Source organism: Dreissena polymorpha, chromosome 4, assembly GCF_020536995.1.
Source record: "Dreissena polymorpha isolate Duluth1 chromosome 4, UMN_Dpol_1.0, whole genome shotgun sequence".
In the NCBI taxonomy this organism is placed as follows: domain Eukaryota; kingdom Metazoa; phylum Mollusca; class Bivalvia; order Myida; family Dreissenidae; genus Dreissena; species Dreissena polymorpha.
In genome coordinates, this window is record NC_068358.1 from 114185239 (window position 1) to 114329417 (window position 144179).

The window sequence follows — 144179 nt, forward strand, 5'->3', positions numbered from 1 at the left end:
AATATAATCAATATACAAAGCCAACAAAATGGACGTTATTTATCTGTACTCATCCGGAAGAAGATTGAGGTGTAGGGTATCGGTTTAGCCTAAGTAACATTACACTATGTTCCGACCTAGTCTAATTTGGGTATATAGGTGGTAGTTCCCATCTCCTGAAATTTCCAGATAGATCAACTCTCTGGGAGGTAGTAGCTATTAGAGAGCAGGTAACGTATTTATGACATTGAAAAGGTGATGATTTGATGGCCTAATCACAATATTATAACAACATGAATTAAATTTGGTACATAATTGTGCTTGTGTATTAACCCCGAAAATTATACAGACCATTCACATTCTCCAATAAAAAAGAAAAGAAAACAAAGCTGTAAAAAATTGAATAAATCATGCGCCATATCAGTTGAACAAGTCGGCATCCTGAAAAAGAGCTGCGTCTGCAAAACACAATGCCCCAACTGCACTTGTCAGGCGTTTATAAAAACAAAAGTCTGGAAAACTGTTATTTTAGAAAAAAAATCTAATCCCGTTTGATATAAATTGATCTGAACAAAACTTGTTCTGAAAGGCACCCAGGTAGACTCACACATCAAATTATCTGAAAGCATTTCCAAATATTTTCTTTCAGAAAAGTGTTCAAAATTCACTGGACAATTTTGTCTAACATGAAACAATGCACATATTTCCCAATTTTGGCCCAGTACCCTCTTTCTACATTTAAAGTTTCATCATGCATGCTTTCATACCTTTTGAGTTATTACACAATGCAGATTTAGAGAAACTGGAATGGTGACGTGAGTAGAAACCCAGATTCATACAGTTGTTAAAGAGGAGTTTGAAAACTCACAATGTTGGGGTCATACAGTTTGCAGTTAACAATCTGTCCAAGGGCCATAATTCGGCCTGAAATCAGCAGAGCTAAGAATTCATTTCTTAACAATCATCAACAAATACAGGTAATACAGCTATGAAGCTTTGAGTGAGAAAAAAAAACAGTAGTAGAAGGCTAAAATACACCAGCTTTGGGACATACAGACGGACGGACATACAGACAAGATGAGATGGCACAGACAGACAGACAGAAGGACAGACAGGCAGACATAATGGCAGGCAGACAGACAGACAGACAGCTAGATGGACAGGCAGAAAGAGACAAACAGACAGAAAAACATGCAATTCTTAATGCATCCCTGTCTGTGTTTGGACAATGAAAATTAAATCCCAGACTAGGTCTGCATCATTGTTGAATAAAATGCAGTTATTTTTCTATTTTTTTGAAACAGTGGACTTAACTACAACTGACTGGCCCGAAAGGAATACCAAAATTAATAAAAGTGAATTTATTGAAAATATTCCAATTTTATCTGAGTAACAGTGACCTTGACTATTATCTGATACACCAAAAATGCAATCCAAACCTAAATTTCAAGTCAAGCTTGCAATATCCTTTATTACATCTATTTTATCAAGGGCAATAACAAGATTTAAAAGGTTTTAAACATTATTTACTATGTAATTCTATAGTATTCATGTTATTACTTTGGCATTAAACAGCTCTTACACAGACTTAATAGAGGACCACTAGTGTCTACACGATATTTCACACCATATATTAAACCCCTTACCTTTGCAGTTTCATAAAAGACAAGTTTTGATGTGTTCACTTAAAAATGCAATTTATTCTCTAGCGACCTACATATTCAGCTGAACAGACAAATTTGATCAACTTGAAAGGTGGTCAACAAATAATCAATCCTGTAAAAGTTTTCGAAAATCTGCCAGCGGTTCAGGAGATGTGGTTTAAATGAAAAGTTCACAAATGAAGGACAGCAGGCAATCCAAAAAAAATCTCATTGTGAACAAAGGCAAATAAGCAGTAAATCTGGTGTTTCAGAATAAATACTTGATTGTCATGCATACACTATGAAAGTGAGGTGAAGATTGAATGACAAGTGAAGTATGTATGATGTGTATCAGCCCATCTTTTAACAAAGGTGCAGAGTTGTGCCACATTTGATATTTAGACATATGCAGTGCGATCAGAGTATACCTTGTTTACTATTATTCTGCATGGTTTTGAGGTTGTTATTATAACTTTCAAGTATACAGACACACAGAATATCTGGAGCTACATGTATCTGATATGTCCTTAGGCCCATTTTAGCATGCAGCAGCTCGCATTATTAAACAGTCCTAGCGAATGATTCTTGTGATTTATTGGTACATACAAACTGACCTTTGGTGTAGTCGCAATGTGCCATTTGAAAAACTGATCTACCTTTGGATTGGTCAAAACGATAACTGCCACCAGTTGGACATCTACCAGATTGGCACGCATTTTCCCATAAATTGAGTTCCAGCGGACAGTAGAAAGAAGGTCGACAGAGGGTGCAATAATGTCCGCGAGAGTTGTCTTGATAGTATCCCCTTTCCACAAGGTTGCCGATATCCTGCAACAAATCAATCAGTGGAACCTGAGGAGCTTTTAATGCCCACCTTTAAACAGATAATTAAGTTTCATAATACCCCAACCCCCAGGTATGGGGCTACTTTTGATTACTGGCATATTTTGAACATTCCTTGCTATGTTAGTCTAAATAAAACATTTCATCCCACCAAAGAATGTGTCTTATGTTCACCATAGAGGCATAATTTTGCACAGAACTTTTGCAGATCTTACAGACCCCCCCCCCCCCCAGATTTCCCGATTGTTAAAGGCATTTGCAGTTCAGTTAAATAAAAAAATACCACACAATGCAAGGTTTCTGACTAGGTGATTACATAAAAATACCTTATATTCTCGTTAAGATTCAACTTTGACATAATTTAAATATGAACATTCCTAAGTGCATTAACTTCTTAATTATGAAAGAAAGATTAATGGTTAGTACATACTGCACTTACCCACATTCAGGTATACCTAAATTTAGGACATCAGTTATGATTTTCAATCTAAGATCCAAGCAAAAGGTAAGTATAACAAGACCTGTCTAGCATAGTGCGCTCGATTTTTCTTGTTCTTGTCAATGTCTCTTTCTATTTCTTTCTAAACCCAATTTATAAAGTATTTAAGATATTATAGTAATCCAGTATCTTATTAATCTGCAGAATACCCAACACGAAACCTGAACCTGTTTTTAGTGTGGAGACCATTTTTGTAACTGACTTAAACTGACTTCCTTTTTAAACTCAACTCTTGTGCACATAATTTACAGCTAAATATACTGAAACGCCAGCACCCGATTGTATAAACAGTTTAACCGGCGGTTAACCACATACCGGCTTTTAAAAGTCGGAACTTGTTCGTTTCAGGTCGGTAAGCGTTTATATTAAATTGGGTAAAGTTATACCGATCTGTTAAAACCCAGTTAAAACATACCCTGCTTCTCTAGGTGGGTAAGTACAAGTAAGCGAGAGGTAACTTACACAAAATGGCCGAGTCGCGAGACATTATAAAAGCTAACCATCGACAACCTTGAACATTTCGACAAGTAATTTGTCGGACGACAAATTTAAGGACGCCCAGAACGTGTTTTGTATATTCTGTTATGGGTATACCGTGTGTGATCCAATGCATCAATGGCGCCCATGTTCAACTCATTTTTACGAGAATAGTGAACGACAAAAGTACAAAAAAACAAACAAAATACTGGTTCGAACTAGTATCTTTCCTTTAATCATCCTTTAAAATCCATAATTAATCAATTGAACTCAATAATTTATGATTGTGCATCTTTAATAGTTATTTTAGCATAGTTAAATAAAGACCCTTATGCCATCCTATTACTATTTTCAAATGAGTTTATGAACTCAATAAACTTTCTTTTTCGTCACACGCTACGTAATGTTCTCTACATTACTGCTATTCAAATGAACCGGAGCAGTTTAAAAAATAATAGCCTTTGGTGAACTCGGTTACATTTGCAGATTTCAGCACACAAACATATGTTTTAACTTGCATAATGTTTTATTTGTCTATGGTAAATGCCATTATTGTACACGAAAATAATTTAATATATAAACAAATAAATATGAAAAACATTCCATTACGCAACAAATAAATGAGTCGATAATACCCGTGTAAAAATGGCACATTCCGAATTCCATGCCTAACTTGAATTAAATCGGAAAGCAAATATTGCAGATTATTTATGAATTGTGCGATATTTGTATGGCTTGTTTAACCTTCTAAAATGTCAAAAGTATATACACGATTATAAACAATGCACATTGCACGAAATAAGGAAAATGAAATAAATTGACAATTGAAATGTGTCGATATACAGTGCATGTACGTGTGAAATAGGTCGCGTTTAGGCCTATAATAAATCGTCAAAAAGACTCACACTTTTCTCAATTTCAATAGATAATATTGGACCACAGACAGATTGATTTTCGGATGTAATTTTAAGTTAATGATATACTCAACGTTGTGCTTTGAAAGATATTATTTTATAAAGCAGTCGTGAAAACGGGATATAAGCCAAATTAGAAGAATATTAGATTCTCACACTTATTACAACAGTTACCATGACCTTTTACCTAGTGATCCAAATTTCAACTGTTTGAGGCCTGTATTTGCATGAGAAGTCTCAAATCATTCAGTCAATTTGTTGACATGTTATTGTTCAAAAGCAATTTTACTCTTTAAGTGTTACAATGACCTTTGATCGGGTGACCCAATTTCAATAGGGATCATCTACTGTTCAAGGCCAATGCACATGGGAAGTATTAAGCCAATCAGTCAATTTGCTGGTGAGTTATTATCGAAAACAATGTTCATACTTATTGTGACAGTGACCTTGACCTTTGACCAAGTGACCCCAATTTCAATAGGGGTCATCTGCTGTTCAAGACAAAAGAACATGTGAAGTTTTAAGCCAATCAGTCAATTCGTTGGTGAGTTATTGATCGGAAACGATTGCCACACTTATTGTGACAGTGACCTTGATCTTTGACCTAGTGACCCTAATTTCAAGAGTGGTCATCTACTGTTCAATGCCAAAGCACATGTTTTTTTCCAGCCAATGGGTCAATTTGACTTTGTTGACGAGTCATTGATCGAAAACCAACTGGTATACCGACAGACCGACAGACGGACCAACCGACATCCAGCATAGCAATATACCCCCTCTTCTATAAAGGGGGAGGGGCATAATAACGCTGCACAAAAACATCCACACAAAAATATATTGCTTGATTAAACTCGCATGGTTACACACAGTTCTTTGATCAAAGTAAAATACTTTTGCATAGAAACATCTGAAATATATATGCTGAATGTAAATACCTGGTTGGGACTATATCGTCTTCAATAAGAAAATAGTTAAAATAAGCAAAGTCGTTGAATTGATATCCCCCGCCAAATAAAGTGTGTGTATGGATGGGTATAGACAAAAAAGCAAAGGTATAAGTGAAGGGTTGTGCCTTTTGTTAATTATTGTTTCAACTCATTTGAACATGTGCTGTGTGATAATTGATAACAATTATCTAGACATCTTGAGAATCCATTTTAGTATGGTAGAATTCTTATCAAATAATGCATATGTAATGAAAATGTGTTATTTTGACTTTTGTGTGTGACTTTGACCATGACCCTAGCCACCTGGATCTTATATATGACACTCCGCTAGATAAAAGAGAACAACGGTGGACAGTTATTACATAATCCCTTGATGCATAGTAAAGGAATGACTCAATAATGAATAATTCATCACATTTGTGACCTTTGACCTCAATGTTTGACCTTGACATTAGCCCCTAGGAATATGGGTGTTGAATGTGAAGCACCACCAGATGATTGAGAACAACTATGGCAAGTTTCGTTGCTCTGGCTGATGTGTTGATGGGGATAAAGCTCTAAGCTTAGATTAAAAAGCATTTTTTCAAGATACAAAGGGCCATAACTCTGTTATTAACAGATTGTGTACCATGCCATTTGGCATGCATTATCCTCCTCTCAATATATATTCATACCAAGTTTCAATGAAATCAGTCAAAGCCAAAGCACTTCTAAGGTATGGCTCCAGATACAAAAGTGCCATTTTTTCAAGATACAAAGGGCCAAAACTCCAGACGTATCTTTCAGTTTACACAGCGAAAGAGTAATAGCACCAACATAAACACAAATTATATAGAAACAGTATTTGCATAAAAAATGTTATGGATTACAACTGTATCAACTGATGCAATCTTTGTTGATTTTCTTGGTTGAAGACTCTACCAGGGTTTGGGAGTATGACAACATCACATAACATACCGTGGCATAGAGAATATGGGGTCTGCCTTGGGACAGGGATACCATAGGTTTGATACCCGCTGTGGGAAGATTCTTAAGATCTCCCCTAAACAATCCAACTACTGGTTCTAAAAAGGAAATGGACTCAATAATTTTTCAATAAGCCGCTGGCGCTTGATGCAATAGAGCTTTAATAGATAGGTTTAAAAAAAATTAACTTACCGTCTGGACAAATATTCCCAAAACCACAAGGAACATTAGGGTCAGAGGCCCCATGTCTACAACTGTATGTTGCCCCACACTTTCCAGAAACTGCAGTAAGTCCACTTGTTGCACAGAAGTAACCCATTGGGCATGGATGACACCTTGGCCAATTAGGTTCTGGCTGGTATGTCCCTGGTGGGCATAATTCAATGGTACCTGAATGAATATTGTCATTAGCATAGGTTATGCAGACAGTAAGCTAACTGACATAATGACTTATCTAATTGTCAGTTTTTAGAATTTTACCTGTGAGGCGAAACCAGAATGGCCCTCAATGACCTTGCATAGCTCATTATTTTCACAAGTCCTCTAGCCTACAGTATACAAGCATATTACTCCAGTGACAATTTCTATTTGGCTGTTTTTAAACGTCAAAATAGTGGCCTTAAACCATGTGACCACCATCTATAAAGACAACAAAATAGTTATTTCAGCGACCGTCGTCTATGTACAGTAGTCTAAGAACGTAGGCTGAGTACGTACTTCGGGTGAGTAAAGACCACATGTATTGAAATTTATGTTATTTCAACCGTTTTAAAAAAAAAAGGTTTTTGCGTTGTCGTTTTGAATTATCTTTTTAGAGTGTTTTGTATACCAGCGTTATTTGTTTGTTTACAGGATTTATACGGCGAGGTGTTAAATATCTTGATACTTATTGTGCATACTTTGGTGTTGTGCACGTGTTAGCAGGCATACTGTTTACTGTGTTTCTGCTTGACGATGTCAAGTAGGTCTAAAAAACACAAGGACGATGTCCTGTCAATGTTCGAATCCTCTGAGGGCGAATTCTCTGGCTTCGAGTGCGATGAACCTTTCCCCTCTGGTGCTTCAAAGAAACTTAAATATGTGTTAAAAAGAGTTTATGACAACAACAAAAGTGTCCCAATTGAAAAGTCATTTCCAATTAACCCATTGGGTGCCACTCATCTAACATTAACAATAAAAAAGGTCCGAATGCGACCCGTCCGAATAGTGAGTCTTCTTCCGGTAAACAAAAAAACAACGAGGCTGCTGTCTCGAATGGTAATTTAGTTGACCTTGATAATTTGAATGAGGATTTGATAAAGATAAAGAAAATAAAGATCAAATTAAGGTTTAACTGTATTTTTCGGACAAGCTAATAATGTGTCTGTTGACCAAACTTGTCCAGAGGAATATGCCTCGTTGCATGAGAACTCGGATATATCCGATTTGGACAATATTTTGACACATAACATTCATGATTCATTATTCAATGAGAACAAGAATGAGGGTGAAGATGACCCTTTTTCTTGGGATTTGCCAAAATTAAAGGCCCCTGACAAAGGAAGCCCAATTTCTGAGTGACTGGCATCACTAATCAATACATCTTGTATTCAGCAATGTCAGATTATTAAAATTATTGACAAATTTAATTTTCCCTCAAATTGTGACTTTATGTCAGCTCCTCGTGTTAATGAGGAAATTTGGAGCGATTTGATGAAGTCTAGAAGAGTTTAGACAACAGATAAGTCTTTGAAAGACATACAAGGGCAGGTAACATCTGGAATGATCCCAATTTTGTCAATGGCAAATATTATTAAGCCACATATTGCACAACTTACTGGGAATTAAGACTACATTTCGGATGCACTGACATTGCTGGGACAAGCTCAGTTTCATCTGAGTATTAGGAGGCAGAATTTGTTAAGACTCTCACTAAAATCAAAACAAACAGTTGTAGTCTAAGTACTCCCATTACATCATATTTGTTTTGAGATGATGTTTCAAAAGACTTCACAAAATGCGAGACTACTGTCAAAATCGGAAAATTTGTTCCAAATATCAGATACCCTAAATATTCACAGGTTGTCGGCCCAACCAGAAATCGGGGCTATAGGGGAGCTTGAAGCTCGAGGCCATACAATTATGCCTTATATGGCTATGGCTTTAACCCAAGGGGTATGGGCAGACAACCCAGGCCAGTCCATATGGACAATTCGGCTATCAGCATAACCTGCAAAGAGGGGGCAGAAAACCTGCAGCAGTAGCAACAAAAACATCAGCTGCCCCAAACTGAAAGCGAAAGGTTTTAATGCTACTGTAAGTAATTCAAAAAGATTAATAATTTAATGTCGTGTTTTGATTAATGGAAAAAGATAACGTCAGGCTCATGGGTTTTAGACACTGTTCAAGGATACAAAATTAATTTTGAACAGGCTCCAATAGAAGTAAATATTCCAAATCAAAATCAAATTTTCAGAGATTGAAACAACCTTGATTGACAAAGAAGTATAAAAAATGTTTTAAGAGAGTGCAATAGCATATTCTTCTCACGAGAATGGAGAATTTATATCTAATTTATTTTTAGTTCCTAAACCAAATGGTAAATATAGACCAGTTATAAACTTAAAGCAGCTGCATGAATATGTTCAATGTGATACATTCAAACAAGAAATTTGTGCATTAGTTTTGGAACTAATACAACCAAATGACCGGTTTATTTCCCCGGATTTGCGTTCAGCCTATTTGTCTATCCCCATTCATCAAGACTGCATAAAGTTTTCAAAATTTATATGGTAAGATCAGTTATATTCATCTGTGTCTCTGCTGTTTGGCCTAAGCACTGCACCCTTTGTATTTACAAAAACATTGAAGCCAGTTTATGCTTCTTTTAGGACACTGGGAATAATATGTTCTTATTACATAGATGATTCAATAGGAATGAATAATGACAGACAATTGTGCAAGTCAAATGCTGAACTAATTATTAAAACATTGGAGTCTTTGGGTTTTATTATTAATGACGAGAAATCCGTCGTAGAACCCATTAAAAGGATTACCTATTTTGGGTTTGTGATTGACTCAGAACTGTTTATGATTTTATTGGCAGAGGATAAAATACAAAATAAATTAAGACCATAGGGGTGAATTTATCTATTAAAAAATTCATTTTAATAAGAGAGCTGGCATCTTTCATTGGGTTGATCATAAATTCATTTGATGCTGTCCTTAAAGGACCGTTTCATTACAGAACATTAGAAAGGTTCAAAGTTCAGGCTTTGCAAAAGAATCCAAATTCAACAGTTCAATTAAATCCTACATGTTTGATGGAGATATATTGGTGGATTAAATGTTCAAAACAAACATGGCACAAATATACGTCAAAGTTCGATTACACTATGGATTCAAACTCATGCCTTCAATGCTGGTTTTGGGTTTTGGGTCCTATTGTGTTGATGAAAAATCAACAAATGGAAGATGGTCTATTAATGAATCAAACAACCATATTAATTTCTTACTTGCAATATTGTGTCATTGAAATATTGGGTATCAGATAAACATGACATACATGTAGGGATTCAGTCAGATTCTTTGGTAGCCATTGCATAAATTAATGATTTTGGTGGAATGGCAAATACTACTTTATATTATCTGGCGAAAAATATTTGGGAATGGTGTTTGGCAAGAAATGTTTTCTTAACAGCATAGCATATGCCAAGAAGAATGTAGAAGCAGATTAATCGTCAATTAGAGGTGTATGTTTTATGGATGCCAGATCCAAATGCTTTTGCAAAAAATGCATTTTTATTGAATTTGACCAAATTTACTCCATAAATGGAGTCTCATGGGAGCTTTTTAAATAGAATCAGAGAAGATAATGTCGGACAGGCATTGATTGTATGTCCTTTCTGGACAAGTCAAATTTGGTTTCCGTCCTTACTACAGTGTATGATTTCTTTGCCTGTCAGATTACCCTGTCGCAAGGATATTTTGAAGCTCCCATACAACGACACACAACATCCGGGTGGTGCGGTGGTCTAGTGGTAACACACTGGTCTACCATTCCAGAGGTCCCTGGTTCAATTCCTGTCCGGGGCACTGGAAATTTCAGAAATGCTTCAAGTGTTTCCCACCCAACAAGAGATGTACTGGTATGAAACCCGGGTAATTCTCGCGTGTATCGGTGCTATACACTGAGCACGATAAAGAACCAAGGGATCTATTCGCAAAGAGCTAGGGTATCGCACCCGGATTCCTTGTATCTCAATACTGTCTCTTCTGCTTGCTGTCTCTTCAGCAAAAACAAAAGGACCCCATTGGAAATAAGTGCTTGCACTTTCATGGGTTATCCTTGACCGCAAGGTCAAAGAAATACAACAACAATCCAATGGTGAAGAAGTTGCAGTTGATTGTAACAGTTGTGTCTGGAAATCCCTTGCTGATAGAGCAGGGGTTCTGAAATATTTTAAGAGTCTAATTGTCCACAGACAAGTTGGACCCACAAATTCTCTTGTCCGTACCAAAGAAGTACTTGTCCGTACTTTTAAGATAGATAAAGGAAAAGGTCATTACTAATTAAGCAAATAATACAAGCATACACTTTTGTTAACTTCTATTTTAAATTATAAACATAGTTAACTAGAAAATTGAACAAAAAATACAAGCAAGATGTGCATATAATAAGATCACGTTTAAGTCACACATGATACTAGTCTTATTTATAAGACGCGCAAAGAATTTAGAGATACTTTTTATGTGGGCTAAATTCTTTGGAACTCAAATATTACCAATATAAAAAGTAGCTTAATATTTTACAGCGTCAACAAGTTCGACTTACATGATACCATCTCGGATATGTAATAATCTCAACATGACTAGACAATTCACTTGAAATAAAATAATCTCCGTTAATTATAAGTATATAATTATCCGCTATTAAAGGAAACTCCTTACGAAGTTTACATTTACAAACATCGGCAACGTTTTAAGCCAAGGAAAATCAATTAGCCAAGACTAAAAAAATTCTCGTTTCCGCTTGGCGTCGTATGTTTATATTATTCATACTTGGCTTTTCTCTTCTTTTCCGACGCCGAACTGATTTTATCATTGGTCTGATTAGCGTCATGGCTAGACATTGAAGTGGTTTTATTATATAAAAATCGAATGCAGGTCGTTAGAACATGTATGCGGCCATTTGCAATGTACGAAAAGTGTTATTTTAAAATTCTTATGCGTGATTGGCTGTTGCTATACACATATGTGCTGGTTTCTCTATTAAAACAGGGACATAGGTCCCTGATTAAAATTGTTTTCTTATGCATGATTGGCTGTTGCTATATATACTCGTGGACTGGTTTACCACATTAAATAATTATTATCGGAAAATGACATACCTCCAGTTAAAAAAGTGTGCTAGTCCGCAGATTAATCAAAAGCTATTTATATAAACTTCGTTTTTTATTTTCGAAAAATATTGAAGTTTCGTTCTCGAAACAAATTTGACCATGGAAATTTTACTTGTCCCCGGACAAGCCAGCTTTCAAAAACTGCTTGCCCGGAAGGGTAAATTGACGACTCGGACAACTCGGACAGCATATTTCAGAACCCTGTAGAGGCAGATTGCAGAAGGCATCCTTGACAGCTGGCGATCAGGAACAACGAAAGCAGTATTCATCAGCTTGAAAGAAATGGACTTTGTGGTGTAACATCCACTATAAAAATCCTGTTTGTCCAACTCAAGAACTAATTTTAAAATAGTTAATTTAATTCAAGAACAAGAATAAATCCTATTATGGAAACATTGAATCCTGAGTTCAATGGTTCTAGTATTATTATTACTAGGTTTGTGAAGAGACTTTACAATACTATTCCACCAAAACCAAGATATAAGTTTACTTGGGATGTCAGTAAAGTTCTTCATTTGATTTCTACATTGATGCCTCTTGATAAGTTGTCTGTAAAACTTTTTACATGTAAATTAACAGTTTAAGTAACTTTGTCAACTGCCGCAAGGGAATAGACATTAAAATCTCTTTGTGTAGATAGTTGTGTTTTGGAGGCCGATAGGGTCATGTTTAATTGTGGTGATAAGCTAAAGCATACCAACCATGTAATGATCATTGTGAGGGCTTTTGAAGATCCTCGACTCTGTCCTGTAAGGACTTTAAATGTTCTCTGTCTAAGACAAAGGATTTAAGAAAATCTAGACAATTGTTTGTTTCTTATTTAAATTTTAAGGCTGTATCCACCTGAGTACCATTGCCAGATGGCTAAAATATGTGTTAGATCTTGCAGGTGTTGATACAAACAATTATACTGCTCATTAATTTAGAGGAGCCTTTGTTTCTGCCGCGTTCATGAAAGGTTGTAGAGTGTAAGACATATTAAAAACTGCTGATTGGTTTTGGTTATCAGTTTAACATTTCGAAAAAATCTATCTTAAAATATTGAGCATTCTGAAAGTAATCAGGCTCAGTCATTAAGTACTGTTGTTTTGTCTAGAGAAAGATAGTAGTATTAATTGAAGAGACATGTTGTTTCCAAAATGTACTGAAAATAATAACAAGTAAAAGTTTGATTTTATTTCCCGTTGTAGAACTCATATCTGCTGGAATATGAAGGTTGTTATTTGTCATTTCTGATGTGCATCTATATTATTGTTTTAATAAGTGTTTTCAAATATCAGTTACGATTATATTTGTTTGATAAGGTTTTAATAGACATATAGGAATGCTCTATTTTTGACTATGAATTTCCACTATGAAGATTTTTCCCCCTAATTACGTAACGAAAAATGGTTTTTAGTCAATTATTGATCATTTATCATTTGTACTTTTTATCATGGACATATCATGGTTCAAACAGAAATCTCAAACCTAAATTCAAGCACTTTTCAAGGACTTTTCAAGGCCAAATTTTCATTTTCAAGGCCGAGAACCGTACGTTAGTTTCCTTTAAAAACTGCATTTTCAAACCAGATTAACATAGTAAATATCGTTTTTTATTTGCTCAAACACATTACACTTATTCCACAATAACTCATACATGTTATCCATCCTTAACTCAATGAGTCTCACATATGTACAGTACAGCCAACGGGGCACAAACATAATCCGCGGCTACGCCACGGCCAGATTATTAGTATGCGGCCGCCGAATCGTGTGTTCACGCGGCGTATCGCCGTGGCAATCAGCATCGATCCGCGCAACGACGCAGAGTCTGTATTAACCTCGCGTAATTTAGCGGAGTAAATCCGCCGCATACGTACGCGTCAGAGCGAGTGAAAAGATATCCACCTACATGTACATACATGTATGTGAATCGTAGAATTAATTACGCGCAACTGTTAATGTTTCGTTCGATTATCATTATTAAATTTGTAATCCGAAACACACTTCAGAATTTTAATGCTAACGCGACCTTTGGCAAATTCTAGCGTCAAATAAACAGTGCTAAAATATCCTTTGTTTCATAAAAAGCGCGCGAAAATTATGCAGACATGTAGAACGTTGTTTGGAAAGTTTGGGTGTATTTTGTGTTGTATAAATACATGAACATCACGTCAAGCGTAAATCGCGTGTTCAGTTGAAAAAAAAGCCCCGATTAGACGTTATTTCATCATCTCTATGAATAGTAACACATGCCAAAATGTATTTGATACTTAAGGAAATATCGAGAATGTTTGTGTATCGTAAATATTTACCAGCATTTGCTTTTAAACTGGAATATACAGAATTATCGGGTAATTAGTAGCGATATTAACTGTATAATATGAACAAAATCAAACGTGTTTACATACACATATTCAAACAATAGTTATAATAAGCTGATAATTAACAAAACAACAAATACGTCGTCACCGTCTTGATTATTGATGTGGCTTCAAACTGCTAATTTTCTCAGCTTAAATATAATAGCAAAATCAACATGCAATTAATTTATAAATCCACCATATGCTGGAGCCTTGACCACTTGTATGTGCAAAAACATAATTATGTGACATTGTTTATGTGTGAAATACATACACTACGGGCGGGAAACAAACTTAATTGGCCAGACACATTAACTATGCTTACATGTATATGCTAATACAATCCGCGCACAATACATTTATTATAATTTTAATTATTATTCTTATTGTTCTTTCAAAATTTGTTAACTACATGTAACTAAAAAATTTAAAAAGATTTTTTATTTCATGATGCGCATCGACTCGGCATCATGTCGCGGATCGCGGCATGCCTCGGCGGACAGATGCGAAGTTTCGCGGCGAAATGCGACTTGCCGCCGCCTACTGACGCGGCATCGACTTGTTTCCCTTGCCGCCGCGGATCGCGAAATACGTTTGTTCCGCATTGGCTGTACTGTATTTACTTTTAAAAGTTATTACAAACAAACACATTGTCTCTTTCTATGCTCACATCAAACAGACTAGTTCATTACATTTGAACAGCAGTCAGTTACTATAACATTTTGTCTTTAACAGAATTGATTTCCTTTTCCAGTTCTTCCAGCTCTCTCCTCTTATTCAGTTAACCACCCTGGTTTGAAACGACACTTCCCCATCCCTGCGTTTTCACTAGCAAAAATTGATCACAATGGAGAACCTCTGACGTAGTACACATAATCTGTGACATGTACACAACGTTTCGTACTAAATAGTGTACGAAACTTATATTTCGTATTCAACTTTTTTTGCGCAAAGGAATTTATGATAAATTTTCATAATATTTCCCTTAAGAACGATTTAAGTAAAATAATTAAAGCCATGATAAAAGTAATTTGAGCATAAATAAACATTTTCAAGGCTTTTTTACATGAAATAAGCACTTTTCAAGCACTTTTTCAAGGCCAACCTTTGTTCAAGGGCTTTTCAAGCCTTGGACTCGTTTTCAAGCACTTTTCAAGCCCTGTGCGAACCCTGCATATGAAGCTTAAAAAGGAAGAAATTAGAATCTTATTAGAAATAGTGTCAATATTATTTGTATTATGATATAAAAATTGCGTTTATTGCATATGATTAGACCATACAACTTTCATATGTTAAGGAGTGTATGATATGCTGAATACAAATATAAAAAAAAAATTTGAATAGTTTGTTTGATTCTGTTTTGGGTGTTTATGTTGTCGTCTTTAAAGATGCTTGTACACTGTACGCCGGGGGCCTTGTGAAAATAATGGATCCCCCATCCAAGCACTTGTGTGATGGATGGGGGACATTATTGGAACAATTATCGCCAACATAAATGACTTTAAAATCTATGAGCGCCTCGTGCATTTTGTTGTCTTTATAGATGGTGGTCACGTGGTTTAAGGTCAAAATATTTACCTTTAAAAACAGCGAAATAGGCTGGTCACTGGAGTAATATTCTTGTATACTTTCAGCCTCTGGCCTTATTCCAAAAATGTCCACCATCCATCACACAAGTGCTTGGATGGGGGGCCCATTTTAGTTCGTCAAACTATCATTTTCATCATAGTTTAAAAAGAAGCTAATTTTATGTAAATTGAATATAAATCTATAACATTATTATAAACCAACTTGTTACAGCAAAACAATAAACTAATTATTTATTAATAAATTGTGTAAATGTTTTTAAATAATTTTGGATTTAAGGCCCTTCAAATAAAGAAAAGTTCATTTGTGGATAATCAAAATTGGTGCTTTTCATTAAATTATTTATCGGTGTGCGCTGCTCTTGAACTCAATATTGTTTTAACAGAAAATACATTATATAATAGGGAAACACCATAAGGTGTTCATCTTGGAAAAAAAATTGTCAGGCGAAGAAACCCCATAATGTGTACATTTACAATTTAAGATGGACCTGTCAGTGTGCTTTCCCCGTTGTTCAGCCAGTCAGCCTTGTACTTAAAGGGACCGCCATATTAAAAATTATTCAAGGGCACACGGCTGTTTCAAAATGCTAATACAAGAACATACCCAATTAGATTTGTTTTTGTTTAAAAAAAAGCTGCATGAAGATACATGTTTGTCTAACGCATTGATAATAATTGACCTTACCTTCAACAAGGTAAGATCCTGGTGGACTATATTGTACCCCTAGAGGATCAACAACACCTGTGGCATATGGACAGGTACCTGAAACACAGTCATTCATTGCATTAAACAGAGGGTAACTCCAGTTAATTGTGAAAGAATTACATATTTTCGAAAAACAGTGTTAAGGCATTAAGCTTTAATTTCCTTGTTGAATACTTAATCCTTTTAATGTATTCAGCAAACTGAAATTGTCTATAAATGGCAAATGCTATGTGCCTCTTATCTTCACAGTAATAAGACAAATTTAGTTTTTTTTGTGTTTTTAAATTAATTGATTATGTACTATTGTCCCTTTTAAACATAGGTTCAACAATTTACGTCAAATATAGTTCAAAACAAGAAATGTGTTTGTCAGCAACACTATGTTCCCTTCTGCGCCGCTTTGATTTTTTTTACCTTTGACCTTGAAGGATGACTGTGACCTTTCACCACTCAAAATGTGCAGCTCCATTAGATACAAATGCATGCCAAATATTAGGTTGCTATCTTCAATATTGCAGAAGTTATGGCAAAATGCTAAAGTTGGGGCAAGCAAACAGACCAACAGACAGGGCAAAAACAATATGTCCCCCACTATCGTGGTGGGGAACATAAAAACAATATTTCTTGTTTATTATGTGGACAAATCTATTGATAATTCTGTCGAGACTGCATGATTTGGTTATACACTCGGTATATTTAAGTTTGTTATATTTTGAGAAAAATAAAAACAGTCAGAATCCAGATTATTATCTACAGTGTGTATTCTAGACCCCAGAATTGTGTGATTTGGGCCATTTTCAAAATTATCACACACAGTTTCAGCATATGTGCAAGAAAATTCGCACATTTGATATCTTTTAATTAATCTTAAGAGCTGCTGTATTCCTTTTTGCATATCTTTTAAGAGACACCAGAAGTCTAAGGGAATAAACTTTTCGATAGGTGGGTGAAAAAATTTTTGATAAAAAGGACTAATGGGCAAATAAAAAATAAATTTAGAAACTCACTGGATGTTACTTGTAAATGTTAACAGCAGAAAATAACAAACAATTTTGTAAGTAGTGTTGAAGAAGAGAATTAATGATTTGCTGTAGTTTTTTTTTAAACTAACCATAGTATTTTTCACTTAATGTATGTGTAATACCTGATGTCACATTTTTGGACTATTTAGGTCAATGGTTAAGTTTATGTGATATACCCGAGGTCACAATGTTGAAATATTTAGGTTAATGTTTCAGTGTATGAGATATACCTGAAATCACATGGTAAGACTCTTCGGGTCAATGGTTAATTTGATGTGATACACCTGAGGTCAAATGATTGAACACTACAGGCCAATGTTTGAGTTAATGTGATATATTTGAGGTCACATGGTTGGATTCTTAAGGTCAATGGTGGAGTTTATGTGATATACCTGAGGTCACATGGTTAGACTCTAGCACAATTATAAGTTCTGGATCCACCCACATCACATCTAGGAAATGTATTCCGTCATGTTGTCCCATGAACACTACTGGAATATGTATTTGATTGGTATCGACACCACTCAATGCAGCCATTAACCGGGGTATTGTCATGTTGACCAGAGGGGCGTAGTAATAATCTGTAACAGAGCATATAAACGGAAGGGTAGTTGCCTACACATTAAACTGCACTTCCATAGTTGCCTTAGCATTCTAATGCACTAATAATTAACTCCATGACTTAACTTAAATTGTATTAATAGAAACATGTTTTGGTATTAAGAATGGCATAAAATGCTGTATTTAAGTATGCTTACCAATTATAATGACCCCTTTTCCTCCTGCAGATTGAACATTCAGCGCCTGCAACAATAAGCTAAATAAGACAAGATTTAAATTGATGATGAGCTTGTCATTCATCTTACATATGCATTACAGTACAATGTCAAAAATTGTCGGACAACAATATCACTATAGTGTGTTAAGAAAATAGTATTTGGTGAAAATAAAATCAGGAAATAGAGGTGGGATCTTATTTTGTAACCAAAGTTTAATTTGATATTTTTACATGAGCCTTGCTCTTGGAAAAATGATTTTCATGCTTTCATGAAAAATGTAGACCCAGAAAAGTATGCGCAGTATTCAAACATGGATTTTGGCTAAAAAATAATTCCTTTAAAAAACAAATGCCATAAAGCGTAAACTGTTGTTCCTTATTAGACTGTTCGGACTTGTGTATTAAGCCCAGTTTTCCCAAAACTAGTCTCATGTTACTATGTAGGTAAAATAACTAGAATTTTTTTTACAAACATGTTTAACTTTTCTGCACATTCTGTCACTTACTGGAACTCAGGAATGTATGGATCATTCCGCATAAGAATTAGAATGTGCAGTCCTTTCCTATGCTTCGTGATGAAATATTTGAAATATCAATTTATTATTGAGTCAATTCGTTTCAGACCCACTTAAACTTAATTCAATTAAACAAAACAATCATAGATATTGCAAACTGATGACTACATGCTCTGTGAAGCCCAAGTCTCACTATTGCCGGTACAGCCCTGGTTCATCCCGGTTTGCTAACGACCGGCGAGAACCAGGATGATTTGTAGAAATTTTTTAACGTGGTCACACTTTTTCCTGGTGGCGCACCGGTTGAAGATGGTTAACAATCCGGCAGAGTCCCGGTCAACCCCGAACTATCTACGGTTTATCCTGGTGAAACCCCGGCAGAGCCCTGGTAGTCGCCGGTAATGCCCAGGTGGAGCCCCGGTGAAAGTCGGCAGCGTCCCTGCAGAGCCCCGGTGTACCGTAACTTCACCGGCACTCACCGAGGCTATACCTGCATCAGACCCCGGCAGAGCTACGGCCACTTCCCGGTAACTCCCCGGTCGTCGCCGGTAATCCTCAGGCGGAGCCACGGTGAATTCTGGTGGCGTGCCGGCAAAGGTTTACCGATGTACTGTAGCTATACCGGGACTCTACCAGCATTTATTGAGGCTCCACATGGGCAACACCGTTGCAGTAGCTCTGCCGGGGTCTGTATGGGCCCTGGTGGAGCTATTATAGCCGTCCCGGTTGTTGCCGGTGCCGCTCCAGTCGTTGCCGGTCCTTCTCAGTTGCCCCCAGTTCATCCCTGAGGTATTTAACATTTCAATACTTTCCCGATGGAGCCCTGGTTGTCTCCGGTCGTCCCTGGTTCATCCCGATTGTCCCCCGTGGAGCACCGGTTCATCCCGATAGATCCCGGATCATGCACCAGGGCTCCACCGGCATCAGAGAGACTGAGCATTAAGGAAGCTTAAAATGGTGATGGACGCATGTAGGGATTGAATAGAAAAATATTATAATAGCCCCAAATAAGCAAGTTCAGCTAAGATGTCTAAAACAAGAGCGTCAAAAGGTCCTTTGAAACTTAACTGTTTGAAGCAGATAGTATTCAAAATGTTGCACATTAGACTGATTTTCAACAAACCACAGTTACTTTTAGTATAGGAACAATTATCATAACCATGATTCATGACAAGTAAAAACCAAACATGCAAATTCTAGACAGTTCGCATTGTTTTATAGTCAATTGCCTAGTTTCAAAGTGACCATTTGTTTCAAATGATGGGACACGATATCTCAACTGACTGTGAAATCGTTAAAACAAATAATGATCTTAGAAAGGTTTGTGAAGAAGGAGCAAATAAATCTGACTTCTAGAGAAGTCACAAACTCGTTCTTTAATTTGAAACAGCGAGCAAGTTTTTTACCCTAAATGTCAGACTTTCAAACTTTCAATCTCAAACAAGATATCATTAACACACTGGGACCCTTTGGTATAGCATGCTGATCAATTCTACCATATTATTTGAAATCCCATTAATGCTTGACAAACTTGTGCTCTGGACAAAGGTTTTCAGAACTGAATTCCTAACTTTGACATTGCTTTTATACCTTGGAACCAGGTATTGGAGCAAGAAACTACCTCTAAAAACCATTATCATTCTATGTACCCTAAATCGTATAATGCTTATCAAACTTCTGGTATAGGTTGTTGAGTGTATAACAAGTGTTATACTATGCATAAATAACTTGAAAAGTCTGTAAGGTATGGAGTGGGAAACCCTTGACCCTTACATACCTATTGACAAGAAAAATTAAATATATTGAACTGAAAACAAACATAAACACTTCTGGTATGGACATATTTTTCAAGACTTATTTCATAAATGCAACCTTTGACTTAAAATTTTCAACTTGATTTAATAGAACTTAAAGCCCGGTTTGTAAATACAACACGGGCTCTCATCATGCAGGCCACTTCTGCAACATTATTTGCTAGTCTGTCCATGGTAAACAAAGTTATGCTTAGGAAAAGGTGTTAAGGACTGACTCTAAAAATCAGACCTTTGGCCTTTGACCTTGAATTGCGACATTGACTTTGAGCCTGTTTCTTGCAAATAACAGGGGTTTTTCTGCCTATTTTGGGAAAAGGAGTCTGACCAAATTGGGAATTTTTATCGACAAAATTGTCCATTTTGGGAATTTTCGAGTCGATGAAACGGTCAATTTGGGAATTTTATCATGCTTAAATAAGTAGGTGGTTTTACAAAAAAACATGTTTTTATTTGTTATTTTGTCTTCAAAAACAAACACTGGTAACAGGTAAGTAACTCACACAAGTCACAGCATGATTATTCTTTCCTTTCTTAAAATAACATTAGACAGAAATTGACTACACATACAAATAAAATGTTATTATTTCCAATTGGATTCTTCAACTCATAGCCACAATAGGCAAGCCAGTTACATTTAACAAAACATTAATTTTACTGCTACATTATTAATTTATTTAACGACTATATCATTTTACCTGATACTTCACCGCTCATTACATTAGCACCATCAAAGCCAACAAATCTACACCGCCGTATGTCGATCCCTTTTCCAATGCAACACTGCTGTAGTACTTATCGTTATGGGAAGCCATGCTTGAAAATAAGCGTCTACAGATTTGGACTAGAATGTGTATTGTGCGGCTCTATATACTTCTTATAATGCGGAACAGTTCGAACCTTATCGCTGTCAATGTTGGCAGATGCATCCGACAAATACACCTGCTAAAATCTGAGTCGCTAAAGGCTTAATTACGTCGCGGATGAAGGGAAGTCACTCTTTCGATATAAATTATGTTTACTTTTTACGATTTTGAAAGAATTTTTTTTTTGGAATTGGGAAATATGTAATCAAAATTCGATTGGGAACGGGTCCGTTTGCTTTGGGAATGCCTCCGTTGTCCGGAGGCGCAGACAGTGCAGAAAAACCCCTGAATAATGTATCAAATATATCCCCCTATCAACAGCCTAAACTTTCCACTCAAAAACATGCTTGAGTGTTCCCATAATATGGCCAATGCTGTTTTTTGAACTTGCTATACAAGCATATTACCTGCTTTGAAAAAGTACATGCTTTGCTTCGATAAACCACAGCAATTCTTTCATCTAATGGGACTTCAGGTGGTGTGCACATGTCGAACGGAGTTGCCTGTATCAACTTGCCAGAAACTGATGGCCGTGTAAACAGATCATAACCAAACAAGGCTGGTACTACTTGGTAGATGTCTCCAGAGTGCAGTGATGATGACACCCTCATTGAAACTAATTTCGAGTCAGGGTCTGATACTGCATGAAATACAAATACATTACAGAGGGCAAAGGTTTTCTAAATCAATTCAACATGCAGCATGTCCAAACAAGACAATCACATTTGGAAAGTACTCATTACATTCATGGCAAAATCTTAGTCAGAACTTACACACTTCCATAATAATACTTTCGACTTAGGCTTAATTGTTTGTGGTCCTATCATGAAGAAAGGATTGTAAAATTTAACAGGTGTATTTAATGGTTTGTTCCATCTTATTTGTTCAGTTTGACCTTGACCTGTTTACCAAAAAATCCTAAACTGTGATTGATTCTCTATTTGTCATAAAAACACTTGGTGGGGTGCAAAGTTTTAAGAGCATTAACACAGAGGTTTCGAAGTATACACAAAAAGCCTATTTCACAATTGTTCCAATGACAACCTTTAAGAGAGCACCATATTTGGTGCATGCAACATGTCATCTTGATATGATAATATATGTTGCTGATAAATAAACTTATTCCAAAACCTTTAATACATGATATAGAAATAGTCCTTACCGTCACACAAACATCAACTATGAACAAGACTTTCAATGTCCAATGTGACCTTGACTGTTAAGTGAGCAACATGGTTTCTGCATGCAATACATTATCTTGACCTGGATATTATTTCAGCCAGTTCATTTTTTAAATCCCAACATGCACAATAAAGTTATTGTCCAAACAGAAACATCTACTTAGGCTAAACCTATATAATTAATATGTCAAAAGCTCAAGAGTCAACAGCGACCTTAACCTTCAAACAATTAACATAATTATTGCATGTGACATTAACCCTTGATAGCATCATCAATTTGAAATCCAATCATGAACAATTAAATTATGACACACACAACCAGAGAGAGGAGTATCACTATAATAGTTGGCCCTTGTGCAATTATGAAGATGGAGACATAAAAAATATTTCATTTTTAAGTTTCACATGTGTATTTATGTCAAATAACAAATACATAATAAATGCATGAACACATTCTATACTCTGCTATTAAAAATTGACCCACTTTATTGGCTAACAGGATCATAGTTAGCTGAAATGAAAAGTGATGTAGCATGTCAATCTTATTGTTGGAACTGAGTCCATACTGACCGTTACAGGTTCGTTTATTAGGGCTTTAGTTTAAACCTATTTTTTATCAGCTAGATTGCACAGAAAGCTTACGGCTTATTTGAAATGCTCTTGAGTCTGTTTCCTGGGACTAAAACCAGTACTCTGTGACTATGGGGGAAATGTACAATACGCTACCACAGTGGGTAGATAGATTTATTTCGGTATCATGGTGCAAACACAATCAACAAACATGCCGTATTTATAAAATAATACATTTAAATACAAACATGAGAATTAACCATTTCATGCAAAACAGTACCAAGGATAAACACAAAAAAGGGACTGATCTCTTATTTCCATTGAGGTCCTTGTTACTGGTGGTCTAACAGAGAGGGACGTGAATTGTTGCTAAATAATATATCACAGATTTAAACTAAGCATTAATAATACTTGAATTAGTGGTCATTATTGTAGAAATATCAGTTAAAAATGAGCACACACAACATAAAGTAAATAAATTAATTACGTAGTTAAAATAGTTATAGCAAATAAAAATGTACCACAGATAATTACAACATTTACATCACAAACTGAATAGTAAAATGTCATTAGGAAGCGGAATGCATTTAAAAAAATTACACATGATACCGATTACTTCGTAAAATAGTATTATAAAATCTGACTTAAAAATTAGTTTTTATAAAACTGACTTAAAAAGTGGTTTTTGACGGCAACCTTTATAGTAATAAAAGGAGGTTACCAATTCCATATGTTACAACCCACAAATGCAAAGGACTTGATACCAAAACCTTTAACTTTCAGAATTGTGAAAGAACCTTTTTCATGGAACCTTGTATTATGACCATGTGTTTCCTTTACCGGAATGAAATGCTCACCCATATAATCAGGGGCTGTACCATCAACAATTATAAATACTATTATCAGAATATTTTGATAAACTCGTTTTGATACTGTGAGCCATTTTAATAGTTTAGATTGCTCAGGAACAATGAGTGACCGTGGGTCTAAATTCAAAACAAACCTTACTAACTTATTTTGAGTTACCTGTAACTTGTTCACCCGTGATTTATTCAAACCACAATACCAACAGGAACAGTCATAGTCAAAATGACATTGAATGCGTGACATAACCAAACGTTTCTTAGTATGTTGAGTGAGATATCCACCTTTATTATACACAATTTCTAACCTAGAGTTTGCCTTTTTAAAAACTGAAGAAACCATTGAATCACGAGATAAATTTTGAACCAATGTTGCATCACGATAATTAACTGAAGAGGGTGGCTCAATAACCTGGCCGTTACATGATTCATTAAGATAATGATTTAACCCAGTTTGGGCTAAGAGCCGAAAATAATGGACTCAGTTTTACCTAAGTGTATAGACAATTTATTGTCAATGAGCTATTTACTAACAACCTCAATTTCCTTAGTCAGGGCATTTTTAAAATCAAATTTATTTTTACCGGTAACCATAATGCCAGAATCATCAGCATACAAAACAAGCTTGTTTTTTACAACTGCTGACATGTCACTTACATAGATTAAAAACAGAAGGGGTCCTAGGATTGAGCCCTGAGGAACACCACAAGAAATATGCGAAAAAGAGGAGAAAGTTCCTGGGTATTGAGACTGTAACCTCATAATCGCTAGGCAGACACCATATCCACTACACCACTGTGACCTGACAAGTTCCTTAGGGAACTTTGAATACATACCTGTGAAATCAGATGTACATATACACATGTATATATATTTTTTACTATAATGACATGTCAGAGATATACAAGTATGTTGGAAACTAGTTTTGTTATTGCAAATGCCTAATGCACCTAATGCATAAACGTAAGGATGTAGGAACATAAGGACGTACATATGTGAAGTACAGAAAACATCAATGCTTATTGCATTTCACTGTAATAAACTAAAAACAGAAAACTGTCTTCAAGATAGTAAATCTTACCAACAGTTTGTGTTGTAGCTAGATTGAACCTCAAATCGATATTAGGCCAATAAGTAGTTGGAAAACTCTCCCATGTTTGGCTTGCTGTAAATTGATGAAAGTTATAGTTTTATATATGCCTTCATAAAAACACATCTTCCAATTTTTTTCCAAGATCACTTGCCAGAGTCAAGACATGTTACTGCTATGGCACAATTCTGCTTTGTTACAAACAAATATATATTCAGACAGGTTGTATGAAACGTAATGGCATGTAAAGAGCCAATACAATACCTATCATTTAAATATCCTGAAAAAGACAACAATTATAAACAAGTCATTTTCACTTTTTGTGTAGTTAAATACAAAATCAGCCTTACTTTGGTCCAATAAAGAAAATTGAAAACTTTAAGGGCTATTTTCACAAAGGGCTAAGCAAGTATGTCCTGTTACAGAAGTTATTTAAAGTTAATTGATTACAAAAGACAATCTGTGATCAGAGAAAAATATGTTGAGCATTATATACTAAAGAAGCCTTACTAAATCTTGTGACCCTGGCATGCTTCCAGTTTGACCCCTGGGGGATAATTTGGACAATCCTTGTAGACAATCATAAGTTGATGTTACACACCAAGCATTAAAACTCTGAGCATTGTGGTTTCAGAGGTTTTTAAAGTTCTTTACTATACGAGTCTAAATAACTTATGTGACCCCCGGGAGGGGCTGTTTGTTTTGAATCCATGATTTACATTTTTAAAAACTATTTACCAGATAAGCATGTATAAATAATGTGACCCCTCAAGTATGGCCAGATTTTACCATAGGGGCATAACTTGAGCAATCTGTGTAGAGCTGATATTTCAAACAAAGTATGAAGCGTCTGATTCTGGTCGTTTCAGAGAAGAAAGGCTTCAAACAGGTAATTACTATATATATCATGTTACCCCATGGGCGTGGCCAGTTTTGAACCCAGGAGTATGATTTAAACAATCTCTACAGAGGATCACTATATGATTCCCCACACCAAATATTAAAGCTCTGCGCTTTGTGGCTTCATGATTTTTTTTTTAGTTTCCACTTACAAAATTTATTTTTAGCGTTAGTGAATATGCAGCTAACCAGAAATGTTGAATAACTTCAAAAATGAGTCAGTCAAGTATCATTCCTGAAAAGTTTTGTGAAAATCCACCAAGTGGATAAGATATATGTTGAAGCAAATTACTGACGACACATGACAAAAGAGGCAACCTACCAAAATTGCTAACCATGACCACTTCCTATTCAGGTGAGCTAAATTAATAGCTTTATTTTATGCTTTCTGATGGTTTATGGAGAAATATCAGTGAATTAAAACTGATTTTAACTGTTTTTAACAGATCTATGTTTAGATTTCTTAGATTACCCAATTGTGACCCCAAATTAAAGACAATTTTACCAAGGGAGACTACTCTGCATTGATGTTTACAAAAATTTACGGATGAGCAATCGTTTTAAATACCTGATGGGCACGCAACTGGGAATTATATTGTCCGGAATTGCAAAAATACAAAATAAATCATGTGTAAGCATAAAAAACAAGGGCTGTTTGTAAATTGGCATGCCTCCATATGTGGCAAATTAATAGCGGTCACCTGCGAGTCATGATCAATGTACCTATGAAGTTTCATGATCCTAGGCGTAAGCTTTCATGAGTTATCATCCGGAAACTATTTTACTGTGTCAAGTCACCGTGCTCTTGACCTTTGACCTGGTGACCTGAACATCAATTGGCATGCCTCCATATGTGGCAAATTAATAGCGGTCATCTGCCAGTCATGATCAATGTACCTATGAAGTTTGATGATCCTAGGCTTAAGCGTTCTTGAGTTATCATCCGGAAACCATTTTACTGTTTCGAATCACCTCGAACTTGACCTTTGATCTAGTAACCTGAAAAATCAATAAGGGTCATTATTTGCCAGTCATGATCAATGTACCTATGAAGTTTCATGATCCTATTTCCTGTTTCGAGTCACCGTGGCCTTGCCCTTTGACTTAGTGACCTGAAAATCAATAGGGGTCATCTGCGAGTCATGATCAATGTACCTATGAAGTTTCATGATCCTAGGCGTAAGCGTTCTCCAGTTATAATCACAAAACCATTTTACAATTTCGAGTCATTGTGACCTTGACCTTTGACCAAAAGGCCTCAAAATCATTAGGAATCATCTGTCAATCATCGTTAATCAACCTATGAAGTTTCAGGATCCTAGGCCTAAGCGTTCTTGAGTTATCATCCGGAAACCATCTGGTGGACGGACGGACGGATCGACCTACCGACATGTGCAAAACAATATACCCCCTCTTCCGCCAGTCATGATCAATGTACGTATGAAGTTTGATGATTCTAGGCGTAAGCCTTCTTGATTTATCATCCAGAAACCATTTTACTGTTTCTAGTCACCGTGACATTGACCTTTGACCTAGTGACATGAAAATAAATAGGGTTATCTGGGAGTCATGATCAATGTACCTATGAAGTTTCATGATCCTAGGCGTAAGCCTTCTTGAGTTATCATTCGGAAACCATTTTAATATTTCAATTCACTGTGACTGTGACCTTTGACCTAGTGACCTCAAAATCAATAGGGGTCATTTGCCAGTCATGATCAATGTACCTATGACGTTTCATGATCCTAGGAGTAAGCGTTCTTGAGTTATCATCCGGAAACCATTTTTCTGTTTCGAGTCACCGTGACCTTGACTTTTGACCTAGTGACCTGAAAATCAAAAGGGGTCATCTGCCAGTTATGATCAATGTACCTATAAAAATTCATGATCCTAGGCCTAAGCGTTCTTGAGTCATCATCCGAAACCATCAAATGGACGGTCGGACGGACCAACCAACCGACCTTCCGAAATGTGCAAAACAATATAGCCCCTGTTCTTCAAAGAGGGGCATTAAAAGAAAATGTGTAGGATTTGGTGGAATATCGATTTCCATTCACATGTGATCAAAGAAAAAAAAAAAATGATCACAAGTAAATTAAAATCGATATTCCACAAAATCGAATAAATATCATCTAGGCCAAAAAAAATGTTGTGGTTCGGGTCACCCGACCCTACCTAAGAAAATGCGATGACCCTACAGTTTTCATTGGCCATGCCGACCCTAAACTCCTTTTTTCCTTTTTCCCGGTAGGATAAATATCAAAGAGATATCGACTTAGCCGAAAAAATGTGAGAGCCGATTTATGATACTCTGTCAATTACGTCATGTATCTCTTTACCCACCTAAAGCCCCCATTAAGGCGGATCGTCGATGTATTGGAAAACAGATATTGGCTAATGAGAGTGCACGCTTTGAATCAGCTACAACACACGTAAGCAGTCATACCTATACCTACAGTAAAATAATGCAGACGACGAGTGGAGTAATTTTCAAAATTGTGTGATTTTATGGTAGTTTGTTGGCTTTGTTATTTAACAAACTCATCGGTCCCTTAGGTGTAAACCTCTACGATGCAATCTCGGCCACTTATTTAGAAGAGAGATGATGGCAACCGGGTGAAATCCTCGAGGATATTGTACATTTCATGAATTATATGGTCAAAAATTTATTCGACACGTATTGGGCTTAAACAAATTATCGTTGAGTTAATAACGCACAACTCTAAATGTTTCGTTTGATTCTCAAATGAGCATTATTCAATTTGTAATCCGAAACGCGCTTCCGAATTTTAATGCTAACGCGACATTAACAAATTCTAGCGTAAAAAAAATGAGTTCTTTATCCTTTGTTTCAATAAAAAGCGGGCGAAAATTATGCAGACATGTAGAACGTTGCATGGAAAGTGTGGGTGTATTTTGTGTTGTATAAAAACATGAACATCCTATCAGGCGATTAACGCGTGTTCTGTGCAAAAAAAAACGCCCCGATTAAATGTTATTTCATAAAATATTTAAATAGTAACAATTGCAACTTTATTTGATACTTAAGAAAAATGGCGAATGTTTGTGTTTCTTGAAATTGTTGAGAACTTTTATCGTATTTTCCAGAATTTTGTTTAAAACTGGAATATACGGGATTATCAGGTAATGAGTAGCGATGGGAAAAGAATGAAGCATGTGCAGTAATAGATAGAAAAGAAATACACTACACGATAATGTGAACAATTTTCTAACAGGTTTTATATGAAAACCATTAACATAGAATGAATTTTAAAAACAGGCACCTTGTTTGGAAAAACAATTATAATAATAAACCGACCTACCCTTTGTTCAATGTTACCCGAGCCACAATTTTTTAAGGCCCTTTATACACTTTTTAAAAGGAATAATAAAATGTTAACTTCACTGTTGGAAACATAGGCAAAGGCCCAACTGTATCCAAAAATTATTCCAGGTGCAAATGTACTGCCCAGATATGATCGAAAATGCTGTTGTGTTGTCCAATCGAAAATCGGTCCGACGAAAATGTCATTCTGCAAAGAAAAATCAATGCATGCATCACAATGTTCTTCAGAGATCCATATGTATATTGACAACATGTCACCATTAGTGAATGCTTTTGTTCTAGGATACCTTAAGAGTTATCTGACTTACAGCACGCTTGACAAAAATAGCTAAAGCCACATTTACCTTGTGCTAACCCTTCCTTCATGCAAAACCAGGTATCTAAGTATTGGGTTTCATTAATACAGTATATTTGTTTCATTAGGCTATTATATATCACACTATTTTCGGAAACAAATTAGATATGCAAACTTTGTATTGTAATGAGTCAGTGCGCTGTTGTATCTCATACAGTGTAGACCTATTTTTTGTCTATCCCTACTAACAACTAAACTGATAAAAGAAATGGGTCGTCATTTTAGATAATTAATTTAATGTATTCTTTGGAATATTTATCTCTTAATAAAGGCTCAGCTGTAATTAATTGGTTTAGCACAAAATTTATTATTCAATTATATATATTTTTTTTAAAGATACCCTGTTTGCAGATTGCATTATTAAAACCTCTTTACTTAGGATATTTATTGTTAACAATTATTTCTTGCACATGTGTGATGGTTGCGTAGAGTCGCAAATAGAACAAGACTATTGCCAAGGAATATATGTCCCCTACCGGCTCCACCATTGTCAGAAACTCCACCATTGTCGGAATATTTTTTTTATATGTGTTGCCATAGCAAATTGCCATCTTTACACGTTTTAAGTTCATGAAAAAATATGAAGAACTTTTAAAGTTATCGCAGGATCCAGAAAACCACCATTTTCAGCAGTATTTCTAGTCTATGTGTTGCCATAGAAACCAGAATTTTTGACGTAGGAACAAAATCAAATTATGTGCATAATGTCTATATTGCATACATGCCATATTTTTTTAGGTCCAAAGCGGGACATTCCATAAAAATTGTCGGGACATTTGACCAAAAAGCGGGACACCTAAAACGATCTATCATTCCACCTTTACTGTAGTCAGTATAGTATAGTACTAACAAATACTCTTGATACTTTTATTCAAGACACAAAACATCTGATATGAAGAATGTAATCTAAAACATAACAATAACAGTTTTATAAAGTAATACAATAGCAAACAACGAGGATAATATTCATCTTTTATAGTACAAAATCTGGAACATTACGACAACAATACTCATTATATTAATTTCAATGGCAAACATTAACGCGAGGGAGGCTATCCAGTACACTGAAATTACTGGTTACAGTAAACTATCTACCGAACAGTTACATCAGTTACACACGGAATGCGCGGCCGTACACATTTCCGAGGTAGGTTTTTGGTGCAAACCGTCTTTGTGTTCATTTTAACTCTCAACAACGCCTCAACCGTTTTTACACCAACAAAAACAAAAGGACAAAAGAAGTCTATGGATGCTTTACTCGAATTATTTTTCTCTAATGTTAATAATCATATTTTGTTTTCTTCTTATATATACAGATTAAACTGAATTGTGAATTGTCAGGCGCTGTATTGGGGTAGTGTCAAACTGTCATGAATAACAACACGTTGTTTTTATTACAATAACACAAGACAAGATGGGTACCACTTTTACTGTTTGTTGCGATGTTTTTTAAGCATGTATCCATGCGAAGTTTGTTACTTGTCAATTGTAGCGGCTTAATTGGAGTAGGGTCAAACTGTCATGCATAGCACCTCGTTGTTTTTAGCTTAATTGGAGTAGGGTCAAACTGTCATGCATAGCACCTCGTTGTTTTTATTACAATTACACCCAATTACACTAGACAGGATGGGTATCACTTATTGGACTGTTTGTTGCGATTTTGGTATATTGCACATTCGGATTATCCCGCCATTTATGAACTAAACATTGAATGTTAAAGACTCATTAATGACGCAGCGTTAATTTTACAAAACAATTGTTTTGTAAACCGTTTCCAACAAATACAAAAATAAACACAATTTCAACATTTATTTCATTATAATACAACTATCGATAGCAATAAGCGACCACTATCTTGAAGACCACCATGGTGTGAATGCCTGATGAAATCAATAATTAGCCGATAAATCGCAGATAAGGTGTCATAAACAACACTGGTACACACGATAAGTAGAATCGGATTGTTAATTGGGGGCAATAAAGGGATTAGCGGGGGTAAGTGTTAGCGAAACAGAGCTTGAATAGCGAATTTTATTGGGAACCTATAGACCTTACATCGTTTTTTACGAATGTCGGGACAAATCGTCTCATATCGGGACGGCGGGACAAAGGGCCCAAAAGCGGGACTGTCCCGCCGAGATCGGGACGTATGGCATGTATGCTATATTGCCATCTATTTATGTTTCAAGTTTCATGAAAAAATATTAAGAACTTATAAAGTTATCGCAGGATCAAGAAAAGTGTGACAGACCGATGACCGATGACACCGGTAGGGGACAAACAGATGTGGTTTCGACCACTGCAAGTGGCAAAAGGTCCTTAGTTACCACCATCATAATCGTTGCGTAGTCAGGTAGTTCGTCCACAGCGTCTGCTATAAACACAAACTTGCGTGAAGTGTTAGAAATAGTCCATGTTTTGAATGTCAATGTTAACGCCCAAACCTAACGCATTAATTGGCAGGAACAACATTTAATGACTATATGGTTGGTTGGCAAAATGAGCCCATGGAAAAAGACAGTTTCCTGACAAGTTTCAGCATATTAAACAGGTTAATGACGAGATTCAGCCTTACTTGGCAAGTTTGGTCAATAGCTAATAATTTATCCAAGATGGCCACAGATCCTAAGCTGCTCACCTGAGACCAGAAGGATCATTATGAAAACTTGGAGTTGAGAATAAAGCAAGGGATAATATTGTCACAAAACCAGGTTTTCATTTTTCTGTAAGTGTGATAAAGGAAAAAAAAATCAAAATGTGCATTGTTACTGATGAACCGTGAAGGAACATTTCACAATTTTGACATGGACAATTCACAAATATAACAAGGCCGCGATTTATCTTAATATAAATGCCGTTTTAAACTGTTTAAAAATAACTTTTTGTGCTCAAAACTGTCAAAAACAGCCATTTCCCAATTAAAAAATATGTTTCATTTCACCATTTTTCATTCAGAATTTGAAAATTTTGTTTACTTTGGTTTTACTGTCGTCGCTTGTTTTAATCAATTACAAAACTGAATCGATTTAAATTTTAAACCGGTGTAACGGATGTATAAGTCAAGTGCCGCCTATGAAACTCACCATTAAACAAACAAAATGGCGTCACAAAACTTGCGTTGATATGTTAAAAAGATTTTTTAAATCAAATAATCCCGATTTATTGCAATTTGCGTTTACAATTAAGACACACACGATTTGTACAGTGTTTTTACAATGCACTATTTAAACAGACATGGATTACATTATGAGGAAAGTAATGTGAAATTTTGCTGATAGCACATGATTCATGTATTGAAAACTGTGAGCGAGACTAGATATTATGTATCCTATCTGTTTACACTTGTGAATATTGGTTAAAGTAAAGTATGACTGTGATCAATTTATTATTTTATCAACATTAATTTGAATGCATTTTCATGATGCGCAGTAATGTTCAAACACTGTATGTAAAAATATAATAACTGGTTTTAATTTTTTATATAAATTTATAAAGCATGACAATATACGGAAAGCGACTTCCCAAATAAGTGTGTAAAACTCGAGTAAAATACGGGTTTTATCTGTGTTAAACCAAGCGGTATTTGCAGTTGGTTTAAGTGGGTCTTCATTGCTTACAACTTGATTAAAACTGTGTAAAACACACAAAAAACTCACTTACCCATATGTTGGTTTTGGTTAGTTGATTATTTTGTTGGTTTTGGTAAGTTGGTTTTTATTGAGTTTTGGTAAGTTGTTTTTTCGTGAGCTTATTAAGTTGTTTTTTTCTGTGTTTACAGTGGGTCTTTTTACCAACTTGGTTAAAACTGAGTAAAACACAGAAAAAATTCACTTGGTACATATATGTGGGTTTCGGTAAGTTATTTCTTGTGGGTTCTGGTAAGTTGTTTTTTTGTGGGTTTTGGTTTGTTGGTTTTTCGTTGGTTTTGGTAAGTTTGTTGTTTGTGTGTTACTTTAACACAATAAACCCACAAAAAAACTTACCAAAACCAACAAAACCCAACTAACCAAAGCTCACAAAAAACAACATACCAAACCCCACAAAAAACAACATACAAAAATCCACAAAAAACAACTTTCCAAAACCCACAAAAAAACAACTTACCGAAACCCACATATTATTACAGAGTGGGTTTTTTGCGTGCAAAAAGACTCACAAAAACCAACTTAAAACACACTTCTGTCTACAAAAGTGTGTTTAAGTGGGGTTTTGTGAGTCTTATGTTCCCTTAAGGGATCATAAAATTTTGCTCATCTGACCTTTAACCATTGTAAAAAAATATTATTTTACATCTTTCTGGTAACAAGAGCTTGTCACAGTAGTGCAAAATCCCCGCCAAAATGTGTTTGCTTGTATGTCAACATTTGTTTTAAAAAGTAGAATAATATTTGTAACACATGGCACATGAAAAGCTAAAATATTTACTATGAAACCAAATTAAAAAAATAAAATAAATATATAAAATAAAAACAAGGGCTGCTTGTTAAACATGCATGCCCCCCTATATGGGCTATAAGTTGTAGTAGCAGCCATTGTGTGAATACGTTTTTTGTCACTGTGAATGGTGGTGGTGGTGGTGGTGGTAGTAGTAGTAGTAGAGTAGTAGTAGAAGTAGTAGTAGTAGTAGTAGTAGTAGTAGTAGTAGTAGTAGTAGTAGTAGAAGTAGTAGTAGTAATAGAGTAGTAGTAGTAGTAGGTGGTGGTGGTGGTAGCAGAAGAAATAGTAGTAGTAGTAGTAGTAGTAGTAGTAGTAGTAGTAGTAGTAGTAGAAGTAGTAGTAGTAGCAGTAGAAGTAGTAGTAGTAGTAGTAGTAGTAGTAGTAGTAGTAGTAGTAGTAGTAGTAGTAGTAGAGCAGTAGTAGAAGTAGTAGTAGTAGTAGTAGTAGTAGTAGTAGTAGTAGTAGTAGTAGTAGCAGTAGAAGTAGTAGTAGTAGAAGTAGTAGTAGTAGTAGTAGTAGTAGTAGTAGTAGTAGTAGAAGTAGTAGTAGTAGTAGCAGCAGCAGCAGCAGCAGTAGTAGCAGTAGTAGTAGTAGTAGTAGTAGTAGTAGTAGTAGTAGTAGTAGTAGTTGTATGCATTACAAAAATGCAGTTAGCCTTACATTTGGTAAAATTTAGATATATTGCAAGGGAGGCAAATCTGTAACAATAAATTTTAACTTATTGCATTTGTTTCCACTGTAGTGTATTACCTTCCCTGTCCTGCTTATATTTATATGAATCAACAAAATTAAACATTAACACAATATTTAATATACAAAATATACAAAAAATCTCATATTCTAATAATATTTTTACTGATCAACTGTATTTTACTAAAAGGATTATGTTTCATTGGACTGATAATTATAGATTTAGGATTACAGACCAGTTGCTTCAGTAATATTGTTCAGAGTGTGCCCTGTTGGCCGCGTATGCATTCTTGAATTATCATTCAAAAAACCATTTAACTATTTCGAGTCACCGTGACCTTGACCTTTGACCTAGTGACCTCAAAATCAATAGGGGTCATCTGCGAGTCATGATCAATGTACCTATGAAGTTTCATGATCCTAGGCCCAAGCGTTCTTGAGTTATCGTATGACAACCACCTGGTGGACGGACGGACCGACCGACATGAGCAAAGCAATATACCCCCTCTTCTTCGAAGGGGGGCATAAAAAGAATAATAAAACAAGAAACCGTCGGAGACGGGTGATGCTCTCCAAAATTCTTTTGTCCCAATATTGCACAATATATTCAGATAAAAGGTAACGTGTTGAGGGAACAGTGGATGGGGTACAAGAATTTTTATAGAACATTTCAAAGGGCCATAACTCTGTGAAAAATCATCCGACCAGAACCCGCTGATAATATACACATCTCCTCTTGGTAGTTAAGCTTCCCATAAAGTTTTATTGAATTCCGGTCATTAGTTGCTGAGAAATAGCCCGGACAAGAATTGCACTACATGTACAGTTAATGGAAAATGTCAAAATTTCACAGGACCATAACTCTGTGAAAAATCATCCGACCAAAACCGGCGCATAATATGCACATCTCTTGGTAGTGAAGCTTCCCATAAAGTTTCATTGAATTCAGGTCATAAGTTGCTGAGAAATAACCCGGAAAAAAATTGTGCACGGACGAACAGACAGACAGACGAAAACATGGACAGACAAAGCGGTGACTATATGCTCCCCCCAAAATAAATTTAGGGGGAGCATAAAAATAAAGGAAGATAATTAAAAAAACTACAGCCGAAAGAGTTATGGTCAATGCTCACTGCACTTCTAGCTGCAATCTCTTTATGTTTCTAGTTTGAGGTAAATCCCTTTAGAAGATTTAGAGTTATGCTCTGGACAAAAATTTGCTTTGAAGTTAAATAAAGGGAGATAATTCAAAAACTAAAGTTGATAGATTTCTTGTTCTAAGTCACTGCACTTCTCCTACATGCCATCTTTTTATATTTAAAGTTCCAAGTAAATCCCTTCAGTAGATTTAGAGTTATGCTCCAGACAAAAATTTCATTTGAAATTAAATAAAGGGGGATAATTCAAAAAATAAGGTAGATGGAGTTATGGTTCTTAGTCACTGCACTTCTCCTACTTGCCATCTGTTTATATTTCAAGTTTCAAGCAAATCCCTTCAGTACATGTAGAGTTATGCTCCAGACAAAAATTCACTTTCATATTACATAAAGGCAGATAATTCAAAAACTAGGGTAGATAAGAGTTATGGTTCTTAGTCACTGCACTTCTCCTATTTGCCATCTGTAAATATTTTAAGTTTCAAGTAAATCCCTTCAGTAAATTTAGAGTTATGCTCAGAACAAAAATTTGCTTTGAAGTTAAATAAAAGGAGATAGTTCAAAAAATAAGGTAGATAGAGTTATGGTTCTTAGTCACTGCACTTCTCCTACTTGCCATCTGTTTAAGTTTCAAGTAAATCCCTTCAGTAGATTAAGACAAATGCTCCGGAAAAACCAGAGGGTCATCATGGCCCTATATCGCTCCACTGTTTTTTTATGCGAAAAAAACGTGCAATGCGCATAGGTTGAAATGTACTCAAGCATGTGACTTTCTCTTTCTATCCCTCGTCCCATCGGGCGCTTAAAGTTTAAAGGGTGAGCATTTTTATATATGGAAAAAGTTACTACCGTGTTAACTAAACAGACTTAAAAGCCCGGGAATTGTTGCACAGGTCATTTGCTTATAACGTAGGTACATTTATCTCTCCAAAAGATATTGTTGTTCTTTCTATTTCACATATTTTTAGATGCTGAAGATCAAATCTATGCATTTGATTTGAAACAGATTCATAAGACCCATAGGAATCAAAAAGCCTTAACCCTTTACCAAACGACACATTTTGGACTTTCCCAATTTGAAAGAGGTTGCAGACGACAATTAAATTGAAATGGAATCTGAAGGAAATGATCAAGTAGGGTAAAAATAATTGTGATAAAATGAGAAATTGCTCATCTTGAACAATTTCTTCTTTTATCACAATTATCTATAAAGTCTTAAGTTACAAACCTGTAAAATCCTGTTAGTGTTTGGCAAAGGGTTAATAATCTCTGGTTCCTTCTGAAGAGCATTTCACACATTTATAACAATCCAATAGTAGCATCTTTCTTTGTAAAGCATCATCTCAAAATATAACAAGGGCTGTTTGTAAAAAAAGCATGCCATATGGGCTGTCAGTTGTAGTGGCAGCCATTGTGTGCATACTTTTTTGTCAATGTGACCTTGACTTTGACCTAGTGACCTGAGAATCAATAGGGGACATCTGCGAGTCATGATCAATGTACCTATGAAGTTTCATGATCCTAGGCGTATTAGCTTTCTTGAGTTATCATCTGGAAACCATTTTACTGTATAAAGTCACCGTGACCTTTGACCTAGTGACCTGAACGTCAATATGGTTCATCTGCGAGTCATGATTAATGTACCTATTAAGTTTCATGATCCTAGGCGTAAGCCTTCTTGAGTTATCATCCGGAAACCATTTTTCTAAGTTGAGTCACCGTGACCTTTGACCTATCAATAGGGGTCATCTGCGAGTCATGATTAATGTAAATATGAAATTTCATGATCCTAGGCATAAGCGTTCTTGAGTTATCATCCAGAAACCATTTTACGATTTCGGGTCACCGTAATCTTGACCTTTGACCTAGTGACCTAAAAATCAATAGGGGTCATCTGCGAGTCATTACAATGTACCTATGAAGTTTCATGTTCCTAGGCATAAGCGTTCTTGAGTTATCATCCGGAAACTATTTTACTAGTTCGGGTCACCGTGACCTTGACCTTTGACCTAGTGACCTGAAAATCAATAGGGGGTCATCTGCGAGTCATGAACAAATTTGGTAGAGGACTTTTAGATATCACTACAAATTTAGTAACCCTAGGCTCTATAATTATGAACAAGAAGATTTTTAAAGTTTGCACAAAATAGGCCTTATTTAAACATATGTTCATTTTTTTTACCCCCGGGGCAGGGTCAAATTTGTCCCCAGGGGCATAATTTGAACAAACTAATAAGAGACCTATTAGATGTCACTAAATACCGAATTTGGTAGAAATAGGCCCAATAGTTATGACCAAGAAGATTTTTAAAGTTTGCACAAAATGGGCCCAATATAAGCATATGTTCAACTTTGTGACCCCTGGGGAATAGTCATTTGATCCCAGGGGCTTAATTTGAACAAACTTGGTAGAGGACTATTAGATGTCATTACATACCAAATTTGGTAGCCCTATGCCATACGGTTATGGACAAGCAGATTTTTAAAGTGTGCCCAAAACAGGCCTTAAATAAGCAAATTTTCAATTTTTTTACCCCCCGGGGCAGGGTCAAATTTAATCCCAGGGGCATAATATGAAGAAACTTGGTCGAGGACTTTAAGATGTCACTACATACTACATTTGGTAGCCCTATGCCAAATGGTTATGGATGAGAAGATTTTTAAAGTTTTCACAACATAGGCCTTATATAAGCAAATTTTCAATTTTTTGACCCCCAGGGCAGGATCAAATTTGACCCCAGGGGCATAATTTGAAGAAACTTGGTAGAAGACTATAAGATGTCACTACATACCATATTTGGTAGCCCTATGGCCAATGGTTATGGACAAGAAGATTTTTAAAGTTTTTACAAAACAGGCCTTATATAAGCAAATTTTCAATGTTTTGACCCCCGGGGCAGGGTCAAATTTGACCCAAGGGGCATAATTTGAAGAAACTTGGTAGAGGACTATAAGATGTCACTACATACCAAATTTTGTAGCCCTAGGCCTAATTGTTATGGACGAGAAGATTCTTAAAGTTTTCACAAAATAGGCCTTATATAGGCAAATTTTCAATTTTTGACCCCACGGGGCAGGGGCAAATTTGACCCCAGGAGCATAATTTGAACAAATTTAGAAGAGGTTCACCCCATGAACATTCCTGAGAAATTTAATCAGAATTGGACCAGTATTTTAGGAGATGTTTAAAGAAAAAGTTAACGCACAGACGGACGCACGCACGACGGACACAGGACCATGACATAAGGCCTGCTTGCCTCTGGCCAGTAAAGCTAAAAACAACTTATGTGAACATTTTAATAATGCATTTTTAACAAAAACAGGAAAAATCTACCCAAGATACATCATCACAATATGACAGCACTTTTAACATAATAAATTAAAATAAACAAGGCTATTGTCAAGCAATATGCAGGGTTTGACACTAAGGCACGTCCGACAGACATTGTCTAGTAAGATCGGTGGTCGGGCTAGTCAAACTGCGGGCTAGCTTGTCCGACTGGTCGTACAAAAAAAAATCTATACTGATTCATATAACTATAACTGAATGCTGTGAAAACCTTTATTTTTTAATGTGTAAAATTACTCTAGTATCCGTTATTTACATTAAAACAAAACTAGTGTATTTAAATAAACGCGGAGCATTCGCACGATTCATTGCTATTTTTAGACGCAAAGAAGAGCTTCCTGCAGATATTGCTTGTTTAGATAGGTCAAGTTGTCATGAATATTAATGATTTTCTGCAGTGTCGTAAAACTGTAGAGCATGATTTTACGACTTCTATCTAAAATCGGTATCGTCAATGTAAACATTTTTGCGTAGCAGACAAGAGAATGTAATTTAAAGAATGGCTTTGTTCAAGTTCAGATTTTCGTCCGACAAATCAGTTAATAAAAAAGAATCCGACGCTTAAACTGACACGAAACGTAAATATGAAGAAATACGAAAATGTCAATTTTATCCTAGATGGAAAATCGAGTCAGTTCCCATGGATTGAATTTGACGGAGTAAAGCAAAAAAAATGGTTTATTTTATTGTTTTACTCTATGCATCAAAAAAAAATCTGGTGTTCACTTATTATTTACTGATAAATCCTGATTAAACAGTTACATGACACAATTGTGTTCATTAACTATGTCATTTGTGGTCTAGTAGACATCAGGTTCGGGCTAGTACATTTTAAGAGGAGCTGGTCCGACGGTCTTGCGGTAAAAAAAGTTAATGTCAAACCCTGATATGGTCCCCTACCGGCTCCATCATTGTCAGAAATTCCACCATTTTCAGAATTATTTTTTTGGTTGCCATAGCAACCACAATTTTTGACGTAGGAACAAAATGAAATGAGGTGCATAATATCCATATTACCATCTATCAATGTTGCAAGGTTCATGAAAAAATATTAAGAACTTTTATAGTTATCACAGGATCCAGAAAACCACCATTTTCAGCAGTATTTCTAGTCTATTTGTTGCCACAGCAACCAGAAATTCTGACGTAGGAACAAATGAAATGACGTGCATAATGCCCATATTACCATCTATCCATGTTTCAAGTTTCATGAAAAATATGAAGAACTTTTAAAGTAATTGCAGGATCAAGAAAAGTGTGACAGACAGACTGACAGACAGACCGACTGACAAGACAGACAGATTGACGGAGCGCAAACCATAAGTCCCCTCCGGTGAAACCTGTCGGAGACAATAATATTTTCATCTGAGTGCTACCACTGGTAAAAACTGGAGAAGGGGTATGAACCATGATGTATACAGTTTCAGTTAGTGAATGGCGATAAGCAGGATAAAAGTAATAATAATTGTGTTAAACTGTGTTGGTGGTACTGGATTTATAAAATGACGCAATTAAGGAACCCTTATCTTATTTTTTCATGGAATGGCACTTTACACATATTTACTCCTATATACAAACGCAACAAAGTTGCTCAGCACTACACAATTCATCTCATAAATTCTGTTCATCACACAAAGCCTCCTTAAGGCCCATCTCATTTTTTCTTCCACTGTTGAGATGGGCAGGGCAAACTTTTTGGAGATGACATCTGAAATTTATATGAACAATCAATTCAAGATCTTTCTGTACATTTCAGTATTCAAAATACATGTAGAAGTTTATTCCACCAAAATCCAGTCTGATCTGAATGACATAATTTTGGTGGAATAAACTTTTACATCAACATAATCAGTTCAGGAATCCCATTTTAACATCATCTACATGAGAAGGTTTTCAAAAGAAGTTTTTCAAACAAGGAGGCAAATTACTGTGGCTTGATATTTTGTATTGTTCAAAATGAAAGTTTAATGTATACTGCGGTTATTTTTGTCTGCCTATGTGTTAAATTCTCCAAAACTTTTTTAAACACACACATAATTTTTGTGTAGCTCTTAAATTAGAGCAGTAGCATTAAATTAACGCAAGACAGATTATGTGCTGGGGTCAAATTTGAATTAATTGCATTATGTTTGTTTCGAAATGGATTATGGAGGCAATAGGATACTTATATATTTAAAGCCCCCTTTTCCCTTAAAAAAAAGAATCATACCAACTATGGCACAGCGTTCGGCAATCGGGAGACCCTCTCGAATCTCCCCCTTAGGGGTGGTTGAACCACCATTCATAGAGCAGTTCACCAGCTGATCAGGTCTGAAAACTATTGTCATGGCCTTTGCGAGGACCGCTTCGTGCATGATCTCATTTGAGATCAGGTCCTGAAAGATATTTTATAATATAAGTGTTCAATATTGCTGTAATGGTAATCTCGTTGCTATAAAAAATATAATTTAAATCAAGTTTGTTTGCTTGTTGTTTTTGTTTGTTAATTTAAGCAATTATAATCCTGTGATCACATGCGACTTAACGCTTTTCATAAATAATTAAAAGAAATTACAATTGGTAGAAAATACTGTTTGAAAATGTACCACGATACGTGGTCTCATTTGGCTGTGTGGACTGGTTGGAAGTGTGACGCCTTTATAATGCAATAACCTGTATAGTTTCACCTCTCAACAAATTCAGCTTTTCTTGGTCAAGGTCAGGGTGCAGTTTTCCCACTCCTGTTCCCCTTAAGTTTGCCTGCTCATGCAGGGTAAAACTTGGTACATCAGATAATCCCATTTTGTTCCCTTTTTTGCAGGCGATGATGAAGAACATTCTTTTCAAAGGATCTCATTAAATATGGGGGAAAGAAATCTGTTCATTAATAGCCAGAAATAGGTATAACTAACATTTAAGATGACAATAACGATAAAATACAGCGATAATAATTCAAATTGTGTAGTTTTTCCTTTACATTACATTTACTTATCCATTTACATTTCCCAGTGACAATACATAAATATGATAATGACCATTATTAATTCAATAAAATAAATAAAAAATAGATGCAGAAATTAAAATACAAACCTGTTACAACTGTTCTCCAGTATTCCAAACAGGCAGTTGCTGAACTGAGACCATACCACTTTAACCACCCACTTTGAATCTACTTTGCAACAAACTTATTCATAATTTACAAATTGTAGTAAATATACAATGTTTTCATCACACAACACTTCATGCTGAAATTATTTCAAGACATTTTACACTAGAATTACAAGATTATAAGTATTGATGCAAAGCATCAAAGGGCGTCGGGAATTTCAGTGTAAAAGGCACTCAATTAAGTTACATGGAACGATTTTTTTTCTATATTGCTCATATAGGGTTTGGGTTGTGTCCTCATTGATAAAAAAACTGAGCAAGTTTGGGAAGAATAGGATGAAAATTTTGGACTTTGAACAAGGATTTCACAATTACTCAAATTCTAAGGAAGATAACTATGGACGTAATGGTTGGATAATGCAAAAGGGTCCATACCACCTTGATAGTAATACGTGTCGGCTTCGCGCTCTATATGTGGTTCTTAAAAAAAACACTCTGAGGAGTGCTTGACTTTAGGGAAACGGATTGCTGGGACACAGCTCCTCCTTGATAAGCGGCTGCTTCTTTTATCGCAACTCATTGTTACAATCAATAATATGTGTCAAGCTTTGCGCTCTATGAGGTAGGAATAGTACTTAGGGTCTATGATAGACAACCATAAAATACATGGATAATAAATGTGTTGTTTGCATTTATTTGTAAATATAAAAACACGTGTATTTTTTATAAGATATTTAAGTGATGTAAGAAATTTTAATTTACGTTGTCACCACGCAGCATCCATTAATTTTAATAAAAATGTCCAATTGTAGTAAAATGGATTTTAAAATGTCTACATCAAAACAAAAAAATAACATAGAACACAAATAAAATTATTTGATAATACTGGGGCTCGAACCTTGGGCCTCTCACATGTGAAGCGAGCGTGTAACCATTACACTACGGAACTGCTTGAAAAATCACCTTCTAACTAAGATATTAATAAGTGACTGTAGTGTAACAGTTATCAATAAACCGTGCAATCACTGTCATCTTGTAAAATTGAAGAAAATACAAGTTAACCAAAACTCAAACAGCAAAAGTCTGCGCTATTGTTAGAAAAACCACAAAATATATATATGTTGATTGTTTTGTTTTTATACATAACCAAAAAGTTTCACCGGTTCACATGTTTGCCCAGTTCCTGTGATATTTTATTATTGCCCAGTCCCTGTGATCAGTTATGACTTAAAATAATTAGCTTTGCATTATTGGCAAATGTTGTAGTAAATGTAATAGGCACAAATGCAGTACTTATTTACACTTATTTACACAAAAAAATCACCACTATGCAAGATATTCTGAAAAAAAAAAATATATATTGATCCGTAAAATAACTTCTCCTCCCATAAGCGAAAATAAGAATATTACATACGAGTCGCCGCACTTAAGTCTTAATGTTGCTCAATTAAACCTAAAATTTAGTTGCTGAACCCCGCTTGATTTCAAAAAATAATGTCCTGTGCTTCAACCAGTAGCAGGCTCTTCCGGCCCAAAGCTTTTTCGGCCCTGTCCTAAATTTCAAGCTGATTCGGTCCCAAGCTTATTAGGCCCCAAATCAGGCTTATTCAGCCATACAATTTATTACACATTTTCTTTAAAACTTAATTGATTACAGCGAGTGTTAGATTAGCTAGCAGACCGTTTGGTGACAATATATTTTGATTATAATGAAAAAAGGTGCTTAAAATGATATATTGTGTTGTCGGTTTGTTTCTGGAAGTGTTTATGTTGCAAGTTTTTAAATATGTCCTCTTTTATTCTTTCATCGGTTAATAACCGCAAATTTTCAGTTAATATTAAATCCCATGTCTCATGAAATTCTATGCATGTGGTTTATGTTATTACTTGAAATGTACTCTGTTGTGGTGCGCAATACGTTGGGCAGACGGGTAGATCACTTAAAACACGTTTTTTTTAAATTAAAAATAACAATTAATTTTATAACTTCATTTACCAGCACTTAAATAAAAGGGTTCATAGCGTAACAAATATTTCAATTCAACCTGTGGAGCAACTTATTTTTAATAATAGTACTTCAAATCAGTGCCAATTAAAAGCAAGGTGCATGTCAGAATTGAATGGATTAAACGTTTGCAATCAGCTTTCCCACTTGGATTTAATGATAATATTCTAAATGTTGGAACAATTTCTAAAAATAAATCGATTAATTCATTTTCTCTGTTTATTAAACGTCTAAGAAATAAACGTTCACATGGCATTAGGAAAAATGGTAACTTAAGGCATAAATTTAAACGTCTGCTTTCTTTAAATGATTGCTACACATTATTACAAAATGGGGGTAAACATAAATTATTAAGTGCACTTTGCTCTCTTTCTGCATACATGCCATACGTCCCGATCTCGGCGGGACAGTCCCGCTTTTGGGCCCTTTGTCCCGCCGTCCCGATATGAGACGATTTGTCCCGACATTCGTAAAAAACGATGTATGGTCTATAGGTTCCCAATAAAATTCGCTATTCAAGCTCTGTTTCGCTAACACTTACCCCCGCTAATCCCTTTATTGCCCCCAATTAACAATCCGATTCTACTTATTGTGTGTACCAGTGTTGTTTTTGACACCTTATCAGCGATTTATCGGCTAATTATTGATTTCATCAGGCATTCACACCATGGTGGTCTTCAAGATAGTGGTCGCTTATTGCTATCGATAGTTGTATTATAATGAAATAAGTGTTGAAAATGTGTTTATTTTTGTATTTGTTTGAAACAGTTTACAAAACAATTGTTTTGTAAAATTAACTCTACGTCATTAATGAGTCTTTCACATTCAATGTTTAGTTCATAAATAGCGGGATAATCCGAATGTGCAATATACCAAAATCGCAAAAAACAGTTCAATAAGTGATACCCATCCTGTCTAGTGTAATTGGGTGTAATTGTTATAAAAACAAAGAGGTGCTATGCATGACAGTTTGACCCTACTCCAATTAGGCTAAAAACAACGAGGTGCTATGCATGACAGTTTGACCCTATTCCAATTAAGCCGCAACAATTGACAAGTAACAAACTGCGCATGGATACATGCTTAAAAAAACATCGCAACAAACAGTAAAAGTGGTACCCATCTTGTCTTGTGTTATTGTAATAAAAACAACGTGTTGGTATTCATGACAGTTTGACACTACCCCAATACAGCGCCTGACAATTCACAATTCAGTTTAATCTGTGTATATTAGAAGAAAACAAAATATGATTATAAACATTAGAGAAAAATAATTCGAGTAAAGCCATTGTCCTTTTGTTTTTGTTGGTGTAAAAACGGTTGAGGCGTTGTTGAGAGTTAAAATGAACACAAAGACGGTTTGCTTCCACCAAAAACCTACCTCGGAAATGTGTACGGCCGCGCATTCCGTGTGTAACTGATGTAACTGTTCGGTAGATAGTTTACTGTAACCCGTACTTTCAGTGTACTGGATAGCCTCCCCTGCGTTATTGTTTGCCATTGAAATTAATATAATGAGTATTGTTGTCGTAATGTTCTCGATTTTGTACTCTAAAAAGATGAATATTATCCTCGTTGTTTGCTATTGTATTATTTTATAAAACTGCTATTGTTATGTTTTAGATTCCATGCTTCATATCAGATGTTTTATGTCTTGAATAAAAGTATCAAGTGTATTTGTTAGTACTATACTGACTTCAGTAAAGGTGAAATGATAGATCGTTTTAGGTGTCCCGCTTTTTGGTCATATGTCCCGACAATTTTTTATGTAATGTCCCGCTTTGGACCTAAAAAATTATGGCATGTATGCTTTCTGTTTTTTTGTTGGCGCATATTGATAAGAAATGGAAACTTATTTTACTTCAATCTGACCCTCTATATGAATGTGCTTGTATTATTGAATCTTTCACTGACTACTATCTTAAACCTTTTATTGAAAATGTACTTAACAAAACTAGAAATCGTATCAAAATTGAGTTTTATAACAAAGGTCTTGATTTAGTTGACCTTCCTAAAATATTCAATGATAAAAATGTACGTCGGTTGATTCCCCCTTATTTCCGCAATACTAATTCACCACTTATTTGCTACAAATATAGTAAACCTGTAAGAAGTATCGTTTTTAATTATAATTCTATTTCCACAGATATAAATGTAATAAGAAATTGTCCTACATTATGTGACTGTACTAGTTCTAAATATATATATGGTCCAGTTGGACATGTTATTACTGGGGACCTTAATTTCATTCAAAGTAAAAACCTTAGAAATTCGCTTCGCAGAGGCCCTAAGTACAGACTGCCTATTCCTGTTGATTTTGATGACTGCATTAGGCCACGACTTTTATATTTCTTGGTTTACAAAACCGCCGACCCTAATTTTTGGAAAATGGGAAAAAAAATAAAATCGGAAAATCGTCTTTTTTTAAAATATTTTATTCCCGACCGCACTGCAAAATGAGCGAAATGAGAAAAAAAAACGATCCGGTTTGAGTACGGTTGCGAATAAAATCAAGTAAGTACAATCAACGATTGGTTCACATATATTGCAGAGATCGGGATATTTTTCAATGTGACACATTATGTACCAGTCCTTTTATGGGCACTTCTCAAAATTTATTTCGGGTAAAAATTACAGACAATAAGAAAATCAGCGTCAGTCAAATGTCGACCCCATCAAAATTTATTTCCGTGTCTGTGACGCAACTATATTGTTTAACATGTTAATTATATTATATATTATATTAAATTATATCAAACTTATTTGATAATAAGTATAAATAATCCAATAAAACACTGCCATTATTTACGATATATGTCTTTAGGAATTTTGTAAACACGTCCGCCATAGTTTATAGGAACTTTACAGAAAGTTTGGAAATCGGAACAAATCGGTATATCTCGGAAAATCATTGATAAATGTATTTGTCGTTTCAATGCTTAGGGCCGAGTAATTTCGGCAAATCGGAACTCAACTTGTGTAAAACACTAGCTCAATTAACCGTTAAACTCCGCCTCCGTTCTCTGCAAAAGATTCGAAGGCGGAGCTATGCACGTGCTTTTATTAAATTGGAGGATTGCAATTGAGAAACAAACACACGATTGGTCCGGCATGTTGATTGCTAGACAAAGGAAGCCAATTTTTTCGGCGCGAAATTTGTCGCTTTATTGCTTCCGACAGAAAGCGGCTTTCCTTTGATGACGTCAAACTGTCAATTCACACAGACTGCACATTTTCGGAAGACTTTAACTGACTCCTTGTTTACAATTCCAGTAAAAAAAACACTTGCTAACATTAAACTTTGGATTAAATTATCAAAATAAAGCAAAAGCGAAGTTGACAAATATGATTAAATTAATTCGCGTCAGTTCAAATAAGACGTTTTGCGTTGTAAATCAACGAGTTTTCATGACAACAACAACTTTGACAAACATTACCGCGACGACGCATGGATCGATCTACCTCGATTTTTTTTTCATGTACGATCTCATAAGTCGAGTAAGAGCAAACACATACCGGGTAATTTGTGTATGAGTAGTTTATCTTATATAAGATTTATGCAACGGGCATCGCATTGCGTAATGGTGCGCATCCAATTATGGAAATGAAGCGCAGTTTTTCGTTTTAATGGGAGAAGAACGCATGTCATGTAATGGAGTGTTTAAAATTGCCTGATGTTACATAAGGTGCTGTTAGGACTCATTTCATTTGAAGATATAGATGTGTTTCATTGCATAATTTGATTTTTTGTCTCTGTGTTAAGGTTATAAAAGATATGTTGTCTTTGTTCTGATGTTATTAGTATTAACTTTTTTTTCCAATGATGATTTTTTTTTTTTTTTTTTTCGACCGCCCGATGGACCATTTTCAAAATAATTTTTGTAAACCAATAAAAAAAAAAGTCGTGGCCTTATGAATATCGTAACATCCTTACATGATTATTGTACTAAATCAGGGGTTTTTCTGCACTGTCTGCGCCTCCGGACAACGGAGGCATTCCCAAAGCATACGGACCCGTTCCCAATTGAATTTTGATTACATTTTTCCCCAATTCCAAAAAAAAAAAATTCGCTCAAAATCGTAAAAAGTAAACATAATTTATATCGAAAGAGTGACTTCCCTTCATCCACGACGTAATTAAGCCTTTAGCGACTCAGATTTTAGCAGGTGTATTTGATGCATCTGCCAACATTGACAGCGATAAGTTTCGAACTGTTCAGCATTATAACAAGTATATAGAGCCACACAATACACATTCTAGTCCAAATCTGTAGACGCTTATTTTCAATCATGGCTTCGCACGACACTAGTAAAAATTTCATTAAAAAAACACGAAAAATAAAAGCTAAAGGATGTGTAACGATATCATCGATGTTTTCGAAACGCTCAGAATCTTCCGAAATTACTGCCGCGAGTAACCCTGAACAGACCGGCTAGGACGATACGCAGCAAAACGTAACAGCAACAGAAGTAAGTCCAGGGCCGTAAATCACAAAATTGGCAACTGAATGCTCAGAGCCTTGTAAGAAAGTTGTAGTTTGATCGTCATTTAATACATTAAAGTATGAAATGAAATACCCATGGCTCTATTTCAGCTCGGCCAAAAAATGTCGTTTGTGTTTGGGCAGTGTTTGTTTTGCATGTGTTTATATAAAGAAAATTGTTAAACCACAGACTTATTTAAGCATGATTAATTCATTTTTTTCCCAAAATGAGCCGTTTCACGAAACAAAAATTCCCAAAATGGGCTAATTGGTCAATAAAAATTCCCAATTTGGACAGACTCCTTTTCCCAAAGTAGGCAGAAAAACCCCTGTAAATGGTGCAGGAAGGAAAATGCTGAAATTACTGCACTCAATGATTGGAAAACAAAAATCTTTAGTATGGCCATGCATAAAATATGTTTTTATGATACACATTCTTTGGCCCTACCACATTCACCTAAATTTAATAAACAAAATCTCTGTAAATTGCTTGAAGACTTAAAATATAAATTCGTCTTAGTTCCTGCTGATAAGGCTGCTAATAATGTTATAATAATATGAGAGTGTTTTATGTTCAAACTATTTCACAAGACCTTTCACAAACTACATCATATTGTGAGTACAATAAGCAACCTAATGAAATTATTACCGACCATATTGCCCAATGCATAAAGTTAAATGTAATAGTCAATATAACTGGCAAGAAATTGCCATCACTTTACTGGATACCTGAATTACATAAGACGCCATATAAAAGTCGTTTTAACGCTAATTCAGTGTCTTGCACCACCAAACTATTATCAGTGTATCTTATTCTGCATTGAGTGCTATTAGATATCATATAGCTAAATTTTGTAATAAAGTTTATGAAAATAGTTATATTAACCTATTTTGGTCAATAAAAAACACCTTAGAAGTTATTGATAAAATTGAAAATAAAAAATATAAGGTGTCACAGGTAAGTACTTATGATTTTTCCACACTATATGCAACGCTTCCTCACGCTTTAATAAAATCCAAACTTGTTTCTTTGATTGAAAAAACTTTTACTAGAGAGAAATGTTTGTATCTAGCTTTAAACACTAAAACAGCTTTTTTTACTAATCAGATATAAGATAATTACATCATTTGGACTAATCTTGACTTTTGTGCAGCACTTACTTTTCTTTTGGATAACTTGTTTGTTGAATTTAATGGCAAAATATTTAAACAAATTATTGGCGTTCCTATGGGTACTAATTGTGCGCCACTTATAGCTGACCTTTTTTATATTGTTATGAAAGCGAATTTATGTAAGAATTATCTAAAACTAAGCAAGTAGATTTGATTAATTGTTTTAACCTTACTAGTAGGTACATTGATGACATAATTTAGATAATCCATTATTTGAACAATATATTCACAAAATCTACCCAAAAGAACTAGTCTTAAATAGATCGCGTATATCCAATACAGACGCTGCGTATTTAGACTTACATTTAACTATTAATAATAATTTGATCAAAACTAGTTTATACAACAAACGGGACGATTTTAACTTTGAAATTGTGAATTTTCTGTTTCTAGATGGCAACATCCCTAAAGGACCTTCCTATGGTATTTACATTTCGCAGTTGGTACGTTATGCCAGAGCATGTCTGGTATTAAAGATTTTAATGATCGTAATCTAGTATTAACTAAAAAATTGCTAAAACAAGGCTTTTTATATCATAACCTAAGAAATAAATTTGCTAGATTTTACTCTAAGTATGGTGATTTAATTTCAAAATATAATGTTTCTTTAAAATGGCATTTAAATAATGGAATCTCCCATCCATCATTTTATGGAGATGTTTTGAAGCGTGTCCGCAAATTAAAATATGTTAAACCAAATGTTCATATTAAACTTTTCAATCTAATTAACTTGTTTTTATCAAAAGGATACGATTCTTATGTACTTAAAAACAGGTGTTTGATGGTTTTCCATTCACTATATCTTTCTTCCCTTAAAATTTGGAATCATTAAGTGATATTATAGGCATTTTTCACTGTTGGATAAAATTGTGTCATTGTGTTGTATGAACAAATCTGCATGAAAACTACATTATAGAACACTGTATTATGTGAATTGGGAATAAGACATCAATTTGGGAATAAATTGTGTTTTATCAAAAGTGCATAATATGCAGTTTTATCTGTTGTATTTATCTAGTTTTACAAATTATAATTAAAACATATACTTGCATACTTGCATATATAATAGCATCATTTAAATTGATTTTTAATTTAAACCGCGCATGGACACGGTTTAAAAATACACTTTAAATGATAAAAATTAAATATAATTAAATCACTGTTAATGAAAAAGTCCTGGAAAATTTCTTAACAAGCTGAAATTATAGATAATATATTACACAAATATATGTAGATCATGAAATGAATAGTTTTGTTTGAGAAAATCACCAAAATGATGTCCATTCCCAGTTTGATGTCTCATTCCCAAATCACATAATACAGTGTTTATAGGCATTTTTCACTGTTTAATAAAATTGTGTCATTGTGTCGTATGAACAAATCTGCATGAAAATTACATTTGGACTCAAATCGTACATCAAATCATTTCTGTCTTCAGTTGTCAAAACACCTATATACTGTTTGATTCCAATAATGTCGCTTTAATGGATTTACCATTTTTATTAATTTGCTTCTTAATATTAAATCACCTAAACTTGTTTTATTAGTAGCACAGCCCCATTAAAAAAATTTTTAGTACTGCCCCTGGAATTTATTCACGTCATTATGTCATTATGGATTTTTGTGACGTCATACGACCGAATTTCCCAGTTGTAATCTACATGCATAGGTCATTGGGTTTATAACGTTCCATTTTATTTATATCTCTCTGATAGGCGTTTCTTGTTTGATTTAATTATTTTTATTTTTTTGAGCAGTCACATAAACAAGCTATGTAATATGGAATTTTTACACCCATTTTTGCTGCTTCTTCCTGTATTTGCGCGATGGTTATCTGAGATATTAACTCCATGACACTATGTTCTCAAATATTTTTCTATAAAGAAGGAATGTAGTTGACGATTGTTAATAGTTTTATTTGATCGTTCGTCAAAAAGTTGTAACTCTGTTACTCTTGTATCTTCAATGCAATTGAGTAATTAAATTGAATGCGTTTGAATTCCCTTTTATTATTGTTTAATTTGAGTTACAATGCTATGACGTTAAATTTTATTTACACTTAAATGTATTATGAATATTCCTGGACCAAGTGTGAGGTTGAGCACTCTATAACCAGGTTTAAACCCCCAATGCTTTGCATTGACCGTTCCAAGGCGGTGACCCCAGCTTTATTCATGTTTTGTGTTTATGTTGGTGTGTATTGTGCTGTTTTGTGCTGTTTTGTACTGTTTGGACAATCGGTCACTTGCCTAAAATAAAGGACCAACTAATTGTTTTTAATGAAAATTCATTACTGCTCCAGCAGCTGGAGTTTCACTTCTTTATTTTGTATTGCTTTTGATTATGGATGATTAAATGAAATTTATTGAAAACGATTATCGTCTTACCAAATGTTACCGATGTATGTGATTGTTTTAATTGTTAAATTGTGCTGGCTTTTAATTGAGTCGGTTTGTTTGTTAAATATTGCGTTTGTTTAAAGGTATTAATGAGGGGTATTTGTTTGGTATGTTCAATTGTTGTTTTTTTTGTCGATTATTTAGCAGTTCTTTACAGAATTATTGCACAAACGTATAAATGTGCAATTATTGTGTTCATTGGTACCATAATTCATTGTATTATCTATCTGGTTCTTATAGGCCAAAGGCCCAATATCGAAACCCTCCCCCCCTAGCGGGATTTTGGCACACCTATATTTTCTTGAAGCTTAGGGTATATGTTAACACATTCCGGTTGTTGGATGATAAAGTAGCGCTGGATAAGGAAATGGCGGGGGTGTTTCCATGGTAACCACCGATATTTTTAATGTTTAGCATAGTTGTGTTTAAGATTCAAAACCATTGATTATTTTGGTTATAGCACCTCAAAAACAGGTCTGAAATATTATCAATGTATTTATTATTTATAAGGTAAAAAATAAATTTGATTATCTCATTTGCATATTCATGAATATTAATTAGATTATACAAAAATAGGGTTAAAATGCAGAAATATGCCATTATATAGCATATAAAAACCCTTTTTGTTGTCCTTTTTTATGTTGAAATCGTTGAACTAACAATTTGATGTTTGTAAACTATTTATTTATCAAGATACCACTTAAAAGATGCAAAATATTGCTTAACTACAACAAAAAATGTGGGTGTGGTTGAACCCAACACATAATCAAAGCGCTGAAGGCACTGAAGATGTTCGCTATTGCATAATTTAACACGCAATTCATTTTTCAAAATCAATCGCAAGTTTGAAATGAACACACGCCATTCAACTTTAAAAAGTGTGTGTCATTGCGCACGGGTCGAGTTTTGTGTGCACTTTTTATCATCCTTATTATTTCATAGAAATAACTAAGACAAAATAAAAACAGCATGCTTTTTTGGAAGTTCTGAAAGCAAAGAAAGTATGATGAAAATGGTAATGAGAACTTAATATAAAGAAAATTTGCAGTCACCATCATATTAATTAAAGGAATATTTTTTCTAATATCAAATGACTATCTCACCAAGAATATAAATTCATAATGAAAGTTCCGTGTACAAAACTTTTGATTTTTGACACCATATACAAATTCAAAATATACAATAATCTTCGTATCTTGTATATGGAGGATTAAAAGTATATAAACATTGCTGTTTATGCTTTACTTGTTACCCGAGCAGTTCACACGGTGTCAACAACGCTAACATAAACATAGGTATAGAGCACTAATGCGCTTTTAGGCGAAGCTGTTTCAGTTTTCATCTTAGTGACTTTAACATAACGCCAACAGACACGCATGAATATTTTCGAATATTTAATAAGCTGATTCGAGATACAATCTCTGAATTTTTGCTACATCACTGCGTATGTGCTCAATTCAAAGGATGTAGCACTGTTCAGTGTAAGGAATTCCGGACTACTCTCTGTATGCTCAAACGACACAAATTGTGGCCCTGTTACAATTACGCGTTACAATCCATCTCGCAGAATTTCAATTTCGCCTCCAAGATGAGAAAACAATCATTAGCGAAATAGTATAGTGTCACGATAAGAGAAAATCGTTTAATTATCATACCACAATGTTTGCCGTACTTGGTCAGCACGTCTGGAAATCATTCCTTAATGTGTCGATAGGCTGCCATTATTAACAAGTTTGCTATTTTGAATTCAATTTTGTATCAAAAAGCATTGTTTTTAAATGTGGGATTTTCAATTCGCAATGAGATTTGTAATGACCCTCGTCATGCGAAAATGGGTCTTATTCCATATGCGCCCATCATATAAATAGCCCACTCAGCTATCCCTCCTTCTGGTAAGGAGAAACATAACATATTGAGTGATTTTAAAGCGAACAGCGTCGCCTATGGCCTGACTGCGCAAGAGCACATGTTGGGTTTAACAAACGCTTGCCGAAACGCATAAGACCCATTTTCGCATGACGGCGCTATTGACGTGTGATTTAAATGTGACGAAAGAAAACTGCGTTTAAATCAAATATAAACATACGATATATTTCGATAATGAAGAAAGATACTCATAACAAGGCATATGAGGACACATATGAAGTGCTCTCCCGTAGTATATTTTTTATTTACTCACACTAATGTGTGGTTTGACAATGCTAACACACATTTCATGCGGTGAATATGCAGCTTACAAGTGAAAAACACAACACAATAGTTTAACTTTTGTTTAATTGTATTCAATTATTTAGAAAAGTAAATTGCTAACTTTATTTCAAAGTCGGCGTATACGCCGACTACATTTTTAAAATTGTTATAAATATATTTAATATAATATATTTAGTTGTTTTCGGTTTTAGCGATTATAAAGCATTTTCGAGGTTGCCTATAGTATGCCTGAGTAATTGATGAACTCATATCCAACTGTCAATGTATTGAGAACTGTGAATATAAACAAGCTAAACCTTCTACTAAGCTTTTACTATTGCGTTGCTAGCACCCGTAAATACAAAAGATCGCCGCTATGTGTTGAGAACCAAGAACGCTTTCCAGAAATACCCGATGTAGTAGCTTCAACGAGGTTATGAAACAGGTCATTCGTATTATTATTATAAATTATTTGTTATATTCGGGTTAAGCGATTATGATTTTTTTTAGTCTATCGTATCGCTGAAGTTATTGTTGAACTTATGTTCAACGTTTTATAAATTGAGAATATAAATAAGCGTCAACTTTTTCCCAAATCTCTCAATTTACGACCTGTACTACGTCATTGAGTTGTATGTGAGAGCGTAACCTATTGCGTTGTTATCGCCCGTAAACTTTCCTTTGTTTATTGACAGGCGCATCTATTAATAGCCTCATATCATGAATGCCAAAACACCCGCGAAAAAGAACCACGTGACCAAATAGGACGCTAAACGCAAATACCATGCGACTACGACTTTAATTATGTAAGAACGCTCCGCAATTCCTCTGAAGCCGGGGCCTTGTGATTGCTTTTACGTAAAGAATTGACCTCTAACTGAAGTAAGCAAAGGAAACGCAGCACCTAATTGACCCATTCTTTCTATGTGCGAAGGCAGATTGAATTTTACTAATGTATGGTTTGCCTATTATAACACACATTATAATGCGGTAAATATGCGACTAAAAGTAAAAAACACTATAATTAAACTTTTGTTTTTAATTAAGTTATTTAGAAACCAAAATTCCAAACCTTATTTCAAAACAGCAAGACTACATTTTTTAGAGAATATTCTTGTTATATTTAAATGTTTTTTAACAGTTTCAGCGATAATGAATCATTGTTATGTTGTCTATCGTATCCCTGTAATAATTGTTGAACTCGTGGTCAACGTCTTATTAATTGAGACCTGTGAATATAAACAAGCGTAACCTTATACTAGTGCGTAATTCTCACCCGGACTCCCCTTTGTTTATCGCCAGCCTCAGATTTATGAATGAGATGAGCGAAAATACTACGTCACGCAGACGCAGCAGAAAGTGGACTATTTTAATCATTCATAAACAATCTCCTCCGCGACACGTGCAATACGATCATTGTTTTTTTTAATTCTTTTCTATAAAACACCATTCGAAACTATTGCATTTAACACGATATTAATATAATGTTTCCATTTGTGAATAAACATAATTGGAGAACTCAAACCTCTTGCATAAATTATACAACTCTTTCTTCGCGCGTAGTGTAAGCGGGAATTGGGCTAATCATACCCAGGCCGTATCGACCTGAATTTTACATCAAACACATTAGACGGTCGCTAAAGCGACCATCTAAAAACGATATGTTATGAATTATCAATAATCTAATATCATGTAATATGGCGTTGCATTGCAATTAAGGTCTCTAAGACAGACATACAATTGTCAATACATGCACATAACACACACGTTTCAATATGAATAGCTCGAACTACACACTTTAAGTAAATGTTAATGTTTGTTATCCTTGGTTTTGCAAATAAGAGCATAAGCATAGTAGGTATGGCATTGAATTGGTCAGTATTCAATCATAAATTGCAGGGGTTGTGTATCGAACGTTTATCAATCACTGTCATCATCAAAGATCATATCTATGTAGTTGTCAAACTCAACATCGTCATCAATGTCTGAGCCTTTGTCTTCATCATCCGAATTCTGACTGTCTTCATCATCTGGGATCGCAGACAGAATGTCTAACAATTCTGGTGGCAGAATGTTACCCTCCGTCCAATGAAACGTCAGGTTTTCGTTTTCGTCTTTTGTCCAGCCATTGCCGATGGGACCTGGTGTAGTAGCATATGGTACAAGGGCCGCTTTCCATATCAACGACTGATAATTGGCACGAACAATGTGCATTTTCAATGACGAGCGGCATGGTGGTAAAAGACTTAGATCGATTCCATCTGTGTTGGTCAACACATTTGACGACTTCGGCTGGAACTTTTGTCGAAAACAATCAACGCGAAGCTTGTTGATGTCGTCATAATCAGGTTTGTTTGGATGGTACAATTTACATACAAATTGTTCTAGAAGATTGACATCAGTCTCTTTCATGTCTACCTCAGCTCCAATTCTACAAAACACTGGTAGGAAGTTTTCACTCTGTTCTAAGAGCTTCATGGGCTTAATCTTACCTTGGCGAACGAAAGCGCTGGTTGTGTCGCAACCTGTAAACGCATGCAGGCCTAGAAGTGCCTTAGACTGTTCTGCCCCACAGTTTTGTATGATGTCATTGACTCGAATTAGGCGTCTTTTGTTCCCTACTCCAGTATCAAACATGACTTGAATGGCATCTAATTGCTGGACATATGTGAGCAACAGAACTAAAACATCTGTGTCTGGGGATCGCACTATGATTGTTTTATTACTGTATTCCTCAGCGGCATGTTTCAGGTGAAGCATAATCCTGGTATCAGCCTCCTCCTGTGACGAGTACAGCTCATGGACTTGGACAGCATTTGTCTTCACACCGTCTTCACTGGATAAGCATATACACTTTTCACCACTTACAAAGAAAATTCTTCGTCTTTGGAGTGTTGGTGCGTACTTGTCTTTACTTCCTTCTGTAAGGAGCAGTTCAATCAACTGAGTTTTGTTTTCACTGTTGCACATGAATCCTTTCCAATCTCGGGGTAATTTTGTTTTACTTCCTTTTATCAGGAATGTGTCTGAAGCCCCTCTTCGTGTTCTCTCTGTTGACTTGATTGAATCTTCTTTATATGTGTCAGTTACAAAATCAACCCGTTCACATTTTGGAAGGCTCTCGAAGACTTTCTTTGCTAATTCCTCAAATGTTCCTGGCAACCCTGTCATTGCTTGAAGCATGGCATTCCCGTCGAAGATGTAGATCACTTGATTGGAAGCTGGTCGTTCCGGATGGTCAACCCCAGCTTCTAAGCGATGCATCAATTTCGCTTTATCTGTTTTCACAGGACAACCATCTGCCGTGGCTAGTGCCCAGGGAACCGGTCCAAGGGGATAACTGAGGGTTTTGTCTAAGCTAATGTCATGTTGTTCCGAGAGCATTACTAGCTGTCCGAAGAGATTCCGCTCTGCTTTGATCTCAACTACTTTCTTCTGAGACGTCGTCAGTTTCTTCCGCTTCTTTTTGTCATCAAAGGTTTTCAATTTCTGTTTACGCAGTGGTGTATAGAAACTGATTGTTTTTTCTACCAAGCGCTCATTCACAAACTTCGTATGTGCTTGCTGACCAATCTTGTTAGCCTCCAGTATATCCTGTTCAGATTCTTTTTCCAGCGGTGAACCTGATGATATACAATACAGTGCATCTTTATTGTCAACACAGAAGGGATTAACAAAGTTTTCAATCGATGTCAAAACCTTTTGTACGTCTCTCTCAGATGCAGTTTTGTTTGCTTGCCTATTATCCTTGTGTCTGTCGACATCTGTGGTTGACATCTCGGCAAGTTCATATGTCGCCTCTACATAGCTAGCACGAAGATGTCTCGTCATGCACCATCTGTGGTATGCTGCAAAGTTTCTGCTAAATCCTATGATGGTCAACCCCAGCTTCTAAGCGATGCATCAATTTCGCTTTATCTGTTTTCACAGGACAACCATCTGCCGTGGCTAGTGCCCAGGGAACCGGTCCAAGGGGATAACTGAGGGTTTTGTCTAAGCTAATGTCATGTTGTTCCGAGAGCATTACTAGCTGTCCGAAGAGATTCCGCTCTGCTTTGATCTCAACTACTTTCTTCTGAGACGTCGTCAGTTTCTTCCGTTTCTTTTTGTCATCAAAGGTTTTCAATTTCTGTTTACGCAGTGGTGTATAGAAACTGATTGTTTTTTCTACCAAGCGCTCATTCACAAACTTCGTATGTGCTTGCTGACCAATCTTGTTAGCCTCCAGTATATCCTGTTCAGATTCTTTTTCCAGCGGTGAACCTGATGATATACAATACAGTGCATCTTTATTGTCAACACAGAAGGGATTAACAAAGTTTTCAATCGATGTCAAAACCTTTTGTACGTCTCTCTCAGATGCAGTTTTGTTTGCTTGCCTATTATCCTTGTGTCTGTCGACATCTGTGGTTGACATCTCGGCAAGTTCATATGTCGCCTCTACATAGCTAGCACGAAGATGTCTCGTCATGCACCATCTGTGGTATGCTGCAAAGTTTCTGCTAAATCCTATGATTCCTCCTCTTGATTTGGCATGTCGGTTTATAGTCTGTTCGATTGTGATGTCCACGGCGTTCCTTGTACACGGGATGTCTGACCTGCTGACACTGAATCCATTCTGTTTGAGAAGGTCTCTTGCCCCTGGATGCGTTGACTCTAAATATATCAATGTCAAATGGTACACTGACAGGTACTTCGCATAATTCTGGTGATCATACGCAAAGAACAGTGGGCACATCTTTTGGATACATGTAACGTAAAGGTCGAGATCATTCTCCTTTGTTGCACGCAGGAAGGTGAGGATGAGCCATACTTTGTCAATGTAGTCGATCCAGAACTGGGCTGTTTTGCCTAGATGACCTTGTCTCACATTATCTTTGAATTCCAGATATTTCTGGTAGAATTGTACAAAATCGACATATGTGAGCATTTCAGCGAGTTTGTCATGATCTGGACATTCGGCTAATTGTTGCATACTCGCTATCGCTGTCTCGTAAAGCTGATAATCACCATCAACGAAAGAACGTGCAACAAATTCCACAAACAGGAGCCTTTCCAAAGCCTCTAAGGTCAACTTATGGACTCTCATTGCTCTGTTGTAGTGTTTCCCATTCAAAACTTGTTCCAAAGAACCACTAGCACAGATACCCGATTCAATAACTATTTCTGAGAATCCACTGCCTCGTAAACGTTTCCCAAGAGCCCCAAGATATGAAGCAAGTGTGTGAAAAGCACCCAGGTGAATGATTGTCTCTTTATACATTGCAGGGTTCTGCCATGTGATAGAGTATGCTTTCTTGGCCACAGCTAAATCAAATGTCACAAATGTATACTTCTGACCAACGACCTCGGATACTTTTTGTGATTCCTGGAGCACTTTCTGCACTGTAGCATTTTCTGTCATAGGAGCATTCACGGGAGGCAGGTATTCAACAACGGACTGTCTCAAATGTTCCGTTCCTGTGGTTAATGACACCCATCCAGACCAGCTAGGCACTAACTGTTTGTCATGAAGTAAAATTTTCCTACACATGAACCAAGCAAAGTCTGACGCTGATGCTAGTTCGACTGTCTCGCATTCACCAACTGCAATACTTGATGTGTTGATAACTGGTTCAGCCTTGTTGGACAGAAAACATTCTGGGATATTTTCTGGTTGATAATCCACTGATCTAGTTCGTGTTATCTTGGCAGGTTGCGTCAAGGATTCACTTGGATCATCTGCAACTTCGTCGTCTGCTTTCTCTTGAATGACAATCCCATGTGCAGTGTGAGTAGTTCCAGATCCGGATGGAGTCTCCTCATTCAGGTCGAAGTTATCCCAGCATAAATGGGTAATAATATTGTTAGTTGGTGATATCGGTGCTGGGATACTATTCTCCCTTCCAACAGTGCTGTTGCACATGGCCGTTTCTAATTCTAGTATTTGGGAGTAGGATTGACAATGTCCAAAATGATTCATGAGAGTTAGAATCTCAGCACTACCCGTCATATGCCGCAAAGTCATTCCAAGCAAAAGATGTTTTGGCAATTTGAGTCTTCCATTGGTGACTGCGTGACAAAGGTCTTGTCCAAACGAATTAACAAGTCTCTGGGTCTTATTCGACACAGTCGAGTCATTTTTACCACACAAAAGCACCGTAAGAAAATGTTCCAATAAACAAGGCATGTTTTTTGACATTGACAATAAGTTTGATGCCCTTGGTGGCCATTCACTGAATGATTGTCCCTCCTTAAAGTCCAATATATTGCGTCTAAGCATCATGGCGCAATCTTCAACAACACGTTCATCGGATGCTGCCAATTCGAATGCTGTCTCTACAGCCTGACCTTTTAAGATGTTGCTAGAGTAGACAAGCTCACTCCTATAATTTGGTTGCCAAAACTGAATTTGACCTTGAAATTGTCGTAGCAGTTTATTCTTTAGTTTATCAGTTTTGTATGATGGGTTATAGAACTCCGGGCTGTTATCCATCATGAACTGCAAGTACTTTTCGCGTAACATCGTCATACGCATTACATTTCCGCCTTTAACAATAGATTGCTTTACGTAATCACATATGTACGTAAAAGCATTAGCATGAGCTTTGGTGAGACCGTCGTCAATAGCACTTTCCTCTAAGCTTTCCCGTGCTCTGGTGTACGCTTTCCTGCAAGTCGAATGGTAGCATACCTCTTTTGCGATGAGATCTACATTTCTGATTTTACATAATAAATTCTCATCACGCTTTCGATCAGCAGCATCCTTTATACTATTTTCAGCTGTAGCAGTGAGACATTTAGTAAGCTGTTCTTCCTTTCCTTTGATCGACTTGCGTACTTTTCCACAAAATATACACTCGTATGGAAAGAGTGTTGATTTTTCAGATACTCTAGACCGTTTTGATGCACTAGGATACTGAATTTTGGATTCATCGCAGGATTTCCTCTTGAGATAGCTAGATGAATTTGTAAAGCTTTGGTAACACCATCTATGTACGCCATGAATATCTTGATTAACCTTTTCAGGAACTAAAGAACAAATGTCATCTAGGCGAATGAGTTCATCATCTGAAGCCTGTCTTTCAGTCACAACACTCTTAATCTTTTCAAATGTTTTGTCAGTCAAAGGTTTAATAGTGGTGTCAGATTTGTTTTGTCTAAAGTGTATAATGCATATCTTTTCGCCAACATTTTTAGCTGATCCTGATTTTCTCTTGCTTGATCTTTTAATTCTAACTGGACGTTCCTTGCCCATGGTATCTGGTTCTTGTAGCCTGAAAACATACAATAACGTGTACACTCATAATCTGGTAAAGAAAGAACACAGGTTAATCAATTATAATCTTTTAACATCACATAATCTACAACAATTGAAATCATATACATTTTGTTGGGTTTTGGCAGTATACCATAATATGTCTTCTGAAATATGACCCAAATGTGTTTCCATAGTTTTTTTTATAATGAATACTTAGCTTCATATTAACAGATTGTGATAATTTTTTATACACTTACATGAATTATATCCTATGTAAATTTAACTGAGTCATTCAAACTACTCTAACATTTATATCCAACAATATCCTCATTCCTACGCAAAACAATATTTTTTATCCGTCAAGAAAGTTTGTTGTCAATTTTAGATCAAATATAGCGATCTGGACCGCTCGAAGTAGCGGAATTTAGATGACCATGTAACTAAAAAGACTACTAAACGAATAAAAGCTACTTACATCGACTGTAATGTTTATTTCTAAGAATAACATGATTATCTCCAGCAGACGACACGTTGTTGACACTGGAAACGGAAACTGTGAACGGTTGCAAAAAATATCTGTCGTGAAAATCACTCTAAATGTGAGGTATGGAGTTCCATTACTGACAACTATTTGCTAACATTTTCCAAAGACAGAAAGTTTACCCAAAATAAATCAATTATTTGTGTTTATTTCAATCGCCATCTCCAATCATCAGCAATAGTGCAGTAAATTCAAATAGTGAATGAAAGCAGTCACATATAACACTCATATTGAAAGTAACTAGAAATCAAAGAAAGATACCTTTAAGTGTTTTTGGATTCTGGTACTATCTACATAGTTATTTCCAGTACTTTCTGTGAAAAAAAATCAAAATTCAAATGCATGAAAACAGTGAAAATTTTATTTATTTTTAAAGGCCAATTTTGAAGTATTTCTACAATTAAAGGGACTTAATTCTTGTAATGTTTAGCTCAGAGTTAATTTTTTCCTTTTCAAATATACACATCAACTCACAATATAATTAGATTAAGCAATATATGTTGAGAAATTTTTCATTTGGACTCGATAATCTCTTGTGTACAAATGAAAATAAAGCGTGATATTTTCACATCAGGGGGGAGATAATCAATCGCATGATGTAGGCTTATCCAGCGTCCGTTTGTCATCCAACAAGTGGCATTCAATGGGGGATACATTAAGCTTTACAATGATATAGGTGTCATAAAATCTCACTAGGGGGGGACCTAGGGTACAGGTGGCCCGTCCTCTATTAGGCTACTAGTTCTATAATTGTGCTGTGAAATTTGGTATTGAATTGTGTTAAATTATAACAATGTAAGTGTTGGTGTTTGTGATTGTGGGAGGAGGACGCGAGTTTGTTTTGTATGAAGGCCGTTCGCTCGCAGCAGAATGGCATCACATGTGACGTTTGAAAAAGATGGCAGCATCGCACCTGCAATACAGGTAATATTTATGCACACTCTATTAAATATAATGTTTAAGATTTTCGAAAGTCAATTAATTTTCCAATATAATCGATTTTGTATTAATGTCCAATTAACACAGATTTTCCACTCGCCCCTCACAATTTTTTTTTATTTCGGATTAATTTCTCATCTATAATCTACATATGTTTTCGTTTATACAATCTTTAATTTACATTATGCTTCCTTTATACAAATAACAATATAAGAAAATTGTTTATGGATAACGACAAATTATATTATAGCCGACATAATAAGCATACTTTTGGTAACAAATACTTACAATAACATTCTAACTTCTCTCGAGAAAATTATTTCTTTAAATGAGAACTGAGACATAGAATGCAAACTTGCAAACATGGATTTATCTTATGGCCTTATTACAATTTGTTAATCTGGTGACACATGTATTTTACAACCTGATAAAGGTCATAAAACCGGGTATATGTGCGCCTGCTGGTCAATGGTTTCACTCGATAATGAAAGAAAGACAGGGTCGAAGTAATTAAGTGTATGCTGTCAATAAAACACATTTTTTTACTCTGATTGCTTATGCAATAAAATTGATTATTGTTTTGAAAAATTATGTGGTTCGTGATGTCATTTCATAAAATGAATTATGATAGGAGTTTATTATTATTATAGTCTCATCCAATATTTACAATTTTCACAATTTCGCATATATAAAACATTAAGGTGATGATGCAATACATGTAAGTGACTATGCAAACTGACTAGCTAAGATTTTCAACATAAACATTATTTTCCTATGTAAGCTTGAACATATATTAACAATGTAAAATCGTTGACATAGTTATAATCTGCCATTTTTTCAATTTATTTTATTGTCAGTTCAAATTTTACAGACACAATTCTTCTGTAAGATTAATTGTTTAATTTATAATCTTAAATATACCATTTATAATCTTAAACCCACCTATTTGTTATCTGTTGATCCGAATACACATAACACATGTATTTAACAACCTGATAAAGATCATAAAACCTGGCATAGGTGCAGGTATGCTAGACAATGGCTTCATTCGATAATGAATGACGGGGTCGGAGTACTTAACGAAAACAACATCTGTTTTATGAATTAACGATGTGTATCACAACAGGAACAAGTGTAGGATGTTAGTTAGAATAAAAATTGTTACGAAATTTTCAAACATGTTGTAGGCATTTCCACGACAAAATAATTATGACAATGGTGATTATTATGATTAATATACTGACTATTATTATGATGATGATTATGATGATAAATGAGGATGATTATAATGATAAATGATGATGATAATGATGTAATTAAACTTATTAATAAAATGAACAGTAAATGTGCAGTAAATATGTATTGAATTGTTGTCATCACTTTAATGTTATCCCAATATATGTAATCGAAATAAATTTATAGTTTGTTTTATTTTCAATGCCGTCTTAGACACTTGTATCTAGTCTATAATACCGCCTCATCTCGACGACGAAATACCTGAAGCAAAAGATAAGAGAATCTTTTTTCAATGGAATAATCTTCAATAAAGATTATATGATACTGTAATAAACAATATTCCATAGTTTTAAAGAGTATCGACCAACATATTTTCAACGAAATATTCAAATTAAAAATGGGGCGGAAAAAGCCTGGTACTTGGGCCAAATGAGCCTGGAATTCGGGTCGAATGAGCCTGAAAAAAAGGGGCCGAAAGAGCTTGCTTGGGGCCGAAAGAGCCGACACCCTTCAACCAATCAAAAGTGGCTTGTTTTCAAATAGATGGTGCCTAAACAAATCAAAAATTTATAAACACTCCTTTGTTAGGCCTAGATGGAGCACTGACAGGGATTACTGTTTATGATGCACATTTGATTTAATTGGGGGGAGGGCTAATCTTTTATCTGTTACCATACTGTGTCAACCATACACAATCTGAGAAATACCCACTGATAATGCACATTTCAACACCAAACAATTTATTGAATAATACACAGCACCCTTTAGCATATTATATTCAATTGTGAATATTTCAATATAACATTCTGCATGGTGTAAGCAAATAATAATAAATATATTATTAATATTATTTTAATTGCCTTTTAAAATGTATGTTTATAGTCAATGTGGTAGACATTTATTGTATTGGGGTAAAAAATCAGTATAAGAAAGTTCAAATACTTAATTTTATGTTGAGCAGATATAATTGATGCCGGCAAGCCCACATAAAATATTTGTGACACTACAATATTTTTAATTAGTTAGCCACAACCTGATTTAGTTGTACTTGTCCTTTTAAAAGCTGTTCTACTGATTCACATATTTTATGAGCATACACATTGCAACAATAAGACCATTAGCATTATGTGAAGATAAAAAAGAATTCACAACAATCCTCCTGTTAAACACTATATCTCTGGTCTGTTACTTCAGTTCTATTACATCATACTATTTTCGGAATCAAATGAGATGTGCAATGACCGTATCATAATTCGACAGTGCGCTGTTGTATCTCATACAGTGTACACCTGTTTTCGGTTTTACACTGAGAACAACTAGACCGTGACGATTTTTTCTCGTCAGTTAGAGACTTACTAGTTTTTAATATTCTTCGGAATATTGGTCTCTACGCAATAGCTATCTTGGTAGCTTAATTGTATTTTATTGTACAAAATACATTAAAATATATCTGCTTGCAGATTTAAATATAAATTTACAACTTTGTTATTTTACGGCAGTTGTCGTAAGGTAGTCTTTTTTTCTCTTCATTGCACGTGTGTTATGGCGGACAAAGAAGTTCAAAACTCTAAACAGTCCACGGTTTCGGCCCTTGCAGGCATGAAAGAGCCTAAACCTCCAAATGAAAATTCAAATGCATCAAAGACTTCATCTGTGAAGCCAGGTAACTCCCGTCAGGTACCCGCCACAAATGCGAACATGAATGAAGTGTTAGAAATTTTGCACGTGCTAAATTCTAATGTCAATGCTCAAAATGAGCACATAGAAAAACAAGAACATTGTTTCAATGAATTCATGGCCGCTTGTAATGAACCCATGGAGGATGACTGTAATTATGATGATTGTTATGATGCTGAAACAGAACACAAAGAATCCTCTATTGAGTCACCCGTCTGTAGATCTGCCATAGTCATTAGCACTTTTCTATGGAATTCCATAGAAAATATTATGGAATTCTACGGAAATCGCTGGAAATCCATGGAATTTGATGGAATTCCATCCACTTGCCAATTTTCCATCTGAAGCTGTTATGGAATTCCACGGAATCTCGACTAAAATTCCATGCATTTCCACGGAATGTATGGAAAACACCATGGAAAGTTGGACTTAGCCATTTTTTTCAACGGAAACCGTTATGGAAAATAACTTATACATTTTCTTGGATGGAAATCAATAGAAAATAACTTAGAAAATTTTCGCTGGTTGTCTGAAATGTATTTGTAGTTTAATACATGTATGAATTTATTTGCATCATGTATTTTGTATTTAAAAGAAAATGCAATAAAGATAATTATAAATTTGTTCTAGAAATTGGAACAGTTCTGGAACTGTTCCATATTTGTGTTCTAAAACGTATTGTTCCAAAACAGTTTTTTTAGAATAAATCCAGAACATTTGTGGAAAATGGCTTAGGACTGAAACTGTTCCAATAATTTCAAGAACCTTTTTAGAACATTTCAAGGACAAAATATGGTAAAAAATTTCTAAATATGTTTTAAAATGTAGTTCTAGAACACATCTAGAACGCTTTAATAACCAGTAAGTTCTACAAAAGTTCTAATGGGGAATATGAACACATATAGAACACCTTACACTTACAAATAGCCAAATAGACTTCATAGTAGCAACAGCAGCAGCAGCAGTAGTAGTAGTAGTTGAAGATGTAGTAGCTGTATTAGTAGTAGTAGTTGTTGTGGTTGTAGTAGGTGTTGTTGTTGTAGTCATTGATGTAGTAGCAGTAGTGTTTTTTATATCAGTAGAGGTTGTGGTGGTAGTAGTAGAAGTAGAAGTAGTAGCATTAACAGTTTCTGTAGCAATAGTAGTAGCAATAGAAGTAGCAGTAGTAGCAGTTGTTGCTGTAGTAGCAGTTGTTGCTGCTGCTGTTGCTGCTGTTGTTGCTGCTGTTGCTGCTGTTATTGTTGCTGTTGTTGTTGGTGGTGGTGTTGTTGATGTTGTAGTAATTAAAGTAGTAGTTCTGCAGAAGTAGGAGTAGTTGTTACTTTCACAGCAATTTCTACAAGTTTAAATTCCTTAACCCTGTCCAAGTGGTATACACACTGTATTTTCTCAATATCAAACTCAGCCAGTCCAGGTTGTCAAATAACAATCTATCTGATAAGCCAAGCATGTGTTTTTCATCAGATGTTGGGTATGTTTGCTGCAAATCTATTGGTTATAAGATATAACAGCCTTTTCTAATTGGCTGAATTCAAATACAGAAAGTTTACCTGTTAGATTGAAACATGAAACATGGTGGACAATGTACTGGTTTAACTTGTTAAAATAAAGTTAAAGAAATTTAACAAACAGAAGAGTTCATTTGTTTTTCCATTAAAACACTTTCTTAAAATACTTATGTATTTATATCATTTGGAAAGTGACATGAAATATTGCTAAAGAGTGATGCATACGGTGTTTGAGCAGTCTGTCTAGGAATAGAACAACAACTGAAGGTTTGTGATTTTTATTATTTCTAAATATTCCTTTAAATTTAATCTTCTTGTGACATTATTGTAGACCTTTTTATGTGATATTTGAGGTTTTAGTATGGCAAATATTAGTTTAAAAGCTTCTGTCACCCAAATTTTCACTTAGTGGAGTTTGCAGGTTGAAAAAGGAAGTAATAAGACCTATGTGGAGAAATTAATAACGTTGAATGTAGTATCGGAATTTTATCATGCAAGGTTATGGAACTGCAGGCTAATGAAGTTTTGTACTGTGCATGTTGAGCACTCAATGCTCATTTATGGTGTTAATGTTTATTATGATTCCCCGCCATAGGCGGAGGGATATTGTTTTGGCGTTGTCTGTCCGTCCTTCCATCCTTCTGTCTGTCCGTCTTTCCATCCGTCCGTAGCCATATCTTGGAAGTGCTTTGGCAGATTTCACTGAAACTTGGTATGAGTATTTATTATATACCTGTTAAATGCTTTTAACAAAATACAGGTTGTATCAATCGTTGAAATAAAAAATCCCGTATTACGCTACTCGCTGTTTCCAATTCTGTATTACCATACTAGCCGGACTACTTCGACCCATTTAATGACGTCACATTACACGCAGCGAAAATAGAAATATTTTATATTACGAAATATATTACGTAGTACATCGTGTGACGTCATTTCTGTGACAAAACACAACAGTTTTATCTAAACTCTGTAAGGACATGTCGGACGTGGTGTTTTTTAACAGTAAACAATGTGTTAAAAACGTATTTTGGAGTGTGTGTTTATCATGCATAAATGTATATTTCGATAGGAATACAATAAAATAGTGTGGTTTAAACTAAGTTTCGATAAAGACATGGAAGATAGAAGTGGAAGTGGATATCGTTTAAACATTTTTGTTATAAACATCGGATTAAAGTTGTCAACTTAATTGTTATAAAAATTGGATTAACGATGTCAATAAGGTAAGCGTGTCGGAAACCTGTGTTTTCCCGGTTCGAATGTTTACACGTTAATTTACATAAACTGTATTCATACGCGTCTTGAATAAACTATGGCGTACCGTTTTAGTCATTGTTTTGTCAGTTTTGTTAAAGTAAAAAATACATTTGTTAACTGTTTTCGTTAGTTGTTGTATATAATAAAAGGAATATTACACTAGTCAATTGTTCCATGAGTTTGTATCACTCTCGTGGCTTGTGCTATTTCGCATCACACTCGAGGCTCCGCCTCTCGTGTGATACGTCATCACATAAGCCACTCGAGTGATACAAACTCTTGGAACAATTGACTAGCGTAATATTCCGTATGTATATGGATAAGAGGATGATGCATGCCAAATGGCATTGTACACCATTAGTTAATAACAGAGTTATGGCCCCTTGTATCTTGAAAAAATACTTTTTTGTGTGTCCAAGGCCATATCCTGGAAGTGCTTTGGCGGATTTAATTGAAACCTGGTTCGAGTATATATATGGATAAGAGGATGATGCACGTCAAAAGGAATTGTACACCATCTGTTAAAAACGGGGTTATGGCCCTTTGTATCTTTAATAAATGCTTGTTTGAGTGTCGAATATAATACTTATGTGTCCAAAAGCATGTTGGAGGGGGATATCAATTCAACGTATTTGCTTGTAAATAAAAAATTAAACCAATGGAATTGGTTTTTAGGTATCTGAGTGTGCATTTTCATACCAATAGAATTACACATCATTCTAATTATAGCAATAATAAATTTGTACTATTCATTCCAACAAATTAAGTTATGCTTAGTGCTTTGCGATGTATTCACTTCATTTTTAGTTCTCTTTTTAAAGACCATTTAACAACTTAATATTTAAAACAATTCATGAATTACGTTCCCTATACATTTTCATTATGTGCTTTAATTACCATTGACCAGTTGATGGAAGATACTGCAGAGTTTGGCAGGGAAAAAATCCAACAGCAAAGCAGCTCTTTAAGCGCATTTACCTAGAGGACTTACAGGGCCACAAATTCATGGTAAATATTGTCATGCCCTGGGCTAGATAAGTTATTTAATGTTAACCACCTGAAAGTATTTTGTCTTTTTGGAATTCAATATATTGGTCTAAGTCAGTTACACTTTTCTGGATCCTGGGATAACTTTAAAAGTTCTAAGTATTTTTTTATGAAACTTGAAACATGAACAGATGTCAATAAGGACATTTTGCACGTCATTTCATGTTGTTTATAATGCAAGAATTCTGGTTGCTATGGCAACAAATATATTTAACAAACTTAAAATAGTGAAGTTTAACAGGTAGGGGACCATATTGCTTTGCAATCTCTTGTTATAGTTTGAATGTAAATAACTCTTTGCTTTAGACATTTTTATGATTTTTTATTCTGTAGAGCACATGTGAGCAGTATACAATGTACCTCATACCAAAAAGGACCCGGAGGCAGTGACTGGTGTTCAATATTCTCAGAAGAAAAGGAAAATGGCAGTGGAAGACTTGGACAAACATTTTTAAAAACTAGCCTCTGTGTTAAGCCTGGCAGTCTGTGGCTGGTGACATGTTTTATTTTGTTTACTTCTTGTATAAAAAAGACCAGTTATTTATTTTGTGAATTGTATTTTGTGTTTGTTTTTTGTCTTAATTTATTTGTTTTTTTTTTAATTTAGGAATTTGAAACTTAATTGGATAATTGAATTAAGTCCGTGTTCAACAGTACTAAGCATAGTATTATAAACAACAAATTTACAACAGTTGTTAATTTGTTATGTATTATTATTAACTATGCTCAGTACTATGCTGGCTGTCTGCATGGGAATTTTTTTTCTAGAAAGTTGGTTTCAGACTTAAATATTTGAAGTTAACCTTCGGAACTTTTCTAGAATTGTACTGGAACACATCAACTAGAACTGAACTTCTGTTATCATACTGAAAGTGTTCTAGAATTAATAAGGAACAGTTGTTGAACGTTAAAATTTATGAGAAAAAACTCTAAAACAATTGTGCGTGATGTGTTTGTGCATGTTATTGTGTGTGTTTATGAACATATGTGAGAAAGGAAGTATACTGTCATAAGAGAAATGTAAAATTCTACTTCTATGTTTTATATTGTGCCTTTTGTAAGTTTTTCTTTTCTCACCTGTATATGCGTGCATGTTTATGGATGTGTTTTTGATAGTGTTTTATACAGGAAGGAAAAGGGGCGTAGTGCAAAATTTCAAAAAAGGGCACTTTAGCGCGCAACATCCATAAAAAGGGCACAAATATATCTGTATAGTGACTTAATAGCAAGCTTTGTTACTAGGGCTGTCACGATACGCTGTGAGCGTACCGCGGTATATCGTGGTACGGCAACACTGTATCGCGGTACGTACCGCGATATTTTACAGAATATGTATCTGTGAAGAAAACAGCAGAATAACAAGTTTTACAAACTTTATTAAACTCAATAATCAGAAAACACTGGTATCATAGTATGACTAGAAACTGTAAAAGAAACTGTAATAAACTTGATAGAAGTAGTCATTGTTATTATTCGAGTCTTTTTCTAAAATGTCCGCCATGTTGTTTACAATAGCTGTGACTACGATCTGTGTAAATCGAACGCTTCAAGGGCATGTTCAAAATGCGGAGTCAGCGGGCCCAGTATTGAAAATCCGTAGCGTTCTGACTCTTCCTCGACTTATTCAGAATCTTAAGATAACATGATTCGGAAGTGCCATGCTTTGAACGATCGATATACTAAAGTTCGAAAATGAGAAATAGAATAAACATCTTTTGGATAATAATGAACTTATTTGCAAAGGAAATCTGTCCCTAATTCCAAAAAAGGTACGGACCCATACATCGCCGTATTTTAAACGTGAAAGTTAAACATCTACAAGTGGAACCGCTTGCTTGACCTGAATATTAACGGATTATTTATTTAGCCCTTTTGAATCGCTTCTACATTTTTCAAAATGATATCTATATCAAAATAATTATGTAATGTATTTATATCTGTGCTAATATAATAATATTAAAAAAACCGGTGCGATTTTTTTCACGACATGCACCGCGATATACCGGTATACCGGTGAATCGTGACAGCCCTATTTGTTACACACAAACATTGTATGTATAGTTTTGAGATTTATTGTTGAATAATTAAACCAACAAAATCCAGAATGTATATTTTATTATGTGTTTTATATTTTCATGTAGTAAAAAAAAACAAGATTAAACACCATAGGAAATATATCTTATACAAACTATAGCTTTTCAAAGAAGACTTAGAATACTGTTAAATGAGTTACCCTCTTAAACAATTATTTATATTTAAAACGTTACACACATTGCACAAACAAGTCCTTTTATATGCATCTTTAAAGTGTTGTCGCATAAAATTGTAAACGGGTATTGTTTTCACTTTGAACTTTCATGACCACGTGTTGTATTGTGTACACTTTATTTCGCAAAAAGTGTAACTAGGAACGGCGCCGTACTGTCTTTTGTTCATTGTCAATTAATTCAATACACGTTAATTGGTCTCCGATATAAACTTGTTTTGCCTACAAAGCAATTTGCATCAATTTCTAATTTACGTTTCGTCGAAAGTGGAATGCCAAAATCTGAAAGCGTACGTTGCGACATTCTAAACACGAATGATAAGTGGTACAAGTTCAATATTTTTGTAAAATTCATATCTGTGTTTGCCAATTAACATATTTTAACAAGTTACAAACGGGTCATAATGTTCTTAATTGAACCAATGGTGAAGGCCTACTACTGTTACAACAATTAACAACTTTTGGCCAAACAGGGTCCAAGACGGGGTATCAACTTCTTTGCCGACATTCACACGTTATTGTAATCAAAACATGGTGACAATAAACAAGCACGTGCTCCAATTAAGCGCGGTCTGCATAACCGTGAACAGCAAACGTGTTAAGATTGTCGTCTGCTTCAATTCATCAACACACATCTACTGTGAGCCTGCGCCAATTGTATTGGATAGGAGGCGGAGCGTTATTTTAATCGATAGCTTTAATATGTCACGGGTTGCTATTTTCGGCGTTTGGCCAATTTTCAGGAAGTACAGTGGACGTCATGGGGTTTTGTAAACTGCGTATGGAAACAATTATCGGGTGTAATATACGGCCGTACGCTGCTTAGTGCAAGCCCTGTAAATTATTTTTTATTAACTTAAAACTGTTTTGCATTAAATTGAAATCAAATCAATATTTTACAGATACAACTGGTGTTTTTTTTTTAATTTAATTACGCGTAAAAATAAATGTTTTGATATAACTGAATAATGCATGAAATGCACAATTTCCACGTGAATAACATCGAGGTTTTCATCAAGTCTCCTTATAGTAACTGTGCACGATTGTATCCGGACCGATTAGTGTTACAAAGCCACTGAAATTATCGATTGATATTGACACATGGTTATTCAAGCATGACGAATTCACAACCGCGCCAATCTTGGCTGATAATAGTCGGCTTAGAAGCTTGGTTAAGAGGCAATTAAGATGTTATCAATAAGGTCGCGCACGGCGGAAAACAGGGCGGCGGCCTTTGAAAAGGGCAGCGTGGCGCTGATTTGCTTTGAAAGAGGCAGCGAGGCGCTTCAAAAAAGCGGCGTGGCGCCGCGCCACGCTAAAACAGCCTGGATAAAACACTAGTTTTTGAATGTGTGCATGCATGCCTGTGGTTAAGAGAGTTGGTACTTTATGAAAATGTAAAACCACTCATTTTTGAATATGTACTGTGACTGCATGTGTGTGGTTAATGATTGATGCCAGATCTTGTTCTTGTTTAACGTCTATGATGAAACCTTTAGTTCCATTCACATTTGTTTTTCAAAATCAATAAAATGCCTTTGATCTATAATCTGTTTTTTTTCTATTTTATTCCAGCTTTTTATTAAATTCCATAGCTTTTCACGGAATTCCACGGCATTCTATGGAATTCCACGGCATTCTATGGAATTCCACGGCGTTCTATGGAATTCCACGGCGTTCTATGGAATTCCACGGCATTCTATGGAATTCCACGGCATTCTATGGAATTCCACGGCATTCTATGGAATGCCACGGAATTCTATGGAGTTCCACGGCATTTTATGGAATTCCATCCCATATCAAGTCCCCCTTCTGTTTTTTTCACTTTTCCATTGATTGCATGGAATCGGATGGAAAGTTAGTGCCAATACTCCACGGAATTCCATCTAACGATTTCCATAGAATTCCATATGATTCCACGGCAGATCTACAGACGGGCTGAGAACACAAATCCATTTTCAAACAGCTGTCCGACAAATTTTATCAGCATGAACAAGTTGATGCTGATATTCATCCTGACCTGGCAAGTCTTGTAAACAACTCTTTCAGAAATGGTTTATCTGAAGACAATCTTGATGACATTTGTAAGCGAATTCATCGCCCAGAAAATTGTGACTCACTGGTAAAAACAAGAGTTAACCAAGGCATTTGGCGCCTGTTGGAAAGCTACACTCACGACTTTGTGCCATTCACGGAGTTGTGTTAAAAGCATCCATAAATATGGTAAAACTTGTTGACAAGCTTGGAACAAATGAGTCGGAGCATGTCGAGTAAGAACTACTGCCATCGCCCTGTTGGGTCATGCTAATAAAATGATGAATACAAACCGAAAAGAGCTCCATAAACAAGATTTAGACTATAAATATCATTAACTTGCTTCAGCATCATTACCCTATACAGACCTGTTGTATGGGAATGACACAGATGTTAATAACAATGTTAGAGAAATCAACAACATGAATCGTATTGGCAAAGTGGGACGTGGTGGTCCTATGAGGGGCTTTAGCCGGGGACGCCGAGCTGCGTTCAACCCATATGGTCTTCGCGAACTTGGCTTCCGAGGCAGAGGCAGAGGTAATGCCCCTTTTCAAACTGAAGCCTTTCCAAAAAACTCAAGACCCCAACAGAAAAAGTAGATAAGGTTGGTACTTCTGTTGCTGGTAATATAAAAAAATCACATTGAAAATTGGAGAAAAATCACAAATGATAATACTGTCCTAGATATTGTTGGGCATTGCCATTTGGAATTTATTGAAGGCGAAAATCCTATCAAAACAACCTGTTATAGAAATAGATTCTCAGAAAAAGAAGAACAAATTATAAATACAGAAATACAGAAGTTATTGGCAATGTGTGTTATTGAAGAAGTTGATCATCACCCTAATGAATATATTTCTCCAATTTTCATTATTCCAAAACAAACTGGGTGAATATAGGATAATTTTAAATTTAAAATTGGTAAAGCCTGGTATTTATTTTGCAAGTAATGATATTCGCCATGGCTATTACAGTGTACCAGTTGCTGAGGAAGAGCAAGTAAAGCTCAGATTCAATCATTTTGGAAAAATTTACCAGTTTAAAGTACTACCGAATGGCGTTTCATCTGCCTCAAAGTTATTTACAAAACTCATGAAGCCTGTTTATGCATCTCTGCGTATGCTTGGGCATAACAATTCTGGTTACATAGACGATTTGTTACTTCTGGCTGACACGTATGAAGAATGTCAATTAAACATACAAGATACAGTAAATCCTATTACTGATTTAGTGTTTACGATTCACGAAAAGAAATCGGTATTAGTACCAACTAAAAAAATAACATTTCTCGGAAACATTATTGATTCTGAATAGATGTCAGTCACTCTACCAGAAGTAAAAATTCTTAAAATAGTACAAGCATGCGTAGATTTGTACACACAGAAAAAGGCAAAAATTCGAGATGTTGCAAGGGTTATGGGTTTGCTTGTTTCATCTTTCTCAGCTGTTGAATTGGTCCGCTTTTTTACAGAACTCTAAAATATGAAAAAATGCATGCCCTTCAGCATAATGATGGTGATTATGAAGCAATCATGTTCATTTGGGAGAAAATGAAGCAGGAACTTAGCTGGTGGATTGAATGTCTACCACAGCAACAGAGAAAAATAACCCATAAAAACCCTGAGTTAATTATAACAACAGGTGCAAGTGCTTTTGGATGGGGTGCTATATGTCTTAATGATAAAATGTGTGGTAGATGGGATGAAACTGAAATCCAAAACCAAATAAATGCTGCAAGTCATGCTTTGAAATCTTTCTGTAAAACAAAAGGCAATATTCATGTATTGATACGTTCAGATAATTCATCAACTGTTGCTTATATAAATAATTTGGGCGGAAAAACTGTACTTCTGAATGATATCAGACCTGTTTACCCTACCAATTGCTTCTCAGTAGTATGGAGGGCATCTCTCAGTAGTTTTGGGCTGTTGTCAGTAGTTTTAACCTTTTCAATCATTTTGAGCATTAAAACACCATGGCTGGGTCACATATCATTTTAATGGTAAATAAAGCATTATATGAATTTACTTGCTAATAATTTAATCTGTTAAGTGATTTTTTTTTCTTTTATTTGTTACAGCCTGTGCCAGTTGGATTGGGAAAATTAGCGTGATTAACCATGAAATTGGATAAAATAGCGCGATAAACCATGAAATTGGGAAACATTAAGCATTATAAATATGATTATAAGTAACAGAATTAAAATTGTTTTTAAGTGCATGTTTGACAGCATTTTTATATTATAAAGTGCTGCTTTAACGTCTTCTTACAATGAAGACAATATTTAGTTAATATCCATCCACATGCATATTAAACTTGCAATAATCTATATATTCTTAAATACACCATTTGATCATAAGCTCTTTAAGAGTAGCTATTAATTTAATTCAGTATTTTTTTAAATTAAATATCATAAGGGGAAAACATAAACAAATATTGACAAACACCCTTTAGTGTTCTTGTTGTGTTAATGATGTATTAAATGGAGTTAAAATAATATATTTTATTTGTTTACCTTTCAATATCTTGCAGTTGACAACCTCAGTTCAATGCTATTTCATTAAACTGTACAGCGTAACAAACATAATAAAGCAGAATATGCTTATGAATCTGAGTATGCACAGATCCACTAACATATTAATCAAATCATGTTTGTCTCTGACCATTTTCGAACGATACTCATTGTGAGTAGACTGAACACCAATTTTCCAACACTCGTTTCCGTGACGCACATTCACTGTGCAGATTTTTGATAAATATTTGTTGTTGTTTTTTATCTCAAACATAGTATTTTGCGTTAATTAACACACGCATTACATTATTCCCTAATTACCATATGATATCCGTTGTTAATTTGAATGGTATTTATTATTTTCGCCGTTAATCGCAATTTCTCGTCTGCTTGCCACCATCTTGGACGTGTGTAAAAACAGACGTGCTCAATCCCGATACATGGACTATCATCAGTATTTTCCGCAATAGAGAGAGAGAGATGTGCACTGTTCTGCTGTGATTTTTTACTGTTGGGGACAGGGACCCTTTAGGATTACAAAAGTGGGGACAAAAAGGAAAAATATGGGGACACAGAAATATATTTGTAGCAGAATTAAATTTGTGAAAACTAATGACCTTTAACTTGAACTCTTAAACTTGCATAAACTTCATACAGCCAGTCCACAGGTTGTAACATTGTTATTAAAACTGGAACATTCAAAAAACTTTTTAACACTGTCAAACAGTTGTCAACATATTTATAAAACTTTGAACAGAGTTATGGTCATTGGACTCAGCATGGCCTGTCAAAGTACTTGTTCGATAATTAGAATTACCGATAGTAAAGGCGTTTTCTTTTTTTTTTTTGCTTTATGCACAATCTGCATGTCATTTTGTTGTTGTCAAACAGTGACCAAGGACATTTTCGAAGCCAATTTTCTTGGAATGTACGTTTAGGGGCAGACTTTTTTTTCGTAATTGCTAAACGATGTTGGGACTTGGGAGGACTCTGTTGGGTTGTTAATATTATTGTCATATTTTCTAATTTTACTTGCCGGAGGAAAAATAAATTGGATTTTGTTTTCTTCGGCCGGTCACTTTACGCCATTTTGATAGGTCCGGAAATGTCTTGATATCTGATTGGTTGTTATAATCTTAACTTACTAATGAAATAGAGTGTTAATATTAATTAAATAAACCATTGGCTGCGAAATGACGTCATGTCCAATGAAATAGTTTGTTCTAGTAACACATTCACTTGATTACTTTACCGACTTACAAATTGAATCGATTAGTTTTTATTCCTAATCCATGTTCGCCCGCGGACCCATATACAGAAAATGGGTGGAGACAAATCTTAGTTTTTTGCGCCAAAAACGCAAGGGCGCATTCAGGGCAGAACACTTGCACAAGCGCCAAAATGATTATGATTGATAAATTACCCGCAAAGACCGAAAATAAGCAAAAGTACGATTACAAACTGAAATTTGACCATTTTGATCGATGGATCCGTAGTTTTTCTGTACAAATCCGTAGTGCGTAGTTTAGCCAAATAATCTGTAGTAACTACGGCAAATCCGTAGAAGTAAACAGGTCTGTGATATTGCTAGAGAAATTTGGCTGTGGTGTAAAAACAGAGAAATTTGGGTTTCAGCTATACATATCCCAGGTATAATGAATGACGCAGATTTTAGTTCTCGAAATTTTAATGAAAATCTTGAATGGAAATTGGATGAATCTGTTTTCTTAAAGGCAGTGCAATGCTTTGGTTTGCGAGAAATAGACATGTTTGTTTCTTGTTAAAATAAACAGATCAGTAGGTTTGTGTCGTGGAAGCCAGATCCCGATGCTGAAGCAGTAGATGCATTTTCTGTTGATTGGCATAACAAATACATATCTGCATTTCCGTCTTTTAGATGAATTGCACAATTTCTGCAGAAAGCCAGACAGGACAAGGCAGATATTTTACTGGTGGCACCATTTTGTATAACACAGAATTTCTATACCAGCATCCTGGAGATGTTGACTCACGATCCTTATATTCTGAAGGGTGGTCCGAACATATTGAAAATACCACAAACACAGAAGATTCATCCATTAACCAACAAACTACATCTGATGGTATGTTGCATATCCGGAAATCCTATGAAAAGCGAAACCTATCAAGCCAGTTTATTGACATCATCATATCAAGCCAGTTTATTGACATCATCATGGCATCATGGAGAAAAACTACACAGAAGCAGTATTCCACGTACATTAACAGATGGGTTTACTTCTGCAATAAAAGGAAAATTGATCCATGTCAAAGCCCTATAGAATATTGTATTGAATTTCTTACAGAATTATATGAATCTGGACAGAGATATGAAACACTAAACACAGCTAGAAGTGCTTTGTCTAATTTGTGTGAAAAACAGGATGGTTATTCAGTTGGATGTCATCCTTTAGTAGTTCGATTCCTCACTGGTGTTTATAATTTAAGACCTGCCAATCCAAAATATCAAGAAACTTGGGATGTATCTAAAGTTCTGTGTTATCTCAAAACACTAACACCAGTAAATGATTTATCATTGAAAATGTTATCTTACAAACTTGTTATGCTTATTGTTTTGACTCAAGCAAGTTGAAGCCATTCAATTTCATTATTGACATTGGAAAACATTGTTAAAAACAATGACTCGTATGTATTGTTCTATAGTGGGTTGTTAAAACAAACAAGGAGAGGAAAAGTTAATCCAATCCTTAGATTGTGTAAATATGTGCCAGACAATGATGTTTGTGTATATAGTACTCTGACTGAATATATTAAACGCACAAGTTCACTGTGCAATAGTTAAAAGAAATTGTTAATAAGTTACATTTATCCTCATAAGGCTATAGCCTCTACTACTGTGAGTAGATGGATTAAATGTGTGATGAAAAGTTCTGGCATTGAAGTTGACAAGTTTAAAGCCCATAGTGCGCGGTGTGCTGTAACTTCCAAAGCGAAACAAAGTGGCCTTCCAATTCCTGAGATTATAAAAATCGCTGGTTGGTCAACAGATATGACATTTGCTAGATTCTATGAAAAGCCATTGGAAAAAGAAAGCAGCTGTTCTTTTCAAGACGCTACATTACAGTGTCAGTGCCTTCCCCAGGAATTTGTTCAGGCGCCCCAGGGGTGGGTTCGGGATGGGTGTCCCCTCCCGACGTTGATTTTCTTTTAAATTTAACGTGTCAATTCATGTTCTGTGGTGCGTTATAACTAAAAGAAAAACAGCGTCGAAAGACGTCATTTGGTGCGCTATGACTCTTTAAAAAAATCCCCCAGTCATTTAAAAATATATTTTTTATATTGTTTAATTGTTTTAAAACTTTTCCGCACAGATAGTAAAATCCCGACTCGAACGATTCCCCAATACATCCGTTTCAACCCGACTCTATTACTGTATACTTACTATTTTTCAAGTTTCTATTTATTACCCGATAATCCCGTTTATTCCGTTTTTATCAATCTCTTTCTGGTAAATATTTACGATAAAAGCTTTCAATTATTTCTTTAACACAAACCTTGCCATTTTTTAAGTGACTATTTATAGATTTTATGAAATATTGCCTCTGAATATGCGTCAATCCCCTGACCTGTTGTGTGCTTGTTAAAACGCTCAATACATGCCATTTGTATGCAATAGACGCGACGTTGTACATGCTGCATAATTTTCGCGCTCTTTTTAATTGACAAAAAGATTCGACACAAAATAAATTTGCACTGCTAATTTGAAGCAAAAATATTTAACGTTGCGGTAACATTTACATTCGGAAGTGTGTTTCGGATTTAAAACGCGTTAACATCGACTTACGGTAATGGGTTTCGGATTACAAATTTAATTATTTCCATTTGAGATTTCAACAAATATTAACCGTTGCGTTATAAATTCAACAATAATTAGTTTACACACTTTACGAGTCAAATAAATGTTTTGACGGAATTATGCATGAAATTCACGTTGTCCACGAGGATCACGGCCGGTTGCCATCATCAGTCTTCTCAACTATCGATTATCGGACGAAACATTTACAAGTGTGCGTAATTAATTCAACGAAAATTTGTTAAAGCGCATTATAACGTGTCGAATAAATGTCGGAAAAACGAGGTGAATCAGTTCTATAAATGGACATGTTGAAATATACATGTACTGGAATTAAATAAATTGTTATCACATAATTGTAACCGCATAATAATTAATTGTTTACCACTTGCAATTAATTTCTCGTAATAATTATGAGTCACAGGTAACACTTGTTTACAGTAAAAAGGTGTGATGATGATGCCCGAAACCGTCTTTAATGTTCTGTACTGTACTAATTACCGGTTTTATATTACTCAAATGGTACAACTACTTGCTAATCAAGCTGGGATAAACTCTCACTTCATGACCGACGTCAATCAAAAAAAATGGTCGATAGTTAACCCCGCCCTCATAAGCATTCGCGTAACCGATTGGACGATGAACTTCACAGTTTGACGACTGGAAAGTTACCAGATACATCCTTGTCAGCATTTAAATGACTGTGTAATGTGGCTAGAATAATCGATACGCGCGTCATGCTATTCTCTTATCAGTGGATTATCCATTACCCCATGTGGTGTTTATGGCGATTACTTGTGAAAGTAGGTACCGAGTGCTCTTTTAAAACAGGGAATATTGATACACTGATAGGGAAACCTTGATTTTTTTGGACAATATCCACTTTCTTTTACTGAAGAATACACTGATCGGAAAATTTCAAGCGCCCCGGGTACTCTGATTTCGAAACTCAAGCGCCCCGGCAAGGGGCGCTTAAATGACCTGGGGAAGACCCTGAGTGTTGAGGTTTGTTTAGCAAAAAATTGGTGTTTTGCCTCAAATTGTTATCCTGCAAGCAAGGTTTGGTTTTGCGTTGAAATCTCATTTGATTCCGGAAATAGTATGGCGTAATAGAATTTCCACAACCAAACAATACTTACCTGTAAGTTGATGTTTGGTTGGAATTCTGTGTAGTCATATTACTATTGAAGGGATCAAATGCCCACCTCATGTTTGCCTCTCATGGCCCACCCTCTTTTGAGGAATAGAATATGTTTGATCCTTCAATAGGACAAATCTTGCTTGCAATTTCAGCGTTAAATACTGACGAATTATGATATGGTCATTGCACATATCATTTGATCCCTTCAATAGTAATATGACTACATAGAATTCCAACCAAACATCAACTTACAGGTAAGTATTGTTAATTTGTGGAAATTATTTGCTATAGTATTAGTGTTGCTCTTTTTTATGAAGATGCACTAAAAAATACACTTGAACATAAAGATTTATAATGCAAATCCCTAATATGCACAAAAAATGCACTTCATTAAAAAATATGCTTCTTGCATAAAAAGATTCAATTGTCTTCAGAAGAAACACTTTTTTTTGTATTGCACTCCTTAAATGAAACATATACAGAAAAATAAGGTTAAAAAAATGAAAATGCAGAAAAAATGCATATCAGCGCATGCACCTAATCTTTTCGTAAAAATGAAGAACAAAATACACTATCAGTGGGTATAACTTAAGATGATTATGGCCGACACAGTATGTGATCAGATAAGAGATTAGCCCCCCCCCCCTAATTAAATAAATTTTGGATCATAAACATTGATCAGATCTATAAGAGTGCTCCATCTAGGCCTAAAAATGTGATTCAGCACCATGTGGCAACAAGTCTATAGTTTTATTTATTTTAGAATCAGTGTCAGGCCTCCCCCGACAAAAAATAAAAATCATTCTGTAAGTCTATTGAATTCTCCAAAGGACATAAATTAACTGGAAGTATTCGCATTTTTAAAGATGTGCGATTGTCATACATGCCATAATTTTTTAGGTCCAAAGCGGGACATTCCATAAAAAATTGTCGGGACATTTGACCAAAAAGCAGGACACCTAAAATTATCTATCATTCCACCTTTACTATAGTCAGTACATTGAATAGTACTAACAAAAACTCTTGATACTTTTATTCAAGACATAAAACATCTGATATGAAGCATGAAATCTAAAACATAACAATAACAGTTTTATTAAATAAGACAATAGCAAACAACGAAGATAATATTCATCTGTTTAAGAGTACAAAATCTAGAACATTACGACAACAATACTCATTATATTAATTTCAATGGCAAACATTGACGCAGGGGAGGCTATCCAGTTGACTGAAAGTACGGGTTACAGTACACTATCTACCGAACAGTTACATCAGTTACACACGGAATGCGCGGGCGTACACATTTCCGTATTTTGTTTTCTTCTTATATACACAGATTAAACTGAATTGTGAATTGTCAGGCGCTGTATTGGGGTAGTGTCAAACTGTCATGAATAACAACACGCTGTTTTTATTACAATAACACAAGACAAGATGGGTACCACTTTTACTGTTTGTTGCGATGTTGTTTTAAGCATGTGTCCATGCGCAGTTTGTTACTTGTCAATTGTCGCGGCTTTTGGAGTAGGGTCAAACTGTCATGCATATGACCTCATTGTTTTTAACTTAATTGGAGTAGGGTCAAACTGTCATGCATAACACCTCGTTGTTTTTATTACAATTACACTAGACAGGATGGGTATCACTTATTGGACTGTTTGTTGCGATTTTGGTATATTGTACATTCGAAATATCCCGCTATATTGGAACTAAACATTGAATGTAAAAGACTCATTTATGACGTAGCGTTAATTTTACAAAACAATTGTTTTGTAAACCGTTTCAAACAAATACAAAATAAACACATTTTCAACATTTATTTCATTATAATAAAACTATCGATAGCAATAAGCGACCACTATCTTGAAGACGACCATGGTGTGAATGCCTGATAAAATCAATAATTAGCCGATAAATCGCTGATAAGGTGTCATATACAACACTGGTACACACGATAAGTAGAATCGGATTGCTAATTGGGGGCAATAAAGGGATTAGTGGTGTTAAGTGTTAGCGAAACAGAGCTTGAATAGCAAATTTTATTGGGAACCTATACACCTTACATCGTTTTTTACGAATGTCGGGACAAATCGTCTCATGGCGGGACGGCGGGACAAAGGGCCCAAAAGCGGGACTGTCCCGCGGAGATCGGGACGTATGGCATGTATGGCGATTGTTCTTATGATATATTAAATATTTATTTATTGATTCAAAGTGAAAGAAAAACACGTTCATTGTCCGGTATAAACTAAATTTGAACATTTTTATAGTATTTGGCAGTGATACTTGTTGTCCATTTGTGAACCTGTTGTTTTCTGAAAGAGCAATTTCCATCCAATATTTCCTTAATATTATGGGGAGCCCGCAAATGTATAACAGATGCAATGGCAAGCTGTAAAAAGCCCATTTACAATTCACCTTGATAATATATGGCTATGAACATGAAACAAAGACCTACTTGAAGAGTTATTGTTTCTTTGTTGTGCTATATTAATAAACAAAAGGCCAACTTATTGAAAAGTGTGTTACAGTGAGTCTTTAAGCCTATTTTTTCTCTCTGATTCTGGCGTTTCTTGTTTGATTTAATTTTTTTTTTTTTTTTTTTTTTAGCAGACACATAAACAACCAAGCTATGTAATATGGAATTTTTACACTCATTATTGCTGCTTCTTCCTGTATTTGCGCGATGATTATCTGAGATAGTAACTCCATGATGCTATAATCTCAAATCTTTTTCTATAAAGAAGGAATGTAGTTGACAATTGTTAATAGTTTTATTTGATCGTTCGTCAAAAAGTTGTAACTCTGTTACTCTTGTATCTTCAATGCAATTGAGTAAATAAATAGTAATTAAATTGAATGCGTTTTAATTCCCTTTTATTATTGTTTAATTTGAGTTACAATGCTATGACGTTAAATTTTATTTACACTTAAATGTATTATGAATATTGCTGGGCCAAGTGTGAGGTTGAGCGCTCTATAACCAGGTTTAAACCCACAATGCTTTGCATTGACCGTTCCAAGGCGGTGACCCTAGCTTTATTCATATTTTGTGTTTATGTTGGTTTGTATTGGATGTATAGTGCTGTTTTGTACTGTTTGGGCAATCGGTCACTTGCCTTAAATAAAGGACCAATTAATTGTTTTAATGAAAATTCAATACTGCTCCAGCAGCTGAAGTTTCACTTCTTTATATTGTTATGGATCTCAAATCATTTATAAAAAGACCAACTTAAACTTGCTTAAACCCACTTCTGTTTAAAAAAGACCAACTCCTGTTGTAAAAGAATCGCTTATGAAACAAAATGACACACTTAAACACACATAAACCAACTCATAAATAAAAAGACTCACTTTTGACACATACAAAACAAACTCGTGACAGAAAAAAAATCACTTTAACACACATCCACTCTAAAAAAAAACACTTTAAACTCAGTTAAGCACAGTTTAGCTCACATAAAACTCGTTTTTATTTGCAAAATCCAACTTCCACTCAGAAAAACTCAGAAACACAGTTTGATGTTTGTTAAAGTGTGTTTTGGTATTAAAGTGGATTAATTTTTTGCAAGGGCTAGCTGCGGTTAGGCTTTTCTATGGTTTTAGATAGACTTTACAAGTGAGAATAGTGTTGATCTAACTGTGAGTGGTTATTTTTTTAAGTGTCAAGACAATGAAAATACGATTAAACATGCTTTAACCATTATAAGTAATACTTTAACAACTCATTTTCACAATTTGTACACGTTAGCAACTAGTTTTTCACAATTTTTAAAGTTTGCAACTCATTTTTTTTCACAATTTTGAAACGTTTGTGACTCATTTTGACAAAGTGAGGGGACAGGGCCACTTCACAGTCGTCGAAATTCGCACTAGCCCGACAGCAAAAAACTAGTATTTTTTCTTTCGGGCTTGTAGGAAATCCAATATTACAAGCCCGACGTGCTTGTACAATTCATTAAACAGAAAACGAGTTCCACTTTCATTTTCAATATTTGTAAACACAGTTTTGAGCCGCTTAAATCAACAACCGCTTATGTTTTAACACACTGTGCACACGTGCTGGGCAATCACTGCGCATAAAGCGCATGGTTTTGTGGTTCCCGGATTGCTATTATGTACAATAAATGTTTTGCGTTGCATTTGGGACACAGAGAGTAATGGCCGAACCATTTTGTACACACCGGTCTTACTGACCTGTGTACTAACGCGAAAGGAATTGTGGGTAGCACTTCTTTTACAAGTGAAAAGCGAAAGGTCAGGTAATCATACTTCTAATAATCGCTATCAGTCTGAATAGAGATTAAAAATCACATTTAAACATAGTTAAATAACATTTCTTTAAACAACATTACGTTTTAAACACACAATAAAGAACGGTTTTTCTTTCATTATTAACTTTTTCATTCCTATGCAGAACCATTTTGGCGGAAGCATAATTCCCCAAACCAGGGGAATGTGATGCGTCTAAGAATAGAGGTGACAATAACGTAGTGACGTCACCATCTATGTATAGAATGATGGCTGAACAGTTGTCATTCAAGTACGTCGTTGAGGAATGCTTATCTGAGGTAACTGTGATTGACGCATTTGTCAACTGGCTTTTTGTAGAATAACCTGGCACTTAATTGCTTATATATTTTCTGGTGGTTCACTAGGTTTGCTCTCTCTTTCACATGGATAGATGGGATACATTTCTGCTAATTTTTTACCTAAACTTTATGTATATATTTATAATTGTGATTTGATTGAAATCCGTGTGTGAAATTAATTTCTTCTTATTTCAGGATCCGAAAGAGGCTGGCTCAGATAACGAGGAAGCTAACTTGGATGGTGATGAAATTAATAAGAGATTTGTATTGTATTCTAAAGATTGAATAAATGAATACTTCTTTGGATGTTTTATGTTATGTTTATCTGCATTTTTAACAAAAATGTTTTAAGCTAGTAAAATCTGACTCGGGCTTGTTCAAATTCCCATAGTACTAGCCCGACTTGCTTGTAGATTTAAATCTGAATTTCAATGACTGACTTCACAAAATCAGGAAAAAACTGAAATAAATATTGAGGTCCTAGGCATGTCTATACATTTAAACTTGGCAACTATAACAAAAGAACAATTTTTTTGACCAAGTTTCAACAAGATTTGAGTTGAGTGTGACTTCTAGTGTTCTTTCTTCTTTAATTCGAATTAGTGAGGGTTTTTTTACCTCACATGACCCTGTTTCAAACTTGACCAAGATACCATAAGAACATGTTTCTGACCAAGATTTGATTAAAAATATGACTTCTACGGTGATTTTAAGGATTTACTATAGCCATACAAGGAAAACATACCCAACCCCTGTCGACCATTTTTTTAACAGGTCAAAACGATTTTTGAACTGGGCTAAGATATCATTACAACAAGTGCTTTGACGAAGTTGCAGGAAGATTGGAGAAAAATACAGCAACTGCCAGATTATTCACAAGTTGTAGTCATAGCAATGAAGGCAGATTTACGCCTTATGTTCACATCAATAGCAACCAATGCGAAACACCCCACAAGAGTTATGGAGCATCTTGAGTTGTCACTGAACAACATCAGGCTTACCTCTTCTTTTGCCAATGTAGTTAGACAAATAGAATTTTAGATTGCAATGCACACCTGTTGCATATGGCATTATTTAAAGGTGGCAGACATTTGAAAAAAGAAACAAGAGCACCGCCTAGCGGGAGCAGACCACTCATCTATTTTTCTTTTTAAGGGACCTATCTCAATTTCAATCACAAAGGAGGGAGGGGTGGAGTGGAGAGGGTGTATAGTGTGTGGGTGTGGTCATTTATTACATTATCTTTCAAAAATGCAAAAAAAATATTTATTTTTTTTTTTGGGGGGGGGGGAGGGATTCTTGGGTGGGATGGTTGGACAGTATTTCAAAAATAAAATAATAAAAATAAATATTTGTGTTTTTTAACCATGTTTGAAAAAAAAAACAAGAGATGTATTTGTCAGAAACACAATGCCCCTATTGAGCCGCTTTGGAAAAAATGGTTTTTTTTACCTTTGACCTTTAAGGATGACCTTGACCTTCCACCACTCAAAATGTGCAGTTTTTTGAGAACGCCGCTTTAAAATATATTTTTTGACCTTTGAGCTTGAAGGATGACCTTGACCTTGAAGGATGACCTTGACCTTGAACTTCCACCACTCAAAATGTGAAGCTTCATGATAACGCTGCTTTGAAATTATTATTTTTTTTACCTTTGACCTTGAAGGATGACCTTTACCTTGAAGAATGACCTTGACCTTGACCTTAAACCACTCAAAATGTGCAGCTTCATGAGAATGCAACATTGATTTTTTTTTTCTAAAATTGACCATTGACTTTGAAGGATGACCTTGACCTTGAAGGATGACCTTGACCTTGAACTCCCACCACTCAAAATGTGCAGCTTCATGAGAAAGCCACTTTCATTTTTTTTTTTTTTTTTTTACCTTGAAGGATGATCTTTACCTTGAACTTCCACTTCTCAAAATGCGCAGCTTCATGATAACGCCGCTTTGAATTATTTTTTTTACCTGTGACCTTGAAGAATGACCTTGACCTTGAAGAATGACCTTGACCTTGAACTTCCACCACTCAAAATGTGCAGCTTCATGAGAACGCCGCTTTGATGATATTTTTTTTCCTTTGATTTTGAAGGATGACCTCGACCTTGAAGGTTGACCTTGGCCTTGAACTTCCACCACTCAAAATGTGCAGCTTCATGAGAATGCCGCTTTGAAATGTTTTTATTATTTTTTTACCTTGAAGTACATTGACCTTGAACTTCCGCCACTCGAAATGTGAAGCTTCATGAGATACACATGCATGCCAAATATCCAGTTGCTATCTTCAATATGAAAAAAAATATGGCCAATGTTCAAGTTTTTCGGACGGACAAATGCCATATATTTGACATTTGACCTTGAAGGATGACCTTGACCTTCACCTTTCACCACTCAAAATGTTCAACTCCATGAGAACCACATGCATGCCAAATATCAAGTTGCTATCTTCAATATTGAAAAAGTTATGGCCAATGTTCAAGTTTTCGGACAGAGAGACCCATAAATTTGACATTTGACCTTGAAGGATGACCTTTACCTTGACCTTTCACCACTCATAATGTGCAGCTCCATGAGATACACATGCATGCAAAAAATCAAGTTGCTATCTTTAAAAGTGATGGCCAATGTTAAAGTTTTTTTTCGGACGGACGGACAGACTGACTGACATACTGACGGACAGTTCAACTGCTATATGCCACCCTACCAGGGGCATAAAAATTATTTTTTTGGGGTGGGCGGGGTATAGTGTGAGGGTGTGGTGGTCATTGATTGGATGATCTTTAAATAATAAAAAAATAATGGGTGGGGGGATTGAGGGGGGATTCGGGGGGGGGGGGGGGGGGGGGGGATTCGGGGGGGGGATTCGGGGGGGGGATGGTTTGGGTGGAGTCTATTGTGGTGTGTCTGGTAAGAGTTGTTTTGTCCAAGTATCAATTGAATTTAATCATAAATAAAGAAGTTATGGCAATTTTAGCAAAATTTAATAATTTGACATTGAGAGTCAAGGTCATTCAAAGGTCAAGGTAAAATTCAAGTTGCCAGGTACAGAAGCCTCATGATAGCATGAAAGTATTTGAAGTTTAAAAGCAATAGCCTTGATACTTTAGAAGAAGAAGGTAAAGTGAATCTAAACACAAAATGTAAACATATATTTAAAGTTACTAAGTCAAAAAAAGGCCATTATTCCGTAAAAATGACAAACAGAGTTATGCAACTTGTCCTTTACTGTCCCCTTATGATAGTTTGCGAATGTTCCAAGTATGAAAGCAATATCTATGATACTTTAGGGGTAAAGTGAACCAAAACACAAAACTAAACCAAATTTTCAAGTATAAAGGGCCCATAATTCCGTCAAAATGCCAGTCAGAGTTACATAACTTTGCCTGCACAGTCCCCTTACGATAGTTAGTAAGTGTTGCAAGTATGAAAGCAATAGCTTTGATACTTTAGGAAAAAAGTGGACCTAAACACAAAACTTAACCAAATTTTCAATTTTCTAAGTATAAAAAGGGCACATAATTCTGTCAAAATGCCAGTCAGAGTTACATAACTTTGCCTGCACAGTCCCCTTATGATAGTTAGTAAGTGGTGCAAGTATGAAAGCAATAGCTTTGATACTGAAGGAATAAAATGGCTGTTCAATAAACAACATAAATTATAGATATTTAGGATAAATTGAATGCGTGTCTCAATTTACACTGGAGGATAAATTTCAGAAACATTGAAACAACAGATTCTTACCATAAATCTACTCATTGAAAGTATGTAGCATTATAGAGTGTAAATAAATCAGAATTCAGTCAAAATTGCAGAGTATAGGGAAAATTGTATCATCCACTGAAGAGCTCTAGATAAGGTTTTGTGAAATATTTATATTACTACCAGATTTTCAAAAATAATTCTTAACTCTGAAATTTTATTCTTAACGTTACTACTAAGTTTTGGGAAATAATTCTTATTTTTTCTAAATGACCTAAAAATAATGGTTATTTTCATGCAAAAATATCAAAATAAACATACTAGCAACTTTATTTATACGAGTTCAACAGTGTCTTTTCAGTATTATACAATTTTATTTTTCAAATACCTTCATATGCCCACACTGTGCTAAGATTGCATGCCTTAAATGAATTTTTACATATTTCACAATTAAAATGGGTCTCCCCTTCAATCTTTTTAACGATTAGCCACTGGACTTGTCCCTTCCACTCGTTCAATGTTTTTTGTGTGTTTAAGTTTGGACCCGTCGTGTCGCGTTTTTGTTTAGCTTTTCCGACTGTGTCGGCAACTGAACATACAACATCGTATAAAATCTTTTCTATAATGTCTTTCTAAACATTTAACTTCGGCTCACTTTGCATACAATATGTTAAAAGCGTGTTTTTGGACGCTTTGCAGTTTTTTAGGACGCTCTTGGGCGCCGCCATTATTTTTTGACAAATAGACTGTAAACGCCGCTTTTGCTGGAAAAAATGCGATTTGTTAAACAAACTCGATAACCATTCTATATAAGCACCGCAAAGATCTTAAATACGCGAAAAGAACTCAATAAAAATCAATAAGAACCGATGTAAAAATAATATTCGTTACTTGATTTTGTTATTCTTAATTGTACGACAAAATTTTAAAATAAATACGTAACGGACTTGAAAATAATTCGTAATTACGAAAATACGACCCTTATCTCGAGCTCTGACCCACTGGCTGCTTTATTTTTCAACAGGCTGGAACCATATTCAAACTCAAATGATATTTTATTAATTTTAGACAAATGTTTTATGCATGTTTTATAATGATTAAAACAAGAGATGTGTTTGTGCATGCCAAATATCAAGTTGCTAACTTCAATATTGCAAAATTTATGAAGAAGGTTAAAGTTTTGGTAAAAGTTTTTGAATTTGTTTTTTTGACCTTGAAGAAAGACCTTGACCTTTCACCACTCAAAATGTGCAGCTCCATGAGATACACATGCATGCCAAATATCAAGTTGCTATCTTAGTTATGACCAAAGAAAAAGTTTTGGTTAAAGTTTGGGACACACACATACAATGACAGACTGGCCAAAAACAATATACCCCCGATCTTTCGATCCGGGAGCATAAAAATCTGCTACTAATAGAGGGTGCGCAAGGTTTCTCTTTAAATTGACCAATTGACCCAGTTTTAAGCTAGGCAAAGATTTCATAGTTACAAATGTTCTGACCAAATTATACGAGGATTGGGTAATAGATGTGACCTCTAATGTTCACAATGTAGAAAGATGACATACTAAGATTAACAGACAACACAGGACAAATAACTGACAAAAGGTTTTCACAAACTTCACCATGAGCAGGTTGTTGTCAGTTGAGCTAAAAAAAAGGTGTACATATTGTAGGTTGTACTACCTGTTAAAATTTACTTCACCAAAACAAAGCCCAGACCCAAAACTCATGTGTATTAGTATGCAATCACCATCTAAAATAACTTATGATAAATTGTGAAGTTTTAAAGGCTTTATTTCCAGCACAAATTTACTGATGAGCAGCAAAAGGCTTGAAACCTTAACTGACTGCGAGTTACTTGCAGACTGTTATGGTTTTATGCTGGTTGCATATTGCGATTTTCATTTTGCTTCTGAGCAGAAAAAAGGTTAAACAACAAATTTTTGTACTGACTATAACCATAATGACTGCAAGGTGGCGGGGAGGGATGTTCTTCGTGTAGTCTCTAACTGGCCCAAAACGTCCTTCCCTAGGCGTCCACGGGACGTTTTTTTGGTCTACCATTTTCATCTACAAAACAAGAGTGGGGTCACAATAAGGCCAGTACAACAACGTGTGCATAAAACTGATCTGTGAATGAAGTATTTATTTTTTCAGAAATGATGGCACAACCATACAGAAAAGAACAACATATGTAATCCAAACTCGAGTTATTCAGCGAAAACAATTTTCCTATTTTTAGTATTTAAGTGAATTTAAAATTTACTTTACTGGACTATTTTAAACGCAAGCTACATTGTAGGTTTGCATGTAAGCTACCTAAACATATGATTTCCATTTAACACCATTACCCATACAAACTTTATTGAGTGGAGTGAGTGAATTGTGTTTTTCTTCTTTGATCAACAGTGACACTGACCTTGCCCCAACCGGCCTAAAACGCATTCCAAAACAAGTCTCCATTTATGTTTTGTTCAAGTTTCTTTTCTTATTATCATTAACCTTGACCTTGATATGACTAGCCAAAATTGAATGCTTAGATAAGTTACTTTTCAATCTTGCTATAACTAAACTTTCATCCAGATTAGTTAATGGTTAATGCAGTCATTTTTATTTAACAAAAAACATTAATTAGAAAGCAGGCTACATTCATTAAGCAAGCATTGGATATTCAGAGGCCACTCCCAAAAAGCAGAAGACCTCTCTGTGTATTTTGAAGTTGTATGAGGCTCTTCCTTGCCTTATTCTGTGTTATGTCAGGACCCAGAGTGTGTCCCACTATACCTACCTTTCTAACTATTGTTTCATGTGAGATGTGAAATGTGTTAAATTAAAGCTGCAATTTCCAGCTTTTTTGTACTCTAAAAGATATTTTTCATGTGTGTTTGATCTTGTGCTGTGTGGGTTAAGTTCAAGTATGTGGAGTAAACCCAACCTGTCAGGTATGGGGACCTCTTTACAAGCTCACATCCTTGTATCAACATCCAAGCATTTTGTGCTGGATGGAGGGGCATTATCGGAGAATGGCCAGAGGCCAAATTAATATACAAGCATATCACTCTAGTGGCCCGCAAAATAGTCGCACTTTCAAAGTAAAAAAATGACTTACACCACATGACAAAACATACAAATAAGCTCGAGATCTACATGCAAATCTCATAGTTTATAAGCAATTTATGTTGCCTGGCTTCTTAGAAAATACCCAAATGATAACATATGTATATTACATTATTATAAAAAGCATATGTTAATCCTTATTTCAACTGTATCATTGTGTAAGTATTGTTACACAAAACTCCTAGTAAATATTTATCAATAAAAACAGAGTGGGAGTATGAGGGTGGGTGCTTGTATATTTCGGCCTCCGGCAATTCTCCAATAATGTACCTCCATCCAGCGCAAAATGCTTGGATGCAGGTTTCATTATTTCCGATGGCCTACGGCTCTCATATACAAGCATGTTTAAAGTGAAGACAACATAAATATAACCAACTACTTTTTATTTCCTTCAGATTCCAAATACAGTCTATATTACTTTGCTTCATATACTTAAGCATCATCTAAACATAACAACAATATTGCATTTGTTGACCAATATTATGCAGAAAAGAGATACAAATCAAAAACAAACCGGCTTAAAGCAATTCATTACATCTTGAATTTAATATGTTAAAATCTTACTACCATGAACTCAATACACAATTCTGGTAGTTACTAAAATAAAATGCCTTTAAAAATTTCGCTGAAGACCAATTAGCGGTCTGGAGAATTTCGGACATTTTACACCGACCCCATGAAGCTGCAGATGATGATGCTCACCGATAAGAATGAGCCTTATATTTAACAATGTCTATTCCTCCTAATAAAAGTACATTTTTAACCAACGAGCCAAAGTGCTTGTAGAGACTGCTTTATCATTTTTAAAACAAACAAACAATTGAGAATCTTTTCTCAAAGACTGTGAACGAACATAATTTTGGAAACAAAATTTGTGCATGGTTTAGTTGTTTTCAACTGCTCACAACAATACAAAATGGCAACATCTTCCTTTATACACAAATGGTCAATTTTCAAAGCCTTCAGAGACTGCGCTCTTGCTGCCGTACACAGAGCCACTAAAGACACAACGTTAAAAGTTTCAATGAAAGGGATAGTAAAGGCATCCATTTGGCAATAACATTTAGTACCTCTCCTACATCCCAAGTGTCAACATACCTAGGTTTGGGAGGAATCTATTTAGACCCTTCATAAATTTATGAAGTATATTAAAACTTAAAACAATGTAAGGATTTAAAAGCTGGACCGTCTCTAAAATCACTACCTTATGACAACATATAACAATATACGACTTTTTAAACTGTTTTAAATGAAGCAAATATGATATTATGTCAGTGTCACAGCGGTGTAATGGAATTGCACATCTGGAGATTACACCACATATGCCATCGTTTCCATGCAGATGAGTACTGTTTTCTTGTTCCTGGCCGCCAGCTTTGGAAGACTGAGTCGATAGCCGTTTGCGGAAGCCACAATTCTGCAATTCTCTCCAGACACAATCGCTCCAACCAACTGCAGATGTTTTTTTTCATTGGATGCAACTCGTTCTTGTGAGGAAGGTTAAGTAGTTCCTTGTGTCACGGCAACCTGACAGGAATAGAAACAAGCAAGTCCAAAAACAATGGAAACCATGTCTGTTAAGACCATAATGGACAAATTAACAATGCTGCTTTAGCCTGATCCTACTTTATTTAATTCAACACCATGCCGAGTAAAGGAAATGGAGGGAAAATATAGGGTTTCCATTTTGACCAGTCAAAAGAAAAAGCATCTTTTTATAAGGCTTCAGGATCTGGGGTCGACACAAAGTTGGCCAACTGTTTATTCAATCGAGATGCAAAATATATTTGGAGTCATCAACTGTCAAAACAATCTTTCAGTCCCTGATGTTTTTAATTTCCATTCAGAGGTGTCTGAAAAATGTCTAGAAAAATAATCTGTCTGAATATGGGAGATGCCTGGCAAATGAAAAGCAGAAAGATATAAAGCCTTTTTAATGCACCATTTCCATATCTTTTTCGTTAATTTATCCATTTCTTTAGAATTCATACCACCCATATTATTAAGATATATATAAAGCTGTGGTACTGTCACTCTGTATGGCTACATGAATACATGTTATTGCAAAGCCAGGTCTTCAATGCAAAGAAAATTGCAAGCAGCTCTAAATAATTGATATGAAACAGTGATTCTTAGCTTGACTAAAGCCCACCAGATGCATGGTTCGTGTCAACAAAAATGAGCCATAACCTTTACATGAAACATAAGTGTATAGTGAAAAATATACGGTCTGGTCTTATTTTCCTGCCATTTTTTAAATCAATGTTCATGAGCAACCAATTGATTTGATTCTGTGCTTTTTCATCCAGAGTAATAATTGACTCAAAATCTGTTGTTACTTTCAATGCCTTAACTTTACATCTTTCTAAAGTTCTATAATGCAGTGGTCCTTCTAATATTGACAAGAGGGCCATGATGGCCCTGAATCGCTCACCTGACTCATTAAGATCAGATGAAAACTATGACCTCTATTGTCTACACAATGTTTTTCTATGATTTGACCTAGTGACCTAGTTCCTGACTCTAGATGACCCAAATACAATCCCAATCCAGATTTCATCAAGATAAACATTCTGACCACAGTTCATAAATATTGGATGAAAACTGTGACCTCTATTGTCAACACAAGGTTTTTCTATTTATTTGAACTAGATTTTTACCCCAGATGACCCAAATACAATCCCACCCAGATTTCATCAAGAAATCTGACCAAATTTCATAAAGGTTGGATGAAAACTGTGATCTCTAATGTCTACACAAGGTTTTTCTATTATTTGACCTAGTGACCTAGTTTTTGACCCCAGATGACCTAAATAAAATCCCAACCCAGATTTCATCAAGATAAACATTCTGACCAAATTTCATAAAGATTGGATTAAAACTGTGACCTCTTTTGTCTACAGAAGGTTGTTCTATTATTTGACCTAGTGACCATGTTTTTGACCCCAGATGACCCAAATACAATCCCAAACCGGATTTCATCAAGATAAACATTTTGACCAAATTTCATCAAGATTGGATGCAAACTGTGACCTCTACTGTCTACACAAACAAATTGTTGACGGACGGACGTACAGACACACGCAGGCACGCACAACGGACGCCGGACATCACACGATCACATAAGCTCACCGTGTCACGTCATGACAGGTGACCTAAAAATATGTGTCGGAGATAAACATGAACAGTTGTGGTTAAAATCCCATAGAAACAAGGGCTGTTTGTAAAACATGCATGCCCCCCTATATGGGCTATAAGTTGTAGTAGCAGCCATTGTGTGAATACGTTTTTTGTCACTGTGAATGGTGGTGGTGGTGGTGGTGTAGTAGTAGTAGTAGTAGTCGTAGTAGTAGTAGTAGTAGTAGTAGTAGTAGTAGTAGTAGTAGTAGTAGTAATAGTAGTTGTAGTAGTAGTAGTAGTAGTAGTAGTAGTAGTAGTAGTAGTAGTAGTAGTAGAAGTAGTAGTAGTAGTAGTAGTAGAAGTAGTAGTAGAAAGTAGTAGTAGTAGTAGTAGTAGTAGTAGTAGTGGTAGAAGTAGTAGTGGCAGTAGTAGTGGTAAAAGTAGTAGTAGTAGTGGCAGTAGTAGTAGAAGTAGTAATAGTAGACGTGGTGGTGGTGGTGGTGGTGGTGGTGGTGGTGGTGGTGGTGGTGGTGGTGGTGGTGGTGGTAGTAGTACTAGTAGTAGTAGTACTAGTAGTAGTAGTAGTAGTAGTAGTAGTAGTAGTAGTAGTAGTAGTAGTAGTAGTAGTAGTAGTGGTAGTAGTAGTAGAAGTAGTAGTAGTAGTAGTAGTAGTAGAAGTAGTAGTAGAAGTAGTAGTAGTAGTAGTAGTAGTAGTAGTAGTAGTAGTAGCAGTAGCAGTAGCAGTAGCAGCATTACAAGACCAATACTTAAGAATGATCAAATGGGAAAAGGTAACATAGCACCAGCAGTAAATATGGGGCTCATTTACAGGTCAGATATGGAATCTCTGCTGTAAAATGAGATTTTGAATGAATTAAAGGGAGGCAAATCTGTAATAAAAAGAACATGCATAAACCGTAGTTGTTTCCCTTGTTTGAACCATGCTAAATCCTTACAAGTTTGGAAAGAATTAGATGAAAAATTTGGACTTTATTGCATTAACACCATTTTCTCAATTCAAGGGGAGGTAATTCTGTACTTCATGGACCAATAATGCTCATTCTTTGTAGGGTTCGTGTCCTCATTGATATAAAGACACTGTGCAAATTTGGAAAGGATTGGACAAAAAATGTGGAAGATTATTTTTCACAAAATAGGCAAAAACGAATAAACATGCAAAGTTCAACGAGCTCCTGCGGCCATGTTTTTTGACGAATCAAATTTCTTTGAACAACTTTTTCAGGGGAGCCCTCAAAGGTCATCCCTGTGAAATTTTTTGAAAATCTGATGAGAGGTTTCTGACAAGAAGATTTTTTAAGGTTTTTACCATATATGGTCATGGCGGCCATCTTGGTTATGCGTTCAAATTTTTTTTAACAATTCTTTTGTCCCATGACCTAGGGATGCTCCACATGAAATTTAGTTGAAATTGGCTCAATGGTTTAGTAGAAGAAGATGTTTACAAATTGTTTACGGACGGATGGACGGACGGACGGACGGACGGACGCCGGACGCTGAGTGATCACAATAGCTCACCTCGAGCTATCGCTCAGGTGAGCTTAAAAAAAAATATACTTATTATCAAACCAATAAAAGATACTAGATCTCTGATCTTTACCAGTTTCTTTGTCAATAAAAATTTAATGTTCACCAAAACTTTTAACTTTACAAATTTTATTTTCAAGCAGAAAAACCATGGACAAGACGGAATCAATTATGTCACCAAAATATGTTATTCTTTGAGTAGGAATTTTTACTACCTTTTCATCATTTATGATAAATCCTAAAGATTCCAATATTTAACTTATCATGTCCATGTTGCTTATACATATTTCCTTTTTCCATGCATATTTACACTATCATCAATACAGTATGAACATCTATTGCCCATTTTTCAGAAAAAAAGCATACACTGTCTTTAATACCTTGGTAAAACAATAAGGGGCTGAGCATTTCTGCCTCGAAACAATCGCTATCTGAGCTATGAAACATACCATGCGTAGGGATCGAAGAAGTTGGTTTCTATAACCAAAAAACTACCTTTTATTTGTCTACAGTTTAGGGAGTGAGCTTGATAAAGTCAACAATGTTACCTGACACCACCTTGTGTCCGCCACTGTTATTTCTGTCAATACAAGGCACATTACTCATTCTTGTGATTCCTCGGTCTTCATCATTATGCGTTATGTTGCGTACAACTGACCGCAATGGGGCTTTTGTTATCTTGTATATGTCCTCCGACCCTAAATCACTCAAATTACTTGTGTCAAATATGGTAGAATTGTGTTCACTGTGGTCAGAGAGAAACAAGGCATCGTATTGCTTACCACTTCTTGTGCGTATTGACATCGTCATGAAAAATGTGGGCTTTAAAGAGAGCCTACAATTCAATAAAAGTTGAATAAATACTATATTATAGAAAACAAACAAGAAACACAATTAACAAATTTCACATCAAATTAAAAAAAAATCAAGAGCATGCCACGTGGTCACTTACCAAGCCAATGTTCAGCCGAGTTAAAGATCCTGCGACCGGGTCGCTAAAATGATTTGGATTTGCATGTAGATCTCGAGCTTATATGTACGTTGGTCACATGGTGTAGGGAATTTTTTTTACCTTGAAAGTGCGACTACTTTGCGGGTCACTAGAGTGATATGCTTGTATTTAAGAGCAGTAGGCCATCAGGGGACAGGGAATGAACAGACAGATGACAAACATATGGATGCTGAGTCAAGTGCAATGCTAAATACAAACAAAAGGGCCAAGATGGCCCTAGTTCGCTCACATGAGAGGAGTCGGTTCATTTAATCTTTAGCAAACGTTACACTTGACCTATATATTTTTCAGACAAACATCCTGGTCAAGTTTTATCATTATTCAACCAAAACTCTAGCGTATGGAGTGTTTTTGTTTTTGTAAGATTTTACCTGGTGACCTGTATTTTGAGTTGACCGCCCTTACCAAACATCAAACTTTGCTTACACAAATAAATATTTTGACCAAGATTCATAAAATCTGAAACAAAATGTGACCTCTAGTGTTTACAAGGATTTTGTATACAGTCAATCTTGTGGATGCGACCACTTGTATTAAGCGACCTTTGTCTTATGCGACCATTTTGAAATCCCACGGAGCTTTTTCGCTATATAATGATATTGTATTAAGCAACTTTTGTCTTACGCTACCAGCGACCGCTGATTTGTGTGTATTTTGATGTCCGAATCTTGTATTAAGCCACCACTAGGAGGTAAAAGTGGTTAATCTATTGATCTTTCAGGGACAAATCCGTGTTAATTGTTTATCTTAGCCGATAAGATGTACAGTACAGCCAAAGCGGAACAAACGTATTTCGCGATCCGCGGCGGCAAGGCGAAACGAGTCGATGCCGCGTCAGTCGTTGAAGCCGCGTCAGTATGCGGCGGCAAGTCGCATTTCGCCGCGAAACTTCGCATCTGTCCGCCGAGGCATGCCGCGGTCCGCGAAATGATGCCGAGTCGATGCGATCATGAAATATTATTTTTTTTAAATTATTAGTTACATGTAGTTAACAAATTTTGAAAGAACAATTATAATTATAATTAAAATCATAATAAATTTATTGTGCGCGGATTGTATTAGCATATACATGTAAGCATGGTTAATGTCTGGCCAATTATTAAGTTTGTTTCCCGCCCGTAGCGTATGTATTTCACACATAAACAAGGTCACGTAATTATGTTTTCGCACATACAAGTGGTCAAGGCTCCAGCATATGGTGGATTTATAAATTAATTGCATGTTGATTCCGCTATTATATTTTAGCTGAGAAAATTAGCAGTTTGAAGCCACATCAATAATCAAGACGGTGACGACGTATTTGTAGTTTTGTTAATTATCAGCTTATTATAACTATTGTTTGAATATGCGTATATAAACACGTTTTATTTTGTTCATATTATACAGTTAATATCGCTACTAATTACCCGATAATCCCGTATATTCCAGTTTTAAAGCAAATGCTGGTTAATATTTACGATACACAAACATTCTCGATATTTCCTTAAGTATCAAATACATTTTGGCATTTTTACTATATATAGAGATGATGAAATAACGTCTAATCGGGGCGTTTTTTTTCTCCACTGAACACGCGATTTACGCCTGACGTGATGTTCATGTATTTATACAACACAAAATACACCCAAACTTTCCAAACGACGTTCTACATGTCTGCATAATTTTCGCGCGCTTTTTATGAAACAAAGGATATTTTAGCACTGTTTATTTGATGCTAGAATTTGCCAAAGGACGCGTTAGCATTAAAATTCGGAAGTGTGTTTCTGATTACAAATTTAATAATGATAATTGAACGAAACATAAACAGTTGCGCGTAATTAATTCTACGCTACACATACATGTATGTACATGTAGGTGGATATCTTTTCACTCGATCCGCCGCGTACGTATGCGGCGGATTTACTCCGCGAAAGTACGCGTGGTTAATACAGACTCGGCGTCGTTGCGCGGATCGATGCCGAGTGCCACGGCGATACGCCGCGTGAACACACGATTCGGCCGCCGCGGACTAATAATCTGGCCGTGGCGTAGCCGCGGATTATGTTTGTTCCGCTTTGGCTGTACTGTACTGTTACACCTCTGCTTTGTTTTCACAACCATTATGATTATGCTTTGTCTCGTTGACGGGTTCTGACCGGTATTGTTGTAGACTGCGTATTAATTTATTGAGTTGAATAATAGGGGAACGTATTGCGCACAGTCTACAGCTTAAATAGTTTACTATGTGGATCGTTAAGAGACAATGCCGATTTTTCGAGTATAGATAACAGGTGCAGAAACAAACATTTCCTGAGAAGTGCGGAAAATAAACTATTAAGCGGCAACATCTGTCGAAATCCGTACATTACCAATTTGTAATAATGCTAATTAGTAGATATTTGTAAGCCAATCACATTGTTATTTACTTAATAAATTTTCCAATCAGGTCTGATTGTTTGTTTTCAATTGACGTGTTTTAATTCTTTCAGCTCATTATGTATCATAATCGACTGTGATTTCCATAAGTGTACATGCAGAAATTAAAATGTCAAAACGAAAAGTGTTAACGTTGAACGAGAAAATTCGGGTTTTGGAATTGTCAAAGAGTATAAGTGCACGTAAAATCGCAGATGAGTTTGGAGTCGGTAAAACCCAAATTCAGAACATTCTTAAGCGTAAAGCAGAGGTGCTTGAAGACGTGGAAAATAATGTGTCAGGTGGAAAAAAACGCGCAATATAGAAACGGAAAGAGAAATACATGTGATAAAATATCATAGCTTTTGGCTTCTGACATTTATTTCTAGTTTTAGCTGTACACATGTATATGTAGACTGTTACACATTTTTAGCAAAATTCTTTGTTCTTAGGAAAAATATTTCCTTGTCTATGTTGTTTTTGCAATTAAATATGTACACACAATTGATTTATAATAAATGATAATTTATAATAAGTGAAAAATAAAACACATTATAAGTAAAATATTGTTTATGTATTGTGTTTATATTCATTTTACTATAAAAGTTAAAATCATTGTGGATAAAAGAGATTATCCTTCATATAGATTAAAATTGAGGGTAAGCATTCTTCCAGAATTGCCTTTTGTATTCAAAGACCGTTTTATTAAGAGACCACTTTTGATTACTCCCTTGAGTGGTCTCTTAATACAAGATTGACTGTATAATGAAAATTTGGACAATCTAAGGGCAATAATTATGGCATTAATTATGTGATTTTTCTCATTATCAAACTTGACTGTGAATGCTAGAGTGTTTACAAACCAAATGTGGACAATTGGACGGCGGACAAAGACCAATTCTAAAACCTCACCTGAGCAATCAGGTGAGCTAATGGTGTGTTTCACTGATCTGAGCCATTTTCCAACTTGTCCAACAAATCAATTAAGCCAATGTATTCACTTAGTTTCACGATGATAAAGCAAAAATTGATACTTTTATAGTGTTCGATCACAAGGTTTCTCTCTATTCACATAAGGAAAACTGCTCCCCCCCCCTGGCTGCCATGTTTTTTTACCGATCCGGACTATTTGCAAACTTATCTGAGAGCAGAGCTCCAGATAAGGGCCGAACAGCTGTAAATACGCCGTTTTCATGAAGATTTACGCATTTATTTTTATAAACTGGACATACAATTACGACATTAATTTCCGTTTTACGCATTTACGATAACAATCTGGCCGTACCAATACGTCTGTGTCAGCGAGGCGTGATTTGTTGGTCTCTAACCTAACGGCGCTTTTAGTTAATTTAAATGACCGAAAAGTTGTAGACTTGGTTCATTTAGTAATGCCTATTCTGTCGCGTGATTTCCTGTAACTTATAAATCCGTCAAAAAAACTATGTCTGCGCGCAATGGAATGCCGGTTTAACCGAAAGCAGTTCAAAACAACACTTTGTCGTCATATAATGACTACATACGGTGTCGTCTAATCATCCGGACATTAAATCTGTAAACCCAGAAAAAGACATTGTTGCTCCGATATTTAACGATTTTATTGCATCAGCGGCTTAATACTTTAGAAAACACGATAGGAAACGGATGGGACAGTGAAATAAGTGTTCATTTACTTAGCTTACTAGGTGGCTTGTGTTTTCTTGTCAAGAAAAATGAAAAAATAGTATTAGTCATGAGTTTTAATGTGTAGTTGTATTTGCATCATAATTCAGAATGGAAAACCTTATACAGTAACTGTTTAAGAAGCTTCATATATTTATTATAATTGCTGCAAATGTTTCTGTAAAGTCAGTTATACACCCGTCTGTAGATCTGCCATAGTCATTAGCACTTTTCTATGGAATTCCGTAGAAAATATTAAGGAATTCTACGGAAATCGATGGAAATCCATGGAATTTGATGGAATTCCATCCACTTGCCAATTTTCCATCTGAAGCTGTTATAGAATTCCACGGAATCTTGACTAAAATTCCATGCATTTCCACGGAATGTATGGAAAACACCATGGAAAGTTGGACTTAGCCATTTTTTTCAACGGAAATCGTTATGGAAAATAACTTATACATTTTCTTGGATGGAAATCAATGGAAAATAACTTAGAAAATTTTCGCTGGTTGTCTGAAATGTATTTGTAGTTTAATACATGTATAAATTTATTTGCATCATGTATTTTGTATTTAAAAGAAAATGCAATAAAGATATATATAAATTTGTTCTAGAAATTGGAACAGTTCTGGAACTGTTCCATATTTGTGTTCTAAAACATATGTTCTGGAATTGTTCCAAAACAGTTTTTTTAGAATAAATCCAGAACATTTGTGGAAAATGGCTAGGGACTGAAACTGTTCCAATAATTTCAATAACCTTTTTAGAACATTTCAAGGACAAAATATGGTCAAAAATTTCAAAAAATGTTTTAAAATGTAGTTCTAGAACACATCTAGAATGCTTTAAGAACCAGTTAGTTCTACAAAAGTTCTTATGGGGAATAAGAACACATATAGAACACCTTACACTTACAAATAGCCAAATGAATTCATAGTAGCGACAGCAGCAGCAGCAGTAGTAGTAGTAGTTGTAGATGTAGTTGCTGTATTAGTAGTAGTAGTTGTTGTTGTTGTAGTAGGTGTTGTTGTTGTAGTAATTGATGTAGTAGCAGTAGTGTTTTTTATATCAGTAGAGGTTGTGGTGGTAGTAGTAGTAGTAGTAGCATTAACAGTTTCTGTAGCAATAGTAGTAGCAATAGAGGTAGCAGTAGTAGTAGTTGTTGCTGTAGTAGCAGTTGTTGCTGCTGCTGTTGCTGCTGTTGTTGTTGCTGCTGTTGTTGTTGCTGCTGTTATTGTTGCTGTTGTTGTTGGTGGTGGTGTTGTTGATGCTGTAGTAATTAAAGTAGTAGTTCTGCAGAAGTAGGAGTAGTTGTTACTTTCAAAGCAATTTCTACAAGTTTAAATTCCTTAACCCTGTCCAAGTAGTATACACACTGTTTTTTCTCAATATCAAACTCAGCCAGTCCAGGTTGTCAAATAACAATCTATCTGATAAGCCAGGCATATGTTGTACATCAGATGTTGGGTATGTTTGCTGCAAATCTATTGGTTATAAGATATAACAGCCTTTTCTAATTGGCTGAATTCAAATACAGAAAGTTTACCTGTTAGATTGAAACATGAAACATGGTGGACAATGTACTGGTTTAACTTGTTAAAATAAAGTTAAAGACATTTAACAAACAGAAGAGTTCATTAGTTTTTCCATTAAAAACACTTTCTTAAAATACTTATGTATTTATATCATTTGGAAAGTGACATGAAATATTGCTAAAGAGTGATGCATACAGTGTTTGAGCAGTCTGTCTAGGAATAGAACAACAACTGAAGGTTTGTGATTTTTATTATTTCTAAATATTCCTTTAAATTTAATCTTCTTATGACATTATTGTAGACCTTTTTATGTGATATTTGAGGTTTTAGTATGGCAAATATTAGTTTAAAAGCAGCTGTCACCCAAATTTTCACTTAGTGGAGTTTGCAGGTTGAAAAAGGAAGTAATAAGACCTATGTGGAGAAATTAATAACGTTGAATGTAGTATGGGAATTTTATCATGCAATGTTATAGAACTGCAGGCTAAGGAAGTTTTTTACTGTGCATGTTGAGCACTCAATGCTCATTAATGGTGTTAATGTTTATTATTATCCCCCGCCATAGGCGGAGGGATACTGTTTTGGCGTTGTCTGTCCGTCCTTCCATCCTTACGTCTGTCTGTCTTTCCATCCGTCCGTAGCCATATCTTGGAAGTGCTTTGGCAGATTTCACTGAAACTTGGTATGAGTATGTATATGGATAAGAGGATGATGCATGCCAAATGGCATTGTACACCATTAGTTAATAACAGAGTTATGGCCCTTTGTATCTTGAAAAAATGCTTTTTGTGTGTCCAAGGCCATATCCTGGAAGTGCTTTGGCGGATTTCATTGAAACCTGGTTCGAGTATATATATGGATAAAAGGATGTTGCACGCCAAATGGAATTGTACACCATCTGTTAAAAACGGGGTTATGGCCCTTTGTATCTTTAAAAAATGCTTGTTTGAGTGTCAAATATAATACTTATGTGTCCAGAAGCATGTTGGTGGGAGATATCAATTCAACGTATTTGCTTGTAAATAAAAAATTAAACCAATGGAATTGGTTTTTAGGTATCTGAGTGTGCATTTTCATACCAATAGAATTACACATCATTCTAATTATAGCAATAATAAATTTATACTAATCATACCAACAAATTAAGTTATGCTTAGTGCTTTGCAATGTATTCACTTCGTTTTTAGTTCTCTTTCTAAAGACCATTTAACAACTTAATATTTAAAACAATTCATGAATTACGTTCCCTATACATTTTCATTATGTGCTTTAATTACCATTGACCAGTTGATGGAAGATACTGCAGAGTTTGGCAGGGAAATAATCCAACAGCAAAGCGGCTCTTTAAGCGCATTTACCTAGAGGACTTACAGGGCCACAAATTCATGGTAAATATTGTCATGCCCTCGGCTAGATAAGTTATTTAATGTTAACCACCTGAAAGTATTTTGTCTTTTTGGAATTCAATATATTGGTCTAAGTCAGTTACACTTTTCTGGATCCTGGGATAACTTTAAAAGTTCTAAGTATTTTTTCATGAAACTTGGAACATGAACAGATGACAATAAGGACATTTTGCACGTCATTTCATGTTGTTTATAATGCAAGAATTCTGGTTGCTATGGCAACAAATATATTTAACAAACTTAAAAAAGGAAAGTTTTACAGTTAGGGGACCATATTGCTTTGCAATCTCTTGTTATAGTTTGAATGTAAATAACTCTTTGCTTTAGACATTTTTATGATTTTTTATTCTGTAGAGCACATGTGAGCAGTATACAATGTACCTCATACCAAAAAGGACCCGGAGGCAGTGACTGGTGTTCAATATTCTCAGAAGAAAAGGAAAATGGCAGTGGAAGACTTGGACAAACATTTTTAAAAACTAGCCTCTGTGTTAAGCCTGGCAGTCTGTGGCTGGTGACATGTTTTATTTTGGTTACTTCTTGTATAAAAAAGACCAGTTATTTATTTTGTGAATTGTATTTTGTGTTTGTTTTTGGTCTTAATTTATTTGTTGTTTTTTTTAATTTAGGAATTTGAAACTTGGATAATTGAATTAAGTCCGTGTTCAACAGTACTGAGCATAGTATAATAAATAACCAATTTACAACAGTTGTTAATTTGTTATGTATTATTATTAACTATGCTCAGTACTTGAATACTGGCGGTCTGCATGGGAATTTGTTTTCTAGAAAGTTGGTTTCAGACTAAAATATTTGAAGTTAACCTTCGGAACTTTTCTAGAATTGTACTGGAACACATCAACTAGAATTTACTGAACTTCTGTTATCATACTGAAAGTGTTCTAGAATTAATAAGGAACAGTTGTTGAACGTTAAAATTTATGAGAAAAAATTCTAGAACAATTGTGCGTGATGTGTGTGTGCATGTAATTGTGTGTGTTTATGAACATATGTGAGAAAGGAAGTATACTTGTCATTAGAGAAATGTAAAATTCTACTTCTATGTTTTATATTGTGCCTTTTATAAGTTTTTCTTTTCTCACCTGTATATGCGTGCATGTTTATGGATGTGTTTTTGAATGTGTGCATGCATGCTTGTGGTTAAGAGAGTTGGTACTTTATGAAAATGTAAAACCACTCATTTTTGAATATGTACTGTGACTGCATGTGTGTGGTTAATGATTGATGCCAGATCTTGTACTTGTTTAACTTCTATGATGAAACCTTTAGTTACATTCACATTTGTCATTTTCAAAATCAATAAAATGCCTTTGATCTATAATCTGTTTTTTTTTCTATTTTATTCCAGCTTTTTATTAATTTCCATAGCTTTTCAAGGAATTCCACGGCATTCTATGGAATTCCACGGCATTCTATGGAATTCCACGGCATTCCATGGAATTCCACGGCGTTCTATGGAATTCCACGGCGTTCTATGGAATTCCACGGCATTCTATGGAATTCCACGGCATTCTATGGAATTCCACGGCATTCTATGGAATTCCACGGCATTATATGGAATACCACGGAATTCTATGGAATTCCACGGCATTTTATGGAATTCCATCCCATATCAAGTCCCCCTTCTGTTTTTTTTTCACTTTTCCATTGATTGCATGGAATCGGATGGAAAGTTAGTGCCAATACTCCACGGAATTCCATCTAACGATTTCCATAGAAATCCATATGATTCCACGGCAGATCTACAGACCCTTCAATAGAACACGGGTAGTACAGTACTACCTATATTTTTGGATATGGTAGTACAGGTACTAATTGATTTTAAGCGTTACTCTTTTCTTTCTGTCAGTGGCAGAACCGTTACTAATTTCACAAATCCTAATCTGGAGCTCTATGAGAGATATATATAAAACCAATAGTTTTACCAAGTTTCATGATGATTGGGCAAAAATTGTGTCGTCTAGAGTGTTTAAAAGCTTTTTTTACAATATAAATATAAGAAAACTGCCCCCGGCAGCGATGTTATTCAACTGACCGGAACCATTTTTTAACTCAACTCTAGTATCAAGGTAACAAATGTTCTGACCAAATTTCATGAAAATTGGGCCAAAAATGTGACTTTTAGAGTGTTCACATGTTTTCACTATATACATATAGAGAAAAATGCCACACACACTGACGACCATGTTTTTCACCGATCAGGACCATTTTCAAACTCGTCCGAGATATCAATAAAACCAATGTTTTGTCCAACTTTCATGATGATTGGGCAAAAATTGTGAATTCTAGTGTTTACAAGGCTTCTCTATAGCCAAATAAGGAAAACAAAATTTGTTTAAGTTAAGGGACCGACGGACCGACGACGGACAAAAACCAATCACAAAAGCTCATCTGAGCAATCAGGTGAGCTAAAAAAAATATTGGAACTCGAATAACAATAAACACATAAATGATACACACAATTACACTGTATATTATGTAATCATTAATAGTCAAAGGGGAATAACTACAATAACTGTAAACTTAAATGTAATATTTTGAAGAGTTGTCTCGCATGTTACATGACTGCATTTCATGATTGTTTACAAGCCTTTTTACAACATAAATATAAGAAAAACTGCCCCATCCCCCTGGCAACTATGTTTTTCAACGGACCGGAACCATTTTCAAATTTAACTCACGTATCTAGGAAACAAAAGTTCTGACAAAGTTTCATGACAATTGGGCCAAAAATGTGACTTCTAGTGTTCACATATTTTCACTATATACATATAGAGAAAATTGCCCCGCCCACTGGCGGCCATGTTTTTTCACTGATCTTGACCATTTTCGAACTTGTCTGAGAAATCGATAAAACCAATGTTTTGACCAACTTTCATGATAATTGTGACTACTAGAGTGTTTACAAGGTTTCTCTAAAGCCAAATAAGGAAAACTGCCCCGCCCGCTGGCGGACTGTTTTTCAACAGACCGGAACCACTTTTAAACTCAACCAACATATCTTTAAGACAAACATTTTGACAAATTTACATGAAGATTGGGAATGAAAGGTGGCTTCTACAGCTTTTACGTCTTTTTCTTTTTTTGACCTAGTGACCTAGTTGTTGACCTGGCACTACCCAGTTTCAAACTTCACCGAGATTTCATTTGGACGAAGCTTTTGACCAAGTTTCATGAAGATCGGACAATTAATGTGGCCTCCATAGTGTTTACAAACAAATGTGGACAGACAGACAGACGACGGACTAAGACCGGTCACAAAAGCTCACCTGAGCAATAAGGTGAGCTAAAAAAATATAAATTTAAAACAAATAAATACCTTCAGTTAAATAATATTTATTCATTATGATGAAATACAAGTAGTATATTGTCAATACATGGTATTTTATTTTCAAGAGGTATTTCATGGAAACAAATCTTAACAATGCAATTAAGTTTCAAGGGAACAATGCAATACTTACGTTGTCATCAAACACAAATATGGCGATTCGACAGCACTCAACTTCAGAAACCTGTAAACAAACAAGAATGTGAAATTTTTCAAGCAAAACGCTGGAATCCATAAAAAACACAATACTAACTTATGTACGTTTTGAATAAGTGTTTGATAGTTTGTGATTTCTGTAATACAAATTTGACACTAAGCTCACAGACATACATGTAAGAAGCCCCGACAATGAGAACAAGAAGCTTTCATAAATAGTGTTTTCACTTACAGTTAGAATTCACGATTGCGCCCAAGAAGCTTTCATTATTTATTATTTCAAACAACGGAAAATGATTTATTAACAAATAATTAAATCTTGAAACCTATACAATATGTGCTAAATCACTTGGAAACTTTTTCTGCAAAGGTTTGATGAAAATCATATGCAAATTAGGAGTTGCTCACAGAAGCTTTAAAAAGTAATTATAAACAAGGGCTGTTTGTAAAACATGCATGCCCCCCATATGGGCTGTCCGTTGTAGTGGCAGCCATTGTGTAAATTTTTGTCACTGTGACCTTGACCTTTGACCTAGTGACCTGAAAATCAATAGGGGTCATCTACGAGTCACAATCAATGTACCTATGAAGTGTCATGATCCTAGGCAAAAGAGTTCTTGAGTTACATCCGAAAATCATTTTACTATTTCGGGTCACCTTGACCTTGACCTTTGACCTTGTGACCTCAAAATCAATAGGGGTCATCTGCAAGTCATGATCAATCTACCTATGAAGTTTCATGATCCTAGGCGTATGCGTTCTCGAGTTATCATCCGAAAACCATTTTACTATATTGCGGGTCACCATGACCTTGACCTTTGACCTAGTGACCTCAAAATCAAATTGAACTCAACCAACATATTATTAAGACAAACATTTTGACAAAGTTACATGAAGATTAGGCATGAAATGTGACTTCTACAGTGTTTACAAGGTATTTCTCTTTTTTTTGACATAGTGACCTAGTTTTTGACCCAGCATAACCCAGTTTCCATCTCCATCGAGATATCATTGGGAAAAATCTTCTGACCAAGTTTCATGAAGATCGGACAAAAAATGTGGCCTCTAGAGTGTTTACAAGGTATTTCTATAGCCAAATAAGGAAAACTGCCCCGCCCACTGGCGGCCATCTTTTTCAACAGACCAGAACCACTTTTGAACTCAACCAACATATCATTAAGACAAACATTTTGACAAAGTTTCATGAAGATTGGGCATGAAATGTGACTTCTACAGTGTTTACAAGGTTTCAAACTCGTCCGAAATATCATTGGGACAAAGTTTCTGACCAAGTTTCATGAAGATCAAAAAAGAAATGTGCCTTCTAGAAAATACACTGTATTATTATGAGAACATTAATAGTCAAAGGGGAGTAACTACTGTAAACTTAAATGCAATATTTAGAAGAGTTGTCTCGCATGTTACATGACCTTAATTCATGATTGTTTACAAGACTTTTTACTATATAAATATAAGGAAAACTGCCCGTCCCCCTGGCAGCCATGTTTTTCAACGGACCGGAACCATTTTCAAACTCAACTCTCATATCAAGGAAAGAAATGTTCAGACCAAATTTCATGAAAATTGGGCCAAAAATGTGACTTCTAGTGTTCAAATGTTTTCACTATATACATCTAGCGAAAAATGCCCCGCCCACTGGGGGCCATTTTTTTCACTGATCTTGACCATTTTCGAACTTGTCCGAGAAATCAATGAACCCAATGTTTTGACCAACTTTCTTGATGATTGGGCGAAAATTGTGACTTCAGGAGTGTTTACAAGGTTTCTCTATAGCCAAATAAGAAAAACTACCCCACCCACTGGCAGCCATGTTTTTCAACAGACCAGAACCACTTTTGAACTCAACCAACATATCATTAAGACAAACATTTTGACAAAGTTACATGAAGATTGGGCATGAAATGTGACTTCTACAGTGTTTACAAGTTTTTTTCCTTTTTTGACCTAGTGACCTAGTTTTTGACTTGGCACAACCCAGTTTCAAACTTGACCGATGTTTCATTGGGATGAAGCTTCTGAACAAGTTTTATAAAGATCGGACAAAAAATGTGGCTTCTAGAGTGTTTACGAACAAATGTGGACGGACGGACGGATGGACGACGGACAAAGACTGGTCACAAAAGCTCACCTGAGCAAAAATGTAATCCCCTTGATAGGTTTGTGTAAACATTGATGTTCAAAAGTGATGTATTATAAATAAGCATTTTTATCACATTGAAACCAATGTATTTATATATATATAATTACATCCCTTTAAAAGCAGGACTGTATAAGCATTCTGAGTTAAAGTCCAATTTGTTGACGTTAATATGCAATGCAATAAGTTGTTAATTAAAGCACTACAGTTACCAAGTGACCAACTAATTGCACAAAATGAAAAATGGAGGGCAATTTCCAGTTGGTTTTTTGATTTACCTAAAACATTTTTCTGTCGATTTGGAAAAAACACAATTTTTTTAAGTAAAATCTATTTAAATAATAAAATACTTACCTGCTATCTAATAGCTTCTAATTCTGTAGGTGAGTTATAACATCCGGAAATTTATGTAACTTAGGGAAAAATAGATACCCTTCAGTCTTCTTCTTCCAATATATACTAAAATATTAGTCGAAGAGTGGGTTGGGAGTTGGGACTCAACAATAGCAGGTAAGTATTTAATAATTAAGATGAATTTCACTTAATAAAATTGTTTTAATGTCATAAATACGTTACCTGCTATCTAATAGCTGAATTTCCAGCTGCGGTGGGAAGGTTCGCTTTATAGCTTCCCAATCCCCATTGCAGCAGAACCCATAACCACGGTTATCAGCTACTGCTAGTAGAACCAATAACTAGGGTTATCAGGTAATCATCATTAGTACGGTATTGACTTGACTTCTCAGAAAAGGGTATGTCTTTGTCATAAAAGACACTACCATTTGTGAAACCACAAGGGGGCAAAACAAATACAATTAGTCTTGTTGGCACACCAGAGAACGTAAATTAAAAGAGGTGGTCGGATGCCTCCAGAAAGCATGTCGGACCATGTCACAGAGTGAGTTGTGATCATTATACTCCCACTAAATTGACAGAGCTCGTAATTCATGCGGACCGCTCTTTAAAAGGGATGAATCACTAGATTAGAGAGAAGAGTGAGCCTTTCTTAATTGAGGCTACCCAACAACAAGCCGCCGACACCGCCCCCCCCCCCCCTTATATAAGGAATGAAGAGTCTCTAGGGAGAACCTGTAATGGACATACTCTGCTGAGGCAGAACTTCAAAGCCCTGACTGGACAAAGAAGTCTATCGTCATCTTCATGTCCACAAGTTCTAGAAAGACTTGGGACCTTGAAGGGTTTAAAAGCCATATAGGGGAGTTGATATTTAGCAAGGAATCCTGGCTGACATAACAAAAAGACAAAACCATCGGATCAAAATGAAGATGATTGTCTTCGACATAAAGAGCATGAATTTTACTGCTCTGTTTGGCTGAAGCCATAGTAAAAAGGAAAATGGTCTTCCAGTTTTAGGAACTGTTAGGAAGCCTGATGAAGGGTTCATCAGAAACCTTGTAAGCGATCAAAGGGGTAAAGGAACGAGAAACAGGGCGTTGAAGTTCCATGGCTAGGATCAGTTCCAAAATATGTAGGTCAGCATACACTTGTGATGACTTACGCGAAAGCATAGTCTGTATCCTTTGATAGAGATAAAAGAAAGTTTCTTATCATCAAAGAGATAGATAAAAAAATCCTTTATGCGACTAGCTGAGTGATTGAGGGGATCAATATGCTCTTGAATACACAAGTCATAAAAAAGGTTCCAGAAAGCATCGTAGACTATTCTGGTGGACATTCTACTTGCAGAGGCAACGAGATTTGAAGCCATAAAAGAAAAACGTTCTCTTGTAGGGATTACCAAATAATGGCTAGACTTGTAGTGGAACATGTCCTAAGCTTATGAAATCTATCTCTCTGAGATAGAAAATATGACCTGTGAGTAAGTTTCTTAGAAAAATCGTACAGGAGAAAGAGAAGGTCGTTGAACAAGAATCTCCTGTGCCACCAAGGGGCAACCAGGAGGATCTGGCAAGAACTCACCTTGATACTCCAAGATAGGGGAAAAGAATGGGCGAGATATAGACGTAAGAGTCCAGTTGGTTTCAAGCGGACAAAAGCGCAACAATCACCAACGCTGCTGGATTGTTAACTGGACTCACTTACACAGGAAGTCTGTGGTTGTCTCTGGTCGCAAACAAGTAGACCAGTGGATAACCGAATAAAATCTAGTTGGCCACTTTGTGATGAAATGTCCAATCTGACAGAAGGAACTGTTGTTTGCAAGACAAACTGTCCGACAGGGCGTTGAGACAACCTGGTTTATGTTTGGACGAGAGAGAAATGTTGAGTTTCTTGCAAAGAACGAGTAAGTTCCTGGTTTCCAGATACAGGGGGTGATCATGTGTTCATCCTTGTGCCTGGATGTAAACCACAACTGATGTGTTGTCTGTTGATAACATCACACAGGAGTCGCAAAGATGTGTTGCAAACGAGAAAAAGCTAGAAAGACTGATTTTCGAAATTATTGATGTGCAGATGATACTCCAGAGGAGACCACATACTTATGAAATGTAAGGAAGGTTGCGCGGAAGAAGCAGTAATCCTGCCAAGAGAGTCTCCTAGTATTGTCACCACTGAATGTGGGGAAATAAGGATGAAAGGATGGGAATCAGTGTAAGCAGATAGCCCCGAGATAAATTCCAACAAGCTGAGAGATTGTGCTGAAGGGGACGTATTCTTTTGGAAAAGCCTTCCCAGCAGAAAGACTGGTGACCGGACCGGTAAAAAAACGACCGGTTGTTGGAGCCTCAGGGTCAAAAATGGGTGGGGAAAGAAATTCACGGCAAGCCAAAACTTTCCCACTATGACCAGACTTGAAAGTCGGTAGAATTGAAAAGTGTTGAACACTTTATTATAAGCCATCGATTCGCGAAGTGCAGAAGTATGGCTGCAACTGGTAACGCCGGCAAAGGAGATGTGTTGGTTGAAAGGAAAATCCCTAGGAGTAACCTTAGGGACATACGCCCTTGCAGGGCAAAGGCTTAAAAGTCTTCTGATCCGGATTGGGTTTGCCCTTTATGTAAGAATCCTTTCCAGACTAATTCCAATAGGAAGACGACCTGTTATATGAAGACGGCCTATTCGAGGCCAGATGTGGAAAGCAAGAAGGCCTTTTAGAGAAAAAGGTTGTTCTTTTCAGTATTCTTGGCTGTCGGGGTTGACGGTTGCTTAGAAGCTGGACCCTAAAGAGTCTCTAGGTGATGGCCAGAGTTGTTTCTCGATAGAGAAGCAAAGATCTGGTCTACCTGGTCAGCCATGATTGCCGCCTGTATCCTGCCTCCAAAAAACGAATCTGCTGTGAAAGGAGCAATCCTGAGCAAGTTCACTTGTGGTTCCAACAAGAACAAGAGGCCCATGTGGGCCTGAATCACTCTTCTGCTATAAACACTGCGCAAGTTTGGAAAGAATAAGATAAAACTGTATAGTTAATTGTGCAAACAAGGAAACTTTTTTCAAATTCAAGTGGAGATCATGGTGTACTTATTTCTCCGATACTGCTCATATTCAATAGGGGTTCAAGTCCTCATTGATATAAAGATACTGTGCCAATTTGAAAATAATTGGATGAAAACTGTGGAATTAATTGTGTAAACAAACGGAATTTCAAAATTTTCTCATATTTAAGGGGCAGTCATTCTGGACTTATTGCTTAGATATTGCTCTTTTTAAACAAGGGCTGTTTGTAAAACATGCATGCTCCCCATATGGGCTGTCAGTTGTAGTGGCAGCCATTGTGTGAATACGTTTTTTGTCACTGTGACTTTGACCTTTGACCTAGTGATCTGAAAATCAATAGGAGTCATCTGCCAGTCATGATCAATGTACCTATGAAGTTTCATGATCCAAGGCCTTTTTATTCTTGAGTTATCATCAGGAAACCATTTTACTGTTTCGAGTCACTGTGAAATTGACCTTTCACATAGTGACCTGAAAAACAATACGGGTCATCTGCCAGTGATGATCAATGTACTTATGAAGTTTCATGATCCTAGGCCTAAGCATTCTTGAGTTATCATCTGGAAACCATTTTAGATATTGCAAAACTTTAACCAAGGTAAAAGTTTTGAACATACACAATTAATGAAAAACTGTGACCTTAACCTTTGACCTAGTGACGTGAAAATCAATAGGGGTCATCTGCCAGTCATGATCACTGTACCTATGAAGTTTCATGATCCTAGGCGTAAGCATTCTTGAGTTATCATCCGAAAATCATTTTACTGTTTTGAGTCACTGTGACCTTGACCTTTGACCTAGTGACCTGAAAATCAATAAGGGTCATCTGCCAGTCATGATCGATGTTCTTGAGTCAACCGGAAACCATCTGCTGGACGAACAGAACGACGGACCGACATAAGCAAAACAATAAACCCCCTCTTCTACGAAGGAAGCATAAAAAGGGTTTGAGACCTCATTGAAACAAAGACACTGTGCAAGTTTGCCAAGAATTGGATGGAAAATTATGGACATCACATAAAAAAAACGAATTTTCATTTTTTCTCAAATTCAAGGGGAGATAATTCTGGACTTATAATTCCGATATTGCTCATTTTCAATAGGGTTTGACTCATCATTCAGATAAAGACACTGCAAGTCGGGAAATAATTGGATGAAAACTGTGGACTTTATTGCCTAAACAAGCCTTATTTCACAATTTTCTCAAATTTAAGGGGAGATACTTCTGGACTTTTTACTCTGATGTAACCAATTTATTTTCAATAGGGTTCGAGTCCTCATTAATATAAAGACACTGAACAAGTTTGAAAGAATCGGATGAAAACTGTGGACTTTATCTTGTAAACAAGAAAAAGTCTAACGCATGCACGGACAATGGAAACCACGCCAGTAGAGCTGAAAATGAGGTAGGGAAGAGAGGGTGAGGTCCCTCCGGATCCTTAGCATCTTGGGCCTTTGTCTGATAGCTCCCAAGCCATCTACAAGGCTGTGGCCGCATGTGGTCAAGCTAGTAGGCAGATCTATGGATCGGCCCTCTCTCAGTTGCCATTTCCCCAACATGGAAGTAAGGAAATGAGATAGTGTGGTAGAAGCAACTGGCATAGTAAGCAAACGCTTGTTAATGTCAGGATCTAGACCCGGCATTTTGGAAAAGTCCAAACCAGTAGTCAGGTCGGGTACAGGGGACTTGTAGCTTTTACTACGATAAGCGGTTTAAGCTCAGTCAGGTCCTTATGGGCTTACCATGGCGATGGAGTGGGCTAATTATTTTGGTTCCAGTGACTTCAAAACATACATTGTAAACGAGCCACTTGAAAGGCGCTTGTTGACACGAGACATCCCCTTCCTAATCCTGCTGAGGTCTCTTTGCAGGCCAACTGTTCCGTGACGGTGACTGCAAAGCCTGTAGCCGACAGGGAAGAGGCGGGTAAAAATAATATATAGACCTGATTAATAGAAGCCAAACAGTAATGTTCAGCCTCAACATTAGACTCTGAGCCCGCTTCAACTGAACCATCTGCAAGACTAGTGGTCTGTATGTAGCCGGCTGAGTCAGAAGTAGGACTACCAGATGGAGGTATTTCATAAGCTTCTATAATTGAAAGTCACAAGTGTCCTGGATACTGCTGAATCCATAAAGTATTGGACTCGCTGGAGTAGCAGCAGGGGTATACCACTAGGTAACGTGACAGATACCAGTGGGTCGAAGCAGACGATGAATCCCTCTAAGATGAATCAGAGGAGGTCATTATGTGACCGGTGATGTCACCGGGTAATAGCCGGTGATCGTTGACCACACTGATCAATGACCAGAATGCATCCGTCATAATATGGCCGGTGACGTAATCGGGTAAAGACCAAAGTATTGTGGGAGCCATATGGTCTGACATCGACCGACGCGTGGTCGAAACAACATGGTCGATGTCACTGGGCAAAGACCGATGGCGGGAGCCACGTGGTCGAAGTCTTGCCCGTACCAGGCAAAGATCAAAGTATGGTCTGACGTTGACAGACGCAAGGCTGAAGTCACGTGGTCATCCTCCTGCTCCGTGTCCAGAACGGTCAAAGACAGGTGAACAGATCTGTCATAATATGACCGTTGACGTCACCAGGTAAAACCCGGTGACTGCTGACCGTCGCAAAAACCGGACCGGTAAATGACTGGGGACTGGTGATCAGGGATTGGTGTCCGGTGAACGTACCAGTCAAAACATGACCGTTGACGTCACCAGGTAATGACCGAAGTATCGCAAAAGCCATATGGTCTGACGTCGACCGACGCATGGCCAAAGCCAGGTGGTCGACGTCACTGAGCATAGACCAACGTATGGCGGGAGCCATATGGTCTGATGTGTACCGACACATGGCCGAAGCCACCTGGTCATCATCCTACCCAGTGCCCAGACCGGCCAAAGACCAGTTAAGAGATCAGGCATAAAATGACCGATGGTGTCTTCCGGTAATACCCAGTGACCGGCGACCGGAGTGGTCAAAGACCAGGGACCAGTGCCTAGTAAACGGACCGGTCATAACATGACTGGTGACGTCACCGGGTAAAGACCGAAGTATGGCGGAAGCCATACGGTCTGACATTGACTGGGGCATGGCCGAAGCCACGCGGTCGACATCTCTGAGCATTAACCGATGTATGGTGGGAGCCATATGGTCTTCAGTCGACAGACAAATGGCCGAAGCCACTTGATCGACGTCATGCTCAGTACCGTGCAAAGACCGAACTATGGCGGGATCCATATGGTCTTACGTCGACTGACGCATGTCAGAAGCCACGTGGTCAACCTCTTGCACGGTGCCCGGTGGCAAAGGTCCACAGCAACAGGATCACATCCACGCTTGAAGCTCTGGAAGGTCCTATGTTGCCCGGACCAGACTGGTCAAAGACCAGGGACCGGTCATAAAATGACCGGTGACGTAACCGAGAAAAGACCGAAGTATGGCCGAAGCCACTTGGTTGACGTCATGGGGCAAAGACCGATGTTTGGCGGGAGCCATATGGTCTGCCCAGTTCCGTGCAAAAGATAACGTATTTATGACATTAAAATATGTGTTGATAGTTGTCATAGATAACATTCATGCACAGTGTTTGACACTAACTACTTTGAGTAAGTAGTCCTAGGTTTGAAATTTAGGAGTCCAAACACACCTCAGGCAGTCCGCAAATGTAGAAAGCTTTATTATATACCTTATTTTTGGGGTTATGATACATGCTACCTCTGTAAAAAGATATCCATGACTCATGTTTTAACATATTTGACCATGGTCAAAACATGGTTGTCTGTGATGATTTCAGCAGATGTGACCATTATGTTTATGACCATGGTTTGACAGTGGTCATAAAAATTCATTTCATGTGACCATGGTCAACTGTGATTTTACCATGGTCAAAACACTGTCAAAACATGGTATATTTTATGTTGCTCATAATTAATGTAGTTTTATTTTATGCATTCTGGTGGTTTATAGAGAAATATCAGTGAAAATTATCAATAATTCTCACTGTTTATGTTGAATGATGTCATTTTTTTTGACGAAATGACGTATTTTCCCAGCGAAATTCTTTAATTAAACTCTTTAACAATGTATATAAACTGTGAAAAAAAGCATAAAATAAAAAGAAAATGTGTTGGGTTCGGTGGATTATCGATTTTAATTCACTTGTGATCATATAAAATATATATTTTCTATGATCACTCGTGAGACAGTAATATTGCTCGTGTGGTCGTTACTGTAATTATTTACATATGGTCAGCTATTGCTTCAAGGAATGTGAAAATCACTTTTTTAATGGATTTATTAGATTTTTGCCATTTTCGTATTGATTTCCTTTTCCTATGCTGAGTTCTATCTTGCAATAAATACACAGGATTTAAAACCATTTATGGAGCATTCTGTTTTATTAGTGTTATAGGTAATGAATCCCATCATAAGGGTGTAACAGACATAAGATTTTCATTGCCTTAGCCCTTATATATTTTCTCCTTAATATTTCTAAGAACGTATTTATATAAACAAGTATGCTGTTCAGAAAAAAGTATTACCAGTTATTACTATTATTATTATTAGATCATAGAGAGTTGCTTTTCGCACATTTAAGTAACTTTTGTCAAAACATCGCAGTTTAAAGCCTAACACTATTTCCAGTTTTGTACGCATTGTCTGTTTTAGCAGTACACAGTACAATAACTGTTTCAATTATTACTTATTTTAAAGACCGTATCAATAAAGATACAGCTAGGTTGTTCATTTTAAATTACTTTTAAATTTATTTGCCATATGATGTTGCTGAAATTAACTATGAAACTTATAACCAAAATTAAAAGATCTCAATGTTCTGTGTGCAACCAAATTTTAAGCAAAAATCAATCCACCCACTCTTTCCATGCAGATGACCTCACATTATACATTTGCATTAAAAAATGCGCATTTTTTATCAAAACAAAGGATCAACACGAAATACATGAGGACTGTTTATTTGAAGCTAAAATTAATTAACCTTGCATACACATTTGAAAGTGGGTTTCGGAATACAAATTTAATTATGCTCATTTTAGAATTCAACAAAAACATTAACAGTTGTATGTGATAATTTTAGCTATAATTTTTAAAACGCTTTGTGCGACAAAAATTTTATTTGGACATTATTATGCATGAAAAACAAAATTTAAACGAGAATAACACCCGGTTGCCCCCATCAGACTCTAAACCCTTTCCCAATCAGAAGCAAAGTGAAAATGGGTATGTGCAAACAGAATAAATCAGAAAAGCCTGCGAGTAACTCGCAGTCTGTTCAAGATTTATGCTGTTTGCTGCTTATCAGTATCTAAGGGTTGGAAACGATGCCTTGAAAACTTGAATCTAGTAAGAAAGGTCTTTAATTAAATTTAAATTTCTGAAGGACTACAAATGCTTAAAAATACTTATCTAAGTGGTAAAGTGTTAAGTAACTGGCCCAGTTTTATTGTGCATGAGGACCAAGCTGTTCCCATCTTCAGTGCATGGTGTAAACATTTACGGACATTGTGATGAATTTATAGTATATAGAGACAGCGAAAGCTACTCAACTTCCCAAAAATATCTGGGGCAAAAAACACCAGGATCCGAGGTTGATTCAGAGTTCTAGAGTTCAATAATGTACTAGACAGACTGTGACAGGGAATCAAAATAAATAATTTCAGATTGTTTTGTTTATGTCTATATGTTCAAGCAGAATGATGACATATTAAACGGAAGCACAAAAGTTTTGAAATTCTGATCTCGCAAAAAGAAGAAATCAATCAAGGAATTTTTTAACAATTCAAATATGATTTTGAAGGAGTCTTCCTTGACACAAAAACAATGAGTCCAAGTCTCATTTCCCGGACTCCTGTTACTGTCGCACGCTGCATGCAAGTATCATAGCTTTGTATAATTCTGTATTGATGTACAAACAGTGCAGTTTAAAGTTAAAGGGGCCTTTTCACAGATGTTGGCATGTATAGAAGTTTTTCATTAAATGCTTTATAGTGATACATGTAAACATTGGAGCTAAAAGCTCCAGATAAAAAACAAGAATATTATTTTAAAAAAGAAAACGAGCTGTGTTTGTGAAACACATTGCCCCCTATTGCACCACTTTGATGGCATATATTTGACCGTTTACCTTGAAGGATGACCTTGACCTTTCACCACTCAAAATGTGCAGCTCCATGAGATACACATTCATGCCAAATATCAAGTTGTTATTTTCAATATTGCAAAAGTTATGAGCAAGGTTAAAGTTTTGGGACAGACAGACACATACAATGACAGACAGACAGGCAAAAAACAATATACCCCCAATCATTTGATAAAAAGTAACCTTCAACTGGGCTCGAACCAGTGACCACTGGAGTCCTGGGGTAAAAGTCTTACGGCTTAGACTACTCATCCATGCTCATACAATGAGGGAGGTATTTTATACTTTATATAAGCAACACTTGTAATTCAACAAAATATAACAGCAACAACATGACACTACAAATTATTCAATAGTTTAGCCTTGCATCGCTTTATCATTTTCAGGTTTTTAAATTGTCAAAAGATGCATATTAAGGATATTTTAGATCATGGTATATGTTCAGTAGTATTGTTTTCTCACAAATATCATGACTAAAACGAAAATTTGCCATTCTAAAACAACTCTTTTTAGTTTTGTCAATTTACTGAAATGTTAAAAGGCCCCTTTCTAAAAGAAGGTCAACATCAAGTTAAAGTAAGGTCAGGTAAGTATGTTGAGATAGCTCGAATTTCACATCCGAGCTTGTATCAAAGCCTTACAGCAAACACTTTATATGATATAAGAATGTTTAATATAGAGTAAACCTAAAATGAAAAGACAAAGGGAATAACAAACAGGCCAATTGCTAAAATTTGCCTCCTGGCATAGATGTTAGTATCAAAGCTATGTAGCAAGAGGTATTGATGTAAGATGTAACACCTCATCTTGAGTAAATCAAGAATTTGTGTCTTTTGAATTAGTCTAAGTCAAAAATAAAATAATTGTGAAGGTAAAAATGAAATAAGGGTGGTATGTGTGGGTCAATATATTCAAAGTTATTATCCATGCAAGTATTAAAGACATGTAGCAGTATTGATGTTAGATGAAACAAATCGAATGCAGACAAATTTGCGCCTTATGAAATTGTGTTAACGAAATTACCAAATTATGATAATGTCTGTACATGTACCATAACAACGCATACACAAATAAACTCACTGAATAGTTCTTTGCTCTTGATTCAATTGTAAACATAATGTTTCCAGGTCCATATAATTCTTTAAATTAGTTGTTAATGCAATATTTCGAAGTCCATGTAATTCTCCAAGTAACCAACAATGCTTCCAAGACATGACAAAATCAGTCGAAATCCACCCAGACAGGACCCCACCCCAAAAAACTGGGGTCATGAAGATAAACCTCTTGCGTCTCTCCTATAGGTTAAATCCTTATTGTTCTTGTGTCCGAAGAAGCATTGCTTATATACATGTATTGTTATATAAACATGTCAACTTGATGGATCAGACTGCCTCGTTGAACTTGCATAAACTGACGTATTTACCATCTGGCAAGTGCACATACACGACAACAAACATCCATTTATCATGTAATCTGGTCACGATCTATAATTTAAGCGGACTGAAGCCAGTTGGAAGCGTGCATCTACTGTAAACTAATTAGTCTCCAGCCACACTGACGTAGCCACAGGGCAGGCATTATTGCGAACACAATTATGATAATGTCAAAGCAAAAATAAGGTCAGGTGATGTGATGTATGTACATTAAGAGTGCTGGAATATTACATCAATGCATGTTTGAGAGCTTTTTAGCAAGTGCTTAAATGTTAACAAGATTGCCTGACAGGCCCAAAGTCGCTCACATGAGATTCAAAGGAACTGACCTGTTCTGTGCAGCCCAAGATGTCATTAGAACAAAATGTTCTTTCCAACTTTCATGATTAGTGAACACCCTCGCAGCCACATTTATCAACAGACCAGAACTATTTTCATACACATCATTAAAACAAATATTCTGAAAAAGTTTCATGAAGATTCATAAGTCCATATAAGGAAAAATGATCCCCCCCCCCCCCGCCCGGATTGTGGCCATTTTTTTCACTTCTAGAGTGTTAACAAGGTTTTACTATAGCTATATAAGGAAAATGCCATGCCCCCTTGGCCATGTTTTTCCACCAGCCGGAACCATTTTCAAACTTATCCAAGATATCATTGGGACAAATCGTCTGACTAAGTTTCACGATGATCTGACAATAGAATGTTAACAAGATTTTACTATAGCCATATATAGCCATATAAGGAAAAATGCCTTGCCCCTTGGAAGCCATGTTTTTAAAGCAAATGTAACCATTTTCAAAATCATCCAACATATCATTGAGACCAATCTTCTGACCAAATTTCATGACGATTGGACAATAACAGACCTGTTTACCATACCGATTGCTTCTCAGTAGTATGGAGGGCATCTCTCAGTAGGGCTGTTGTCAGTAGTTTTAACCTTTTCAATCATTTTGAGCATTAAAACACCATGACTGGGTCACATATAAGTTTAATGGTAAATAAAGCATTATATGAATTTACTTGCTAATAATTTAATCTGTTAAGTGACTTTTTTTTTGCTTTTATTTGTTACAGCCTGTGTCATTTGGATTGGGAAAATTAGCGTGATAAACCATGAAATTGGATAAAATAGCGCGATAAACCATGAAATTGGGAAACAGTAAGCATTATAAATATGATTATAAGTAACAGAATTAAAATTGTTTTTAAGTGCATGTTTGACAGCAGTTTTATATTATAAAGTGCTGCTTTAACGTCTTCTTACAATGAAGACAACTTTGTGAGTAGACTGAACACCAATTTTCCAACACTCGTTTCCGTGACACACATTCACTGTGCAGATTTCTGATAAATATTTGTTGTTTTTTTGTTTTTTATCTCAAGCGTAGTATTTTGCGTTAATTGACACACGCATTACATTATTCCCTAATGACCATATGATATCCGTTGTTTATTTGAATGGTATCTATTATTTCCGCCGTTAATCGCAATTTCTCGTCTGCATGCCCCCATCTTGGACGTGTGTAAAAACAGGCGTGCTCAATCCCGATACATCGACTATCGTCGGTATTCTCCGCAATAGAGAGAGATGTGTCTACTGGATAGCAACGTAAAATTGTATATATTCGGCTAAATTTGCGAACCAATACGTAAGTCAGTTGTCGTTCGGTGACGACTCGACAAGCTCGATCAGCACTCGTTCCCCGAGAGGCTTGAATTTTAATGTTTCTTACTACTCAAGCGCCAAAATGATTATGATTGATATATTACCCGCAAAGACCGAAAATAAGCAAAAGTACGATTAAAAACTGAAATTTGACCATTTTGATCGATGGATCCGTAGTTTTTCAGTACAAATCCGAAGTGCGTAGTTTAGCCAAATAATCCCTTGTAACTACGGCACATCCGTAGAAGTAAACAGGTCTGAATAAATGGTGCCTCTAGAGTGTTTACTAGGTTTTACTATAGCCATATATAGCCACATAAGGAAACATACCCCGCCCCCTGGAGGCCATGTTTTTAAAGCAACCAAAACCATTTTCATACTCATCCAAAATATCATCAGGACAAATCTTCTGACCAAGTTTCATGAAGATCGGAAAATAAATGTGGCCTCTAGAGTATTAACAAGGTTTTACTAAATATAAAGAAGTGAAACTCCAGCTGCTGGAGCAGTATTGAATTCTTATTATAAACCATTAGTTGGTCCTTTATTTAAGACAAGTGACAGATTGCCAAAACAGTACAAAACAGCACAAAACAGCACAATAAAAAACAACATAAACACATACAAGAATAAAGCTGGGGTCACCGCCTTGGAACGGTCAATGCAAAGCATTGGGGGTTTAAACCGGTTTTAGAGCGCTCGACCTCACACTTGGCCCAGCAATATTCATGATACATTTAAGTGTAAATTAAAAATTAACCTCATAGTATTGTAACTCAAATTAAACAACCATATAAGGAAAAATGCCCTGCCCCATGGCGGCCATGTTTTGCAACAAACCAGCATCATTTTTTAACTCGTCCAAGATATCATAGGGATGAATCTCCTGACCAAGTTTCATGAAGATCGGACTATAAATGTGGCCTCTAGAGTGTTAACAAGATTTTACAATAGTCATATATAGCAATATAAGGAAAAGTCCCTGCCCCTTGACAGACATGTTTTTCAAGAAAATGTAACCATTTTCAAACTCATCCAACATATCATTGAGACCAATCTTCTGACCAAATTTAATGAAGATTGGACAATAAATGTGGCCTCTAGTCTAGAGTGTTAACAAGGTTTTACTCAAGCCATATATAGCCATATAAGGAAAAATGCCCCGCCCCTGGTGGCCATGTTTTTAAAGCAACCAAAACCATTTTCTGACCAAGTTTCATGAAGATCAGAAAGTAAATGTAGCCTCTAGAGTGTAAATAAGGTTTGACTAAAGCCATATAAGGAAAAATGCCCCGAACCCTGGTGGCCATGTTTTTAAAGCAACCAACACCATTTTCGAACTTGTCCAAGCTATTATTGGGACAAATCTGCTGACCAAGTTTCATGAAGATCGGACAATAAATGTGGTCTCTAGTGTTAACAAGGTTTTCCTATAGACATGTATTGCCATATAAGGAAAAATCGCCCCTTGGCAGCCATGTTTTTCAAGCAAACGTGACCATTTTCAAGATTCATCCAAGATATCATTGAGGCCAATCTTCTGACCAAATTTCATGAAGATTGGACAATAAAATGTGGCATCTAGAGTGTTAACAAGGCAAATGTTGATGCAACATGACGCACGACGGACCAAAGGCGATCACAAAAGCTCACCATGAGTACAAAAAAAAAATTGTTTTCCTTGTTTATTAAATACTGGAACAAGAGCTGTCTCCATCAGAAGACATATGCCCCCCAAAAACGCTTTTTCAAAACCTAAACGCAGATTTTGAAACCTAAACGCGGACCCTAAGTTCAAGTTAAAGGGGTCAAAATGTGTGTGCGTATGGAAAGGCCTTGTCCATATAAACATGCATACCAAATATGAAGGTTACATCTGAAGCGCCATAGAAGTTATGAGCATTTTTTCGAAACCTTAATGCAAAAGTGCGATGGACAGACAGACGGACGGACAGTGCGACTGCTATATGCCACCCTACTGGGGAGCATAAAAAATAGTCAGTTTTGATATAGGACAATAACAATCCAACATGCACAACTTCATAACATAAGGACAAAAACTCAATTTTTCGATGATTCAAGGGCCGAGTCCTAGCCAATTTGGCTGATTATTAAACTTGACCTAGATCTTATGACCTTACACATTTTCATGAAGTGTGGCGGAGATCCTATGAAATTTGCTCGAGTTATTAAGCGGAAACGAGAAATAACACAATTTTTCAAGGATTCAAAGGCCGTTACTCATGAGTGTCTGGGTCAATTTGGCCTATTATCGAATTTGACCTAGATGTTATTGCCTTACACATTTTCATGTAGTGTGGCAAAGATCCTATGACATTTGCTAGAGTTATTGAGGGGAAACCAAATAAAACCCAATTTTACGATGATTCAAGGGCTGTAACTCAGCAGTGTCTGGGTGAATTTGGCCAATTATCGAAGTTGACCTAGATGTTTATGCCTTACACATTCTGAAGACAATTGCTCCAGTTATGGAGCGGAAACAAGAAAAAAAAACAATTTTACAATGATTCAAGGGCCGTAACTCAAGAGTGTCTGGCTCAATTTGGCTGATTATTGAACTTGACCTAGATGTTAAAGAAACCTATGTTCTGGGGGCATAAAAAAGGCACTTTCGCAATTGGGAAAAAAACTACAAATAGCCCAATTGCTGTCCCAAAATTCCCAATTGAAGGTTCCCCACCCACCATTTTTTTAATGCAACATTAAGTTAGTTTCCCTATGGCTGGAACCTAAGTTAATACAATGTATAATATTTACAACTTGACAACACCTGGTTATCAAGTGTAAATTAAATGGGAGCAAAACATAACAAGAGGGCCAAGATGACCCTAGTTCGTTTGAGAGGAGTCGGTTCATTCAATCTTTACCAAATGTCAAACTTGACCTAGATATTGTCCAGACCTGGTCAAGGTTCATCATTATTTCATCTGCGAGTCATGATCAATGTTCCTATGAAGTTTCATGATCCTAGGCTTAAGCATTCTTGAGTTATCATCCGGAAACCATTTTTTAAGTTGAGTCACCGTGACCTTGACAGCCATTGTGTGAATACGTTTTTAGGCACTGTGACCTTGACCTTTGACCTAGTGACCTGATAATTTATAGGGGACATCTGCAAGTCATGATCAATATACCTATGAAGTTTCATGAACCTAGGCATAAGCATTCTTGAGTTATCATCCAGATACCATTTTACTATTTCAGGTCACCATGACCTTGACGTTTGACCTAGTGACCTGAAAATCAATAGGGGTCATCTGCGAGTCATGATCATTGTACCTATGAAGTTTCATGATCCTAGGCATAAGCGTTCTTGAGTTATCATCCAGACACCATTTTACTATTTCAGGTCACCATGACCTTGACCTTTGACCTAGTAACCTTAAAATCAATAGGGGTCGTCTTCGAGTCATGATCAATGTACCTATGAAGTTTCATGATCCTAGGCATAAGCGTTCTTGAGTTATCATCTGGAAACCATTTTACTTTTTCGGGTCACTGTGACCTTGACCTTTGACCTAGTGACCTGAAAATTAATAGGGGTCATCTGCGAGTCATGATCAATGTATCTATGAAGTTTCATGATCCTAAGCATAAGCGTTCTTGAGTTATCATCCGGAAACCATTTTACTATTTTGCGTCATAGTGACCTTGACCTTTAACCTAGTGACCTGAAAATCAGTACGGGTCATCTGCGAGTCATGATCAATGTACCTATGAAGTTTCATCATCCTTGGCATAAGCGCTATTGAGTTATCATCCGGAAACCATCTGGTAGACAGAGAGACCGACATGAGCAAAACAATATACCCCCTCTTCTTCGAAAGGGGGGGGGGGCATAATGAGAAAACTTCCCCCCACCCAGCAGCCATGTTATTCAATTGACTGGAACCTTTTTTGAACTCGACTCTCGTATCAAGTAAACAAATGTTCTGAGCAAATTACATGACAATTGGGCCAAAAATGTGACTTCTACTGTGTTCACATGTTTTCACTATATACATACAGAGAAAAATGCCCTGCCCACTGGCGCGCATGTTTTTTCACCGATCCAAACCATTTTCCAACTTGTCCGAGGCGAAAATTGTGACTTCTAGAGTGTTTACAAGGTTTTTCTACAGCCAAATAAGGAAAACTGCCACGCCCACTGGCGGCAATGTTTTTCAACGGATCGGAACCACTTTTGAACTCAACCAAGATATCATTAAGACAAACATTTTGACAAAGTTACATGAAGATTGGGCATGAAATGTGACTTCTACAGTGTTTACAAGGTTTTTCTTTAGTTTGACCTAGTGACCTAGTTTTTGACCTGGCACAACCCAGTTTCGAACTTGGCCGAGATTTTATTGGGACAAAGCTTCTGACCAAGTTTCATAAAGATGGGACAAGAAATGTGGCCTCTAGAGTGTTTACGAGCAAATGTTAACGGACGGACGGACATACGACGGACAAAGACCGTCACAAAAGCTCACCTGAGCAATCATATGAGCTAATAAAAATTTATCCCAATGTCAGTTGTTTTTTTTGCTAATTATTTTCCAATTAGGCTGATACAGGTACTTTTCCCAATTTGGAAAAAAAAAACACTGGTTATAAGTAATGTGCCTTATAATTAAGGTAAACCAAATATAAAATAACAAACCCATTATATGCAGATACTGGTGACATAATACAAATATATTCTAACATTTATTTTTGGAGTCCTTCCATGAGATTTCTGACAGGTTCGTTGCTGAATGATGGCCAAACTGTGAATTGTCAAACCAGAACGGCACAAGAATTATACATACAAAGAACGGCACAAGAATTATACATACAAAAGCTTTCACATAAATTTAAATTCTGTTTGCCTAAAAATACACTTTGAATAAATAAAGAATTAACTATGACTAGTTTGATATGTGAGTTTGAATAAAGCCAATAAGTCAAACAAAAAAATTCAATAAAGTTGTCATTAATTCTTCAATAAATGCACAGAAATTCCAATAACTCACTGCAACATGTAAAAATCAGTCCACAATTTTATTGACTTTTTTCGCTATATAAAATTGGTACCGTAAAATGTCACCATTCCATAGAAGACCATTTTAACCAATTTCAAAATACATATTCCGAATTCCCAAAAATGTCCAATTGGCAGAAAATAAATCAGAAAAGGGTTGCATATGCATATGTTGATCCCCTTTTGTCAAATCATTGCAGTCTATACAAGATAATGATTGATGCAAAGCATCAAAGGGCGTCGGGAATTTCAGTGTAAAAGGCACTTAATGAAGTTACATGGAAGGATTTTTTTCGACTTTAAATATTAATATATTGGCCGATTATTTTAAACAAATTAGAAAAAGATACTGGTATAACCATTATCTATGATTTTGTGTTATAACCCAAATAACCATTATCTATGATGTTGTGTTATAACCCCAAATAACCATTATCTATCATTTTGTGTTGTAACCCCCAAATATTTCATAGTTCATTTTATTTACATTGGTTTCCTTTTTTTTACTGACATCCATGAGCAGTTTTCATTAATGGAAGAGAACTGTGTAGGTTTTAAAAAAATTTGCTTCATCTTGTAAGCGTACTTTCATATTTCTCTCAACTTCAAAGGGAGATGATTCTGAACTTATTCTTACGTTGCTCATTTACGGTAGGGGTTGAATACTCATTGATATGAAAACACTGTAAAAGTTGTAATGTGTTTAAAACCCCCCCACCCTCTCACACATATATTTCATGGGCATAATAAAAACAAACAAGAAACCATCGGAGACGGGTTATGCCCCCAAAGTTTTTTTTTGCCAAAATAGTGCACTATATAGTCAGATTAAAGTCACTATCACGCTCACCAATACATACGGCTACTGTATTATGCCATATAAAAACATTCGACAACAAGTAGTACCATACAATGGTTAATTACAATAGGAAGACCCTTAAAACAAGTAACATTGATGTAAAAACGTTATATTACAAGCATTCGGCAAGTTTTAAGCATCTAAATACCTAAATATCGTTCCACGATGTAATCTACTTTCGCTTTCGAGTCAGGATCGGATTCATTCGGGTTGCGTTCATTTGCATAATTTATACAAGCCATTTTTGCATTCACTAAGTTCCAGTTACCCAGAATTCATTTTGATTTCACAGAATGACTATTCGTGAGAGCTACGTCATGCTTCCGACACTTACCGTATCCAATCTCGTGTTCGCCCGTAAATGTTCGGATATTTCACGGGAGATATAAATGGAATTATTTGTGGCCACAAAAAAATAAAAACGAGCATTTTGTATCTCGTTAAATCAATTCTACCAGACAACATCTAACGTTGAAATTTTGCATTTTGCTAAAAGGAACATTGATTTTTGTATGGGTTAGCTTTATTTAACGAAATATTCGATATTTTTTAGTGTGATTGTTACTTTAAAGGAAACGTCTTAAGGGCACAGTAGTTGGGGGGACAAGAATAATTTTATATAAAATTTCAAAGGGCCATAACTCTGTGAAAAATCATCCGACCAGAACCCGCTGATAATGTGCACATCTCCTCTTGGTAGTGAAGCTTCCCATAAAGTTTCATTGAATTCCGGTCATTAGTTGCTGAGAAATAGCCCGGACAAGAATTGCTCTATATGAACATTTAATGGAAAATTTCAAAGGGCCATAACTCTGTGAAAAATCATCCGCCCAGAACCCGCTGATAATATGCACATCTCCTCTTGGTAGTGAAGCTTCCCATAAAGTTTCGTTGAATTCCGGTCATTAGTTGCTGAGAAATAGCCCGGACAAGAATTGCACTATATGTACAGTTAATGGAAAATTTCAAAGAACCATAACTCTGTGAAAAATCATCCGACCAGAACCTGCTGATAATGTGCACATCTCTTGGTAGTGAAGCTTCCCATAAAGTTTCATTGAATTCTGGTCATTAGTTGCTGAGAAATAGCCCGGACCAGAATTGCACTATATGTACAGTTAATGGAAAATTTCAAAGGGCCATAACTCTGTAAAAAATCATCCGACCAGAACCTGCTGATAATATGCACATCTCCTCTTGGTAGTAAAGCTTCCCATAAAGTTTCATTGAATTCCGTTCATTAGTTGCTGAGAAATAGCCCGGACAAAAATTGTGCACGGAGGGACACATGGAAGGGCGGACGGACAGACAAAGCGGCGACTATATGCTCCCCCCTCAAATATTTTTGGTGGAGCATAAAAATGGTTACAATAAAACAGCATATTTATTTTAACTAAAATGTCTACATCAAAACAAAAGGTTAACATAGAACACAAATTAAATAATTTGATTCTACTGGGGCTAAAACCTTGGGCCTATCATATGTGAAGTGAGCGTGTAACCACTACACTACGGAACCGCTTGAAAAATCACCTTCTAACTAAGATATTAATAAGCTATTAATAGTCGGTTTAAATATAAACCTGGAAGTTTAAACACTGGATAGTGTGCATGGTTAAAGGTCCATACCAAAGGGTCCATACCACTGGCAAAATACGGGTCAGGCCTGCGGCCTTCTATATGAAGTGTTTTTCCCAGGCCATTTAAGCGTGGCGAAAAGCCACGCCGCCCTCCCGGATTGCCACTCTGCCCTTTTCAAAGGCAAATTTTGCCACGCGCCCTTTTTTTCAAAGGCAAATTTGCCACGCGCCCTTATCGATAACATCTTTATTGCCTTACGATCTAACTTGGTCCACAAAATCAGCTTCCTTGATTGTCTGTGACGCTCTGACTGTGCTTGATTTACTCGCGAGACGTCAACGTCTTATGGACTATATAAATTGAGCAGATTTAATCTATTACAGTGCTCAATTTATAGGTAGGTCTCTGACTGCTCCAAAGCTGTGAATTAGTCATGCCTGAATAACCCCATGTCAGTATCAATCAATAATGCTGAAGGCAATGTTATACCAAGCGCACTTTTCGGTCGGCAATGTGTTCTCCTCCACGATAAAATCATTACTTCAGGAATTTGATGAAAAACTCGATGTTATTCTCGTGGCAATTGTGCATTGCATGCATTATTCAGTTATATCAAAACATATATTTTTAGGCACAATTACATTTAAAATCACAAACAAATTTATTCTTAACGTTTTCATCTTTAAGATAATTAGATCTTATTATTCAAATAATTACTGAGACGTAAACTAATTTAACAAAATGCGAATCGCGTATACGATTTAACTTTGCTATGCGCACCTGTCGCTTACATCATTTGACATTTTATCAACATGGCGGATTATACAGAATTAAATTGTGACTTGGCAAAAATGGCAAATAACGTCGTAAACGATCGAATTAACGATGGAGATTACACATCGAGAAGGAATTAATGAAATGTCTGTGATAATCAACGATGCATAAAAATGTTTTAGATAGCAACAACATGATTTCTTTATTTGTAATCTAATCAGTGGATGTATGTCACAGAAACGAGTGTTTGCATATTGTTAGCGATCAATTTACTTTATTTATTATGTTTGTCGTGCTGTACAGTTTATTGAAACAGCATGGAACTTAAATGAATATTGCAAGGTAAATATATTAATATAAATCATAGTAAGTTAAATACATCTATTACCATTAAATGTGCTTGTTTATATTTTTTCCACAACTGCCTCTGATGCGATTACATGTTTCTCCCTTATTCAGGTATTCACGGAACGTTTTTGCCCTTTTTTGCCTAAACTGCATGCTAAAATGCCCTTTTTGAAAGTAATGCGCCATGCCCCTTTGCCCTCCTGGGAAAAACACTAATATGTGCTTCTAAAACAAGAGGGCCAATGTGGCCCTAGTTCGCTCACCTGAGGAGTCGGTTCATTTAATCTGTACCAAACGTCAAACTTGACCTAGAAATTGTCCAGACAAACATTCTGGTCAAGTTTCATCATTATTGAATCAAATCTCTGGTGTATGGAGTGTTTTTGTTTTTGTAAGATTCGACCAGGTGACCTATATTTTGAGTTGACCCCCCTTAGCAAACATCAAACTTTGCTTACAAAAATAAATATTTTGACCAAGATTCATAAAATCTGAAACAAAATTGTGACCTCTTGATTGTTTACAAGGATTTTGTATAATATAATGAAAAGTTGGACAATCAAAGGGCAATAATTATGGCATTAATTATGTGATTTTGCTCATTATCAAACTTGACTGAGATCTTTCAGCAACTTTCATAAAGAATGCTTGAGGAATGTAAATGCTAGAATGTTTACAAACCAAATGTGGACGGGCGGACGGCTGACAAAGACCAATCCTAAAACCTTACCTGAGCAATCAGATGAGCTAAAAAGTATGTTTCACCAATCTGAGCCATTTTCCAACTTGTCCAAGAAATCAATAAAACCAATGTATTGACTAAGTTTTACAAAGACTAGGCAAAAAATGTGACTTATATAGTGTTCGATCACAAGGTTTCTCTCAAGTCACATAAGGAAAACTGCCCCAACCCCCTGGCAGCCATGTTTTTGACCGATGGGGAACATTTGCAAACTCATCTGAGATATATATAAAACCAATATTTTCATCAAGTTTCATGATGATTGGGAAAAAATGTGACTTCTAGAGTGTTCACAAGCTTTTTTACTATATAAATATAAGAACTTCCGCCCCCCCACGCCGGCAGCAATGTTATTCAACTGACCAGAACCATTTTTGAACACAACTCTCATATCAAGGAAACAAATATTCTGACCAAATTTCATGAAACTTGGGCTAAAATTGTGACTTCTAGAGTGTCCACATGTTTTCACTATATACATATAGAGAAAAATGCCCGGCCCACTGGCGGCCATGTTTTTTCACCGGTCTGCACCATTTTTTAACTCGTCCGAAATTTCAATAAAACCAATGTTTTTCCCAACTTTCATGATGATTGGGCAAAAATTGTGACTTCTAGAGTGTTTACAAGGTTTCTTGTTTTTCAACGGACAGGAATCACTTGAACTCAACCAACATATCGTTAAGACATAGTGACATGAAGATTGGGCATGAAATGTGACTTCTACAGTGCTTACAAGTTTTTTCTTTTTTTGACCTAGTGACCTAGTTTTTGACACGACACAACCCAGTTTCGAACTCGACCGAGATTTCATAAGGACAAAGCTTCTGACCAATTTTCATGAAGATCGAACAATAAATGTGGCCTCTAGAGTGTTTACAAACCAAATGTGGGCGACGAACGGACAGACAGAAGACGGACAAAGACCGGTCACAAAAGCTCACCTGAGCAATCAGGTGAGCTAAAAAAACTGTAGGAGGACTTGATAGTAATGAGACTGGGGTGCTGTGATGGTGCTCCTCATTGATAAGCTTCTGCTTCCTTTATCAAGACTCATTATTACAATTAATAATACATGTCGCGCTTTGCGCTCTATAGCGCCTTTATTAGTAACTAGGTGGCTGCAAGGATAGTGGAACAAAGATGTTTTGTTTTATACAAAACCAGAAAGTGTCACTGGTTCGCGTATTTGCCCAGTACCTGTGATCTTTTATTATTGCCAAGTCCCTGTGATCAGTTATTAATTAAAACAATTAGCTTTGCATTATTGGCAAAAAATGTTGTAGTAAATGTAATAGGCACAAATGCAGTACTTATTTACACTAAATTACCCAAAAAATCACCACTATGCAAGATATTCTGACAACAAAAATATATACATTGATCCGTAAAATAACTTCTCCTCTCATAAGCGAAAAAAAACCACTTAATCCAGTTTTGTCCGGATTTTCTGTTACTCAGTTCTGTAAACAGTACAATAAATGCTTCAATAAAAGTATTGAATCGTATATAAGACCGTAGCAATAAAGATACAGCATAATTTATTTGAAATTATTTTTCAGGAAATAATATATTTAAAATCATTCATGATATAATTTAGTTAAAATGAAGAACGAAAGTTTTTACTGAAATTTAAATATTTCAATTGTTTCTACTATACATAGGTTTTATACAAAATCAAAAACACCCATATAGTAACGTAATGTTTTACATAAGCAGCATAATTTGTGCGCGCTTTTTATCAAGACAAAAGATGTTTATAAAATACATGTACTTGGTTTATTTGGAGCTTCATTTGACAACATTGCAATTACATAAAAATTAAAGTGTGTTTCGGATTACAAATTTGATAATGGTCATTTGCGAAAGCAACAAAACATTAACAGTTTTAGGTAATTAATTAAATAACTTGTTAACAAGAGGGCCATGATGGCCCTGAATCACTCACCTGACTAACCTTGCTTCATGAACTTAAATTTTATTAGACCCATATACAATCCCAAGCCAAATTTCATTAATTAATACATTCTGACAAAATTTCATTAAGACATGATGAAAACTCTCACCTCTTTCATCTACACAAGGTTTTACTAGAATTGGCCCGCTGACCTAATTTTTGACCCCAGATGACCTATATACGATCCAAAATCAGAAATTATCAAGATAAACATTCTGACCATATTTCATTAAGATCATATGAAAACTATGACCTCTATTGTCTTCACAAAGTTTTTCTATGATATGACCTAGTGACCTAGTTTTTGACCACAGATGACCCTAATACATTCCCAACCCAGATTTCATCAAGATTAATATTCTGGCCAAATTTCATAAAGATTTAATGAAAACTGTGACATCTACTGTCTACAAAAGTTGTTTTTTTAATCTGACCTAGTTTTTTACCCTAGATGACCCAAATTCAATCCCAACCCAGATTTTACCAAGAAAAACATTCTGACTATATTTCATTAAGGTCTGATGAAAACTGTGTCTACACAAGGTTTTTCTATTATTTGACCTAGTGCCTAGTTGCTGACCCCAGATGACCCAAATACAATCCAAACAGGGCTCCCCTGGCCCAAAAATTTCTTTAGCCAACATTTTAGCCAAATGGAATTTTGTGAAGCCAAATTTTAGAAACTGTAAAGTTTTAGCAAAGCATTTGCAGGTTCAAAGTTGGATATTTTGAAAACCCTGAACTTAAAGCTGGGGGCCAGGGGGCCGCAGGGCCCTCGGTGGGTCCAGGGGACAAGGGGGCCGGAGGCCCCCGGAAACTCCTGGATTTGACGCATTTAAAGGGTGCCTGTCCTGTTCTGGTTTTATTTTCTTAAAAAAACAACATACACATATATTTAAAAATCTTCGTGTATTTGATAAGGAACACACAAAAGTTAGTCAAAAGGCAATTCATTCACATGCACCCTCAGTCTGGCATGGATTCGACTGCAGGTGTTGCTTTTGAAGAACCCGGTAAAACCTATAAAAGTTGTTACAAATTATTATATTTTTCACACATACTTTAAAAAGTCAATAATACATGTTTAATAAATGCAGAATCAAATGTTTGTCACCATTTATATTCACAGAATCATGCTGCCAGAAGCCTCCACATACTCCTAAGAAAATTGGGTATGGTGGCTTCTGCTCAAAAGTTAAAATTGAAAATTTCAGCATGGGTTCCCCTAGTTTTTATCCAAATCGTTTTGTTTGAATGCTAAATAATTGTATCCCGGTGTGACCCAAATTCGGTGTTACATGAAGCAATATTTAGCAAATAAAGAAGTAATGATATGTTTAATAGCACAAAATAATAGTTTTTAACTCGGCTGTATTACTTTGAAATGATTCCAAGACAATAATCATCAATTTAATCGATAAAAATAGAACATCGTCGAATTAAGGTGTCATCGAAATTGGGTTATGGTAGGTTGCCCTTATTTGTTTTACAAAAAGTAAAAAAAACAACCTTTCTTGCTGCTGGGCTCATATGTTGGGGACAATAAAACATTTTATTTAACTAAAAATGACTTGTCTCAGCAAAAATGGCGTATTTGATCGTATTTTCAATAACTGTTAAAATTCTTTTCCTGTTTTATGCTTTATTCAATGGTCAAAATGTTTTAAAAGCTCACAATCAATGAATCATACGTTATTAACAAAAAAATTGGCAAATTTGATAGATCTATATTGCCGATTTTTGATGCAAAACAACCTAAACAGTAAACTTTAGCAACAGAAAATACGACCAAATTCGGGTGTTAGTTTTAAAAAATAAAAACCCTACCTGGTTGGTCTTGACGGTTCTTATATTCTTTATGTGATTAGGGTCCACTGGCTCTGCGTGGAGACAAAATGCCTTCTTCTACAAGACTGATAATTCAGGGTTTCTTACAAACTTCTCAAACCGCTTTTCCACAAGCTTCCACTTTTCTCAACCCCCGTCTGTAGATCTGCCATAGTCATTAGCACTTTTCTATGGAATTCCATAGAAAATATTATGGAATTCTATGGAAATCGATGGAAATCCATGGAATTTGATGGAATTCCATCCACTTGCCAATTTTCCATCTGAAGCTGTTATGCAATTCCCCGGAATCTCGACTAAAATTCCATGCATTTCCACGGAATGTATGGAAAACACCATGGAAAGTTGGACTTAGCCATTTTTTTCAATGGAAATCGTTACGGAAAATAACTTATACATTTTCTTGGATGGAAATCAATGGAAAATAACTTAGAAAATTTTCGCAGGTTGTCTAAAATGTATTTGTAGTTTAATACATGTATGAATTTCTTTGCATCATGTATTTTGTATTTAAAAGAAAATGCAATAAAGATAATTATAAATTTGTTCTAGAAATTGGAACAGTTCTGGAACTGTTCCATATTTGTGTTCGAAAACGTATGTTCTGGAATTGTTCCAAAACAGTTTTTTTAGAATAAATCCAGAACATTTGTGGAAAATGGCTTAGGACTGAAACTGTTCCAATAATTTCAAGAACCTTTTTAGAACATTTCAAGGACAAAATATGGTCAAAAATTTCTAAAAATGTTTTAAAATGTAGTTCTAGAACACATCTAGAACGCTTTAAGAACCAGTAAGTTCTACAAAAGTTCTAATGCGGAATAAGAACACATATAGAACACCTTACACTTACAAATAGCCAAATAGACTTCATAGTAGCGACAGCAGCAGCAGCAGTAGTAGTAGTTGTAGATGTAGTAGCTGTATTAGTAGTAGTAGTTGTTGTTGTAGTAGGTGTTGTTGTTGTAGTAATTGATGTATTAGCAGTAGTGTTTTTTATATCAGTAGAGGTTGTTGTGGTAGTAGTAGTAGTAGAAGTAGTAGCATTAACAGTTTCTGTAGCAATAGTAGTAGCAATAGAAGTAGCAGTAGTAGCAGTTGTTGCTGTAGTAGCAGTTGTTGCTGCTGCTGTTGTTGCTGCTGTTGTTGTTGCTGCTGTTGCTGCTGTTATTGTTGCTGTTGTTGTTGGTGGTGGTGTTGTTGATGCTGTAGTAATTAAAGTAGTAGTTCTGCAGAAGTAGGAGTAGTTGTTACTTTCAAAGCAATTTCTACAAGATTAAATTCCTAAACCCTGTCCAAGTGGTATACACACTGTTTTTTCACAATATCAAACTCAGCCAGTCCAGGTTGTCAAATAACAATCTATCTGATAAGCCAAGCATGTGTTGTACATCAGATGTTGGCATACATGCCATAATTTTTCAGGTCCAAATCGGGACTTTCCATAAAATATTGTCGGGACATTTTACCAAAAAGCGGGACACCTGAAACGATCAATCATTTCACCTTTTCTATATACTCAACAGTTAGTATATAACTTACAAATACTCTAAATTTCTGTCCAATCTTGACGATAAATGTGTGTTCAGAATTTCGTGAACAGAGACGTTCTCCATGTTCCGGGAGTAAACACACTCCATAAATTAAAATGAGGGGTATCCCCGTATGCCTCGTTTTGACATCCAATTGGTACAGGGATATCCCCTTGAACATATTAAATCGCGTGACACGATGTGAGTGCATCGATCACTGTTCTTATTCAACCAATCGTAAATTGACTCTAAATTTAGACTGATGCAATATGTACAAACTATTTTCTGAAAATCAGTCGAAAACGAAAGGTAATTTTTGAGAAACATCAATGTATATTGGTCATCATTCAATTTGTTTGATGTACAAAATCGGTGTTTTGACAGGATTTATAACCTTAGGTTGTATAATACACAGGATAAGTATCGTTGGACTTGATTGGGCCATGAAATACAAACGCAGGTGGCGTTAATTTCTGTACGATACATCTTTCGATAGCAATTAGCGACTCCTATCATAAAAACACAATGGTGTGAATGCTGATTTAATCAATAAGTTGCCGATAAATCGCTGATAAGCTGTCAAAAACAACACAAGTGCACTCGAGGAGTAGAAGTGGGTTGTTAATTGGGGGCAATAAAGGGATTAGCGATGATAAGTTTAAGCCAGAAAAAGCTCAAAAAGCCAATTTTTTGGGGAACTTATAGACCTTATATTGTTTTTAACGAATGTCGGGACAAATCGTCTCATATTGGGACGCCGGGACAAAGGGCCCAAAAGCGGGACTGTCCCGCCGAGATCGGGACGTCTGGAATGTATGGATGTTGGGTATGTTTGCTGCAAATCTATTGGTTATAAGATATAACAGCCTTTTCTAATTGGCTGACTTCAAATACAGAAAGTTTACCTGTTAGATTGAAACATGAAACATGGTGGACAATGTACTGGTTTAACTTGTTAAAATAAGGTTAAAGAAATTTAACAAACAGAAGAGTTCATTAGTTTTTCCATTAAAAACACTTTCTTAAAATACTTATCTATTTATATCATTTGGAAAGAGACATGAAATATTGCTAAAGAGTGATGCATACAGTGTTTGAGCAGTCTGTCTAGGAATAGAACAACAACTGAAGGTTTGTGATTTTTATTATTTCTAAATATTACTTTAAATTTAATCTTCTTATGCCATTATTGTAGACCTTTTTATGTGATATTTGAGGTTTTAGTATGGCAAATATTAGTTTAAAAGCAGCTGTCACCCAAATTTTCACTTAGTGGAGTTTGCAGGTTGAAAAAGGAAGTAATAAGACCTATGTGGAGAAATTAATAACGTTGAATGTAGTATCGGAATTTTATCATGCAAGGTTATGGAACTGCAGGCTAAGGAAGTTTTGTACTGTGCATGTTGAGCACTCAATGCTCATTAATGGTGTTAATGTTTATTATTATCCCCCGCCATAGGCGGAGGGATATTGTTTTGGCGTTGTCTGTCCGTCCTTCCATCCTTCCTTCTGTCCGTCTTTCCATCCGTCCGTAGCCATATCTTGGAAGTGCTTTGGCAGATTTCACTGAAACTTGGTATGAGTATGTATATGGATAAGAGGATGATGCATGCCAAATGGCATTGTACACCATTAGTTAATAACAGAGTAATGGCCCTTTGTATCTTGAAAAAATGCTTTTTTGTGTGTCCAAGGCCATATCCTGGAAGTGCTTTGGCGGATTTCATTGAAACCTGGTTCGAGTATATATATGGATAAGAGGATGATGCACGCCAAATGGAATTGTACACCATCTGTTAAAAACGGGGTTATGGCCCTTTGTATCTTTAAAAAATGCTTGTTTGAGTGTCAAATATAATACTTATGTGTCCGGAAGCATGTTGGCGGGGGATATAAATTCAACGTATTTGCTTGTAAATAAAAAATTAAACCAATGGAATTGGTTTTTAGGTATCTGAGTGTGCATTTTCATACCAATAGAATTACACATCATTCTAATTATAGCAATAATAAATTTGTACTAATCATACCAACAAATTAAGTTATGCTTAGTGTTTTGCGATGTATTCACTTCGTTTTTAGTTCACTTTCTAAAGACCATTTAACAACTTAATATTTAAAACAATTCATGAATTACGTTCCCTATACATTTTCATTATGTGCTTTAATTACCATTGACCAGTTGATGAAAGATACTGCAGAGTTTGGCAGGGAAATAATCCAACAGCAAAGCGACTCTTTAAGCGCATTTACCTAGAGGACTTACAGGGCCACAAATTCATGGTAAATATTGTCATGCCCTGGGCTAGATAAGTTATTTAATGTTAACCACCTGAAAGTATTTTGTCTTTTTGGAATTCAATATATTGGTCTAAGTCAGTTACACTTTTCTGGATCCTGTGATAACTTTAAAAGTTCTAAGTATTTTTTCATGAAACTTGAAACATGAACAGATGACAATAAGGCCATTTTGCACGTCATTTCATGTTGTTTATAATGCAAGAATTCTGGTTGCTATGGCAACAAATATATTTAACAAACTTAAAATAGTGAAGTTTAACAGGTAGGGGACCATATTGCTTTGCAATCTCTTGTTATAGTTTGAATGTAAATAACTCTTTGCTTTAGACATTTTTATGATTTTTTATTCTGTAGAGCACATGTGAGCAGTATACAATGAACCTCATACCAAAAAGGACCCGGAGGCAGTGACTGGTGTTCAATATTCTCAGAAGAAAAGGAAAATGGCAGTGGAAGACTTGGACAAACATTTTTAAAAACTAGCCTCTGTGTTAAGCCTGGCAGTCTGTGGCTGGTGACATGTTATATTTTGGTTACTTCTTGTATAAAAAAGACCAGTTGATTATTTTGTGAATTGTATTTTGTGTTTGTTTTTTGTCTTAATTTATTAGTTTTTTTTTTAATTTAGGAATTTGAAACTTGGATAATTGAATTAAGTCCGTGTTCAACAGTACTGAGCATAGTATAATAAATAACAAATTTACAACAGTTGTTAATTTGTTATGTATTATTATTAACTATGCTCAGTACTTGAATACTGGCTGTCTGCATGGGAATTTGTTTTCTAGAAAGTTGGTTTCAGACTTAAATATTTGAAGTTAACCTTCGGAACTTTTCTAGAATTGTACTGGAACACATCAACTAGAACTGAACTTCTGTTATCATACTGAAAGTGTTCTCGAATTAATAAGGAACAGTTGTTGAACGTTAAAATTTATGAGAAAAAACTCTAGAACAATTGTGCGTGATGTGTGTGTGCATGTAATTGTGTGTGTTTATGAACATATGTGAGAAAGGAAGTATACTTGTCATAAGAGAAATGTAAAATTCTACTTTTATGTTTTATATTGTGCCTTTTAAGTTTTTCTTTTCTCACCTGTATATGCCTGCATGTTTATGGATGTGTTTTTGAATGTGTGCATGCATGCCTGTGGTTAAGAGAGTTGGTACTTTATGAAAATGTAAAACCACTCATTTTTGAATATGTACTGTGACTGCATGTGTGTGGTTAATAATTGATGCCAGATCTTGTTCTTGTTTAACTTCTATGATGAAACCTTTAGTTACATTCACATTTGTTTTTCAAAATCAATAAAATGCCTTTGATCTATAATCTGTTTTTTTTTCTATTTTATTCCAGCTTTTTATTAAATTCCATAGCTTTTCACGGAATTCCACGGCATTCTATGGAATTCCACGGCATTCTATGGAAATCCACGGCATTCTATGGAATTCCACGGCGTTGTATGGAATTCCACGGCGTTCTATGGAATTCCACGACATTCTATGGAATTCCACGGCATTCTATGGAATTCCACGGCATTCTATCCCATATCAAGTCCCCCTTCTGTTTTTTTTTCACTTTTCCATTGATTGCATGGAATCGGATGGAAAGTTAGTGCCAATACTCCACTGAATTCCATCTAACGATTTCCATAGAATTCCATATGATTCCACGGCAGATCTACAGACGGGCCAGTTCACTCTCCGCCCGTAGACTATGGCGTAGTCTTTCTCGTGTAACCATTCCCAGCGCCACTTATTTTATGCACCTTCAAGATCTTTCATCTTATATCCAACAGGCAAGTATCTTGTTGCCATTTTTCTCAAATTAAGTCTAAACACAGCTTCCCATTCGGCATTAAATATACGCAAAAAGTACTCAAATTGATTTAAATGGGCAACAATCTTTAATCTTTAATCAGATGTAATTGTTTATTTAAGCCACTACGATGTATGATTTGTTTTCACATCAGTTATTTGTCTCGATGACCGGTGTTAATGCCGACTGCATATCAATTTTTCAGGTCAATACATGTAACATGGCAATGTATTGAAGCACAGTCTACAGCTGAAAGCGGTTAATATCTTGGACGGCATGTCAGGAAAAAAATCAACACCGATAACAATAATTAAGCATAGATTAATAACACTTATCCTTTATGGATTTTCATGAAATAAAAACTTTGTGACAGGTGAGCTAAAAAGCTTTACTTGTCAAAAAAATGTGTTTACAATAATAAGCATGAAATGCATAATTTCCATGAGGATAATACAAGTCGCCATCCTCAGTCTCCTAAGTAACTGGCCACAATTATTTTGTGAATACAGCCTATACAGCCCGTAGTGTGGAAGGTATAGCAACACCAACAAACAGCCACAAAACCACTGAAAATATTAATTGATAGCGACACTGGGTTATTCACGCAGGGTTCTCAATAACTTTTGAGCCAACAGCCCAAAATGTGAAACAAACAGGCCTTCTAGGGGGGTTTGGGGGAAAAAAATTTAATTGAGCACTTGATTTCCTGCATTATGTGCCATTTTATGGCTATTTTGATGGTCAACAAGGTACTTACATTTGAGCATTTTTTGTGTATTTTATGAATTTTAGCTTTTTAACTAACAACAGATAAATAAAAAAAGCTCTTTATTACTTTTGTAAAATTTTAACTCATATAAAATGCTATTTTTCACAAATAAAGTGTATCATAATTCGGATAAATACGACTTTCTGATATGTAATTGCAGTGTCAATTTTTACGATTTTGACATGATTTTTTTCCACAAGGTTCCAATTGGGACATTTTATTCTGATAAGGAAAAAACTTCGATTTTGGATTGGGAATGGGGCATTAATTTGGCCCTACAGGAATGGGGAAAAGGCCTGATCGTCCTTCTACGATGCACATTTTGCGTGAAACTTCTAGTTTTAAACGTAACTGAATTAAAACAAACTTTCACAACAA

The 144179-nt window shown here is 35.8% G+C and overlaps 1 protein-coding gene and 1 long non-coding RNA gene across 2 annotated transcripts; one reads left to right on the forward strand and one right to left on the reverse strand.

Annotated features, from left to right (window-relative positions):
* Positions 1 to 7185: 7185 nt before the first annotated feature.
* On the reverse strand, positions 7186 to 109414 carry LOC127878715 (uncharacterized). The gene is made up of 8 exons (XM_052425247.1): positions 109368 to 109414; positions 92048 to 92164; positions 29292 to 29418; positions 24977 to 25060; positions 21706 to 21921; positions 17704 to 17892; positions 16269 to 16346; positions 7186 to 7328 (listed from the first exon to the last, which is right to left on the reverse strand). The coding sequence occupies exons 2-8, from the start codon at positions 92162 to 92164 to the stop codon at positions 7186 to 7188; spliced, it is 954 nt and encodes a 317-aa protein (XP_052281207.1). The 5' UTR covers positions 109368 to 109414.
* Positions 104408 to 107227, forward strand: LOC127878964 (uncharacterized). The gene is made up of 3 exons (XR_008048867.1): positions 104408 to 104716; positions 105767 to 105867; positions 106240 to 107227. It is a non-coding gene; the product is annotated as an uncharacterized LOC127878964 (long non-coding RNA).
* Positions 109415 to 144179: the final 34765 nt, after the last annotated feature.

Coding starts and splice junctions, on each gene's coding strand:
- LOC127878715 (XM_052425247.1), bottom strand. CDS start 92,164: ATGAAAATGGTAGACCAAAAAAACGTCCCGTGGACGCCTAGGGAAGGA. Junction 17,893..21,705: donor GGTTTATCGAAGCAAAGCAT/GTACTTTTTCAA, acceptor GCTCTGTTACAG/ATTATTACTACGCCCCTCTG. Junction 7,329..16,268: donor AGGATCTTACCTTGTTGAAG/GTAAGGTCAATT, acceptor GTTTCTTTGAAG/CACCAGAGGGGAAAGGTTCA.